General features: G+C 38.2%; 5 protein-coding genes across 5 annotated transcripts; 3 read left to right on the plus strand and 2 right to left on the minus strand.

The window, feature by feature from the left end:
- Positions 1-5,755: 5,755 nt before the first annotated feature.
- On the minus strand, positions 5,756-21,602 carry LOC117294856. The gene is made up of 5 exons (XM_033777398.1): positions 21,521-21,602; positions 12,674-12,906; positions 9,564-9,692; positions 8,461-8,631; positions 5,756-7,291 (listed from the first exon to the last, which is right to left on the minus strand). The coding sequence occupies exons 2-5, from the start codon at positions 12,851-12,853 to the stop codon at positions 7,097-7,099; spliced, it is 675 nt and encodes a 224-aa protein (XP_033633289.1). The 5' UTR covers positions 12,854-12,906; positions 21,521-21,602; the 3' UTR covers positions 5,756-7,096.
- An 8,418-nt stretch (positions 21,603-30,020) lies between these two features.
- LOC117294660 lies at positions 30,021-32,696 on the plus strand. The gene is made up of 4 exons (XM_033777165.1): positions 30,021-30,067; positions 31,295-31,396; positions 31,879-32,046; positions 32,465-32,696. The coding sequence occupies exons 1-4, from the start codon at positions 30,023-30,025 to the stop codon at positions 32,660-32,662; spliced, it is 513 nt and encodes a 170-aa protein (XP_033633056.1). The 5' UTR covers positions 30,021-30,022; the 3' UTR covers positions 32,663-32,696.
- Positions 32,697-35,303: 2,607 nt separating this feature from the next.
- On the plus strand, positions 35,304-58,372 carry LOC117294875 (epididymis-specific alpha-mannosidase-like). The gene is made up of 19 exons (XM_033777421.1): positions 35,304-35,721; positions 37,861-38,001; positions 38,626-38,737; positions 39,078-39,366; positions 40,147-40,324; positions 41,591-41,789; positions 42,197-42,390; positions 43,482-43,677; positions 44,719-44,858; positions 46,268-46,551; positions 47,819-48,010; positions 48,704-48,850; positions 49,312-49,417; positions 50,557-50,673; positions 51,720-51,951; positions 52,963-53,139; positions 56,075-56,202; positions 57,172-57,319; positions 58,136-58,372. Exons 1-19 carry the CDS (start codon positions 35,515-35,517, stop codon positions 58,216-58,218), a joined length of 3,270 nt encoding a protein of 1,089 aa, XP_033633312.1. The 5' UTR covers positions 35,304-35,514; the 3' UTR covers positions 58,219-58,372.
- Positions 58,373-60,788: 2,416 nt separating this feature from the next.
- Positions 60,789-62,192, minus strand: LOC117295033 (free fatty acid receptor 4-like). Its single transcript, XM_033777597.1, has one exon. The coding sequence runs from the start codon at positions 62,088-62,090 to the stop codon at positions 61,011-61,013; it is 1,080 nt and encodes a 359-aa protein (XP_033633488.1). The 5' UTR covers positions 62,091-62,192; the 3' UTR covers positions 60,789-61,010.
- Positions 62,193-75,471: 13,279 nt separating this feature from the next.
- Positions 75,472-84,719, plus strand: LOC117295159 (putative uncharacterized protein DDB_G0268364). The gene is made up of 8 exons (XM_033777729.1): positions 75,472-75,844; positions 79,574-80,084; positions 80,483-80,578; positions 80,627-80,757; positions 81,466-81,622; positions 82,159-82,326; positions 83,063-83,204; positions 84,283-84,719. The coding sequence occupies exons 1-8, from the start codon at positions 75,600-75,602 to the stop codon at positions 84,510-84,512; spliced, it is 1,680 nt and encodes a 559-aa protein (XP_033633620.1). The 5' UTR covers positions 75,472-75,599; the 3' UTR covers positions 84,513-84,719.
- The last annotated feature ends 28,050 nt before the right edge of the window (positions 84,720-112,769 follow it).

Here is a 112,769-nt window from a genome sequence, read left to right on the forward strand (position 1 = left end):
GGCAGTTCGAATCCTATGTTTTAGCAGCGGGTATACGAAAGATTACATAGCCAAAACATTAATTGTTAAAGAAGTTTTACCAAAAAGAACAACATTGTAAGGCTTAGTTAAGTATGTAGGCATCATATATATAGAAGCATCCACGGCTTGTGGTGAGATGCATGGTGAACAGACAACATTAATTTTAAAGACACTGGACACTATTGGTAATTACTCAAAATATTTATCAGCATAAAACCTCATTTGGTAACGAGTAATGGGGAGCTGTTGATAGCATAAAACATTTTCCATAAATTTGTTTTCGAGACTTTGAGGTCTCGAAATCAAGCATCTGAAAGCACACAGCTTCATGTGACAAGGGTGTTTTTTCTTTCATAGTTATTTCGCAACTCCGACGACCAATTGAGCTCAAATTTTCACATGTTTGTTATTTTACGCATATGTTTAGATACACCAAGTAAAAAGACTGGTCTTTGACAATTACCAATAGTGTCCAGTGTCTTTAAAGGAGTATAACCAAAAAAAAAAAAAAAAATACAAGGCAGAGAACTTAGTTAAGTATGGAGGCATCATCAAAAGACGACAGTAACCCAATTTCGTAAAGCCTTTAAGCACAACAATTTTGCTTAGAATTTTAAATTTCTTCCTTAATAAAAACAGGGTTACCGACCAAATTGCCACGTGATTTTCAAGATAAGTAAACAACAGCTTGCCACGTGATTTTCAAGATAAGTAAACAACAGCTGAAAACCAGTATCAAGCAATATGCAACCAATGGAAATTTTGTTGGTAATCTTGTTTTTATCAATTTCATGCTGAGCAAATTTCTGTTCTTACTACAGGCTTTCACACTGGGCCTGTGGTGAGACGCATGGTGAACATACAAAGTCCAACAGGAACAAGAACGCGTTATTGACAGTCAAATACAGAAACAAAGGATAGAACAAAATACAGAAATGATGAAGATAACAATGATGGTATATGATAATCACAACAATAATAGTTATTGCCAATATATTAAAAAACTTTGCAGATGATAGGCCCTAAATAGAGGATTTGCTGACTAGTTACCAATTGTAAATCGAAAAATAGGAACAAACTAGTCAATAGTGGGTGTTATGAGAAGAGCTGTATTTTAAAGCGCTTGTAAACTACGACATCCAATTTATCTATTACAATCAATAGTTGCTTATACGCGTTCGTCATCAACACATTTTAAAGACAGTACGTCATTGTTTTTTTAAAGAGTAGGTCAACTCCCACCCTCTAGTTATTTATGAATATCAATTAAAATATTGCAATAAACCTGTGTAAATTGCATCACTTTATGAACGGTAAAATTTTCGCGAAAATTACGAAAACTGTGCCCACGATAGGTGCAGTTTATTGTTTGATTTAGGCAACCACAATAAAAACCACGGTATGAATTGGGGAACTCCGGATGCTATTTCCCCGCTTTTTCCGTACTTCATGCAGAAGTTTTTGTCTATATTTATCAGGCCCGATACTTTACTGGGCAATGGGGTCAATTGCATTTGAGCCTCTTGAATTGTTGCAACGGATTGGAATGTCTCTTCACTGGACACAAACATGCATAAAATAACAATACTTGAAATTTGGTCTCAATTGGTCATCAAAGTTGCAAGAAAACAATAAAAGAAAAAATACTCTCGTTGTAAAAAAAGTTACTTCAGAGGGAATCGTTTTTCACAATGTTTAAGACCATCAGCAGCTCTTTGTTGCTCGTTACCAAGTTAGTTTTAATGCTAAATGTATATATTTTGAGTAGTTACCAAACGTGTCCAGTACCTTTAACACAGGTATACCCTTTACCAATGGCAAGACCATACACAAACGAAGTCACATTCTCGAACTCTCAAACAATCTTAAGATTGCAAATATTCATCATACATTAATTATGCGAAATCTCCTATTGTTCTTTTTCACCCGAGGGGTGTCAGGAGCAACCGACAGGAGCAAGCGGCTTGTCAGGAGGCTACTGTGAGCCTCTTAGCGACGTCAAGATGTCCCGTTTATCCAAAACGTAGTCTCCATGTCTGTCCGTTCCTATGTAACCTCAAGTCAATTTGATACCCGACTGCAAATCGTTTTTACTTGGTAAGTGAATAAATCGACCTGTTACAACCGACACTGTGTGATTCAGCGATCTTGTTTACTACACTAAGATCCCCATAGCCAACGGCCAGACTGTTGGGCACCAGTGCACATAACACCAGTGATAACTACGTCCTTTATTTCAGTCGCATATTATCATAATTTTTGCGTTTTTATAAATAGCTGTTGATGTCATGAATTTAAGTGCAGATCAGTTTTTAGATACAATGTCACTCCAATAAAATGTGTCATTGAAACTATGCGTTTCTACATTGCAGATGTTCTCAAACAATAGTTTCTTATTCAGAACGTAAAGCTCAATACCAATCGAGTCATATGTATTATGCAACCTTTATTTATTATTAATTGTCAATAAGTATTTTCTCTTTCGAATTTGGTCTATACTGCGCATGTACCATGCTACAGCTTGCTATTTTTACCTTTTTGTGTCGTCCAAAGTGCAATTTTGTAAAAATGTACAACGTCGCTAAGAAATTAGCGTAGGACCCTTGCTAGATTACTGTCGTGTGAAAGGAGCTACAGAGGTGTAGACCTATAAATTATAGATGTCGTACCATGATGTGGCAATATCCTCATATTTCATATACTACCAAGCTCAATAACTACAATATACTTAAATTCAAGGACGCCGGAGGTGATGACATCAGCAAGGGTCGTCCTCTTGTGTGATCTTTGACCTTTCAACGTTGACTTCCGACTCTACCGGATACATTAGACAGTTTAAAAAGCCAATTGTTGTCGGTCAACTTGCATTATTGGTGAAGAAAGTACCGCCTTGTTGAGACACTAAAACAAACATCCCGAAGAAATACTTCCGATTTATCTTGTCTTCTTGATAAGAAAACTGACAACCGTAGGAAAACGCAATTGCTATTTACAGGCAGTGGACACTATTGGTAATTACTCAAAATAATTATTAGCATAAAACCTTACTTGGTGAAGAGTATGGGGAGAGGTTGATGGTACAAAACATTGTGAGAAATGGCTCCCTCTGAAGTGAAATAGTTTTCGAGAACGAAGTAGTTTTCCACGAATTTGATTTCGAGACCTCAGATTTAGAATTTGAGGTCTCGAAATCACCCCTCTAAACGCACACAACTTCGTGTGACAAGGGTGTTTTGTCTTTCATTATTAGCTCAAATTTTCACAGGTTTGTTATTTATGCATATGTTGAGATACACCAACTGTGAAGACTAGTCTTTGACAATTACCAAAAGTGTCCAGTGTCTTTAAGGTACCTGACACATTTGGTATAACTGTCAAAGACCAGTATTCTCACTTGGTGTATCTAAACATGCATAAACATGTGAGCATTTTGTCATCGAAGTTGCAAGAAATAATGAAAGAAAAAACACCATTAGTGCACAAATTAGTGTGCTTTCAGATGCCTAAAAGGGGCTTCCGGCCTGAAGTCTTTTAATATTTGAGTGAGAAATGACATTGTTCTCAAAAATTACGTTACATTGCACTGTAGGCCTACTGCAGAGGGAGCCGTTTCTCACAAGTGTAGGCCTACTGCAGAGGGAGCCGTTTCTCACATTGTTTTACTACGGTTCTCCAGTGCTCGTAAGTTTTATCCTATTAATTATTTTGAGTTGTTACAGTGATCAGTACAGTGTCTTCAAACAAAACCACAGTACGGTTGATGTTTGTAAGTATACTTGATACTAAAAGGCCGGCACAGCGTGTAATAAAACCCTTGACCGAAGCACTGCCACATTATCCACTAATTTGTAATGAAGAACTAACACTCGTACAAAAAATGGCTTTGCATGTTCTTTCCACAAAGCAAATGCTGTGGTTCACGCTTTCACATCTGATGGGGAAATGAATGAGCTTCTTGGTCTAGACACTTGCAACAATATCAAGAAATCCACCACCGCAACGTTAAATTGTTTCGCTTTGTGTTTATTTAGTTTTCTCTTTTTGTTGTTCGGTCTAGTGCACGTATAGCAAAAAATAATGGTGGCGTAGTCAAGCACTAGTATTGTAATGAAAGGGTCCGGTCTGATTCTAAAACCGTTGCCCAAAATATGGTAATTACTCAAAACAAATATCAACTTAAAAACTGACTTGGTAACTAGCATTGGAGAGCTGTTGATAGTACAAAACATTGTGGGAAACCACCTCCGAAGTAACGTAGTTTTTTTTTTAAGAGTTAATTTCTCACTTAATATTAAAAGACTTATAACTAGAAGTCTTTTATTCCTATCTGAAAGCACACAAATTCGTCCAACAGTGGTGTTTTTGTTTTGTTTTCATCATATTTTCCCAACTCCGATAACCAATTTAGCTCAGATTTTCACAGGTTTGTTATTTTATACATTATGTTGAGATACACCAAGTGAGAAGACTGGTCTTTGACAATTACCATTTAGTGTAACTTCTCTTTAAGCACGCAAATTGCTCAGAAATCAAAGTTCCGAAATCACTCTTTAAGCAGCAAACGGTCCCGTGTTGAGACTACAATAGACTTGTTCCCTCGCCTCATCTTATCGATTCTCGGTATGAGACGTTAGAATTTGAGACGTGTAACTTTCAACCAATAGAAAAGTCAGTGAACTGGACTGTCCAACAGAGGGCGCTACACTCACTTTGGAGCGCTGTACAAATCAACTTCTGGTTTGTTGGTGGTTGTTTAATATAAGGGGCCGGGGTGCAGAAATATGCCATAAATATTTGACAAATTCAATTAAAATGCATTAATATACGATTAATTTATTTATCACAAGTCAAATCTTAAATTAGATTCTATTTATATATATAATTCATGAAAATTATTTAATCAAGTCTTTATTGGAACATAATCATCACAACTGAGAATGTTTTCCAATAATCAACTCTTAGCAGAAATTACAAACCGTCACTATTAATAAATACAATTACAGCTGTCATAAGTTAAAACATATAATCATTAAGAGTATCCAAATAGTTGGTAAAATATATTAATATCTCTCATTATTTAATAAAAAATATATCGTAATAATTTAATCATCTGTATCCACACTTGTCATTAATGAATAAGCTTTTCAATAGTTCTAGTGTTATTTTTTCACTGTAGGGTTGTACAAGCTCAAGTATTCATAACATTAGAAATAAAATCTTTCGTCAATTATTTGGAACACCTCAGTATAAAGTTTTAAAATCCTGGAAACATAAATAGATTTGATTGTGAAATTATTTTGTTTGATGTGTCCATCCGATCTCGCCGAAGAGGTCGCCCTAACGTAGCCTCGTTAATTATTTCACCGATGCTGCAATGCTATAAGCGGTTCATCTTTCTCTTAATATTAAAGACTCTGGACACTAATGTCAATGAACAGTCTTCTTACGTGGTGTATCCAAACATATGCACAAAAACACTAACCTGTGAACAATTGAATTCAATTGGTCGTCGAAGTTGCGAGATATTAATGAAAGAAAAAACACCCTTGTCACACGAAGTTGTGTGCTTTTAGATGCTTGATTTCGAGACCTCAAAAACTAATTCTGAGGTCTCGAAATCAGATTTGTGGAAAATTACTTCTTTCTCGAAAACCACATTACTTCAGAAGGAGCCGTTTCTCACAATGTTTTATACTATTACCAAGTAAGGTTTTATGCTTAATTAATTTTGTTGAGTAATTACCAATAGTGTCCACTGCCTTTAAGGCCGTATCCGAATTGGCGTGTCTACAGCTACGGCTACGGCTGATGCCTAGTAAGTCCTATACATACAATACATAGCGCGGTTATCCAGCCATAGCCGTTTCTACATATAGACGCTAATTTGGACACTGCCTAACCACCCTTTAACACTATGCTTGATTGAGTCAGATTGGCACAACTCATCAAGTCACCATATTAGTAAATATTAAACAAATGAATGAATAATTGCTCCCACAAATATTCTTGAAAGCAGTTCCCCTGCAGCCCCCCCCCCCCCACTCCCGCCCTTGTACGCCTATGACCTGTAAAATCTAAAATGATTATAAAACAGGGAATGGTTATTATAGAAGTTAAATATACACTTTTTAAACACACACGCCAACGTTTAGTACTGTCATTCACCGCAACTTTAGCTCATATCAAGCTCCATTTACCCTCGTTAAAAAATTACTTAATTACTGCAAGTAATATTTTTCAAATACAATAAAACTACAATATGCATCACTATACATAGATATTAGATTTAGACCTACATCTTAAGTCTAACCAAAGTTCTTTTTAAGTTCCATAGAGAAATTTATAAATACTATTATTACAGACAAATATTCTTAATAATTATGTTTTCAACATGGATTAATACTGATCTGCCGTTAAAACACAGCTTACATTTTTTTCATAACAGGCAAAGTTGTTATCAACTTTGCTATAATAGGAATCGTATTCCCGTGATAGTTTGGCAAGATTTTGTTTTGTAGGATAGCAATGGAAAATTGAATGCGTGTCAAGTTTGTATCGGGTCCATGCAAAGTGACTTGTAATTCTTATATACAAGGAAATAATTACCATTGGCAATCTTCTTCTCTTCGTTGGGAAACTTTGCAATCGCTTTCTTCTATACTGAGCGTTGGTCACAGAATTAGCCGACAATCATTTCAATTTCAGTTCGTAAGATTACCTTCAGCATCACCAACATTGGCTAATGTGGGACTTTGAAACGCTAGGTGGCAGCAAACTTACCATGTAAATTGATTATTTACGTTGTTCTGAGCACGCGCACATAACCAAGATCAATCATGATAGTTGCAACCTAGCGAAAAAGTCCCAACCTAGCGAAAAAGTCCCAACCTAGCGAAAAAGTCCCCATTTGCCCCCAAAAGTCTACTTCACCAGTTGCATTGGCAGTGACGTCATGGTGTTAGACCTTTATCGATTTTTACCTTGTTCCATGTTGTGTTGATCCTGTGGTAAAGGCACCAGACTCATCCAGTCTCGGTTTCAACTCTAGTTGGTTGGATCAGGGTGAATATTCCCTCTAAACCGAACATGAATTTGAAAAACTGATTTCACTTAAGTCAGTGGTCGCGTCTGAAATGTAGCTAGTAATCTCCGGTACGATGAAATCTCTTATGTACGTTACTTCCCAGTCGCTATCTGGTCGAATATAGTCAACAGGGGGCGTTGTAATTAGCTGATCCAGTAATGCTGCGTCGAAATCGCATTGGGTTAACTGAGGAAGGGAGAAAAATGTAGAAACATTGGTGAGTTAAATTATAATAGTCTGACATAGATCTTTCAGAAAACTCTGCAAGACAAACTTTACTTGGTTTTCTTGAATATTGTTAAAGTGGACTCGTATTTATGTTTTTTTAAAACGTGGAGCACAAATTAATGCTGTTAAATCTAATTATATGATTATATCGGTGCAATTTTCTGTTGTTTTCTGTATTTTATAGTTTTTAACACTAAACAGTACTTATAGTACAAAGTACACTATCAAATACGACTACATGTACATAAACGTAGTCGATCATTGTTAACCTCGTGTCTACGTTGTCGTCCCCCTGTTCGTCAAGGTATGGTGTGGGGTTAGGGTGAGGGTGGAACGAGGTCTATTTAAAGGGAAGGTATACGTTTGGTACTTACTCAAAACAAATATTAACTTAAAAACTGACTTGTAACGAGCATTGGAGAGCTGTTGATAGTATAAAACATTGTGGGAAACGACTCCCTCTGAAGTATCGTAGTTTTTGAAAAAGAGGTAATTTCTCACTGAAATAAAAAAAGACTTATAGCTAGAAGTCTTTTATTCTTATCTGAAAGCACACAAATTCGTCCAACAAGGGTGTTTTTTTGTTTCATCATTTTCTCACAACTTCGATGACCAATTGAGCCCAAATTATCACAGGCTTGTTATTGTATGCTTATGATGGGATACACCAAGTGAGAACACGGGTCTTTGACAATCAAACCGTGTACAGTGCCTTTAAAGACACACGGACACGTTTGGTAATTTTCAATGAGTATACTCTCACTTGGTGCATCCCAACATGTTTAAAATAACAAACCTATACAAATTTGGGCTCAATTGATCAATGAATTTGCAAGAGACCAGTGAAAGAAGACACACCTTTGCTGCACACATTTTGTGTGCTTTCAGATGCCCAATAGAAACCTTCATGCCTGAAGTCTTTTTATGAGTGAGAAATTATCTCTTTCTCAAAAACTACGTTACCTCAGAGGCAGCCGTTTCTCACAAGGTTTTATACCATCAACAGATCTCCATTGCTCGTTACCAAGTAAGTTTTTATGCTAGCATTTATTTTGAGTAACTACCAATAGTGTCCAGTGCCTTTAATACTGGTGTGAATTATTAAAACAGTTGCATGGCATACTTACAATGAAGTGAACGGAGCACAGCAAATTTCCAAACGCATCTTTTGTTTTGTTGGTGTAGTAAATTATTTCAGTCTCACCACTTGACATCAACTTCAAGTCCTGAAGAACAATATCTAGAGTCCAGATGTAGCCCACAATGAGCTTAGCATGCTCGTACATTAGTTGTGTTACCTGCACAAAATATTTCAAACAAGAGAGGAGGTTAGGCCTACATACATTGTTAAGGCCATTGGACACTTTCGGTTAACAGTATTGTCTGTAACTTATATATAAAATAACAAACCTGTGAAAATTTAGGCTCAATCGGTCATCGGGGTCGGGAGAAAATAACAGGAAAACCCACCCTTGTTTCCGCACGTTTCGCTGTGCCATGACATGTGTTTAAAATAAATCCGTAGTTCTCGATATCGAGAATTGATCAATGTTTTAATGTTTTCTCAAAAAGTCAAGCATTTCATGGAATAATATTTAAAGAGAAGTCTTTCACCATTGCCTTCTAAACCCTGTAAGTTATTTGTAAATCTGTGATTTTTTTTGTTTTCTGTTCCGATAATGTCCAATGGCTTTAACTTGTGAAACACAACGTAAAGAGAAAACAGTACTATATATGCAAACATTAGCAGGTAATTAGGAATATATCAGTTGCGATTGTTTGTTTGTTTGTTTGTTTTTAATAAACAATCTATTTTAATAAGCACAACACAATTTCACTATACCAGCATAAGGTTAACAGCAAATTTGTGATTGCTTTCCTGCTTATTTTTGTTAAGCAGAAACTTTGTGAGCAGATATGTTAAAGGCAGTCCTGTGCTTCCGATAAGCAAATGGGTTCGAGTCCCAGTCTTGATACTTCTGTCCTTAAATAACCATTTACTGCGTCCTTCGGACGGGACATAAAGCTGTAGGCCCCGTGCGTTGCGTACATAACCCTGCAGTAGGGTGTTTTCCCCGGTGTTTCTGGTATGCGTCTCATCGCCCTGTAAAACCTAACAAGCTCATATGGGTCTGGTAATAAATTAACATGAGTGTTAATATTAATAAGTGATTGGAGACGTCTGTAAACTAATTATTCATTACAACAATTATGTTTAACCTGCACTTACGTTGTTTTGACGTAAATCGCTTCTCCACGATATAGTAAAGTTTGATGTGTCTGGTATGACGTCATCATAGTAGCCAATGAAGCTGCTGCTGGCAGTTCCAGATGTTGTTTGTTCTGGAAATCTGTCATTCTGTTGGAACCAGAATAAAAATCAAGAATTGTGGATTTAACTTTTTGAAATAAAAGTATTCGATCATAAACTGTTTTTGTCGATTCAAAGGGTCTTGAGTCTCTTGTATAAAGAAAGTCGAAGAATTAGTCGAGGCCCAGAGTGAAATTGGGCAGAGGATAGGATTTTGGTGGTGAACTCTTGATTTAGAAATGATGTTTCACACAGAAGTAACATAAGATTTGTGACAGCATTACCTAGATGACGTAATGGTCAACAGGGGAGCAAAGGTCATAGCCTATATGAATGTGAGTGGTGGTTTTGCAATGTTTGAGAAGACAGCTGGATATCGGCCAACTGTTACCAGTATAAACAACTATTGAGGATTTCTGGAGTTAATATAGTCGAAAATATTCCTTTACAATAGTTCATTATGATAATATAATATTGGGCTGACGTCAGGTCAAAACCTCCAAAAATGGAGAAGATAAAAACATTTATTAATAAAATTGCATCAATTTACAGTATAAGGGACATCTAAATACATGAAGCCAGGAGAGAACAAAAGATGAGTCAAACTAAATAAATAGATGTTCAATTCTGACTTTAAGATGCCAAGGGTGGTGGCAAACGCTTGGATGCGCACACGTATCTCTAATTATTAGTAGACAGCTAACCGAATTGGTAGATCGCTCGACTTTTGGGTCCCCGGTTCGATTCCGGGGCCGGGATGTCAAATTTATTTTTACCTTTGACATTCTGAAAAGTTATTCGGGACAGAAATTTATTAGTAAGATTTTTCCTGGGTTTATCTGTGAATCTAGTTGGTCCAGCGTAAGAATACTGTTATTACAAAGTAAACAAGTTTCAAGAGGTAGGTTTTTCTCAGAGTTGCGGTTCAATGAATCACACACAGTGGTTTTTGGTTTGCAATTTTTATTTTGGACAGATATGACAGTTATCACTTTTACATCGCCAGCCCCAACACCTTTGAAACCCTTTTAAAAACTCAGATAGTTCCTTTTATGACAAATATTGTTTAGTGAAACGAAAGCTTTTGTTGAACTATTGAACTATTAATTGTTGTCATTGTTTTTGTGATTTTAAGTATTGATTCTGTCAAAACTTTCCCCAACTTTCCATTTTCTTTTAAAGTCTCAATTCAACCAAGACGGACTCTAATATATATTGTCAAGTAATCTGTTTTGAAATCAACATTCAGTAATTAAGGACTGGCTAAACATTCAACAATAATTGCAGTTTTTAACACGAACATCACTGAAATTTGTGCATCGAAAGTTGATTGATAGCTATATTGAAAGTGAACAATAGCAGTGCAAACTAACGTAAGCCGCATTTTACTTCATTTGAAATAACTTTTGAAAGGTAGTACAGCCAAATATTAATAAATGATACATGTAAATGGCGGTTATCCGCTGTTGGGTGTCAGTAAATAAAAAATAAATAAAAAATAAGATAAGTCATAAAAAGTTATTATGACTAGTCATATATAGTGGAGTTATTAAAAACTTAAAGGGACGTTGCATGGTATCAAAACCCGTTTAAATGTCTACATTCGAGTTGAACTTGAAGGTGTCGCGTTCATACTCGACGTGCGCATTCAAGGACAGATTCCTGGATTAGTTTCACTTGACACAGGTCTGTGTGAGATCTACATTTTTGTAAACACAATATTATGACTATGGTTGGGTACTTCCTTTCTTTGATCCCAGTCACATTTCACGTCTAGGGGAAATCCCCGGACATAAATGGAAGGCAAACCACAACGAAATCTGAATGACCTCATCGTCGTCATATACAAACTACAGTTGGGCTTATTGTGCCTACTTTCTATTAAAGTTAGCCTTTTCTTTTGTTGAGCAGTAACCTGTTGTATAAAGTTACTATGTTTGGCCATTGTGGTTTGTTGGGTTTGCAGACGAAAGGGGTAGTAGGCCTATCGAACAATCTACGTCAAAACAGCGTACTGATGGGTAAATTGTGCGCTACTATAGCTATTGTTTCTAAGTTACGCGAGAATTACCCATTTCAATGGACAAGAAACGACTCGAGACACTAAATTTACAAATGTCATGCTTGCATCACTAGATGTTTGGTATTCTGTTTACAACTGCAGCCAAAAAAGAATATGCATAAATATCGTGTATATAATAATTATGCAGAGTGCGTGCAGTGTGAAAGCAAAAGGAGAACCTTTGTTTCCCCTTTGTAACTGGGAGCAAGCAGCATTGCACTGTTGACTAATATACGGAGCTTCGAGTGGCGCAATTGTGTTGGGGAAATGTACAGAGTTTCCTTTTATGTTTATATGAGCGTGGTCATTGTAGTGTTACATCATAGTAAGCAAACTTCACTTCATATTCAAGCTGTAAATATCTAAGAACAAATAAACACTTCCAGCTCCAACTATGTTAAAACAGCTTGATAAAATACCGCATCCAAAACAACGCATTATGTTGACATTTAAGGAAGGTAGGTTTGGCAATCACTCTTATAAATTAATGGTGATAACAACTTTTGGTTTGAAGCCTACAGAAGCTTTCGATGGTATGAGGCATTTCGAGAAAGACTTCACTTCGAAGTAAATGCGGTTACGTAAAAAGACAGATTTGAAGCCCGACAATTTGAACCTGAGACGCATTTCGGCAGTAAGTTGAGTTATTTTCCTCAATGGTGAACCGGACCCTACATCGAAGGGCACACATTATTTGTGACAAAGAACATTCACTGAAGAAATTGCGTCACCTCAACACAGTGCTCAAAGAGATTGGAACGGACCGAACAAACGAGAGTTCCTTTCCGAACACAGGTCTCAGAATCCAAATAATTATATGACCATTGCGGTCCTTCCGTCCTCACACAGTTAAACTGTCGATTCATTAAAAACTTAAGTAAATTAGTTCAACATGAAAATTACTGTCTATCCAAACTGAAAGACAACATGAATATTGATGTCTGAGAAAAACCTATCGTATACTTACGAAGACGTCGAATAAAAGTTCTCGTCCTCTGTCAACTCTAGCGACATCCGACGACAAAGTGTCCTCCGTACTCGCAGTGATAGAAAGTGATTGCTCCGAGATTGATCCAATCTCGACAGGGGGACAGAGAGGCTCCGGGACGGCGGTTGACACTGACGATGTGACGGTGATTTGGGACATTATGGAGGTTATCGGGACAGGGTTCGCTCTGCCCAGTGCAAAGAGAACTAAAGCTGTAGGGGGAAAAACACAGAGAATAAGTATGTTAAATTTGCATCTAGTTACCAGGCAATCTCGGTGGTCTAGTTGGTAAGACACTGCTCTAGAATTGCAAGGGTCGTGTGTTCGAATCCAACGCGAGTAATGCCTGTGATATTTTTTCACACGACTCGGGAAAGTACTGAGTATACAGCGCTAACACACAGCGGTGTATGGGTAAAAAAAATAGGAAAATAAGTACACACTAATTGGAATGGGTGCACTAGACCAAAACGAGTTTTGAACCCAAAATGTCTGCAAATTTTAAAGGTTAGGTTTGTAAGCCCGTTTGTCCATTCAAATGCATTTGTTCTCGTAAGTTTCCAAAACAAACATAACTTCACGTATTTGAATTACTAAGCCAGCAGTGGGACTGACGGTTATAGGCCTACAACCTAAGCAAAGACTAAGCCTACTACAGTTCTTTGATGTTTCTTTGTAGTGATACAAATAAGTAGTGGTCCCCAGCTGTGACACTTGTGTCCTTCACACAACCATTGCTTCGTCCTTCGGATGGGACGTAAAGCCGTTGGTCCCATGTATTGTGTAAACGCATGTAAAAGAACCCAGTGCACTTATCGAAAAGAGAAGGGGTTCGCCCCGGTGTTCCTGGCTGGATTGGCAGCATATTGCGCCATAGCACCTTGTAAACCATTACATGGTGCTTAAGGATTAGGTCTTATATCTCAAAATTCGCACACTCCTTGCAGTAATAATACCTGGCGCTTTGTATCCTTTGGCAAAAGGCGCATTATAAATACGGTTATTATTATTATTATTATTATTAAACATACAAAAGTTGTCACAATTCTCGCGCTTTAAAATGTCGTCGATTAGTTCTTGTATCTTATTGCTATCAATGACGCGTTTTGATAATTCATGAAAACAAAGTTTGCAAAAAACTTGTCCGTTCTTTATGTGTATATTTCCCGAGTATCTTATTGAAGATTGACAGTATTGCTGTATCAAATTGAGGTTTTGAGTGCATAATGCATCTTTCTTTTTGTTCAACAAATTTGATTAACTATTTGACTGAACTTTTGTTTTTGTTTTTTCAAAAATCTGCAACTTTGTTACTAACGCAAAGTATATTAAAGTTTGTCAGTCGAACAGACCCACATTCAGAAAGCCAACATCATCAAAGATATTCACCACAGTTATTTAGTGGGATAAGAATAAAATAATACGTTCAAGTTCATACATATTGAAAACATAATACAACATAATAGTTTGTACAAAATACATCATAAGCCCTAACAATTTTCTAACAAATATTGTCATCAAAATTGGACGTCCTGCATTAAAATAACTACTCACCCAGTACAAACGTTCTGAAATACATTTTCCTGAAGTCTACAATAATATTCAAAGCTAATTCCTTGGTGATGTGGATTCGATTGTGCGATACTTAATGCTTAGTGCTTAATGCTTAAATCTTAGCACGAGGGCTTTTTTATACTGCCTCTGTAAGCATTGCGAAAGCTCATCGTGGGATGTAATTAAAAATAGACATCAAAATATCGAAGAAGCTATATTGGACTTACGTAATACGTAAATCACCCGGAAATGGCTCCATACGGGCAAAGTTATTGTTGTTTGAATTATTACCAATGGAAAAGATGAGACGCAACTAATCCACAAGGAAGAATGACTTTGTGAGGGCGGGAGGCTAGATGGGTGTCAATACTGGGACCTATAGAATGAAGGGATACACGAAGTCAAAGACGGGTGTGGTCTATGATTCTGATCAACATGACGGCATTTTCATCTAATCATCTATACTCAGCAATAGTGGAAGTTGACACTACCGTACAAGAACCGAAACTAACAAAGGACCAATAGTAGGTGAGTTAATTACCGCAATCGATCATTATTTCATCTGTACGTTGCACAGTGGGCCAGAATGGGATGAAAGTGCGCCAAAAATATAAATCATTAAGTTTTGTGCAGGAAGGTTCACCTACTTAGCTTTTTCCGACCCGTAGAATCCAATGGTGATAATAAGATCGGAGTATGACGTTACCGATTTTTGATTGGTCCTGATGTAATGGACTGTTCATTGCGGTTAAATTGTGACTAATTGCTTGCATCTGTGAATAATTCTAAGCAACCGCGACAAGAGTTTTCAATGTTTGATGCATCATCAACAGAACTAACAACTTCAAATAATCGCTTGCTTGGTAAAGACATTGTGCACTGTGGTACAGCTGACAGATACATTTAAAGACAACCAGCGGCAGTATCACAACATATGAGACACCAAGTACATTGAAATTTCAACTGCGCAATCAGACATAAATAGGGGTATCATATTGCACCTTTCTGGCGAGCGCAGCCTTGCTCGGGTGTCGTGTTTCTTAATGGAGCGCGCCATATGTAATAATCAGAAAAGGGCGAAAACGTACAGTGATCGCTTCAGAAAAACTGCTCTAAAATCGTGTATCGCAGGTTGTCGCAGCTAAATTTGGTACCAAAATGATGCAAACAAGTTGCTCTATTAGAAATGAGTAGACTTTAGGCAGCAATCGACGGCAATCTTTAGTTTCCGTATTGCTGAACACAGAAAACGTAAATTTCATGTCAATGTTGACACAATTGTCAGTATTTATTCATAGAAAACTTCAACAAAAATAAAAACTGATTTAATTTCCTTCAAATATGAACCCTAAACTAGAGCCAAGTGAAAGTTTAGCTCCGTAACTCAATGCAAGGTGTCTAATTTTGCTTTATGAAGATGTCTGCAACTATTTTCATTTTATGGTCAATTTCTGTGGATTTGCATACCTTTAAGAGGTCATGACAAGTCAATATATATATATTTTGCTTAATTTCCTCATAAAATTGTCCCATGGGGTATAAGCAACCTCAAAAGTGTTGAAAAAATTAAAACTAGCAGGGTCACGTTTCACCCTTTTTGGCGCACTTTGGTTTCGGCCTGGCCCACTGTGCGTTGGTTCCTCGTTTCCGATTTTAGCGTGTTTTCATTTTGTATTATTTATTTGGTAAAACTTTGTAAACCAAAACCCCCTCCCTCATAATCCAATGTATGTTTTCTTTCTATCAAATTCCGCACGGTGGGTTTCATGATACACACCAAATGCGCCTCGTCGAATATTTCCATGTCATAATCTATTACGTCGAATAGAAACAAATGATTTTATCAAATTGGGAACCAATCTGCTCTCTATCGTCGACAACAAACAGCAATAACACATCAATGTGAGACATTTTCTCATACCCCTATTTTTAACAAAATAATCACAAGTGCAACATAACCCGTGAAATTACTTTAAACTTGTGTCATGGGGTCGATTTCACAAAGAGTTAGGACTAGTCCTAACTTAAGACTAGTCCTAGGAGATATAATAAACATATGGCTAGTCCTAAGTTAGGATGAGTAACTCTTCCTAACTCGGTAGGCCCCTATTTTATTTGTAACACCATAATTATTCTGCAAAATTACGAAATCGAAATTGGAAAATGCGATCTTTGATTATACCAACCGGGCTCAATTCCTTAGAGCTTCTTACAAAAAGGAACTTGCACAACCAAATCATACTTACCAGAATAAGGTAACCAACTTAAACACCACTCCACCCTGTACCATTTGTAAATGGTATCCGTGCTTTACGTTTGCTTGGTAGAAAACTGTTTGGCAATCTATGGAAGTGGGCTCTGGTGGCACTGGCCTTTGTATTCATTAACAAGAAAATCTGATTTATTTTAATATACAACAACTTTTAGGTGGTAAAAAGCTATTCTTATAATATAAAACCAAAAGTTACCAAATTAATATGATTTCTCGAAAATGATTAAATTCAGACGAAAAAGTTTCTTACTATAATGTAGGTGCACTGAAAGTTGTTTTATTTAATATCTACAATTAATTTCGTTAAATTAAAAGAATTTTGTTGATTTTTATTTTACTCATAAGAATAGGACAGAATTTGTAAGAAAAAACCTCGTCTTAGATCATAGATGTACATAAAACTTACACGGTCTAATGATGATGATAGTAAAAAAAAACATTCCTAGAAGAGTTTCTGTCTGAAATGTCATATATATTTAATGATAAGTAAATAAAACTAATTTCCCGTCGTGAGTTTATCGCTCAGTAAGCGTTTTGTTCCTTTTTTTTAATCGATGTCATGCAAAATGTGCAATCGGTTTTTCACTATTTTCTCGTGACCCAGATGGGCAATTGATCTCCAACTTCCTCAGGTTTGTCAGTTTATGTATATGGTGGATTACATAAAGTGCTTACACTGCCAGCAACTGTTTTGTTAGCAAACAACCAATTATGTAATGTTCTCACGAAAAGGAAAGCATCTGAAACAAACAGTGGATGTTTTTACGCCGATTGTTAAAGCTGACAAACACAAGTGTGAGTTTGTTTTCAAAAGAAACCAATTGATAAATCTTTCCAGGAAATAAAAGTTTACCAAAAGTGACGCTAGTTTTCAGACGGAGCCTGGTATACAGTAGCGCGATCCAGTGAATAATAAAAACTTCCATGCGGAAACGGCAAGCAAAATAACATTGGACGGAACGAATAGGTTGAAGTACTTGACAATGATGCGGTGTTTTTTTATTGGACGTGTTTTCATAATTCTAGAAATGGAAAAAGGTTAATGCTGGGGTCAGTAAATTAACGATACAGTTCAAATTACTGGAGGAAAAAATTGAGTAGAAAAGAAATTGGAAACGACTATTTGTAGTCTTATATTAATTGCAAAAAGTATTGACTATTTTTAACTTCGATAGAAAATACAGTGGTTGGTATGCAAATCTTAATCATTTGGGTCATGTTAAACACTTTACAGGTAACCAGTTCCAGGCAAGTTCAAAGAAGAGAATCCATTCACATTTTAATGTTCTCGTATTTTTCTTTGAGACCGTATGACAATGTTTGAAAAAAGACTTGTGCCCCACCAAAGTGGTCCCGTATAGCATGCACTGCAGTTGGTTGCCTCCAAGTTGCCTGTAAAAGTTACCTCGTGTCACAAGGCCCTAATAATGATGATTACGTCATGAATAAAAATATATGTCTTCTATAGCTTCACACAATTCGGATACAAGATTGCACTTATCATTTATATGTTGTATTGCTATTGATAGCCGAACGCATCTTGGATGACTGCATGACTTGTACTTTATCTTAAAGACACTGGACACTACCGGTAACTGTCAAAGACCAGTCTTCTCACTTAGTCTAACTCAACATAATCATATAACATAACAAACCTGTGAAAATTTGGACTCAATTAGTCAATGGAGTTGCAAGAGAATATGACACAAAAAAACCGTGTTGAGCAAATTTGTGTGATTTCAGATGCCTTAATAAAAGGCTCAGGTCTTAGGTCTTTTATTATTTGAGTTAAAAATTACCTCTTTCTCACTACGTTGCTTCATAGGGAACCGTTTATCACAATGTGTTATACTATCAACAGCTCTCCATTGCTCAATAATAAGTAAGTTTTTGTGCTGACTATTATTTTGAGTATCAATATAGTGTCCGGTGCCTTTAATTTGAGCCCCCTCTCGTTCTATATGCTACTTATTACTTCATGAGTGCATGCTGTCTGGTAGTAAACCACAGCGAGCTGAATGATATTCTCAGGTTTAGTTTCGTATATTGCTTTGGCTGAATGCAAAATGATATAGCATATTCTTGCGTTATGCACTTTACGAGTTAACTTTATTTACCTCAGTGCCCTGCTTATGTGGCTGTATATAGTCTAGAAATAAAGGAGCATACTGTTTACGTATGTTACTTAGAATAGACATTAATGTTTAGTTGGGGATTGTTGGGTTTTTTTTTGGTTTTTTTTGGGGGGGTAGAAATTTCATCGTTTTTCAGATTGTGTATTCAAACTACGGATATTATTTCTGCTTCGCATTTCTCTAAAGCGCGACCAATTGAAATTAAATTAGTTAGTTTAATTTTCTGAAGGATTAAAACGATTCTAACATTCCCAAAATCAGAGGTATACTTTGCATTTAGGCAGCTCTATGAAATTGGGTGCAGTAACTGACAGCAAGCTTGCATCATTTATCTATTAAAGGCACCGGCCACGTAGGGCAGTCTTCTCACTCTCTGTGGTTATCGAAAAATTGTAGGGAAAATATTATACTCCTTCTTATGAAGTAATTAATAATTAGGAGTTACCTCAGGTATTGCATAATTAATGACATCATAACAGTTTCCAGACCACAATACAACCATCCCTATCCATCATTCAACTTTTACAAAATTTTCGAGAAAAAAAACCCCACATGATCTCAGTTTTTCTGTGGTAAAGTTTGATCAGCAAAGACTACTACTTCGTCATGTAAACATGACATCCTAAACAAACCGCAGAACACCCAACAGTTTGGGGATGCCCACCTATTTCGCTTTCATCTCCGCGCTTCGATGACATCATTAAAGTCACTGGAAACTAATGGTATTGTTCCTCAAAATAATTGTTAGCTTAACAAAAACTAAATGAGCAATAGAGAGCTGTTGATAGTATAAAACATGAGAAACGGGCTGCCTCTTATAAGTAGCGTAGTTTTTGAGAAATAGTTAATATCTCACTCAAATAATAAAATACTTCAGCTGAATCCGTTTTGTTATGCACCTAAAAGCACAAAAGGTTGCAACAAGGGTATTTTCTTTCTCTTGCAAATTCGATGACAATAATTTTCTTAGCCCAAATGTTCATAGGTTTGTTATTTTTTGCATATGATTGGACACACCTATAGTGAGAATACTGGTCTTCGACGATGTTACTAAACGTGTCAAGTGCACTGTGGCATGTAAAAACTCTAATTAAAATGTATGCTTTTACAGATAGGTGGATCTTGGTGTGAGATCGTTCACTCAGAGACAAAACTGAAAGACAGATCTGGACGGGCTCAGACGGGTTCGGAATGGTGCTCCAAAACTTTGAGCCTGCTCAATTTTTGGTCGACCATCCCATCCTGCAATAAGCCATTTGCGAGTTACAGAATAATGTCTGGTTCAATGACGTGCTAATATATTGCTTGAATTTGATTTCCCCATACTATTTGAGACAGTTGCTATGTCAAATGATCCGGGCAAGCTTTTGGCCTAGTTATACGTAAGAGACGATGAAAACACAGACACAGTTCTGCATGAATGTTTATGGCTCAATGGTACCTTGGTTTGCTCATCTGGGTTGCTATGCAAAGGCTTGCCCCGAATCAGGTGCCATAGCAACTGTCTCGATAGTCTGAGGAATTCAAATTGAAGTGGTAACATGTGACTAAGCACGTCATTGTACCAGACATTATTCAAATATCACTCGCAAATGGCTTATTAGACGGAGTAGCAACGTATTTAAAAAGAGAAGGACATAATACGAACGTAACTGCAGTACTTAGATCGTACTATGGACGTGCTAGACGTGGTGCGGTCGTAACAATTTCTTCCCGTTTTATACACAGACATACGTAACTCACAACTAAAATTTAACTGACTAGGGTCACTTTATAGACATTTTCCGACCGAAGCTATAATAATCGTCGCCAGACAATACCCGTCTTACGGTTTTTGAGGACGAGTTCGAGAACTAGTTTGGTGTCTATTAGGTCACTAACGGGATAACCTGCTACAAACGGACCCGTTCTGTGTGCTCACGTACATCAAAAATGACGCCCGACCGCACCGCGTCTAGCACGTCCCTAGTACAATCCAAATAAGGAAATTCCGTTCAAAGTACGTCCTTCAATACGTTGTCACTCCGTATTGCAGGACGGGATGGTCGCCCGAAAATGTTGAGAAGGGTCAAAGTTCTGGAGCACCATTCCGATCAAACCCGTCCGAGCCCGTCCATGAAGTTCTTCATACGGAAACTTAAGCCAAACCATGATTACTTGTCTCTGTTACAATGGCAGATATTCCTCTGTTTTGTAGGCGTTAGGATTCCAGACTTAATCAGGAAAGTGTTTTCCTTTTCCGTATAACGTAGCACTGAACAGATAATTTTTTTCGAAGCAGGGATCCAAACCAAGTGTTGATTTTATTGAATAAACGTTGAAACGTTTTTATATCTCTCTGGTTGAGTACGTGTAGTTTCCGCGAAGTCAACCAGGTACCCCCCCCCCCCCCCCACCCCCCACATTGAGTCACCATAGACCTTTTCGCAAATGCCACTGCGCAAGCGCAGACTGTTGTATGAGGTGCATTGTGGTATAGATATGGATCAAATTTGGATACCAGCTAAACCACAATGCACCAAATTCCAAGCTTTACGCGCGCGCCCCAGTGCAGTATTTGCGAAGGTCTATAGACCTTTTCGCAAATACTGGGGCGCGCGCGTAAAGCTTGAAATTGATGCATTGTGGTCTAGCTGGTATCCAAATTTGATCCATATCTATCCCACAATGCACCTCATTCAACAGTCTGCGCTTGTGCATTGGTATTTGCGATAAGGTCTATGAGAACTAGTCAAACGAACCTACGCCGGCCTCTCGTGAGAAGCGCATTATAAACTGGTGAGACTCAATGGTCGATGTTTCCTTGTTATACACAGTTATTGTGGTTCACAATGTATATGGTACAAGGCTAACCTGTTAGCTTACCTTTTTTACGATAAAACTTCGGCTCCGTCTTCGAGCTACTGGCTTTGGGCTTTTGGCTTCGGGCTTCTGGCTTCGGGCTGCGGGTTCCGGACCTCGGACTTCGGTCTCCATTTTAAGTAAGTTTGAAGTTCAAGAACAGTTTGCTCCATAAATTCAATGACGATGCTGGAGCCATCAAGCCCGGTGTACCTAGAGAGTCTTTCACTCATTTTTACAAAAAGGAATATCTCATTGAGGTAAATAAGATACTATATTATTTCATATCGAATGAAAAAGTGGTGGCGCCATACGGAAACTTTTCCATGGTTTTTCTATCCCCATCCCTGAATCCCAATAATATGGCGAACTGTGCACAGCCATGGTATCAAGGTGATCCTGTGGTACAACCGTGCCTTCCTCCATCCACGGTTGGATCTACCTCCATTATGGTACAACTTCTTGATAGCACCCTCTTGCCTGTGGAATTTTGTTGCCACACATGGATTGGGAAAGTGAGTATGCTCCACCACGCATCAGTGCACGGTTAAAAGAGCACCTTTATCATGCCACACGGCAACGATTTTGAACGGCCGTGAAAGAACGAGTCACTACTCTTTTATTCCCGTTCATAAATGCTTTTTTGGTTAAAAGTAATAAAGTAAGACTCTGTAAAAATTATCTGTTTCCGATGTGCTTGAACTCTGTATATTATGTACGACGTCCGTGTGTTGCATTTTTATGACTGAGACGCCTCTATTTTCGACAGTTTCCGGCTCCGTTCGTGCGCGTGCGCGTATAGTCTTGGTGCAACACGTTCTTGTTTTCCTTTCACACACAGCGCGGCCAACTCACCGACAGCACCCGCATCGCCCGTAACAAGAAACGTCTTGCACCAATACTAGCGCGGAGTATCCGCTCACAGCTGACAGCTGGATAATCGCTTGTATTCGAATGGATTGAAACTGGCGACAACTGCTGATGTTAATGGGAGACTTTCAGGACGCTTGGTGGCAGCAGACTTACCAGGTAATGCGCGCGTGCTCAGAACTACGTAAACAATGGAATTTGACCTGGTAAGTCTGCTGTCACCTAGCGTCTCAAAGTCTCCAATGGGAGACTTTCTGGGACGATAGAGGGCAGCAGACTTACCGGGTAAATCCATTGTTCTCAGAATTGTGCGCATGTTCAGAACTACGTAAACAATGGAAATTTACCCGGTATGTCTGCTGCCGCCTAGCGTTGGAAAGTCTCCTATTGATGTCCCTAGTTTCAATCGAAATAATCGAATACAGTAAATTTCAGTGTGAAACTTTAAGAGAACCACTTTGTCTTCTTAAGTTATTATTGAGCAGGCGTCAATAATAGTATAGTCTTGTGGAAGACCTCTACTTCAATTCTCGTGTTGATTGGACAAAGTTTGTCACACACAAGAGGGCGCTATGACCAACATAATTCAATGGAGGCCGGTAGGAAAGTAGAGTCGTTGTAGCACTGGTTGTGGCACTGGTTGACTGGGAGACTCTGTGGTCCCACCCCACCCCATTTTCGACGGGTGGGGGACACAATATCAAAAGTTCCCCGTGTCTTTTGACCACCTTTATCATGAAACTTATGTTTTGCATGGTGTAAGACCAAACCCTCTGTCTCACCATGGGCATATAATGGGGGCAAAGAAGGACACAACTTTTTGAAAGGGTGGGGGACACTATATCAAATGTCCCCCCTTAAAATTGGCCCCAGATTACATCACAGAGCATCTAAAATGCAAAATTTTTACCGGGCCCTTAAGCGGGCCCGGACCCATGCCATAAAGGTTTCACACTCGCGTGCTCCCTATCTTGACAGATTTGCCCCCTAAAACTGTTGTCATAGATCCGCACCTGAAGATGCTGTTAACCCAAAAGGTTCCACTGCTGCTCACATTTTAAAGGCTTGTTTGTTCTGTTCCCTTCTGTAAACCTCTTATTGGCCTAAGATTGTACAAAGAGCATCTAGAATGCCAAATTTCCCCGGACCCTTAAGCAGGCCCGGACCCATGCCATAAAGGTTTCTCACTCGCGTGCTCACTATCATGACAGATTTGCCCCCTAAAACTTGGTTCATAGATCCGCACATGAAGATGCTGTTAACCCAGAAGGTTCTACTGCTGCTCGCATTTTAAAGGTTTCTGTTCTATTCCAATCTTTTTGCCTAAGAATGCAAAATTTCCCCGGGCCCTTATAGGCGGATCCCAGGACCCCAGGCCGGACCCCAGGCCGGACCCCAGGCCGTATAAGGCCTCGCGTTCAGCTTTATAGCAGGTTCCATCTTTTATAGATGTGCCACACCCAACAACCTGGTAATCTGGTAGTGAAACCCAGTTAGACCCACTGAGCGGGTTTCCAGTATAACTATTCAAAAAAATTCATGACAAATATTTTTATGAAATCATCGCGATCTTCTTGAATTTTATTTTTAGATCAAGTTAATTACGACACTTGCCGAAGTACTGGACATTGTCGTTGGTTTACCTCTGTACCTTCATATTCTCTGTGTTTGAATGCTTAAAGCCATGGGACACTTTCAGTTAACAGTATTGTCCATGTCCCACACTTCGTGTATCGCAACTTATATATAAAATAACAATCCTGTGAAAATTTAGGCTCAATCGGTCATCGGAGTCGAGAGAAAATAGTGGGAAAACCCACTTTTGTTTCCGCGCGTTTCGCCGTGTCATGACATGTGTTTAAAATAAATCCGTAATTCTCGCCTAACGAGAATTTGTATTGTTTTAATGTTTTCTCAAAAAGTAAAGCATTTCATGGAACAATATTTCAAGAGAAGTCTTTCACCATTACCTTCTGTAAACCCTGTAAATTATTTTTTAATCTGTGAAATTTTTTTTCTGTACCGAAAGTGTACAATGGCTTTAAAGGGAAAGTATACCCTTGATTTTGGGAACCGTTCGATTGTTTTATAAATTGAGATATATAAAACAACTAAACCCGTGAAAACTTCATTTCAAATGGGGGTCGCGTTTTTGCTACGCTGAAAATCCGGATTCCAACTTTTGAGGATAAAAACTGATATCTTTTTCCAGTATAACCACATTTCTTCAAAGTAAAGTAATTCTCAAAATGCTTACTTCTATCGAAAGTTTCATATGCCCCTACTTATTATAATAGTAAATTAATAACCTTTCCTTCATTAATTTGAGGAACTTGGTTATCACGGTCTGTGAATTTCCGGTCAGATTCTTCTGTGTTGCTTCACCTGTCATCTAGTGTTTAGAAGTGTTTTCAAGTCTTGTTGCTTGATCATTGTTGTAACCCACAAAGCACCTATTTAATTATACCTAAAACATTTCAACACATCTCAGTTTCCCTTTCGAGTATACCACTGATTTCCAAGTTTAAATACCAGATGTGTTTTTTTCAACAGTTTATATCCCAAACTATACGTTTTTTTAGTTTTCAGTTGCGTTTTCAATTGTTGTTATTGAGCCTACCTTACCTTCAAACTCCCTCAAATCGAAACTTGGGTGTATGTGTTTTTGTTGCTTGACTTCAAACATAACAAGCAACTGATTCTTTAGCATAATAAAATTAACAACATGTTACTAAGTTTAGATGAAGTGGTTACGTAACAATCACAATATCTTGATGTTTTACCTCATGTATTGCATCTTCCGAGACAGGAAGTCTCAAATCTGCAAGGAAGTGCATCCTTGTATCGAACAAACCATGAACCGAAACTCACTAGTGTGATAGCAACCAAAATGCTTCAATTTGTTTCCTTTTGTTAATATATTTAGATGGCACTTCAGGTGTGCCATAATTATGAAGATATGATTTCGTGTTGCCAAAATTGAGTAGTTTGGTCGAAACACGATTGATTTAGCTAATGTTTTCAATCAAACCATACTTTTCAAGTGGTTCAAAGTTGAAGTCTTGACATATTCCTTTCTTATACATTGGTGTGCGAGCTATTCGTATTTTTAGTGGCGTATGTCCGGTGTTTCTATAAACCTCTGAGGAAGCACGATCGTGTATGTCTCAGTTCCTTGCTCTATGGCCTCAGCGAATTACTAATCATTTCATATTTTTTCAATTAATTTATTTTACCCCATCCTTTTCAACTATAAATCACATTCATTTGCATTTTACATCATTAGAAAATGCCGCTACAAATTGTTTTTATGAGACTATACAATTATAGTAACTTTAACTTGACATTACGATGTTTTAAAGGGAAGTACTTTTGGTTATAATAATGTTGGTAGAAGCGTACAGCAGCTTTCAAAAGTATAAAGCAATTTGAGAACATATTATTATTATTATTATTATTATTATTATTATTATTATTATTATTATTATTATTATTATTATTATTATTATTATTTTTTGAGAACACTTCGAAGACATGTGGTTATGTAAAAAAGGTATCAGCTTTTCTGTCCCAAATCTTGAATCTGCGAAGCATTGCTGGATTGTGGCTATTCCTAATAATATTGTGGATTATTCTTCCTGTTGACATATTCGCTCCAGATCTTAAAATTGCGACCACTTTTTGAAACTAAACGCTCTCATAAAAGTTTGATTTGTATACATCTACATTTAGGATTGAAATAATCCTATAACGGTTACTAAAAACAAACTTTAATTGCCTTTAAAGACACTGGACACTATTGGTAATTATCAAAGACCAGTCTTCTCACTTGGCGGTATCTCAACATATGCATAAAATAACAAACCTGTGAAAATTTGAGCTCAATTGGTCGTCGAAGTTGCGAGATAATAGTGAAAGAAAGTTGTGTGCTTTTAGATGGTTGATTTCGAGGCCTCAAATTCTAAATCTGAGGTCTCGAAATCAAATCCGTGGGAATTTAATCCCTGGGATTATTAAAAAAAAAAAAAAAAAAAAAAAAAAAATTACTACCTTCTCGAAAACTACGTCACTTCAGAGAGAGCCGTATCTCACAATGTTTTATACCATCAACCTCTCCCCATTACTCGTTACAAAGTAAGGTTATATGCTTATAATTATTTTGAGTAATTACCAATAGTGTCCACTGCCTTTAATTTAATGCGACGTGTATGGGTAGACATATACATATATTCTTCAGGTCTATCATCGGTGCAAATTTAACATCATTGCCTTATAGGCATCCCAAATAATGTACATTTGTTTTGCAATGGTAAAATATGTAATGATGATATGCAATTTGTGTACTTTCGTGACAATTTTGAAATAAACGTAGGTCTACATAATAGTGAAACTATTACAAGAATTCCCGAATAAAACATCTTTAACCACAATCAGAGCACATATTTTACCTTTTTAAAATGGACTATTTTGTTATGCACACCTAGATTTCTCGGTGTGTAATTTTGTCATGTATTAATTGAATCTATCTGGAATGAAGTCTGTGTCCAAATTAGCGGCTCTGGCTACTGGCTATGGCTAAATTGCATCACTTTATCAACAACTATAGCCGTAAATCGTAGCCGGATACGGCCATAATACTGAACACAACATTCGCATTATTGCAACACTTTGATTTCCGGTGTGGCGGTTTCAACTTTCCGCTGTGTTCAGTTTTCCGAATGACCAAATACGGTAGCATTACGTCATGCGATGCCTGCGCACAGCAAGCGAAAGTAGTCCGTTTTTAGTGCCGTATTGAGTCATCCATTACCCTCCGGTAGCTGTCATGGCGGCGTCCACGAGTCGAGTACAACTAGCGGCAAACGCGTGGATCGTATGAGTTGTTTTTTATGCAAGCAGAGTGTGACCTGCCTAATGTTGTACCCATGAATACATGTAAAGATGGGTCAAGAGATTATGTGACTACACAGAAAAGAATCGTAATATAAACAATTTGGGGGTCACTGCTGAGAGAACTACAGTACTCGCCAGGGTACTCGCGGCGGTATCTGACAGGTCACCCGGAAAATTGAACACGCCGGAAAGCTAAAACCGTTTGAGCAACGTATCGAAATTTCCGGCTACGTCACCCGGAAAACTGAACACGGCGGAAGTCTGAAACCGCCACACCGGCGTATGAAAAAGGAAACAAGATAAAACCTTCCGAAGTCCATTTGTCGTACCCCCCCCCCCCCGAAGACCCCCCCCCCCCCATAACCTACCTGTCAATGAAAACCCTGCTCATAATAACATCAGTGTATTGGAACCAATGTGAACCAACATTGCACAATAGTAGTGCATGCCCCTTTGATCTTAATCCGCGATTGCTGAATTAAATCACAATGCAATCTGTGCTCCATCACACAGGTATTGAGGTACTAAAGGTAAACACTATTGTCAAGGTGTGTTTTTATAGGTCAAAATCAGACTCAAATCCTTCTGAATATGCATTTTAATGTTTAAAAACATTCATGTGTATTCAGTGAACAACTATATGACAATAATGGGTGCCTGTATGATGTTGTTGTTGTTGTGGCTGCTGTTGTTTTGTTGCGGTGGTTGGTGTTTTGGGAAACAATCTTGCTAAAAACAAATTCAATCATTAAAATAGTCTGAAAATTGCTACCGAAACAATATTTTGAAGCAATAATTTTCGAAAACCATTTTCTCCCCAGTTTAAAAAAACCCCCAGATTTTACGAAATATGATTTTTCTTTCCACAAGGCCGACCATTTTTTATATATTTTATAATAAACTCAAGTTATTCGTTCACAACAATGCACAAGTTCTATAAATACGGAAACATTTCACAAAAGACTATTCATTTTAGGAACAAGTGATCCAAAAATCTATATCCCCTTTTCTTTTAAGCTTGGTTTTGATTTGCGCATGGAGTGTCAGCTCAATGTTTTGAGGAACAAGGGATTTAAATAATCTTTCCGCTTATTTAAACTATTACCACTCAATCCACCCAAAAGTATATTTTGATCAGCTTTCGGTGCACGGTGTGCGTATTTCCCTTCGATATAATGATGCCATAATAGTTTGAAGTACAAAATGGGCAAATTGTTTTCCAAACAAAATGTATAAATCAAAAGGCAACTAAAAACATTTTTAGGAATTAATTGCATCAGTTTCTAATAACATGTTTCCTCCGACAATATTGCATGAAGAAAAACAGCATTGTTTTAACATCGCAAAAACAAGTTGTTGCTATTACATTAACAGAGTGAGCTTGTATTGTTAAAATAACTTTCTCTCAGTCCGCCTATAAAACCGAAAAATACACAAGGTCATGCATAATTCATAATGCGTAGTACCGGATTGGGTGGTAAATATGAATTATTCATTGATCTGTGACTGCAGGTATGAATTGCATTCATGCGTATTGCATAGCACTGTGTATTTACCTGTAGACGGAGTTTCCCTGGGACTAGTATGAGTCATGACGTAGTCCTAAACCACACCGGCGAGTTACCTGTAATACCAGGCTGAGCTTTAGGTCTCCCAGCAAATTATGTAATCACACATGTGTCTTTTTGGGCGTACACTACGAAATGGTAATTATTTCAAATACATTATATCTTTGATTTAAGTTCTATTTTAGGTTAGAATTATGTGATGGGTTTTAAAATAAGTTGTTGAACTAATTATTTAGGATTATTATAAATACCGGTAAGTGGTTTGAGTAGAGAACATTCGCCTTAAGAACTTCATCCGCAAAGCCTTCAGTACTTTGCTCTGTTAAGATTTTCTAAGAGAGAGACGATTTGATTTTATGAAGATGGCTGGATACCTTAAGTTCGCGATTGTACTGAGTGCAGGTATGTAGGCCTATAGTTATGATTAATATACCAAGCTTTGAGAGCCCGATGTTAAAAACATATTTTCTTTACCTTCCAAAGTAAGGTTTGCCAATCCTCGCAATTATATATTTGTATTTAAATATTGTTATTTGTTGTAGTATAACCGTCGTATAAAAACCGCATACTCCTAAGTTGGCATATTCAGAAGAGATGTAGATAAATCTTTATTAAATCACAAAACTTCAATTTTAGATGTAGACCATTTGTTTTAGCAATTCATCGGCAAATGCAATCAAGCATTTACAAATACTAACCTGTCCTCATTAAAGGCACTGGGCACTTTTGGTTAATCACTCAAAATAATTGCTATCATAAAAACTTACTTGGTAACGAGCAGTGGAGAGCTGTTGAAATTATAAAACATTGTGAGAAACGGCTCCCTGTAAAGTAACGTAGTTTTTGAGAAAGTGGCATAATTTCTCACTCATAATTTCTCAGGCCTGAAGCCTTTTTTAGGCATCTGAAAGCACACATTATGTGCAACAATTCACGGTTTCTTTCATTATTCTCTTGCAATTTCGATGACCAATTGAGTCAACATTTTCACAAAGTTTTTATTTATACATTTCGCGATACACCAAGTGGGAATACTGGTCTTTGACATTAGGTATCAAGTGCCTTTAAAAGAAAGTATCCACTTTCAATTTATTTTTGTTGTTTTATTTCAACAGTAGTTGGAGTCAGTTTCTGTGCACCAACCCCGTCACCACTGCACCGAACCCTGCAGTTATACAGGTCTATCAACATGGAGATGAGGGAACTTCGAGCTATCCACAAGCTAACTTACGACAGCTACGTAAGTTTCTAAATCTCAAACTATTCCTTTTCTTGACGAAACAAATGAAAACACATGCGACAATCGTGGGGACCGACACTTTGAAATCGTGTACTTTTTCAATCAGTTTACATTTCTGTAATGGAGCAGTCTCCCGACACATCTTCGCTCAGAAACATCACTTCAGATGTTCAAGAAAGGCCTCAAATATCACCTTTTCACTCAATGGTACCACTACTTGTGCCGTGTCCATTTGCTTCCTTTTCCTTAATTTCCTTATTGTTCTAGTGTCATGTATTTCGTCAAACCGCTGTGATCTAAATGAATAGCGGTATAAACATTCCTTTGTTGTATTGTATCTTGTATTGTATTTCTGCAGAAATAGTTTGGTATTTTAAATCCGCGTCTTATATTTTAACAAGTTCACCCATATCATTTTGTTTGTTTAGTGGGATTTTAAGTTCAGAATCAGTTTTGTGATCCGTTCATTTTCCAATAGATATAGAGCTCCTATACAAAAGTTATGAAAATCACAAGTCCTTCAATTTAAAACGATGTAGAACGCCACTGTGTTTGGTACTCTACACGTGCATTTTGTTTTGCCAGAATTTGAAAACCTTATGACGTCACATTTTAAGAATACGGTACATACTTTTTTATACAGAAACATTTCATCCCATTTCTGAATTCTGATGATATTCAATCCTAATGGTATTGAATCTAAGCAATCTTTAAATTCAAAATTCCACCAATATATTCCAGTGAGATACCCAAATGTCTTCATTTTCCCGTTTAAACGTTCAAAGAGCCGTGAGCCCAGATTGCGTAATCAACAGTTTGTTCTCATTTCAACTCCGCCTTTTAGCTGAAATACAACCACAGTGTTCTTTGTCCACTGTTTGTGCCTGTGAAATGGTCTCTTTCATTCACATCTTTTTGTGACGATATTGACATTGATCAAAACGAAACAAGGTCAACGTACCGTGTCTTTTGTTAAAGAACGTTCAGCTCACAAACCAACCTGGCTGGTGTAGTTTTAAAGTTGTATGGTTAGATTTGTAACTTTTCTCGAAACGAATTTGACATACAAACTTTCGCCTGTACCACGGAAAACGCAATAAATATACGAGCAACTTGTTTGATAAACGTTTTACTGTCCGTATTCCGCCCAAAACAAATTGTTGTGTTTAATTAATTACAAATTTTCTTATAATCTATATTCTTTGTTTTGTTTTGTTTTTTCAACAGAAACTGAGTCGATTTGATCCGGACATGATGGTCTCAAACTACGATGTAGACGGAATGCCCAGCCTCAGTAACATCTCTAACGCCGACAGATTTTTTATGACTGTAAGTGTTTTGGTTATATGGCAACTCATTTTCGCCTTTTCAAACTGTAGAATTTAGGCTCGATTTTTATTATAGGATATTATTTTTTAATAATGTTTACACCTTAATTGTGATTCTATAGGTGACTTAGAGGATGAGATATTGGTAAATAATGGTTTTTAAATGGCGGCCATCATGGAAATCCAAGATGGCCGCCATAATACGTCTTGGGTAATTGGTTCCCATCTAAAATGCAAAGCTTAGGTAATAATGACCATGTGGAAAAATATGTGAATTTTTGTCCGGTATGCAACAACTATTTTGTATCTGCCTGACTTTTATTTTATAAATATAAATCGCCAATAGCCATTTTTTTTTACCAGTTATTGAACAAACTCAATCTGGTCGGCACTGAAGAGTGTGAAGAAAGATCGTAAAAATCAATCGCATAAATTCGATCTCGCCATTTACTAAACGATTCCCCCCCCCTTTTTTCTAAACAGGAGAAGAATTTACTGACCTTGCACAGTGCCAATCTGAGAGCATTTCAACAACTTATATTTTTCGTCAAAATTGACGAAAACATGTCCGCCGCAGTCCCCGACTTTGGTCCTCAATTTGCCGTTATTGAGGCGCGACTCTCCCGGGTAGGAGCTGGCATCTTGGCAGTGGTAAGTGATTACAAAATACCAACATATTATTCAGTTTGGGAAAGGAAACGAATGTTTAAAGTGTTATATCTGTGTGAATGTTTTGATTTCTATTAGAAGAAACACACATTTTGTAAACTGTTTCCATTCGTGTTTGACTCTTCCGTTGGTGTTGGCTATTACAGATATCATCGCACATTTTGGAAATCCAGTGGTTGCAGAATAAAAATTTAATGTAGAGACATGTCCATAAACAAATCAAGAGAAAGTCGTGGGAATTGTCGTGACACGCAAATATACCAAGCAAGCAAACAAGAAGACTAAAAGTTTATCATCAGATTGAATGCGCAGAAAGGTGGAAATTAAACAGTGTTTTGCAAAGAGTATGTATTTCTTATTTTGTTTGTGTATTAATTTATGACTTTTGTTTTATTCAAAGATGGGCCATCTGGACTTTATGCAAGATGGCGTCCCAGAAAACGCTCCAGCCAGCATGGGACCACAGAGTAACTCTGCACTGCGCAACATCAGGGATCTGTTTGTGCTCCAAGAGATGTACTCGTATCTAGCCATCGCTGAATACGATCTGAACAGGAGGATGGCCGTGCACCAGACTCAAGCTGCTGCTGACCAATAGGAGACAACTTCCAATCTGACGACATGAACTTCCAACCAATGGGCATTGAGTGGGCGGGACTTATTCAAATAAGGCCGTAAGCTCTACTACTATAAAGATTATTTTTTAACTTATTAACAGTACTCTTTCATATATTTATATTTATTGATATACGAAATAATTTATAATATTTTATTTATTTTGATATGGTTTTATACTCAGATATTTTGTATTTAAAGACAATATTCAAGTTATAAAAATGTATTTATTTTGTTGAATTCTATGAAATTCTTCTAAAGTAAACAAAAACAATTGACGTTAAGAGTGTTAGTCAAGTTTTATTGACGTATCTGAAGATAATGTGTTTTTATCCGAAGGTGGATATAAATATCGTTGATATAAAATGTGTTTTAAGTCACAAGTTTTACTGTGAGTTAATGTTTTCTTTTTCAAAAAGAACACACAATAGCGCGAATCGTGCCCAAAAATATTTTTAAATTTAATAATATATAATAATCAATGTATATGTTGTTTATCTTTAAATAATGTAGTTTCAGTGATAACTTTTGTTTCAAATGATCTAGACTTGGATAAGCAACGTTATGCCGAGTAGTATAGTGTTATGGGAGACTTTGGAACGCTAGATGATGGCAGAAGAATAACCAGTTATAAATATAGTTCTGAGCATGCGCACATTACCAAAATATGGTTTTTGCCTTGTCTGCTGCCACTTATAGTGTCCAAAAAGTCCCAAATTGTAACTGTATTTATTGCATTGGTGTTTGCATTTCAAAGAGTAGGTCTTAAAAGGGTAACAATTGTATTCATTTTTTGTGCAACAGCCGTTGGTCCATCTTCAGTCCTCTTTTATAGAGCAGCTTATAAGCACATAGCCCAACCATAAAACAATGTGCTTACCTGGGGACAAGGTTACCATCCAAAGTACCACGCATTAGGTATGGTTTGCAACTGGTTTCCTGCTGATGTTCTACTATTAAATAACTTGCTTAACGAATCCTGAAGGAATCATACAGCTGTTGCATGTGGGGTGTCCCAAATCAACAATTGGATTTAATTTTAATTTTATATAACTGCTGTTTCTGAGTTAATTTGTGCAGTTTTCCTTCTTTATCATCATTATGGCTCTCACTGCAGTCAATCTGCTGAGATCCCTTTTCTCGAAACATTTGGACAAAATTTCCACACCAAAATCTGTAAATTGATAAAGATTTGAAACTATACATATAAAGAACACATCGAATTGTCTTAACGTTTGGGACACACCGTTTTTGGGGCATTATGTCAGTTTATACTTACGAGTAACACTTCTTTTATATATAAAAATTAAAAACATAACCTTGTATTTTGATTTAATCTCGTATTTTATTTATCTTTGATTTTTAATAGTACATGTAATATACTGTAGGACCTAAGGGCCTAATACTTATTGATACAACTGGAGTATTCATTTAAGATTTTCTAAGTAAAAATATATATACAACAATTTCGTTTTTAAATACGTAGTCCTATAGTTCCTATAATATGAGTTCAATTTTAGTTATAGTTAGTTAAAGATATTGTTTTCTTAATTTAAGAGTTTGAAAAATAAACAATAGTTTATCACATTGAAAAACCGTCAGTATTGTCCTTTTTTAATGTTTGACAACAACTTCTAGAAATATCAAAAGTAATATTCTTATTCACTGGGTATCCAGTTAATGTGTTGGTTTTTCGGGTTTGGGCGGGGGCAACCTTTTATATGCCCACGGCGTCGTTGACCTGTTACATCACACTCAAGAGCATCTGAGATCCGAGCAAGGACTATTAAGCAGAAAGCATATTGCTCTAACAAGTGCCAGTTTTCGGTCAGCAGAAACTGGCAGGTGGTCACCATTCACATCTTGTACAAGCGACTTGGCACTTAAGCTGGTAATCTCCTGATAAGCCTAACTTTGTTGTGCTTATCATCGTTTTAAGCTTGCTCGATGACATTCAAGATAGAGCGTTACCTGGCTTACAACGCCACCGACAAGTAAGTATTATCAATATTTCCACCCATCCGGAAGAAAACATTGTCTTCGTGTAAGATTTCTTTAGCTTGTGGACATTGTTTTTTATGACGCGCCCGTATTTGCTTGTATTTAGCCTTTCCCTTACTAACCCGACTGAATCTTCTTTCTCTGCCATATGGTCGATCAGGCCCAGCTTCAGAAGACCCACATTTTTTGCAAGTTTTGTCCCCGTGAAAACATGCAAGAAAAATATACATTTTTAGCCTAATTGGGCATGGTCAAAACAGAAACTTGAAAGCTTTCGAGAAAGACTCTGCTAGTTGAAACGTTGCAAGTATCTATAGTACCTCTCTTCTTGTAAACTTGTCTATTTTTCATGTATTCTAATGATTTAGTTCGTATAGTTTGCCAAATAAATCACAAATCATCAAATCAACTCGCACAACTTTTGATAGCTGCTGCCTCTTATCTGCTGCCTTTTATTTCCTTTAGCGAGGATCACGTGATCGCAATCACGTGATCCGATCACGTGATCCCGCTGATTGAAACTGGCCGGCCGTGTCTGAAACGACGACTTCGGCTACAGCTACGTCTAGATCAGCGCATCTACACCCGTGTTGAAGAATAGGCAGACGCGCGCGATCTAGCCGTAGCTGTAGCCGAAGTCGCCGTTGTTTGTGAGAGTACCGAAAAAAGGAGGAAGAACATCATTTTGTGAGGCTGTTTCTTTGTTCATGTTGTGCTCTGGTGTTCTAGAAGAGCTGTCGAAAGTCATTTCTCACAGTGCATTTAAGGTATCGTGGATACTTTAGTGATGCTGTCAGTGTATTATTAGTCAGTTAGTAAACACCGAGAGACAAGATGCAGAAGAAGGCGTGTTTGCTCGCTGTTGCAGCAGGTCTGTTTGTGGTGTGTTTCCCAGGTACGTGTTTCACGGCCGCCGTTCATGAGGCGAGCAGAGATGAGTTGGCTCATGGAGAGGAAACGACTGCTGACACGGCAGGCATTATCGAGGCATTCGTGGTACCCCATAGTCATATGGATGTCGGATGGATTTACACTGTTCAGGTATGATTATGAGACCGACAGACAGGGGAATATTTGATTCTGATCTATATTTAATTTGTAATTAATTAATTTTGCTTTGGCAGTTTATATAAATTTAGTTTTTTTTTTAAGTGTCAGGTGAGTAGTACAGTACAGGACTATCCTGGTCACGTCAAGGGTTTTCTGTAGAATAACGGGACAATTGTTCACAATCAAAAACTACATGATTTTTTTAAATCATCTGTTCAACCTTTTTACAGTGACACTTGCACTTCATCATGTGTTGATATCTTAAAAATTTTGGTTTTTCGTTGCGAGAGATAGTCCGCTTATCCTCCTATTTACAGTGCTAATGCATGCACGACATTGGAGCGACATCATATGTTTTCAGAACTTTCATTGGTTGGTATTTTATTGAATATTCAGAAGCTAGTATGGCGTGCAAAATAAATCAAAAGTATCATTCAATTACTATTAAACAAATTTATTTACATTTTTGTCCTAAGAAGACATTATGGCTTCTAGATTAGAATCCGGTGTGGCGGTTTCAACTTTCCGCCGTGTTCAGTTTTCCGAATGACCAAATACGGTAACATTACGTCATGCGATGCCTGCGCACAGCAAGCGAAAGTAGTCCATTTTTAGTGCCGTAGCGAGTCATCCGTGTTACTCTCCGGTAGCTGTCATGGCGGCGTCCACGAGTACAACGAGCGGCGAACGCGTGGATCGTATGAGAGAATTTGATGTGAAGACCAAGCAAATTATCCTGTATTTATACCGAACGAGCGTCAGAGAATCAGAAGAATTCGTGTTGAAATGTCCGGCTACGTCACCCGGAAAACGGAACACGGCGGAAGACTGAAACCGCCACACTGGAACTATCACAAGGCATGACAGTAAAACACCCCACCCCCCCTTGAAGCACAAACACTTCATAACAATCTGTTTTCCCCCATTTCAGACCAGTAATGTTTGGTTTCAGGAGTAAGAAATCAATCTGTTATGTTTTATCTTTAATGTAGACATTTTATTTTTTACGTTTATCCGAATTTATTACAGTCTGCAGTTAATCAAAAAATTAATTTGTTTTCATTTTCACTTAAAATATTTTAATTTGTTCCCCATATTTTCACGCCATAGAATCCCAAATAGCAATCACATCACGTGATCTATTGAGTGACTAAAGGAGAATGAAACTCAATCTAGCAGATGATAATTTTGTTTTGAACTTTTGAGGTTGGATGATGTTTCTTTGACTCATTTGATTTCTATACAAAAAATTAATAATTTAATAAATGTTTGAGCATAACCTACGACAGGAAACTTTATTCTCAGCTATGGTTAAGCCTGATGAAAATACAGACCGTGAGTGAACAGGTGGAGCTTGCACAGTCTCGCGGAATCAAACTTGGGGGTCGAAAACATATGAGGGTCGATAACATATGACCCTACGATACATATTCAATGGGTTTGGTAGTATTATTAAATGAATGAGTTCCCTTGTGGCTTGTAGCAAAACTCTACACACACAAAAATGTATGAGTTGCTAATCAATCAAAAGTCAACTTGTTCCTCAATTTGAAAAATGACTTTGTCTGTACCAGTGGAAGTGTGGTGGCGTGTGGTTAAGAAGAGCACTGAACACAACCTATGCTGTATCTTATCAGTTTTTATAACAACACAGGGGACCTATTGCTATACTTCCCATCAGAAGGACGAAGCAATGGTTAAGTGTCTTCAGGTGTCTTGCTTTAAAAGGACACAGTGTCACGATCAGGACTCCAACCCACTCTCTGCTGATCAGATACACCAGAGAATGAGTTCGGTGCTCTTAACCACTCGGCCATGGCACCCCATGGAGTGCAGTGAATACAGTGAAGACGTTGTAGTACAACTGCCCAAGTCAAAGGATCATGAAGAGGAGTACAACGCCCTAGACCTGGGGTCTTGTTTAGTACAGAGTCTAGATTCAGTAACTGAGGCGCCGAACTCCGCTTTTGAAATTTGACTTGGACAGTTGTACTAGCACTGTAGGACCCTTTTCTCCTACTCAGCCCTAGTTTCCCCCTAGTTTTTTTTGTTAAACCTTTTTATTTAAACTACCTCTGCATAACTAAAACAAACACCCAGATTTCTCTTTCCTTTTTTTTTTTGCTGTAGGAGAGCATGGTGGCTTATGCAGCGAACGTTTACACCACAGTCGTAGCAAGTCTCATCAAAGATAAATCTCGACGCTTCATCTGCGTTGAACAAGAATTCTTCAGATTGTGGTGGACAACGGTTGCAAACAACACTCAAAAGGTTAATTTAGGAGCTGTGTTTTGACTGAAAGTTGATGACTAAGACACAAGTCAAACTCGAGTCGCCAATTTCATCGGCTTGCGACTTTTGACTTTCACTAACGATCGCCATTCTCCACTTACTGTGCAAGCGTTGAATTACTTGGGTGAGCGAAAAATGCCTAGTAACAGAGAGTACGCACGCACTAGCAAAACTTCTCTGCTAATCTTTGAAGCACGCTTTGCGAAAGCGCTAAATTCCCTGCTTCCACAAGCGCCGATTCTTAGCTTACGGTAAGCAGATGAAAATGGGCCGGGAACACTTCCATGAGGGATAATCATAAGTAACAAACAGATTTGTTGAGTTATTTAATTGTGACAGATAATTGAGACCTTCTTTATTAGATGTTAAATTTGCCTCTAGCCACCTTGCAATCTCAATGGTCTAGTTCATAAGATACTGCTCTAGAATTGCAAAGGTCGTGGGTTCGAATCCCACCCGAGTAACATGCCTGTAATTTATTCACAGAACTCTGGTTAGTACTCAGTATACAGTGCTTACACACATCGATGTAAGGGTAAAAACCAAAATCAATATTCTTCTTTATGTTATTATTAATTTTCTTTAGTATTTTGCATCCACCAGAATCAGACCCAACAGCTGGTTCAATCTGGTCAGTTGGAGTTCATCATTGGAGGGCAAGTCATGCATGATGAAGCAGTCACTGAGTACAGTGCCACCATTCAACAGATGACAGGTAAGCTAAGGAGGTCTTTTTCCGGATGTAAAGATTGTGAATCTTCAAGGCAAATCTGAGATTTTGTTTTCGTCACAAGCGATGGTTTGTAAAAAGGTTTGTAGATAGCTCAGTTGGTAGAGCATCGGCACGAGGGTTTTCATACCTTTTGTTTATCAAGTTTTTGACCATGACACAAATCCCTACTCACTGTAAATGAAAAAGTATGTCATATAGTTTACCTGTAGAAGCTTCAGCTTCATTAGTCATCAAGTTTTTTAGAAGAAAAAAAAAATAGAAAAAAAAGTATCTAAAACCTGTAAGGTTTCATTTTGTGTTCCTGCAATTTTTTCTTCTTCAGAGGGTCACTCTTTCATCTATGAGAACTTTGGAAAGCGCCCTCACTTCAGCTGGCACGTAGATCCCTTTGGCGCATCATCAGCAACGCCCTCGCTGTTCGCAATGATGGGTTTTGATGCGCACCTAATATCCCGGATCGATTACGACGTTAAGGACCAGATGCAAAAGAGCAAAAGTTTACAGTTCGTTTGGCGTGGGTCGCCCTCGCTTGGTAGCAAACAGCAGATCTTTACCCACGTCATGGACCAGTATAGCTATTGTACTCCACCAGATTTGCCTTTCTCAGATAAGTATGTTATTTGCGTAAAATATTTGTCTAAAAATTGCTAAAAATAACTATTTCTTTTATAAGGTGCTTTATCTACCACGTGTGAAAGCCTGTATTATTATTTCTTTCCAGACAGGACTAACGATATGAGAAAGTTTATGCAGTACCTTTTAAGGGTTAACAAGGTACTGGGGAACATACAGCAGCCACTGCCAGAAACACCGGGGAAAACCCCTTCTCTTAGTGATAAGTGTAACTTGGTTCTTTAATGTGCATTACACGGCACACAGGGCCTCCAGCTTTGTGTCCCAACCAAAGGACAAAGCAATCATGAATGTGTCAAGTGTCTCTTACCCACACATCTGCTGATCAGAAACGGCAAAGCATGTGTCCGGTGTGCTTGATCGCTCTGCCACAACTCTGTCACGCTATCTCACACTTTCAAATTGTGTGTGTGTGCTGGGAGGGGGGGGGGTGTCTAAATGGTATTGTGACCTCTTCAAGGACTAGCGTCTAATTTAACGCATATCGGAAAGTATAAAACTCCCTTGTCCTTTGGATGGGATGCAAATTGCAAATTACCTTGATTGAAAAAATGAAAGAAATATTTCAAGTATCACTCTGAAATGTTGGAAGTATTCTTTATTTAACAGGACTGGTTTCTACATGAATTGATACGCCGTGTTTTAGAATTAACAAAAAACACATGTTGGTAAAACCAGAGAAATATCTTGATTAGAAAATCGGAAGACTTATTTTGATTACTAGCTTGTAAATGATGGAAGTATTCTTTATTTTACAGGACCGGTTTCTACTGGAATGGATACGCCTTGTTTCCCAAACCACCAGTTGATGGCGTTTATCCTCATATGAGTTTGCCAGTCACAGATCAAAACATCAAACAGTACGCTGCTACCATGGTCAACAGTATCAAACAGCGTGCAGCCTGGTTCAAAACACCTCAACTTCTATGGCCATGGGTAGGTTGCGACTAGCCCTATATAGGACTCTTTCTCTGTACACAGGAACAGAGTCCTAACTATTGAGGCCAGTTTCTGGGGCGGAAAAATTTCACAGCTTCATAACTTAAATCTTACCTGCAACAAGCCTATAATTTCAACAGATTCACATTCCATGGCGGATACATTTTTCTGCGGTGGGTTTTGGTCCTCATATTTTCTTCACAAATCCGTAATTTTCGTAAAATTAAGCAGCTTCCAACGTTAAAAAATTACCGTTTCGATCATTTTCTCACAGTGTTGTCTGTTGTCGTGCGTACGCGTATACATTTGCGTGCAAGACGCATGATGCAAGCTTAGACGCATGAATTCTTGGTCACCGTATCTTGACTGCACAGCGTTAACAACACGATTCAAAATTTGCGCGCCGTGCGTCTTGCGTACACACGGCAGACTGTGAGAGTACAAACAAAAATGGGAATTCCTTAACGTTGGGAGCTGCATTATTTCATGAAAATGACGGATTTGTAAAGAATATATGACGATCAAAACCCACCGCAGAAAAACATATGCTGCCATGGAATGTGAATCTGTTGAAATTGGTGCTTTCTTGCAGGTAAGATTTGAGTTATGAAGTTGTGAAAATTTTCCGCCCCAGAAATGTACCCTGATGTCCAGGACGTCACTGTAGTACAAAACGAAACTGTAAGGCCGCCAGGGCTAGGTTGCGACTAACCGTGGTCCAGTGGTTAGAATGCTAGACTTGCAATCACAAGGTTGTGGTTTGTTTTGCTTGATATTTGACATAAAAAGATACATCCCCTTAAGGTGATCCCTCTGCTGCTGCTTCCCAGGTTGTATTGTAAGTTTGGGTGTGATCCCTGGCTACACGGCAGTAACATGTTGAATGTCTTCTGAATGGCACCCCTGAACAAAGATATTGACAAAATAGGGAGACCGTCAAGATAGCGCTAGCTGACTCAGTTGGTAGAGTGAAGGCAGGTTTATCCGGAGGTAGCAGGTCCCACTAATCCGTTTTTCTTTCTTCAACCCCTTAATATTTTTATTTTTTTTTAGTTGGTATGACACTGCTCTAGAATTGCAAGGGTCATGGGTTGGAATCCCACCCGAGTAATATGCTTGTGATTTTTTTTTCACAGAACTCAAGAAAGTACTGAGTTCACAGTTCTAACACACATCGGTGTATGGGTAAAAAACAAAAATTAATATTGTTTATCCTGGATGCAAATTTAACATCTGATTATAATGTTTCTTTCCACACTAAAGGGTTGTGACAAACAGTTCTTCAATGCAGCAATCCAGTTTGAGAACATGGACAAACTCGTCTCCTATATTAACAAGAATTCTAAGGGCCTCGGGGTTCACATCCAGTATGCAACACTTGGAGAATACTTTGAAGCTATCCATAAAATCAACACCACCTGGGCTGTGAGAGGAGAAGAAGACTTCTTGTCTTATTCGTCCGGTGAGAAACAAGAATCTTAGGAAACCTTCAATAAGGTTTCACTTATAGTTGTGTTGTGTCTTGTAGCTGACTGGATAAAGGCCCGGTCACAGAGGCCCCGAAAACGAGAGCGATAAGAATGCATGCCCTCGATTGGTTGAAAAAGCGTGGCCGTATTCTGCGTGTAGCAATTCAACCATTCGAGGGCGTGTATTTTAATCGTTTTCGTTCTCGTTATTGGGGCCTGTGTGACCGGGCCTTTAGAGCACCTGACTCGAGCTCTGGTGGTTCCGGGGATGTGATTCTGCCATTTGTAAGCAGAAATCTTTTTTTTTAAACCCTCACCAAAAAACATTATGTTACCACAAATCATCAGCAAAAATGGTGCATATTTAAAATGTCTGGTATTAATGTTGATATTTCCACAGCTGCTGACTCAGTCTGGACTGGGTTTTACACATCTCGTGCTAATCTAAAAGGAACAGCTCGACGCGCACAATCAACTCTTCATGCTGGTGAGACGCTGTTCAGTGTGTATCTCAACATGCCTGCAGTCAACCGTACTGTAGACGTTTCTGGAGCATTGACAAATCTGTCTTCGTTGCGTTGGGCTTCGGCCGAGGTAAGTCTGTTTTTCTATCAAACATGACAGGAAATCTCTCTCAACAGAAGCAGGGCCCAGATTCATGGCTCGCTTACCCTCAAAAAATTGGCGCTTATAAAAGCAGGGAATTATATTCTTACGTCAGGCATATTTCAGGGTTAAGCGGGGAGTTTTGACTTGTGTGTGTGCTTCTCCGCGTTACTAGGCATTGGGCTTACAAGGCTAACGCAGAAATTCAGCGCTTGTTATGCAAGTTGAAAATAAATAAATAATAAACAAATAGTTTGGGGGGCTAATCATCCTTACTCGGAGCTAGAGCTGAATTGCAAGGGACGCGGCTACATCGTGTTCAAGAAGCAGGCTTGTAGCTGCCAGCCACATCAACCCATTATGACCACGGAGCATAGCCAAGATCAAAAGTGTTTGATTTTTCCCGAGGGAGGAAAACCGGATAGTCTGGAAAATCCTTGTGGCACAGCAGAGAACCAAAGCACAACTCATCTCACATATGGCCCTGGCCGGGAATCAGCCCTGGCCGGGAATCAAACCGGGGTCACCTTGGTGAGAGGCGAGTGCCACCCATAAATGAGAGGCGAGTGCCACCCATAAATGAATGGTGAATTCAGCAACAGAATTCAGCAGTTAGCAGAGCCATGAAAGTGGGCCCAGTTAGGTTTGCTCAGGGGTTTCTCTCCATGCCTCTCAGCTCTATGGACCGCGGTTCGAGTCCAGACCAGAGCCTTTACATGGGAATGGGGTTTTTCAGTCCCTACCTGGCTGCATTGGTTTTCCATCCCACGTTTTTTCATTGTCTTCTCTACAAAAAGTTTGTGTGAAGTTTCCATTAGGATGTTTTGGCGGCTATTTAGTTTGGATTCAGAACACGCGGAACACAGCCAGAGTTCAAAACAGTCAAACTTTACCTGTAGGCAGACTATCTATAACTGCGCTCGGTAGGCCTCCTTGTCTCATCACATGAGCTCACCACTTTGCCTTCCGCTCTAACGCCTCATCACTTGTGAGACACAAGCGCCCCTCAATCAGCGCAGCCAGTCTTTCATTTGTGATGAAGTCTCACCGCTTTGGCAATCGTGAACTCTGTCTTTCAGGTCCAACATCACGACGGAGTGACCGGCACAGAGAGCCCTAAGGTTGAGGCTATGTATGAAGATCATCTCCTCTCCGCCGAGACCAAGACTCTCAACTCAATGAAGATGATGTTTAAGGATCTCCTCAAGAAACCAGCAATGGATGGAACAGATGCAGAGAACATTCTTACATCCTTAAACAATGGGGAGGCATTGGGTAACTAAGTTCCGTCTTCTAGTCAAATGGTTAACTCTGTAGGGTGTCATGGCCAAGCGGTTTAAAGCATCAAATTCAAGCTCTGGTGGTTAAGTCATCGGGGTTGGGTTTGGTCATGACAATTGTGTCCTTGAGCAAGATGCTTTACTATAATTGCTTCTCTTCACCCAGGGGTATAAATGGGTACCTGCTAGGGTAGAGGTTGATATTGTGTTTGAAAAAGTGGAAAACTTAACAATATTACTTCAAAGGGAATCCTTTCTTGAAACAGTTCTTACTATCAACAGCTGCAGTGCTTCTCATCAAGCAAGTTTTTATGGTCATTAATTTTTGGAGTGTTTACTAAATAATGTATGACACTATCGTTAAAAATAGCACTGATATACCAAAGTATAGAATATTTGAATATTTTAGGCTTTGGTAGCCTTGGAGAAAGACTGCTAGAGTCGAAACAGCATGGCCCAGCTTCATAGAGCTGCTTAAAAGAACACGTTGCCTTGGATCGGTCGAGTTGGTCTTTGAAAAGCGTTTGTAGCCGTTTGTTATCAAATGAATACAGGTAGAAAGGTGTTGTAAAAGTAGAATACAATGATCTACTCAAACATTCCTCGAAATTGCACGTTTTTCCTTTAACACAGAGTCAATATCCCATAAATGGCCGACCGTGTTAGTTCGCAAAGCAAAAAGAATACCACGCAATTTTGAGGCAAATTTGTGTGGATTATTGTATTCTAGTTTTAAAACATCTTTCTACCCATATGCATTTTATAACAAACGGTTGCAAACGCTTTTCATAGACCAACTCGACCGATCCAAGGTAACGTGTCCCTTTAAGCAAAAAAGGAGCTTTGCACAACAAAATAATGCTAACTAGAATAGCGTTACCAGCCAAACTATCAGGTCACATGTACAATTTGTAACTGGTATCCTGCTCATTACTGCTTAGCAGACAATTGTTAAGCAATATTTTCTATGAAATTGGGCCCTTGGCCATTAACGATTTTTTGCAAGATTTGAATCTGTAATGTTTGATATTTTCAGATGTCGGACCTGACAAGCCCCTGGCTCCAATACTTGTGTACAACCCACTAGGCTGGTCTGTCAAGAGACTGGTGCAAATGAACATTACCGACCCTAATGTGACTGTCATTGATATACATGGGAGGCACATTGGGAGCCAGGTCAGTGTTGTATGGACACCGCAACATAGGTCTAGATAGCTCAGTTGGTAGAGCGCCGGCACATTAATCTGGAGGTCGGTGGTTCGAATCCCACTCTAGTCAATTCTTTGTTCAACCATAATAATCATTTAAAAAATTACCCAGTCGTGGTAAAAAATTACCCATTTCTGTTATGGTTTATATTGATAATGTTATTTTATGGGAAGCTATGTGATTTGTGGCATTGCATGGTGAGGTATCAATGTATACTTGGTTTGCGGTAACACCATGTGTGTATCTACCTGCTGGGTAGATTGTGCCCTTTTAGAACTTGTCTTGTCTTCCTTCCAAGTCTGAAAAACCTACTCCACATTAGGCCAGATAACAACAAATACCAGTTGATCGTGCGGATTTTTCAAAAAAGAGGAGGATGAGGGCCTTACTATTTACTATTAACTATTTTTTTCAAGATGGCCACTAAGTATTTCAAATCAAACAGGCCACAAATTCTTCAGTTTGAATCAACCGCAAACTTATTTATACCTATTAGTTGCATGAGGACCTGTGTTAGCACTAACACTAACAGAGTCGGATAACGATTGGCTGGTAGGCATTCACTAATATTGTTTTATGAAACAGAAGGTTACAAGTGTTCGAGAGCATCAAGTTAGATTCGGGAAAAGCTCCTAGGCGAGTCCTTTTGAAAAGATGTATAAAAACTTTTTTTTTTTTTTTACCACCAAAATCGAAAAATAGTTAATAGTAAAAAAAAAGGATGCCGTCCAAACAAAAGGATGCGGGCAGGGACACTCAACTGTTTTTTTTTTTATTATTTGGCCTTAGTAGAATATATAGCAAGACAAGACAAGCGAGGCAATGGTTAAGCAAAAGCTTAAAATTGTGTGCGTAAGCTCAGTGTCTGTGCTGTAGCAATTCCCATTATGCAAAGGGTCTACATGTATATAGAAGCATACAGACTGAGTAATCTAGCCATACGCTGGTGGAGGGTCTTGGCTGTGGCTGATGGCTACTGTGGTAATAACGAAGCATACAGACTGAGTGATCTAGCCATATGCTGGTGGAGGGTCTCGGCTGTGGCTGATGGCTACTGTGGTAATATTGACGCATACAGACTGAGTGATCTAGCCATATGCTGGTGGAGGGTCTTGGCTGTGGCTGATGGCTACAGTGGTAATAACGAAGCATACAGACTGAGTGATCTAGCCATATGCTGGTGGAGGGTCTTGGCTGTGGCTAATGGCTACTGTGGTAATATTGACGCATACAGACTGAGTGATCTAGCCATATGCTGGTGGAGGGTCTTGGCTGTGGCTGATGGCTGCAGTGGTAATATTGAAGCATACAGACTGATTAATCTAGCCACAGCCACAGCCAATGTTGGTTAATTTTCCCTTACTTTATTTCCTCAGGTTAATCGTCCCATAAGTCCAGGGGACCCATACCATCTTTTCTTTTATGCCCAACTATCACCGATGAACTTTGACGTCTACTACATCAAGTACCAGACCAAACCGGATGATACCATTGCAACCATGGGGAGGGTCGAAAGCCTTCCCACAATCAAGCTCAACGTTGCATCCATGAATGATAAGAATCGTACCCCCAAGATGGCGTCTTATAAGAACATCAGTAACGACTGCTTCGATGTGACGTATGATATGAGCACTCAACTGCTGCACAGTATCACGGACAAGTAAGTATCATTTATGTTTGGGAAATGTTGGAGGGTAGAGTCAATTCAATGTAAAATGTATTTCCGAACTCACAATAATAAAAGACAAAATTAGGCAAAGAGTCGTAAACTGATGGTTCTCGTCAGAACCAACACAAGAGTCGGCTTGCGGTCATCAAACGACACTACCCGTCGTGTCGAACACAAAATAAACCACAGATCTCTTGCTTCAGCTGCTGACAAATCCTTCTCTTTTGCCGCTCCTAAACTTTGGAATAGTCTCCCCCCCCCCCATCTCTGCGCTCTGCTGATTCACCTCATATTTTCAAGAAGCATCTGAAATCACACCTGTTCCCACAAAGATTGTTTTGCTGTTTGGTTTAACTTGTATTTTGTCTCTTCGTTTATTTGTTTCTTTTTTTCATCACAAACCGCTGTGGTCTTGCTGAAATGGCGGTATATAAAACATTTTTGTATGTATGTATGTATGTAATTCAAAAAGAGATATACACACGGTGCTACCGCAGACCCCTCTGTGAATATACTTGCACCATGAAAAGTTTCAAACTCTACTAATTTGTTCAACCAAAAAATTATTTTAAATATGACTAATTCAAACCACTCATCATGGCCAAGTTCATGTAAGGACTATCGTTGACAATAGTTTGACTAAGTTTGCCGATCTCTGTCTAGTCACAGAAAGTTGGACTACTCTAGTCAACTATTTGGAACCAGCGTACTCTGGGCATGGTTGCATCACTGGTCACCAGTGTGGCTTGTCATGGCCGAGCGGTTAAGAGCACCAGAATCAAGCTCTGGTGTTTGATCAGCAGAGTGTGGGTTTGAATCTCGGACATGACACTTACTGTGTAATATTGGGGAAGTAGTGCTTTCTGCTCTACCGGCCAGGCTTCGGACTGATGATACCCAAGCCTACATTCGTATGGAGTGTAAAAGGGGTAACCCTGTTTCAGCCCTAGTAGTAGGTTGCAACGGCCTCTAGAAAAATATAATTGTAGCCCATACCTTGAAGTGGCCTTCCTTGTGTGTCTGGCGACTTGCACAAAAAAAATGTACAAAAACAGTAGCCAGTTTCGTAGAACAGTGCAGAGTGGACCATTTAGAACAAAATGATAACGTGTGTTAAGTTGCCGTTCGCCCTGAGATGACATGACAAGAGTCGTCCGCACTTCAACCTCTGTGCGCATGCCCTATGTACGTCACTAAACAAGCCCTTGTTATCCATTGGTCCATGCCCGAACTTGACCCATGTTTCTTTCTCTTTCAGACACACTGGTAAAACCATCCAAATGCAACAGACATTCATGGAGTACTACTCATACTATGACGTTATGTTTGGACAGACGTCAAACAACTATGTGTTCCGCCCTCAGGGTTCGGCTCATTCCGTCGGTGACATGGTGAAGACGGATATAGTAACTGGTCCTTTTGTCAACGAAACCAGGCAATCTATCTACAAGTAAGAAGTTACATTTGTTAATAATAATAATAATATTAATATTACTGTTGTGGTAGAAAATTCTCAAGTTCTGCTGGCTAAGGCCGTGTCCGAAATGGCGGCTTCGGCTACAGCTACGGCTAGATCGTGCGCGTCTACCTATTCTTCAACACTGGCAGTTGTGCTGATCTAGCCGTAGCTATAAGCCTTTTTGAGGTATGGCGGACGTGATTGGAGTGTACTCTTTGGTTGGGTGTATACACACAAATTTACCCAAACCTTATAATGTTGTAGCATTGTGTCCGCCATATCTCAAAAATGCTTGTGTTCATCCAGTGTAAGATGTAGCCCTCCTCTATTCATTTCTATTTTTTGCAGTTCTTGTCAAGGGTGCTCCTGCATACACCCTGATGTCATCTCTCCATCTTCTTCTCTGTCTACCTCTTGTCCATGTCCTGTGTTGCCCGATCCATTATTCTTGTTTTCCATCTATTGTCATTTCTTCAGGGCTGTGTGTCCAGTCCATCTCCATTTAGCTTGTTTTATTGTCCCAATGATGTCTCTTAATCAAGTTTTCTTTCATATTTCTATGCCTTTAATCCATCTCTAACTAAGATATGTAGGATCGTTATTAATTTATTGTTATACATCTCTGTGGCCTGTCGGACCGTTCGTGTATATTTATAAAGTATAATTAATGTTTATTTTTTGCAGTATGTATGACTCTCAGAACAGTCGTTTCGTTGTTACTCTGCGACTCTTTAAATTGCCGCACACTCACAACGATGACATCGTATGCGGCCATATCGAGTTGGACTTCAAAGTTGGACCACTCACACCAAACAAAGAGCTTGTCTACAGGTAAGTGTTTACACTTTTCATCAGGGTATATACATAGTTGTCGCTACTCGGTCCGAACTTGGCTCAAGACGTTGTGACCACGGGTTTGTCCAATGTTAGAAATTTGTCCCTGCCATCCAGGCCGATCCTGGGCAACTTGAACAGCTTGATCGTGTTGTAGGCCGATTGCGGTGAGGTCGTCTATAAGCTGTGGTATGTAGGTGCAGCGGAGGCTTTCACCCTGTCGCAAGGGCTCGAGACGTTGTGACCACGGGTTTGTCCAGTGTTAGAAATATGTCCCTGCATGGACATGTTTGCTCCGCACTTTCAATGATATCTCAAAACCGCAACATGCAGTAGTAATGTATACACTAGATTTATATAGAGTTAAAACGATTGAACAGTTGCAAAGACCAAAGGTATACTTTACCTTAGCCCATTCAAAAGATAAAAGTTGTATTTCTGTCATCTTTTCCTCCTAGGTTCGCCACCAATATCGATTCTTCAAGCACCTTGTATACCAATGACAACGGCTTTCAAACTATGACGCGCAAACTACGCACTAAAGTTCCAGAACCGGTTTCTCAAGTAAGTTTTTCACCTAATCATTCAAGATAAGGTTTAAATTGTTATTTTCATTATTTGTCCGCATTTAAAGGCACTGCAGTGCACTGAACACAAGACAAATTTTTCCATAACAACATACTTGGTAACTATTGTGAGAAACGGCTCCTTCTGAAGTAACATAGTTTTTGGGAAAAAAACACCAACATTTGTGCAACAATGTTTTTTTCTTTCTTATTTTCTGCAACTTCGATGATCAAATGAGCCCAAATTAAGCTTACCAGAGTTAAGTTGCCAAACAAACAACCATGTCTTATGTACAGTTTGTGGCTAGTGTCCTGCTTATTTCTGCTTAAAACAGACATTTGCTGAACAATATTTTCTGCTTAAAGGAACATTACAGAAATGGTTTTTGCTAACAAAACAGTTGTTGGCAGTTTAAACACTTTATATACATAAACTGACACACCTGTAGTAGTTTGAGAACGATCAGCCATCTGGGTCACGAGAGAATAGTGAAAAACCGATCACAAATTTTGCATTGCATCGATGCCAGAACAAAAATGAATAAAACGCTCACTGGGTGATAAACTCCAAACATTATTTATTTCTCATCAAATATGACATTTCAGACAGAAATATTTCAAGGGATGTTTTCTATCATCATCATTAGACCATGTAAGTTTTATGTAAATCTGTGATCTTCACGATTTTTGTTTCTTACCAATTCTGTAACGTTCCTTTAAGCGGCTCTATGAAATTGGGCCCTGTATTGGATTGAACAAAGAGTTAAGACTAGTCTTATGTCCAAATTGTCCTAACTTAGGACTAGCCTTTAGTTTTTAATAACTCCTAAAGAGTTCTAGGACTAGTCCTAAGTTAGGACTATCTTTGTGAAATCGACCCCTTGTACCTCATAAACTTCACTTCCTAAAGGTTACGAGTTTTATCTCAAGTTAGGATAAATTACTTGACCTAATTAAGGACTAGCCTTAGGTATTTAATAACTCCTAAAGAGTCCTAGGACTAATCCTAAGTTAGGACTATCTTTGTGAGATCGGCCCCTGGGCATACATGTAGAAGAACCCAAGATCGGGGAATTCATACTGTTTTGAACAATGAATTCACACTTTGCACTTTTGTCCTTGACTCCTGTTATTTAGAACTACTATCCACTGGTAAGCTCAGCTCACATTGAGTCAGTGAAACAGGATGTTCGTTTGACGGTCATGTCAAAGAGAAGTCATGGTGTGGCGAGTTTAAAGAACGGCCAGATGGAGGTATGTACAATAATCTGTTCATTCAATATCATCCTTCTAGAAGTCTTTGGTCCTTCTGAATTCATTTTCACTGGTTGTTCCTAAAACTCACACCGTATGGGGGGGGGGGAGTTCTTTCACTTATGCTGGATCTTCTCTCTGGAACGAACTCCCTGAAATTATTTGTAATATTGCCGATATCAAAGTTCAAAGTTACTTTGAAAACTCACATTTTCATTGTTTTTTTGCTTTCCATTTCTAATTAATTAATGTTTTCCCTAATTGTTATTTTGCTTTCTTTTCACTGGACATCTCTGCACCTTTAACATCTCATTAGAATGATACGGCACATTAAAAATGCCTACTATTATTATGTAGTCGTACAAACCATACACTTCTTCAATACCCCCTTCCTCCCCCTAAAAGTGTACAAAGAACAAATTTGGGTTTTTTCCACATTATTCTACATAGAGACACTTGAATGTGAATTCAAACCCTGTTTATGATGAGCACAGATATAAGAACTTAAAGACTGGTATACTACCATAATTTCCTGCGTACAAAACAAAGCTTATCTGTCCCACAAAAGGTCGAACAGACTAAACAAAAATATTGAGTCTTATTTAACGGTGCAAAAAAGGCCATGAAGTTTTTATAGGTTGACATTATTTTCAAAAAAGGAAAGCTTACTGTGAGCATTACTCCAGAGTTACAGCCAAAATAAGGCATCAGGATAAACCAGATTAGCTTAGCATTTCACTCTATTGTTCATGGTTTCTTGTTTGAGGTAATTCTGGTGTTTCTGAACTTGAAATGTATACTCAAAAGTCAATTCAAAGTAAATATACAAGTTTTGAATTCAAATAAATTTACATATTTATTATTTTCATGTTAACAAACTGCAAAAGCAGAAATAACAGAAATAACTTATGATTCAAGGCAGTTATGCAAATTTCTCCGTGTGACAAAGTCTACTTATCCAATTTATTCTTTTATAATGAGTCACTAATAAGTTTAGATCTAGAATGATAAATGATAAACTTTTTTTCATGAATGATTGCGATCAGGTGATGCTCCTTCGACGTCTTGTCACCAACTCCGGCTACGACGACAAAAACAACCTGACGTTGGAGCAGCCGCTTGTTGTCACGCCAACGCTCTGGTTTTTGCTTGGTAACCGCACGCACTCCAGCGAGCTTCAACGTCGTGCCTGGCTGCACTTGGAGAACCCACCGATCGTCATGGCTGTCAATCAAACTCAGACAGCGTGGTATAAAACATGGAAAGCGAACAGAGCAAGTGAGTTCACGTTTGTTGTTTTCGCAAATACTCTTCTTCTTCTGGCTTAAAGAAAATAAGACAAGATGTGTGACCCAACCTTGAATAGGGATGTACTTGTGGTGTACGTAGGGTTATGGGCCGAGCGGATAATAGCACCGAACTCAAGCTCTGGTGTTTCTGTTCAGCAGAGTGCGGGTTTGAGTCCCGGTCATGACACTTGTGTTCCTGGGCAAGACACTTAACTATAATTGCTTCTCTCCACCCAGGGGTAAATGGGTACCTGTTAGGGCAGAGATGGTTCTTGTGATTGATTTAGCCGAATAGCACATTATTTGTTGCACAGGCTTTATAGTCCCCTGGGAGCTGAGATGGTTTAATGTTGGAAGCGCTTTGAGACGCCTTTCGGGTGTAAAAAGGGGTGTATATATAAAAACTGGTTCTGAATATTATTATTATGTACCTGTCAGCCATGTTGACTTGGAACCATCCAATATCCACCATAATCGCTCAGCACATGATAAATCAATACACAAATACTCAGGGAGTTAGCAGAGGTCTTAAAATAAGTATCAAGTTCTGTCGACATGTAAAAAGCGGATACAGTAGGATATGGAAATCTTTCCATAAGGGTTGTGGGGGTTTTGTTTTTCAAACAATTTCTTGGCTGGGAAAATGTTTGCCTTTCTTCCCAAAACACGATTCCGTAATCAAAGTAATTATATTAAAAAATGGCTTTACCAAACCACAGTTGATGCTATTAAATGGTCAGAAAGTAAGAGAGTTAAGAATTGTTTGTCCAGGATTTTTTTCTTTTTTCTTTTTATCCCGAAACTCGATTCTGGATTCCAAGTAATATTATGAAAAAATGCCCTTAACAAACCAAAGTGGATGCTATTAAATGGTCAGAAGGTGAGAGGGTTAAGAGTGTTACAACATTGAACCCAACCAGAACATTCTTTACCACAAAGAATCTGGCCAGAGACTTTCTCTTTACCATTGTTACTGTCTTTTTCTTTTTTTACAATCCAGAACAAGTTCCAACAGTTGCAGAGCTCCAGGGTTTATGGAATGAGAACATCATAAGCAAACCCCTACCTACAATCTTCCCCGACCTTCCTCCTAACGTCCACCTCTTGACATTTAAGACCCCAGGCTGGACGTACAATACCTCTCATGAGGCACACCTTGAGGACATCCAAGCTAACTGTAAGATTTCACACTTACCTTTGGGTACTTTTTGTACAACTCAAAACATAAACATTCACAGATTTACTTACAGGGTTTAACCAAAATGATGGTAGAATGCTTCCCTTAAAATAATACTTGCTGAGATGCTGTAGTTTTTGAGAAATGAGTTGAACAATTTTTACAAAAATAAATTTTGTCTAATTGAGACGAAAATTGTTTTAGCATGTACCAACTCTCCATTGCTCTGAGATTTTCACATTTTGCCAATCAAAATTACTTGTCTGCAAGCACATCAGCTTTTGATGAAGTATAAAGCATTTTGAGTATCATTTCAATTAAAGACACTGGACACTCTTGGTAATTATCAAAAAACCAGTCTTCTCACTTGGTCTATCTCAACATATGCATAAATAACAAACCTGTGAAAATTTGAGCTCGATTGGTCGTCGAAGTTGCGAGATAACTTTGAAAGAAAAAAACACCCTTGTCACACAAAGTTCTCGAAAACTAGGTCACTTCAGAGGGAGCCATTTCTTACAATGTTTTATACTATCAACCTCTCCCCATTACTCGTTACCAAGTGAGGTTTTATGCTAATAATTATTTTGAGTAATTACCAATACAGGCCTGATACTTCACGGAGGCAACGAAGGCGATTGCCTCCGTGTCCCCTGGTCATTGCCTTGGTGCCCTTGAAATGCTCCAGCAGAAATTTGCAATTTCAGCATAGGGTGCGCTTTACCAAGAAGAAAATGCCTTGGTGCACTAAACCTTTCAAAAACGAAGCATACAGCCCTGCCAATAATAATGTCCACTGCCTTTAAAATTTGCGGAAAAGGATATCAGTATTGAGTATTTATCCAAACAAGGTTTGAATCTGAGAAGCGTTTCCATCAGAAAGGTTTCTCATGAAAATAATTTTCGTCTCGGTGATCACGAGACGAAAATTATTTTAGCATGTAAAAACGTATTTTCATGACATTGTTTTACTCATTTCTCAAATATTACAACACCTCAGCAACTAATATTTTTTACCATCATTATCTTCAAACGATGTAAGTTTAATGTAAATCTGTGGACAATGTGTTTCCTGTTACAAAAAGTGCCCAAATCCTTTAAAATGAAACTTTCACCAGTTACATGTATTGCATAATTAACATTTATATAGGATTAAAATAATCAAACTGTTCCAAAATCCAAAGGTAAACGGTCTTGTTAAATTTACGCTGAATAATTTTATTAAGAAGGGATGCATAAAGTTACAAATGAAGCAAGAATTCAACACATTCAGGCTTTCCACTTCTCTATCGTTCCAAAGTCCACTTGCACATTCCATCGATGCTACACAGTACTGCTTTTATGTTTTCATCATCTTTCGTCTTATGCATTTTTCCTGTGAGAGCTCCGGTAGAAATGTTTAATATTTAAACCAATCACATCATATGATGAAACAGCCTTCTGTTTTTAAAGTTCTGAATAATTGGGAAGTAATTGATTTTGTAGACACGGATTGATAAGTAGAGACTGAAGTGAAGATTGAAGATGATTCTGTGGAAAGCCCAATTAAAGGGAAGGTACACTTTTGATTATTATTCAAAACAAACATTAACTTGGTAATGAGTATTGGAGAGCTGTTGATAGTATAAAACATTGTGAGAAACGGCTCCCTCTGAAGTAGCATAGATTTTGAGAAAGAGGTAATTTCTCACTAAAATAATAAAAGACTTCTAGCCATAAGTCTTTTATTCCTATCTAAAAGCACACAAATTTGTCCAACGAGGGTGTTTTTTTCTCTCATCATTCTCGCAACTTCGAAGACCAATTTAGCTCAAACTTTCACAGGCTTGTTATTTTATGCATATGTTGAGATACAGCAAGTGAGAACACTGGTCTTTGATAATTACCAATAGTGTCCAGTGTCTTCAAAACAATTGAATGGTTCCAAAGACCAAATGAATACTTGTGTACCTTCCCTTTAAAGGGTTTTGGTACCTTTTGTAGGTCAAGCTGCTGGCCACGACATGAATCCCTACTCTCTGTGAATGAAGATGTATGTAATATTATTTACCTGTAGAAGTTTCAGCTTCATTAGTTGTCAAGGTTTTGAGAACAAAGTTAAAACCCCAGAGCAATGTTTTCAGGAGAGTTGCGTATTCGTTAACTACATGCTAGAATAATTTTCATCTCTTGAGAAGGGAAGGTGTACATTCGGTCATCATTTTTAAGATAAAAGGCTAAAAAAACCTATGGTACAGCATATTTCAATAGTATTAAAGGCAGTGGACACTATTGGTAATTACTCAAAATAATTATCATCATAAAACCTTACTTGGTAACGAGTAATGGGGAGAGGTTGATAGTATAAAACATTGTGAGAAACCGCTCCCTCTGAAGTGACGTAGTTTTCGAAAGAAGTAATTTTCCACGAATTTGATTTCGAGACCTCAAGTTTAGAATTTGAGGTCTCGAAATCAAGCATCTGAAAGCACACAACTCCGTGTGACCAGGGTGTTTTTGTCTTTCATTGTTATCTCGCAACTTCAATGACCAATTGAGCTAAAATTCTCACAGGTTTGTTATTTTATGCATATGTTGAGATACACCAAGTGAGAAGACTTGTCTCTGACAATTACCTTAGTGTCTTTTTTGAGAATCATATCGCTTCAAAGTAATATGGTTATAGAAAAAGATATTATTTTTTATCACTCAAAATTTTAATCTGAGACACGTTACTGTCAGAAATGTACAGATTGTTTATTTTTAATTATGGATTATTCTTTTTGTGTGGACATAACCTGATTTTCAGCGATACCTCAAAAACGCCACCACCTTTTGAAATAAAATTTTCACAGGCTAATTTTATCGTTTATTATCTACATTTCCCTTTAAAGTTGTCATTGAAATCTAACAATACGAACAGAAATTTGTTAATTTGTTTCTTTTTATTGTTCAGTGGCAAATGGAATCTATGATAGCTCCAAAAAATCTCCAAATTTCAAACGAATCTTAATCCGTCTCCAACATCTGTATGAGAAAGACGAGCATCCTATCCTCTCTAAGCCAGTTACGGTGGATCTTGTGGTTCGTAAAACATCTCCTTCAATTCCCCCCACCATCATCTTCAAGTTCTATTGAACTACTGTAGATTTTCTTAAAGGATTAGGGTACCTTTTCAAAATGTCCATAGATTTACATTAAACTTACAGGGTTTGAAGATAATGATAGTGGAAAGCTTCCCTTCAAATTTTACTTACTGAGGTGCTGTAGTTTTTGAGAAATGAGTAAAACAATGTCATGAAAATACATTTGTAAATGATTAAAATTATTTTGGTCTCATGAGACAAAAATTATTTTCATGACATTGTTTTACTCATTTCCCAAAAACTACAGCACCTCAGCACGTAATATTTTCAGGGAAGCTTTCTCCTATCATTATCTTCAAACTGTGTAAGTATAGTGTAAATCTGTGAACATTGTGTTTTTTGTCCCACAAAAGTTACATAGACCCTTTAAAGGCACTGGACACTATTGATAATTACTCAAAATAATTGTTACCATAAAGACTTACTTGGTAACAAGCAATGGAGAGCTGTTGATAGTATAAAACATTGTGAGAAACGGCTCCCTCTGAAGTAACGTAGTTTTTGAGAAATAGGTAATTTCTCACTAAAATGTTTGAATCTGAAAAAGACTTCAGGCCTGATGAAGCCTTTTTTTCAGGCATATGAAAGCACACAAAATTGTGCAATACGGGTGTTTTTTTTCTGTTATTATTTTCTTGTAGCTTTGAGTATCAATGCATACATTGAGATACACCAAGTGAGAATACTGGTCTTTGGGAATTACCAATTAAGGTGTCCAGTGCCTTAAGGAGTGTTTCTTTAAGAGTGTTTCAGAAGAGCAGTCTTATTGGGGAAACTTCTTCCTTCTTATGCTTCATCATCCTTATGGGTGAGCTTCGCTTTAGAATGCTTTCCCATATTTTTTTTACAAATTTAAAATGTCCGAAGCACTTCCTCTTTTTTCACTTGTGATATTTTTCTCTTTCAGAAATTCTTGTCTCCGTTCAATCAATCTATCGCTGAGATTAGTGAGCGAAGTCTGTCGGCAATCTGGCCCACTAACCAGGTCAAACGCTGGACTTGGAACACTAAAACGGGCGTAGAAAACGATGAGGCTACCGACGATTTCAATCAAGGTTAGTTCAATTTTGAATTTGGTTCATAGTTTCATAAATCAATCAATAAACTACTCCTTTTTTTTTTAGTGTTAAACAGACAATTTTCATTGGAAATCAGTCTTAAAATAAATGGCAATAAAAAACATTTGTAAGAAGCCTACAGCAGCTTTTGATAGTATAAAGCATTTTGAGAAACATTTCACTTTGAAGTAATGTGGTAATGTAAAAATATTTCAGTTTTTATGCCACAAAATAAGAAGCGATAGTGCAGAAATGCTTCTCAGTTTGTTGTATTCCTATAAGGTATCATTCTTCCCCCATGGACACATTATTAACTTCAGATTTTCAGCAAACTGTTCCAAAAACCAAAGGTATATTTTGCTTTTAAGATGTGAGACATTGGAAAATTAAATTCTATGTAAATTATGTAATTCTTATTATAGTTGTCATTAGCAAAAAAAACATCTTTATAAGGTAGCTGTAAAAAAACCGGACAATTTCATTATTTGTGTAAACTTTTAAGTTTTAACAAGCAGTATTGTCTCACAAAATTGTTCAAAAATGTATTCTATATTCAAACCTTTTAAGTGCACAGAAAAAGAAATAGCCATTTGCACTTGTACACTGTTTTTCAGTTGTAAATGTCATCATTGTTAAAGAGAAAAAAGGAAACACAGCTGATCATCTGAAAAATTGCAGAGCTGTATATTTCAAAATTTTATGAAGGTAAAATCAACTGGGAGTTCATTTATTAACCATTTGGCAAATCAATTATAATTGAAAGAAAAGTTACATATTTTGTGTTGAATAGCTATTATTTCTAATTTGTTACAGATGCTGTTTCTGTGGTACCGACTAATGTGACGTTGAATGCTCAAGAAATCAAGACATTCTTTGTTACCTTTGGAAAGAAATAGAACTGAATTTGACTCTACAAATGTCTCAAAGAACCGTAGAAGACTCTAAAATAAGGTCAGACCTCTGTTACCTTACACATAGACTGTGCAAGTCTCGTTAAAGTTGTTTCCTTTACACGTTAAAGGATTTGGGTACTTTTAACACAAAACACAATGTCTACAGATTCACATTAAAGCCATTGGACCCTTTCGGTACAGAAAAAAAAAAAAAAGTTCACAGATTTACAAATAATTTACAGGGTTTACAGAAGGTAATGGTGAAAGACTTCTCTTGAAATATTAGTCCATGAAATGCTTTACTTTTTGAGAAAACGGTAAAACAATATAAATTCTCGTTAACAAGAATTACGGATTTGTTATAAACACATGTCATGATACGGCGAAACGCGCGAAAACAGGAGTGGGTTTTCCCGTTATTTTCTCCCGACTCTGATGTCCGATTGAGCGTAAATTTCCACAGGATTGTTATTTTATATATAAGTTGTGATACACGAAGTGTGGGACTTGGACAATACTGTTTACCGAAAGTGTATAATGGCTTTAAACTTGCACCGTTTGAAGATAATGATAGGCGAAAGCGTACTTTAAAATATTATTCATAAATACCTCAGTTTCGCTATTCCTATTGGTGGAGAGCGCGTCACATGGGTGTGTATAAACCTTGTGTTTATAACCAGTAAAAAGTTTTGAAACATGGGCGTGACACGCGAGCTTTGCACCTGTGCTTATAAGACAGTTTTCTTTATTAGTATTGGTCGAGAGTAACGGCCGGGACAGTTGTGCCACATCACGTGCGCTCGCACAGCATTTCCTTATAAGGAGTTGTTTACCCGATCGGTCGAGGGCCTTGCTATTTCATAGCTGGAGGGGTGTTGTGTTGAAAGAAATCATTGAATCATTATAATTTTTGCATTTGTTTTACTTTTTGTCCAAAAAGTGTTAATGTTTTTGAACGAAAAGGTATTTATCAAGAACCAGGCGTAATAAAGGTTGAGAATAAACCACTAGTTGAAAACCTCTTCACCAGACATTGATTCCCTTAGTTAAAATATTAGCTGAGGTGCTGTATATTTTGAGAAATGAGTTTAAACAAATTTTCGTATCATAATCACCGAGACAAAAATTATTTTCATGACATTTTTTTACTTGTTTCTCAGAAACTACAGCACCTCAGTAAGTAATATTTTTAGGAAAGCTTTCTACCATCATTATCTTCAAACTGTGTAAGTTTAATGTAAATCTGTGGCTTTGTGTTTTTTGTCCTACAAAAAGACCCTTTAAAGCAATGTGCAAGCGACCAAAAATGTTTGAATATACGCGACACTTGCACGGTCTATGTAAAGGGGTAATAGGAATTAAACATCCTAACAAAGTTACTCAAGACTGAAATCTTTAAAAAGTTTTAAAACCATAAATTTGTTTTTACAAAAATTATGATACACAGCGCTCTGCAGTTTATTATATTTCCTGCAGTTTTATAATCAATCATGTCATATATTCTTTGTTTGAAAGAATTTCGATGAAAATAATAATGTATTTAATCAAGGTTTGTCAATTATTAACGGGCCTGTGTGTAGTCATGATCAAAGCATGCCTGTGCTTTGAACTGGGTGGGCATGCTGTAATGTGAGAGCTAATTATTCCATGCATGGCCACAATTGTGGCTGTGCAAGCCTGATTTGATAATGACGACATAGCCCCTTTAATATTGTCCATGCTTAGAGTTTAACTTCCTTTAAAAAATATGGTAAACTTGTAGTAAAAAAGTGGTTCACAAGTCCACAGCTAATTACAAAAATGAATAAATAGATTGAAATCTTACTTATCATTTTTTAATTGAAATCAACTTATGAGAAACAAAGTTTCAAATTTACATCAGTTTGATTATCAACTTTAAGTTCAAAAACTTTCAAAAAGTTTGTTTCTGTTTTTATTGTCTTGGATCTTTGTCAATTTTTTTTACAATGAATAAAAAATGTCATTAAGTCCATGCATCGGAATCTTTTGAAATTGTTTTTATTCTCACAGCTAAGGTTGGTCAAATTTGGTCCAGTTTCATAAACAAATCATGCCTGGAATTACATGGAGTCCAATACCTCTGTTGCCCATGTCTTGGCCTTGATGCCCCTTCTAAAGCTTACCATCGACGTTAAGGTTCCCAATGGTAGTACTCTTTGCAAACTCAAAATGGCATTGCCCTCCTCAAGGATGAAATTCCAGGCTTGAACAATAAGGAGGAAAACGCTATTTACAAATTAAAGGTGTAATACTGATCCCTTTGGTATTTACACAACTGTACAGTATAATTTGTAACTTACAAATGGACACACCTTCTTGTATACTGCAAAAAACTGGTGGGTTGCAATTGACCCTGTTGGTATCTATAAATGTGCCAACTCCAACACATTGTTAATTATAGACGATGTGACCTCTGACGTCACACGAAAACCATAACATGATTCGCGCGCATACCGCCGGGCAAAACCTTTGTGTTTTGGCAGCCAGCTAGAAAGTGTATGCAATCTTACCATGACTACGTGTCTTTTTGCCCGGCGAAACATGACGTATACAGTGTTTTTTCAACAGAGGGCGGTTTGAATGTAAACATAGGTCACATCGTCTATAAGTAACAGGGATAACTAACACTATGTTTGTCAAATAGATACAGAGCTAGAGTTTTTGCAGTGTAGGTTAACCACTCTAGTCACTACTGTTGAAATTGCATGTGCGTTTTTTCCTTAGAGAAGTTTGAAAATGCCATTAAGCATGTGGCAAAATGCTCTTTACGAAGATCAGGAAGGCGTTTCTGCTTCACAAATGTTGTTCATGGGGTTCTCATGACACGCATTCCCGTTCTCAAATGATGTCCTGTTCCGTACCTTCCCGCTCAGTGTGCGGATGACCTGCTGATGAATAGAGCCACCGCCCCCACCAACTGATGAGTTACTCGCGGTCACCTCCTGGCATTGGCTCTTACAGAATAACCTCGCAAAGCGTTTTCGATACTGCGCGTTTAGGATACCGTAAACCACTGGATTAACGGCCGCGTTGGCGTACGTCACGATAAACACAGCCGTGATCTGATACGATTCCATACCATTCCTGTCATAGTCTGCCATAAGGGCGATTATCGTCATGGTTACCGGTCCCCACATCAAAACAAAAACTGTCACCATGGTGATAAGCATCCTCATAACTCTCGCCTCTCGCTGTACATTGGTAGAGGCTTTTGCAGAGCTTCTGTCTGTCCTGGGTGCGGCTACCATGTGCTCCCGCATTCGCTGTAAACTCATGGAGAACTTTCTCATAATGGCGCGGTAATTCCTGGTGATTATAGACATTGGGATTATAAACACCACAACAATGTTGATGCAGGAGTAGATCAGAGGCAGATAAAGGGGGCCTGGAAAATCAAAAGTGCACACCGTGACGTTACGCCGAAGCCCTGTGTGGTTATCCTCGATGGTTGAGTCTGTGGTTCGGAAGTACAGAACCAATGGAAGGACGAAGATAGCTGCTCCAATCCAGACGAGTAACAAACGCAACAATGTCATATTTAGCGTTGATCGATGCCGTTGTAACGACACGATAGCCTGGTAGCGATCCACACTGATTAACACCATAGTCCAGACGCTGACGATACCACACACAAACTCAACCGCCGTCAAGAGGCGACATAGTACCTCGCCAAAGACCCATACCCCAGTGACCCTAGTCACCATTACCAGGGGTACCATGAGGGTGAAGATGAGGTCAGATAGGGCCAGGTTGGTGATGAAGAGATTGGTGACTTGCCGAATAGCTTTGAATCTCACAAAGAATGAAATGACTAGAACGTTTCCACTGATGGAGACCATAGCCATTAAACCCATGATGGTGTTTTCGAGTACGTAACTTTCCTTCCATGGTTTGTTGAACTCTGAGAAGAAGGTGAACAATGATTTGTTGGATGCAGAGTCCACGATGTAAGACAAACCCATGATGACAGTTAGATCTAAAAGTAAAAACAAATGAAGTGGAAGCAGTTTAATTTTTCCCTTCGCAGAACTCGGGGAAAGTACTGAGTATACAAAATTGTATTATTTATCCTCGATGCAAAAAGTATGTCTTTTATAGGTTTCCACTGCTAACAAACTCTGCCTCTAGTGTCACTGGGCTAGCTCGATGGTCTATATGACTATATGAGTAAGTAGTGCGGGCATAAATGACCCCGTTTGTCGAAAGTGGATCATTCAGGTGGGTCGTTCTACATGTATGTGGGTACTTGATGGAGGTGTAACGAAAAATCCCCCCTCTTTTTACCACCACAGACAGCAAACGGGAAGGTCAAAGTGTAAGACTTCACAGTTTAGATGATACGCTGTTGAGTTTTAGTTCAATTTTTTAAACTAAGATCAGTTACGAATTTTCTGTTTTTTAACCCAAATAACTAGTGTAAATACACCCCCTCGGTTAAGAGTGTACGAGTCCGGTAGTTGTGTTGTCGTCTGCTACATTTTGATCGTGTTCGAAACATGATCTGTTACCGGACCGGACAACAAAGTCCGAAGGGGAAGGCCAAATACAAAAAGTAAAGCACGTAGCATACGCCTCTGTAGGAATTATGAAAATGAAAAAAAAGGAGGAGGAGTTACGTGAAGACGTCAAGATGCTAGTAATGAGTCAACAGATGATGATGATTTCGAAAATGAAGGGGAGGAGGAGGAGGAATTCCATGAAAATGATTGTGATGAATCAACAGATGCTTAAGGATTATGAAAATGAAGAGCGGGAGATGTCCGGGGAAAAAAACATTGATTTTTTTTCGCTTTAGAATGCCAAACTAATGTTTCAAAATGATTGATTTTTCAATCCAAACAGATGGAGTTTGTTTGATTCGTTGGATACAGAGCTACAGTATTATCAACGGAAGATATTAAAGGCACTAGACACTATTCATATTGGTAATTACCCAAAATAATTGTTAGATAAACACTTACTCGGAAACGAGCAATGGAGAGCTGTTGATAGTATAAACCATTGTGAGAAACGGCTCCCTCTGAAGTAAGGTAGTTTTGAGAAAGAGGTAATTCCTGACCCAAATAATATAACTTTTTATGCATCTGAAAGCACAACAGAATTGTGCTACAAGGGTGTTTTTGCTTTCCTATTCTCATGCAACTTCGGTGACCAATTGAGTTAAATTTTCACAGGTTTGTTATTTTTATGCACATAATTGTATGTTGAGATACACCAAGGGAGAAGACTGGTCTTTGACAATATTACCAAAGGTGTCCATGTCTTTAACAATAATGGCAACTGAAAAACGGCGTACAAGTGCAGTTGGTTATTCCTTTTCTTTTGTGCAGATATAAAGTTTGAATATAGAATAAATTTGTCAAAAATCTTGTGAAATAATACTGCTTGTTAAAACTTAAATGTTTACACAAATAATCAAATTGTCGGTTTTTTTTTTACAGCTCCCTTATAAAGATGTGTGTTTTTTTTCTAATGACAACTATAATAAAAATGACATAATTTACATAAGATTTAATTTTCCAATGTCTTACATGTTAAAGCCATTGGACACTTTCTGAACAGAACAAAAATTAAAAGTTCAACAATGAGACATTTATGATAAATGAGGAGTCTGTCTTCCTCCATGGTCTGATGTTGTAACGTACTTTGCCGTACAGAGTGTATTATCCGTCCAATGTTATTGTGTACTTTAGTTCTGCCGCCGTATGTTTAATGTTGACACTTTACACAATGACATAATGTAACGTTGCTTTGCATTTTTTATTGAAGCACGTTTCGAACGTCTGTTTTAAAATTCCTGTATTGGTTATATTCATCACTGTCAAGTCCAAATCTACTGAAAACAGTCATTTTATATATACCGCGTATATTTTGGTACATTTTGGGCTGAATGACGTACAAACATATAATTTTCTAATCGAGTTATTTCGATCTTTTAGTTGCCGATATCATTGATTTGATTAGGCTCTTGAAAAACAAATTAACTTTGAGTAGGATTTGATTAACTGTGAGAGCAATTTGTGAAGGCTTACGAGTGCGAAGCCTGCATACATACATTTATTTTTGGTTTTTAAAGCCCGACTCTGTAATCTAGGGCGTTCTATATGGGTAAATCTTCACTATGAATTTGATATAAATTTAAAAAAATTAACTAAAAATGGAGAAATCACATCCCTGTAATATAAGATGTAGATTATATAACCTAATATCTGTGCCTACGTCAGATCATGGAGGAAGAAAATAGTTCCTCCATGGTCAGATCGAGTCAAAAAAATCCACAAACAATGCAAATCGGGGAGCCATCAGTTCGCGCGAGAAGCAGTGATCTCGCGAGAGCACTAATCTCAACGCGTGGGGCCGATTTAACGACTTGTCCACAAGTCTAGTGATAACCAAATCATCTTAATTAAGTTTCTTGTTTTCGTTGTAGCAACCTAAGTGATAAATCAAATTACAGGTGCTAAAGCAAACACCTTCGTCGGCAGCATGCTGACTCCGGAAAGATCTCACTCTGAGGTTGGCAGTTCTGGATGTCATATCCAATGAGGCGGGAAAGTTTTAGTTTGATTTGCAAACACTTAACAAATAAATCGAGAGGTTCTTCCAGCATTTCTGCTGATGTTTGTTTGAAGAAGTTCAGGAAAGATCTCACTCTGTGGTTGGCTCTTCTGGATGTCATATCCAATGAGCCAGGAAAGTATTAGTGCGATTTGCAAACACTTACAAATAAACCGAGAGACTCGTCCAGCATTTCTGCTGATGTTTGTTTGAAGAAGTAAAGCATAATATTATAGTACAAACGTTCTCGAGTGTTTTTAGGCAGTTCGTGTTGTGTATAATTAGTTTGGATAAAGACGTCATTATAATCGCAATATTGTTTAAATGAGAACATAGAATTAGCTGTTGCAAACTACTACTACCAACCAAAAGTACCTTTATACATGTGATGCTAACAACATTAAATCTGACGTTTCGACCCAAGAAGAGTCAGTCTGTTGACTCTGCAAGGGTCGAAACGTTAGACCACCAAATATTTAACGTAGGGTACTTTTTAAAGTCTTGAGTGTGATAGTTTTTCCCCCACAAAATGAGAGTAACGTCGGTATTTTTTAATCAAAGATTTCACATTAGTTTAGCCTGTATACTAGACTTGTGGACAAGTCGTTAATGGTCCCACGCGATGAGATGGATGAGTTGTGGCGGTGCTCTCGCGAGATCGCTGCTCTCGCGCGAACTCTCTGGTTGCCCCAGTTCACGCGAGAGCAGTGATCTCGCGAGAGCACCGCAACAACTCAACTATCTCACCGCGTGAGATAGAATTGAGTAAACTTTATATACGTCGTTCGCAATTTAAAAAGAACTGTTATCGCCCAATAATAGTGCTCAACTTTTTGGTTTTTACTGAGAATTAGTCAATGAAAAGTGATGAACAAACTCTCTCAGGGGTGAGCAAACTCTCTCGTAAACACGTTGGTAGCATCACTTCAAAACACAATTTGTGCTAATGACATTCTGCAACCGTTCTCTCGCTGCTTAAACCGCGTCACCTGCAATGCTATAACAACATAATCATGTCGTAACTAACCATAAAACGCCGTATAGGTTTTTTGTTTTTCAACATCCAAGCACATTCAGCGCTTCAAAACAAGAGCAATTTTGCAGAGGTATATACTATCTCACAGAACAACTCAACAATTCCAGTGATCCTTAGACTCTGACGTCATCAGTTAGTTTACGAAAGTGTGTTTTCTTTGAAGCCGTGTGTATCATTTGTCACCAGGCAACAGTGAAGTGCCGCCCAGCTCGCTTCGTGTGTTTATCCATTTTGGCAAGTCCAGCGCTATCATATTATTTAGTTTTTATATAAATGAGTTAGTTAAGAGTGAGTATTTAGTGCCAACTCGTTGTTTGTTTTTATTTTTAGACGAGCATTTTAAAAGAGGGGGTTTGTTGAGAAGATCGCCCAATAAAAAAATTAATTTTGTAAAAAGCATTTTTAATGGAAAAGTACTTGGTGTCCATGGACCAATTTCATAGCGCAGCTTAACGGTAAGCAAATGTTTGTGCTAACAAAGTGCAGACAAAAATTGCTTAAACTAAGCGTATTGCACAGGGCCCTATTTCATAGAGCTGCTTAAGCACAAAATTTTGCTTAAGCAAAAAAATCCGTGCTTAGTAAAATCAGATTACCGGCCAATACTCCAAGTAAACAACTGCTAGATATCAGTCACAAGCAATGTATATGGCATACAATTTTGGCCAGTAACATGTGTGAAATAAGCAAGCTAAGCAGCTCTATGAAATTGGCCCCAGGTTAGCACTGGTTAGCGATCAGCTTGCGCGGTCTCACCGTGGATTTGCGTCGTGTGACGTCATATATTTTCATACAGAAACACCGGAAGCATGCCTTTTCGTGCTTATACCGTAATGATAAATAGCAGCCATATGAAATGCAAATCGCGCAGTAAGCACAAAATCCGACATTAAACAGCTCTATGAAATTGGGCCTGGGTATGTGTATAAACTCCCTGATATCAATAATTTAACTTCAGAATGGACTGGAAGAAATACGCGTCACCAGGTCATCCCACACATCCTCTATGCAAACAATCCAAGAGGAATAATTAAATTTGGCGGCAAACAGCATTCTTGTTTGTTCTTTCCCGCGCGAAAACCTTGGGGTTGCACCCACAAATCATTATCATTTTGAGTGGTTATACGCTTTTGGCCCAATTTCATAAAGCTTCTGTAGCAGGGAATACTGCCCGACAAAATGTCTTTACTATATGCAAAAGTTTAGTCGGACACCAGCCACATGAGTGCAAACCTAGTTTAACTTTGACTGGTAGCCTGTTTCTGCTAAGCGATGCTACTTTGTACTTAGCGATTTTTGTGCCTACAGGTATGACATTGGGCCACGATGTTCAATTCTAAGAGGAAAATAAAGCAGCTTTAGGCCCCTAAAACATCTAAACATCATTGCTTAGAAAAAGTGTAGTCACCAACCAAACTTTTGTTCAACTTGCACTGGACTTGTTCTACTGGGACAAGCGTATTATGTGAAGCACCATTTATCCTATATAAGTGGCTTTGTGCAATTGGGCCATGCAGTGCTTCAAACTGAATGATATTCGTTGACAAGTATGACAAGTATTTTGTAAATTTGCAAACATCTGATCCCGTTCACACGCTCTAGCAATGCATCAATCAATTCCATCTTTTTAATGAGTTTGCTGATTGTTTGGTTGTTTGGGGTTGTGGTATCATCATTTAGCAATAGTGCTGTCACCATCTTTAGTCATAATCCCCGTATCCCATAACAGTAATGATTGCTCATTGATCATTGTGCAAAAAAGAACCAGACTGTTCCTCCTTCCAGTCTCGGATTTGAATGAGAGCAAATCAAAATGGCTGCACCATGATTAGGATCTCATTTCACTCAGTTATTCTGGATTCGTATGTTATACCTGTGAACATCAGGTAATCCAGTGACGTTTTGGGACTCAATTCACAGTTCCAGTTCCATTCTTGACCTACAAACATGCTTTTTACTCTTTCCTGTTTTTCCAATAGTAGTGAATATTGATCCTACTTATTTTATAGTCATCATATATTCTGGCATGCAGTCTTCGGTTGTTTGTATTGATTTCAATAATGAAACACAACAGATAGCTGCTGGGAGATGATTGTATTGTTGCACTTTGACTGTCTCGTGTTCTAATTAAGACGCCGTGAAGGTTGGGGCAGCCATATTTCTTTGCAAATTCGTTTCTTAAACAACAATCACAAAGAGAATTTAAATTTCAAATAAAGTATATCATTTTAAAGAGACGCACGACTCAAAGGGAACGTGCTATCGTTTTTTTATCACAGTGTTAAAAGTAAAGTGAAATATTCCGTAATTTCGCCGTTGTTTAAGGACTTTCCGTATATGCAAATATTAATTATGCTAATTAGCGTAATTGCTACCAACCACATTTGGTGGACATTAATTATTCGCTCCGGATTTTCGGCAATTTTAACTTAAAAACACGATCACATTTTGAAATGAAACTTTCCTATAGATGTTCTATTGTGTACTTGTGTACTTGTGTATCCAAACACCAAAGGTAGCATATAAACATTCCCTTTAAAAATGACTACATTTCTTAGCCCTGCTCATTTTGTTGTTAATACCTATCAATCAATTATTATCGTTCACTGATAAGATCCCAGTTATGAAAATAGCTATCTACATACACATTGAGGTTATCATAAAACTGATCATTTGCCGGGTGTCATTGCTCAGTTGCAAGAACTAAAAAAAATTCTCCGAACGAATTTTGACTGCAGGATGATAATTGAAAACGAAAAAAATCAAACTAATTATATAAAAATGAGATCAAAAATACAACATTGAAGTTCCTCTGGGTTTTTTTTTTTTTTGGGGGGGTGACTATCAATGGCAAATCGGGCATGCGTCTTGTTATGGTTACCACAACAAATGTTGGATCACTGTCCTAATTTTCTGCAATCAATAAAAGGTATTTACCTTACACGTGCTTAATTAAAAATGGAATTTGAAGTCTCTGGCTGATGTCATATACATATACCTGTAAGTGTAAGCATGTGGTTTTTTTGCCTTCATGCCTTTCAATATTACAAGTGCCTAATATAATTCTCTACGGGCCGTGGTCCCAAGCCGTTGTTAACCGAAATAGTGCCGTTACTGTGAAATGAATCAATATTGAGTTTGTTGCTATTATTTGCCTACTCCCTTCAAACATACCGTTGAATGCTAATTTAATAAAACAGTTTATATTATTTAACGGCTTTCCTTGATTCCACAGCACCAATGTGTACTAATTTTACAAACTGTATAATATCAAAGTCTCCCTTTTCTCGAAATGAAGGGATATCTTCACACGTCAAAAAATATCCGTATATAGCTATTGATGACGTCAATGGAATGGGTCTAAAATATACACACAGATCGAAAATTATCTATTACGTGTAACATAGAAGCTGATTTCGTAGAGCTGCTTAACGGCAAATTGTGTGCTTAGTTTGCGAGTTTCAAGTTCATATAGCGCTGTAACCGTAAGCACAAGTAAAGTCATATTAACATTTTTTAAAGTGGTCACTGCACGAAACTAAACGACGTCACAATTCAAATCAAGGTTGAACTCGTGGCCGTTGATGAACGCCGTGTCCTGCTTCCTGTGAAAATATGTTTTAAGCTACTCTCTTCGATGTAAAAGAGTGAAAAACACCACTCTTTACAATTCGAGTTGTCCCTCATAATATGGCTCTTTAAAAAATACTTGGTTATTTCACTATTTTAGAGGAGTTTCACTCCGGGACAGATTGAAAATCACTCAAAAAGATGCAAACTTCAATCAAAAAGACTAGGAGGCCAACTCGAAAAAGAGTTGTCCCTCATATGGCTCCAAAGAGTGCCTTTTCACTCTTTTGCATTTAGAGAGTAAGCATTTTTTGTCTGCCCCAGTTAGCGGGAAAATTTGCTTACCGTTGAACTTGGGCCCGTTCATACCTCCTGCGAATTCGAATGCTAAGCGGATTTTGGTGACGCAGTGTTCGTAAGACTTTACACCGGACTTTTATTTTCTTCAAGATTGGCGGATATCAAACGTGTGTTATCTTTCTCAACACTTATGGTCATGGTTTAATAATAATAGACACACGACTTTCTGTGAACTGTGGCCCTTTTCCAAACCACAAATTCGGGCCTATAAACCTATCAGTCACCTGTAATGTGTGCACTTTCAGACGGGACTTCGAAAAGGCTGATGAAGCCTATTGAAGCTGAAGGCGCGATTTCGAAAATTACCATTGGTCGCACCATCCCAGCATGACCCGACGCCATGTCGATGACACAAACCTTTTAATGACCACAATCCTCGACAGCTAGGTTATTAATTGGTGCTAAATTGCATTTTCTGGAAGTTTCCCATTTTTTCAAGTCAGATATTATTTCCAGAATGTTTGACCGATTTGTGATTGATGACTTAAACGCTAATCCGAAGCTATTAAGAGTATTTGTATTAAACTAAAAATGAAAATCGCTACGCATTTATGAAACGTTTAGTTGTGTGACCGACTTATTTGCGAAAAATGGGAGGTAAATAAAAGACAATTTTTGTCAATGAGTTGGGATGTTAAAGGAACACGTTGCCTTGGATCGGTCGAGTTGGTCTTTGAAAAGCGTTTGTAACCGTTTGTTATGAAATGCACATGGGCTGTATGGGCAGAAAGATGTTGTAAAAGTAGAATACAATGATCTACACAAACATGCCTCGAAATTGCACGGTTTTCCTTTTACCTCGTCGTCTAACACGGTCGGCCATTTATGGGAGTCAAATTTTTGACTCCCATAAATGGCCGACCGTGTTAGTTCGCACAGGAAAAGGAAAACAACGCAATTTCGAGGCAAACTTGTGTGGATCATTGTATTCTACTTTTAAAACGTCTTTCCAACCAAACGCATTTTATATTTAAAAAAAAAAAAACGGTTACACACGCTTTTTATAGACCAACTCGTCCGATCCAAGGCAACGTTCCTTTAAATTTGCACGGGATAATGAATATTGTTTGGTTTTACCATACATTAAACATGTGCGTTTTTCCCGATGTGAACAAAATTCATACGCACATTACTCTGGTGGGATTCGAACCAACGACCTTTTTATAGAGCAGATGTCTTATCATATAGACCACTGAAATGTGCCCGTTAGTTGGAAGCAGTTCAAATATTATTTTGTATCCCCGATGTAAATTAACATCTATTAATTGTGTGCGGTACCCGCTAAGGACTAGGTCAATGCAACAAATATATTGGCATGACGTTTCGACCATTAGCAGAGTCTTTCTCAATATTTAATAGATGTAAATTTAAATCGGGGATAAAGACTATTAATTTTGGTTCTACCCATACAAAACCGATGCGTATTAGCAATTTCTTGAGCTCTGTGAAAAAAATCGCATGCATTTTACTCGGGTGGGATTCGACCCCGCCCGAGATTGCCCGGTAGCTAGAGGCAGTTCAAGTCCTACGTTATTGCAGCGGGTATAGAGAGATGCAACTTCTATTTAATAGATGAAAATTTACATCGGGGATAAAGAACACTAATTTTGGTTGTACCCAATCCCCATTGTTCAATTACAACATGTATCAAAATAATAATACCGGCATAAACTCACCATAATCCAAGATACCATTGGTCAAACTGAACTGAAAAGCGATAACTCTATCCTCCGCACCGGTATATCCGTCAATGTCCAACTCAAGCCACGAAGTGTCTGATTGAATGCGTCTTATACGGAGCACAACCCTCTGTTTTCACGGCACACAAAATTCTACATACTGCGTTGTGCAAACTACAAAGATTGGAATACGGTGGCTCAGAGGAGACACCACGTTGTGTTAGGCTACGTTAAAGGCACTGGACACTGGTATATTATTACTAAAAAATAATTGTTATATCACAAAAATTCACTTGGTATATACTAGCTTTGGAGAGCTTTTGGTAGTATAGAAATCATTGTGCATGAGAAACGGCTCCCTCTGATGTAACGAATAGTTTTTGAGAAAGAGGTAATTTATCACTCAAAAAGAAGGCCAATAAAGCCTTTTATAGGCATCTGAAAGTACACACAGTTTGTGCAACAAGGGTGTTTTTCTTTCTTTATTCTCTTGCAACTTGACGTCCAAATGTTCACAGATTTTGTTTTGTACATGCATATGTTGGGATACACCAAGTGAGAATATTGGTCTTTGACATTACCAAATGTGTCCAGTGCCTTAAAGATTTAAGTTAAAAACAATTCAAGTATTTTAAGTCTACAACACTCATTTGATGAATCTACACATTTATTAATCATCATGAAACAAAAATTTACTTGTCTTCTTTTCTGAAATGCTTCAATGATATCAAATTATTGTTTGACAAAGACAGAACGTTTCGCCCGCCTAATTTTGAGTTTGCTTGTTATTAGAAAGAATCCGGTTGCCCTCTTTTTCACACCAATTCCGAGTTTTATTTTAAAGCTCTAGAAATTTTTCTTCAACCCACATTATTATTAAAAATGTCCGTTTGAAAATGATCAAAATTTACGATATATCTTCCTAAGCCCCTGATTAATTACTATTATTGAATTGTTATGACCTTTGTTTGTTTTTCATTTTAGATAATGACAAATCAAGTTCAATTGGCTAATTACACAGATAAGAGCTATTAATGTAGGCCTACCGATACTGCTGTCATCGCACTGGAAAACCAACCAGTATACCGGGTACATAGTTAAAAATAGCGGGAAAATCATTTGTGTTTAGTATACAGTGTTGGATGCACTACAATAATGGAGAAATGTTCAACCAAGCGCCAAGCCTCATGGTGGGGGCCCTTCACCTCGGGCTGTCCCCCTTACAACGTGTCCCTATTTTGCTGGGTCCGTTTTCCTGTTTTAGAGAGGCCAAGATGGACTACGGCCAGTTCGGGGTGTTCCGTGTGTTTTTGTTTTAGATGAACATAGCCCAATAATTCAGAGGCTACCTTCTGACAATAATTAATTGTTTACAGTCTAATTTGTCTTGTATTGAACCTCAACGTGGTTCTTGCGCGGCAGTTTAATTATTCAAAAAGAATGGAGAAAAAGATAAAGAAATTTGTATAAAGGATTTGGGTACTTTTTTGTAACACAAAACATAATGTCCACAGATGTACATTAAAGCCATTATACACTTTCGGAACATAAAAAAAAATGTTCACATATTTATAAATAACTTATAGGGTTTACAGAAGGTAATGGTAAAAGACTTCTCTTGAAATATTATTCCATGAAATGCTTTTCTTTTTGAGAAAACATTAAAACAATTATCAATTCTCGACTACGAGAATTACGGATTTATAGTAAACACATGTCATAACACGGCGAAACGTGCGGAAACAAGGTAGGGTTTTCCCGTTATTTTCTCCCGACTCCGATGTCCGATTGAGCCTAAATTTTCACAGGTTTGTTATTTTATATATAAGTTGTGATACACGAAGTGTGGGCCTTGGATAATACTGTTTACCGAAAGTGTCCAATGGCTTTAAACTTGCTCAGTTTGAAGATAATGATGGTAGAAAGCTTCCCTTAAAATATTACCTGCTGAGGTGTTGTATTTTTTGAGAAGAATAGTAAAACAAGTCACTCAAAAATGTTGATCTCAGCAAGATGAAAATTATTTTAGCATGTAAAAACGTATTTAACCAGGGATGGTATACCATAACTCGTCGTATTAAAATACGTTTTACATGCTAAAATTGAGACAAAAAATAATTTTGTGACATTGTTTTACTCATTTTTGAAAAACTACAGCGCCTCAGCAAGTTAAGGGAAGCTTTCTTCTATCATTATATTCAAACTGTTTAAGTTTAAAATCACCTGGAAGTGGTATTTTTTCAAAATAAAGCTTTTGTCACTAATATATGTGTTTTGATGAGTGGAATGTGAATAAACAGTTAACTAAGGTTTAAAAAAAAATTAGTTCTTATGTTATTTACAAATTTAAGAGTAGACCCTGACCCGAGAGGGCGCTGTTCGTGACGTCAATCGAGGCAGACTTTGCCCGTAATGTGTAGAGTAAACACAATTGCAAAGTACATGTACGGACCAAGTCGTGAGTTTGTACGTTTCAAAAAAAAAATTTATTTTTTATTTTCCGGCAATGCCGACCAGGTGTATTGCTGCTGAATGCAGAAAAACACTTTTTTGAAATGTACCAACTCACGACTTTGACGTACATGTACTTTGCACGTGTGTTTACTATACGCATTGCAGGCAAAGTCTGCATCGATTGACGTCACAAAAGGGGTAGGCGGAGTCAGCCCCCCAAACAACTTTATATATTTTTTAAACATATAAATCGTGACAAACAAATACTAAAAAAATTGTTTTATTGTTCGTAAGCATATACTCTTATGTTTGAAAGAAAAAAAAATTATATTTCCAGGTGACTTGGACATTGTGCACTTCTGGTGTTACACAAATTATCCATATAATTTTAAGTGTGTAGCCAGTGTCCCAAGGGGCTGAAGGATGGAGTTTCAAAAGAGGGCGTTTTTAGAAGTATTGTACAATGCATGCAGTGGACAGAACCTCAGCAGGGGAAAAGAATCTCATGCCATACCGGAACTATAAAACAAGGGAGGAAGCATAAAAGTCGGAGTCTGTGACTAGAGAAAGACGGGTCATCTGTTTAAAGTTATTCGCTGCATTTTTTCTTGAAACTTTGGAAGCATCCTGTCCTCCACACGTCCTTGGTGTGTGGAGGGATATCATGTTTGCAAGGTTGGGGTCTTGAGTTGTTACGTCCTTCCCCTCCTCCTCGGTATAACCCACTATTTCTCGGGCTCGTCGTCGTCGTCGTCCTATGAGTCATGGATGGCCCTTTGTGACCCTGGTTATGATGGAGTTCCACTTCTGCCTATCCAGTGCACATCGATATACATGTAGGCTCGCTCAGTGAAAACAATCAAAGAACACGATAATAATTTCAAGCATACTTTCATACGGCGTATAGATTACGAACAAGATTATGAACTGCAACAGAGCATTGATCTATGAAAAGAGCTCGATCCTTCTTCTTCCATGGCAAAGCCTCACTGCTTATTATACATATAATTTCTATGTAAATTGAGGGCGTTAAGTCAGCTTCAAAGTCAAAGGCATACTATGTTACTATGGATAATTGATTTGAATATAACATGTCCCATCTCAGCCTCGTTTTACACTTCGTCCCTTTTTTTTATTATGGCAAACAGCTTTATATGTCTCAAAATGTTTTCGAGATACTGTTTTGCAATAGAATCGCATGCCAGCCCTGGAGGAGCAGTGCTGCCAAGAAGACCTGATGGCAGCAAACGAGAGGGCTGTTTAGAGATCGATGTTGGACTCAAAAGAATGGCCGAGCTGTTGTAGTAGCATGGAGGAATTTTCCTCCATGGTAGTAGTAACCATAGACTCAATGATACTGGAACATAAAGATCAACGATGTCATATCTATTTTCGTCCTCTGACTCACGTCAAGTGGTCCTTGCCCATTCAACATTTGACCAATGACAGATCCCCAAAGTGACATCACTCGCAGAGCACCTCAAAAAGATTACGTAATTCCAACCGTAAACAAATAACGTGTGTTGTTATTGAAAGCATGGACCTTTTGAGCATGCGCAGTTCGCATGATGAGTCATGCCGTGCCTGTGTTTACCATGGGCTGATCGCTGATAATCCAACTGCCACAAAAACAAGATCGGGTATAAAAACCCTCTTCTAAAGTTATATTCATCATAAACTTTATTGTCCAGACAAACCTGACAGTCATGGCAGAGCAACAGGTTCTATCCAGCAGTAGCTCAAATTCTTCTGATGCGGAAGAGACGTGTCAGCAATACGCTTTGAAAATGGAAGCGAAAACTCCGGCATTTGAAGCTGCCAAGCTGTCTCTTCAGGCCGGTGGTGATGGGGCTACAGCTGCCGATTCAACGGCGGAGTCACACGGGGAGTGCACGGCAACTGCCACTGGACTTTCCGAGGGACTTGACTTGCTTTTGCAAAAACAAAGAAGGTACTGGACCATTTGTCATGTATTGTAATATTGAAAAAAGGGGGTAAATTGATTTTAAAAAAAGTTACACATTTAGAAAATAAATGAACTCAACTTGTACTGTGTAAACTACCAAGCTAGCCCACCTTGTTGAGCTGTTAATGGCTCCTCGTCTCATACAGTGATGAGACCGATGTAAAAAGCGGAGCCACTAACAGCTCAACAAGGTGGGCTAACTACCAAGCATGACCAAGCTGACCACCAAATTGTATTGGGAAACTTCAAGCTATTTAATTTGGACATTCGTGGAGATGGGTAACATCAGGGGTGGCCCACTTAATGTATATCCCTATTATTATGTGGAGATTTACAATGCAGTATTTCAACACAACAAGAAAACAATGGATTAGGTTTGGCCTGAAGCTGATGGTAGACTGTAGTACTACTATACAGTCTATAACATCAGCCTCAGGCCTAGACTCAGTAACTGGGGTGCTGTACTCCTTTTTTAGAAATTTTTAAATTAAAAAAAAAAATGAGTACAGCGCCCCAGTTACTTGGTCTACCTCAGGCCCAATTCCGTAAAGCCTGTGTAACTGTTCCTTGCTCTATGCTGTAAGCATTGAGCTATTTTCTTCCTCCATGCTGTAGTATAGAAGGACAAAAACTTGCTAAGCACTACAAAGGTTTTTCTTACCAAAAATAGATTACCAGCCAGAATGCCATCATACAGTTACCATTGCTGCGACTGGTACCCCGGTCATTTCTTGCTTATAAGCCAAGATATTTGCTAAGCAGACTTTTCTGTTTAAACAGCTATATGAAATTTGTCCCTGGTCCTTGCTGAATGTAAATGCTGTGGTAGGATCAATACAAAATTGAATACCATTCAATAAACTAACAATTGAACTAGTTAAAAGTAATCACATTCAACTGTAAAGTATAAATCACAGATTTACAAATAACTTACAGGGTTTACAGAAGGTAGTGGTGAAATACTTCTCTTGAAATATTATTCCATGAAATGGTTTACTTTTTGAGAAAACAGTAAAACAATATCAATTCTCGTTAACGAGAATTACGGATTTATTTTAAACACATGTCATGACACGGCGGATACAAGGGTGGGTTTTCCCGTTATTTTCTCCCGACTCCGATGACCGATTAAGCCCAAATTTTCACAGGTTTGTTATTTGATATAGAAGTTGTGATACACGAAGTGTGGGCCTTGGACAACACTGTTTACCGAAAGGGTCCAATGGCTTTAAAATGGAGCTCTGCTGAACCAGAAAATATTGCTTTTAACATATTGCTGTTTAGCAAAAAAAATGTAAAGTAGTATTTAAAATTAAGTACTTAAGATCATGAAAACAAATATCACTGCAGAGGGATCCATTTTAGAAGCAGCTAGAACTTGTAGACAATGGCCCTAAAGACTTGCATTTTTGCATGAGACAAAGAGAAAAAACAACAAATAATTGTGAACCAAGGAGGTCCATCCTAGGCTATTTCAGCTGTTAAGCTGACACTGACAGATCAATAGAAAACTGAAAACAACTGTTTTACAAAGTTTTGTTTTCCAGATTACCTGGCTCATTTGTCTCAAATTAAATACAGACTTGTAAGCGGACATTGCACATACACTTCATCAAGTGCCATCTGAGTGGTAGCAAGTGAAACAAGGAATTGTTCACACTTTGTATTACACGTAATCATTGTGTAGAGCTTTCTGTTTAGCTCTTGACTATGAGGTCATTCAAACACAGTACTAAAGTCGGTTCAACCCGATCGAGTTCATCAACTCTGTGTGTCTGAGCGGTACTAAGGATAGACCGAATCGAGTTCAACCCACAAAAGATAGACTGCCCAGCGAGGGGGTTTATCTTTAGTCCGCTTCGGGTTTGACTTTAAACACTGTGTGTGGACAGAATAAAAAAGACCACAACCGGTTTAACTCACAACAGACGACCCATTGACCTCCGTAATCGTTACGTAAACATACGGTGACCAATGAACCGGACAATAAACCGGATGTTAGAGTAATGTTAGAGTAAAGCGTTTGCTTTGACCTCTGAAAACCAAAGATAAAACGTATCAGGTTTAACTCCGTGCTGTCTGAACGCAAGGGGAATAACTTTTTGCAACCACCTCGAAAGTTAAACCAGTTCGGGTCTAACTTAGTACGCTGTCTGAACATACCCTATGAGTCACACAAAAAGATTATAGAACGCCAATGGTACAAGATGGGGATCCGGTATTACTACTGTAGGCCTTGAACTTTGCTCTTGAAGTTGAAGGGGCACAACAATTTCCCTCTGGTAAAGGGGCAAAATTTTATGAGGGAAAAGTAAATTTGTATTGAAACTTTTCGAAGGGCACCACAGCAAAAGCACAGGGCACCGTAGCAATTGCTGCGGGTGCCGTGGGTTATTTTAAGGCCTGCTTCTTATGTATTGTAATTGCTGTTGGTATAGAAATCAATTTAAACAACACATAATTTTATCAGCCTACACCTTCTAAGAACCAATTGATAATTAAGTTGGATGTGCTTCAGATCAAAGTGATTAAATAGAGGAAAAAGGAAGTTTCCGTTAGTGTTTGTCATCAGAGCTCTGCGGTTGTTTTTACCATTACTACAGCAAGAAGCAAACTGTCAATGTGTCAGAATGCAATACAAACAGGTTTGGCAGGTAGCTTGAAGTTATTTTCCTTTTCCTGTAGCCTTGCTTAGCTTGAACTATCTTTCAGCAGTCCATTGATACCCAAGCAATTAGTTAATTGTTGTTTAACAATTCAGATTAAAGGGCTTACTCTTTGGTCTGTGGTTACGATTGAATGAAAACAATCAGTCTTGCATTTAAATACACTGGACCCTATTGGTAATTGTCAAAGACCAGTCTTCTCACTTGCTGTATTTCAACATATATGCACAAACCTGTGAAAATTTGAGCTCAATTGGTTGTCGAAGTTACAAGGTAATATTGGGGAAAAAAACACCCTTGTCACACGGAGTTGTGTGCTTTCAGATGCTTGATTTCGAGACCTCAAATTCATAATCTGAGGTCTCGACATCAAATTTGTAGATAATTACTTCTTTCTCAAAAACTACTCTAGTTCAGAGGGAGCCGTTTCTCACAATGTTTTATACTACCAACCTCTCACCATTACTCGTTACTAAGTGAGGTTTTTGTGCTAATAATTATTTTGAGTAATTACCAATAGTGTCCACTGCCTTTAAGGAAACTATGTTCAACTTTCGAAGGAAATGATGATCATCAGTGGTTTGTGTAGGTTGATATAATTAACTATTAAGGGAAATGGACGTCAGGTTTTAGCTCAACCACAATGAGTTAACTGATTGTGGTTTTGCTGCGGTTTACTTTTTTACGCTAGGAGTAAACATACTCTGCTGAAGAATTATTTCAGACAAATTTGATAATATTTTTTAAAACTCTTGATTTTTCCAACTTCGTAACAGGGTCCAATTTCATAGAGCTGCCCTCAGCAGAGAATGATGCTTACAGTAAAAAATTTCTGCTAAGCAAAATGTGTGCAATTAAAAATAATACATGTGACATAAGTCACATGGTATTTTGGCCGGTAACATTAAAATTCTGGTAACCACAAATTTGTTGTGCTTAGCTACTTGTTAAATGCTAAAGTAGCTCTATGAAATTGAGCCTAGTAGGAATCCTACCAAATTGTGAGTAATTATTCTAATGACTACTATGTTAACTTGTGATTTGACAGAGATTTGATGTTGGAGCTGAGGAAGCTTCAGACCGGTCATCGTCCAGTCACCAGTACAGAGAGCCGTGAAACCCTTGAAGACTTCTTCTCAGGTGGTGAGAGACAAACCAACAATCGACCCCAGAGTGTTCTCTCCGAAGTCCAAGGGCTGTCGGAACGTCGACCAGTCTCGTCCGTTCTAAGGAGCAACGCCTTCAGACGCAATCTTGAAGATGTTATTCGTGGCACGCTGGTCCGTCAAGATCGAGAACTACAGCAGACACTTCGTCTGCGCTCGGCCGGTTTCAACGCTGGAGGTTCTTCAACGCCAGCTGTGCATCCAAGTGCGGACGCATTCCAGCAACACTTGGAGAGTTTGAGTCAGTTGAGTCATTCATCAAGGACATCGACCGGCTCCCATCCTTCCCTTGGGTTGGCTGATGTCTTCTCGCCACCACCACCACCACCACCTGTGCCCCAGTATGGACAACAAGTGCAACATCAACAACAACAACAACAACAACAACAACAGGTTAGTCAACCTATTCAACTCCAATGGAAAATATATTTACCTTTCATTCCTTTATTGTTAGTTTGAATTTTGTGCATTTCAGTAAAGTTCCTCAGCTCGACTGTTAGGTCCTTAGTACAATTTGTATAGATTTTGCAAAACTGCCCATGTTGCATGCATATTTTGGTGCCCCTGTTAAATGGGGTTTATTGATCAAAAGTGGTCTCTAAAGTAATTGTTTGGCATAAATAAACATTCAATTACCAAGTAAAACATTCAGGGGTTTTTTGTTTTAACTTTTTTGTTCATACAAATTTTGTACGTAAGGACCTTTTGATCAATACGTGTATGAAATTGTCATTAACGACTATATTGTTCTGAGCAGACGATTTGATTTTGAATATATTGAATCTTCACAGCCACAGCAGTTTCCCTCAATGCAGTCTTCATTCCCACAGTCGCAATGGAGGCCACAACAACAGCAAATGCCACCAAATCCATACCAGCAGCAACAGGCCTGGCAACAACAGCAGCAGCAGCTGCAGTATTCTCAATGGCAACAGCAGCAGCAGCAGCAGCAGCAGCAGCAATGGCAACAGCAGCAGCAGCAACAACAACAGCAGCCATGGCAACAGCCACAACCATGGCAGCAACCTGCTGTGCAGCCGCAACAACCATGGTTGACGCAGAACAGGTATGAATCAGAGTGTGAATTATAGAGTCGGGAAAAGCATCTTGATGAAAGACAATGAAGAAATTTCAGTTTTAGACGGACGAAAACATCTGTAGGGAAAACCCATGCAGTTGAGAAGGGACTAAATACCCAATCCACATAATAGTAATAATTACAACCAGTTTTTATATGGCGCTTTTCACACCAGGAGACGTCTCAAAGCGCTTCCAACATTATTACCCCTGGTCACTAGGCCATAATTCATTCCTTAAACCATCTCAGCTCCCTGATGGGGAGTATGTACGTAGCCTGTGAAACATTAATATGAGCTACTCAGCTAAATCAATCACAAGAACCATCTCTGCCCTCATAGGTACCCATTTACCCCTGGTTGGAGAGAAGCAATTATAGTTAAGTGTCTTGCTCAGGGACACGATTAGTGTCACGACCGGGATTCGAACCCACACTCTGCTGAACAGAAACACCAGAGCTTGAGTTCGGTGCTCTTATCAGCTCAGCCACGATACCCTTCGGCCACGACATGCTCCAGTCCTTATATCAAACCACCCTGGTACGGGAACCCTGTACAGGGCACCACAGCAAAAGCACAGGGCACCACGTTAATTGCTGTAGGCGCCGTGGGTTATTTCGGGGCCTGCACTATGATCTTGATCAAATAGCCCCAAAAATTTTATTTCTTATGTTATGTTACTCTCCATTGCTAAACAGTCCACAGCAAGCTAATGACAACATAAACATGGCTTCGTACCTGCACCAGGCACATCGTGAGGAGGCTGTATTTGAGATCAGTAATCTAGTCCAACGTCAGCTTGTGTCCTCCATGCTCAACAGTCAATTCAGAGGAACCCTGGAGAATACAATGATGGTAAGGTCCAACACTGTCAGTGCTTCTATGTATCTTTTTAAACCAGAAGTTATTTTTGATATGGTTTGTCTGGTCGAGAGGTCTAGCACACTGGACTGTTATTGATCATGAGAGTGAGGGTTCGAGTCCCGTTCTTGACATTTGTGTGTCCTTTAGCAAGACAATTAACCTTCAGGGACTACTTCTTTCGCTTAAGTGGATCAAGGGAACTTCTCGTTAATTTCTTCACTGCCGCAGAGTGAGTTCTGAATTGGTCTTAACGCTTCGACTAGTTTGCTTGAGTCATCGTCAAGAGACTGAAGAGTGCAGGCCTGATACTTAACGGAGGCAACGAAGGCGATTGCATTCTTGCCCCCTGGTCATTGCCTTGGTGCCCTTGAAATGCTTCAGTAGAAATTTACAACTTCCTCCGGGTGCCCTACCAAGAAGAAAATGCCTTGGTGCCCTTGCTCTTTAAAAAACAAAGAATACATGCCTGAGAGTGAGAGATATTTGCCTATTAGAAAAAGTTAACAATGATCTTTGTTTGTAAACAGGCTCATCTTCAAAATACTGAAGCTGATGGAGAGAGCGTGGCCAACTTCATCCAATCCTTGCCTCAGAGTCAATCTTATCGACGAAATGATTTCAGCCATCTCGGGATTCAGGCGCCATCCAGAGGTCAACCAACGACCTCTTCATCTTCTGCAACAGCTGCAACCTGGGTAAGTTCAAGGGTTCAAAGTTCATGTTGTTTGAAGCTTTGCATGGTGTGGAGAAATAAGAAGAGATTGTAAATAAATAGTAAACTTGCGGGTACAACCATGTGTAAAGCTCGTAGGGTGAGTGTTGGCTCTGACTAGAGCCAGTTGGGTCTCGACGTTTCGAACAGTATACTCTCCTGAAGACGAGCAGATTATACTGTTCGAAACGTTGAGATCCAAGCAACTCTTTTCAGAGCCAACGCTCGCCCTAAAAAATTTACACATGGTTGTACCCGCAAGTTTACTATTCATGTATAGTTTCGTCTTGGTTCAAAGTTCATTTATTTCCACGGTATCAAAAGCAAAAGGTTATATCAATAAAAAAAAAATCATTACAAAAAGAACATTGCAAAAGAAATGTGACACTGCAGAAGGAAGCATTGAAGAAGCAAAGCACAAAAAAGTTTTGGAATTAGGGTTGATACAATAAAGCCTAAAAAGGGTTTTCAAAATGCCTGTTTTCCAGAACCGGCTATCGCTCTTTGTACAGTTGAAACAAAGTGCCCACTGTAGGTGCCTTCTCGTGTATGCTACTCAGTGGAAAGTCATGATGGAATTAAGCGTCACTCGATCGTCTGTCTGCAAAACAAAAATTGGAATAACTAAAGTCATTCCAGGTGTTATAAAACATCCCCAAAGGTCTGCAGAACTTAAACTTTCGGGCAAAGATTGTAAATTACCATTTTTTCTTCTCCAGGCTGCACCAGAGCTTGACACACTCAGACGCCAGATGGAGGAAATGCAGACGATGATGAGGCTGACCTTTGAAATCCAGCTGGACATGCAGAGGTCAATCAGACAGGAAGTGGCTGCTGCCCTCAGTGGCCAACATGGGCAAGGTCAGAACAATATTCAAACTCACCTCATTTCATTTAGGGATGGGGTAACAGATTGTTTTGTTTTTTTTCCATTGTAATGCTTAGTTCTAGGCCGCATTATAAGACACATACACTAAATGTCACCTGTGAAAATTTTAGCTGAATACAGTGTCTTGAAAACAAAAACAGACTGAGCATCATCAAGATCGCATAAAATCCAAAGTTTAGCGAGGTAACAGCGGATACAAACCACATTTCTAGCCACAGCACTTTTGAACGGACATCCGACAAGTTTGAATTTTCAATTCATCTGAAAAAGGATTTTTGCATGAATCCTGTCTCACATTTTAAATGTTTGAGGGTGAAATTCTTTCAAAACCACACGGCTTTGAAGGGAATCTTTTCTAAAAAAATATAGTTTGTACTATCACCAACTGCATTTTTTTCATCACCAAATAAGTTTTTATGTTAATAAGATTTTGGGAACATTGGCCAATCAAGGACCGTACCTTTGTAATGTGCGTAGTTACTTTCTTGCTGAGGCAGCTCTACGTAATTGGGCCTATATTAGGCCTATTGGGCCTATTTCTTCAGCCGCGCCACGCATCTGGAACTCTCTACCACTTAGTCTTCAATCTTGTCTTTGTACCGCAAAATTTGAGTCTCTTCTTATGTCACAGGTTTTCAATGACTAATTTTGTTGTGTCTGTTTTTCTTTGTGTTGTGTTTTGTTTTTTGTTTTGTTTTTGGTTTTACTGCGCCTTGAACACCCAGCAGGGTGGATATGTGCGCACTACTATTATTATTATTATTATTATTATTATTTTTATTATTATTATTATTATTATATATTAGGCAAAGAGACAGGTTCCGTAGTGTTCTGAGTGCCCAGTTAGTCTCACCCGAGGCTGTTGTATTTCAGTGGATAGTTTTGGAGTGATAATTTGTTTATAGGATTTGAGACATTGCATTTTATTGCTGTAACACCTGGTGTATGTCCACTTGCCACTTATGTTAGTTAGAAAACTGTCTTGCTTTATATTCTACTATTGATAATTTGTTATTAACTGTTGTGATTTAATGATTTGTAATTCTACAGTTCCCAGCACCCAGACCGCCCAGGCTCCAATGCCACCCAGTCAGCCTGCTAGTGAAGGTAACTGCATCATCTGCCTGGAGAAGGCCGTAGACGCGGTACTCTACCAGTGTGGTCACATGTGCTGCTGCTTAGCGTGTGGACTGAGATTGAAGCAGATGGGATCTCATTGCCCGATGTGCCGTGCACCAATCCGGGATGTAATTAGAGCATATCGATGCCAGACGGAGTAAGGTATTATCATGGAAGAGCATTGCAAATGGCGGACGGTTGACTCTATGAAATATAGAATAGACCTTTCATTGTAGGATTGGCATGGCCGGTCGAATGTTTGTGAAACATTTAAACTGTGTTTACAGATGTTCTGACCAAATTGAACATTTTAAAAAACTTTAATTACATGTATCTCTCATGATTGGTTGATTTGTTTCCAACAAATTCAACGCTTTTTTGAACAGTTGTGTGACATTGTTACAAACTGTTGCCAACTGTTTTTGTTTTGCATTTATGGCTTTCTTTGTTTAAAGGCAGTGGACACTATTGGTAATTACTCAAAATAATTATTAACATAAAACCTTACTTGGTAGTGTGTAATGGGGAGAGGTTGATGGTATAAAACATTGTGAGAAACTGCTCCCTTTGAAGTGGAGTAGTTTTCGAGAAAGAAGTTATTTTCCACGAATTTGATTTCGAGACCTCAAGTTTAGAATTTGAGGTCTCGAAATCAACCATCTAAAAGTACACAACTTCGTGTGACAAGGGTGGTTTTTTCTGTCATATTTATCCCGCAATTCCGATGACCAATCGAGCTCAAATTTTCACATGTTTGTTATTTTATGCATATGTTGAGGTACATCAAGTGAGAAGACTGGTCTTTGACATTTACCAATATTGTCCACTGGCTTTAAGGTCATCGTATTGATCGACCTCACTTCTTATGCTTTCCAGAATAACGTTACCAGTCAAACTTTGACTGGTATCCTGCTGCTTATTTTTTTTGCTAAGTGGAATATTTTAAAGCAATTGTTTTCAGTTCCTGAGTAGCTCTAAGAAAGCTGCATAGGAAGAATGTGTTACTCTAAGCAGGTTTCGTTTCCTACTTGTTATGCAATGTCTGTGATTCTCTGAGGATTTAACTTTTGAGAATGTAACTTAAGCTTTGCTTCCAGATGCTGACTCTCAATATAAATGCTGATGATATTGGGTTTTTTTGACAACATTATAATGAGTCAGTTTTGACCCTAGCAAAGACTTTGCTATGTTCAAAACATGACACTATTGACAATTTGTTTTGTATTTTCATATTTGTATACACCTTATTATAATTGTCACATTGAATACTTTGCAAATACTTTTTCTGCTCATGTTATTCAATTGAGGTGCATTCTGGTCTGTGTAGTTTATCCAGTCCAGCATACACCTCATTTAAATCAAATATATTTTGTCATATCAAATTTAAGGTATAACTTTATTTTGAAAATTGTATTATATGAAGTTCCAGAGAGTATTTTTAATTATTTTAAAGAAATTTGTAGCAATACCTGTATCGTTCATAATATGTTTGAGTAATATAAACTAAAACAAATTTTTAACTAAATATTAAATGTATATATATATATTATGCAAACATGGTAATTATCATTAAATACTTTTAAGTTCTTGTTTCATAAGAAAGCTTATTTTGTCTGAAAATAAACTTTCTTTTAAAGGCAATGGACACTAATGGTAAGTGTTAAAGACTAGCCTTCACAGTTGGTGTATCTCAACATATGCATAAAATAAGAAACCTGTGAAAATTTTAGCTCAATCCTTCATCGAACTTGCGAGGTAATAATAAAAGAAAAAACACCCTTGTCACACGAAGTTGTGTGTGTTTAGATGGTTGATTTCGAGACCTCAAGTTCTAAATCTGAGGTCTCAAAATCAAATTCGTGGAAAATAACTTCTTTCTCGAAAACTATGGCACTACAGAGGGAGCCGTTTCTCACAATGTTTTATACTATCAAGTTCTCCCCATGACTTGTTACCAAGAAAGGTTTTATGCTAATAATTATTTTGAGTAATTACCAATAGTGTCCACTGCCTTTAACAAAGCTCTACTTTTTAAAATTTTGGTGGATGAAGTGGAGGTTGGATTAGGTGAAATCTGGGAACTACTACAACGGAGGTAGAAAATAACTTACTACTTCCATCCCCATGCTTTTCCTATTCCCCTTTGGAATTATTGCAATAATTTTGTAAATTCAGAGCGAGGGGAAATTCATAATAAACAAAACATTTCAAAGCTATGTGTGTAACTTCTTCATGTACATTTGCAGAAAATGAGTATTATCCTGCATTTTCCTTGATTCCCCCCCCCCCCCCTTTTTTAATTTTTCTATATTAAGAAAATATTTCAGCACTGGGCGAACCAACAAGTATTTCTTGAGTGGTTGAGTTTGATAATCTTCGACTTCAGAAGTACAAATTAATAAGGAAAAGTTGTCAATAGAGGTCGTCCTTTAACTATACCGTGAGGTCGAAAGAAGGCGCTCGACGAGGTTGAGCTGTGTGTGCAAACTTTAAAACGCACGTGGGTGGATAAACGAACAAACTTCATTCGTCATTGACATTCTGTTGAAGTTTGGACACGTAAGAATTGTTTTATTCTTCGCATTAATGAGAAGTTATTTGTACATTTTCTAGTTTTCATATGGTGTAACTCCTGTCCTGGTCGGCCCAGAGTTCAGTGCATACTGCTTTTTGTTATAACTGGGAGGTAGAAATTAACAAAACAAAATTCTTGTGTTATACTTTATAGAGCGTGACCAGACAGCCATGACATGTGACAATTTTGCATTATTTTAAAAGTTATATGACTATAAGTGTAGTTATATGGACCAGCAGGAATGACAGTCCAGGGTCCAATTTCATGTTACTGTTAAGCAGAAAAATACTGCTTGACAATTTTCTTTGCTAAGCAAAAAATTAGTGGGGCACCAGCACAACATGGAAATTTAATGTTAATAATTTGGGGGATATTAAACTTGTTTCTGCTAATCAATGCTTTTCTGTGCTTAGCAATTTGTTCTGCTTACAGGCTTTACGAAATTTTAAGCCCATTCATCTTGATGCAAGTCAGGAGGATGGGTGACAGGGTGGATTGGGAGGGGGCGGGGCAGCAGTGTAAACTTATCAACATCAATTAATGACAGAACCTTTTTGGGCCTCCTTTTTGTGAAAGTTGTGAAAAAGGCTCAGTGAGAAAAAGATTACACAGAAGTATATAACAAAAGACTTATGGCTTTTGGCCAAACACCTAACTATGTAGGCCAGGTTAGCTCTGCGGCAAATAAAAAGTCCATTACAACAACAGCGTTATTATTTCACTTAGATTTTAGAAGGCCTACCAGTATTTATATTTGTAGCCCAGTTTTTAATAAAAATTCTCATTAAAAACAACTCAGACAAGAACAAATTGATAGGAAATAATTTATAGGCATACAAAAAAATTATTTTGATATTTTGAATTTGTTTAAATTTTATTAGTAGTATTTTAATATTTAAACATTAAAATATTTATGTAATAAGATTTACTTTTCTATTTTGACTTTTCAAGAGACTATTGGTAATTCCTCAAAATAATTTTTAGCATAAAACCTTTCTTGGTGACGAGTAATGGGGATAGGTTGATGGTATAAAACATTGTGAGAAACGGCTCCCTCTGAAGTGCCATAGTAAGAAAGAAGTAATTTTCCACGAAGTTGATTTCGAGACCTCAGATTTAGAACTTGAGGTCTCGAAATCAACAATCTAAACGCACACAACTTCGTGTGACATGGGTGTTTTTTTCTTTCATTATTATCTCGCAAGTTCCAAGACCGATTGAGCTCAAATTTTCACAGGTTTGTTATTTTATGCATAGGTTGAGATACACCAACTGTGAAGGCTAGTCTTTGACAATTACCAATAGTGTCCACTGCCTTTAAAGCCATTGGACACTTTCGGTAAACAGTATTGTCTAAAGGCCCACACTTCGTATATCACAAGTTCTATATAAAATAACAAACCTGTGAAAATTTAGGCTCAATCTGTCATCGGAGTCGGGAGAAAATAACTGGGAAAACCCACCCTTGTTTCTGTACGTTTCGCAGAGTCATGACATGTATTTAAAATAAAGCTGTAATTCTCGATATCTAGAATTGATAATTGTTTTAATGTTTTCTCAAAAACTAAAGCATTTCATGGAATAACATTTCAAGAGATTAAACTCCAAGTTATTTGTAAATCAGTGAACTTTTTTTCCTGTTCCGAAAGTGTATGATGGCTTTAATATAGTGTTATATTTGCAAGCAAACAAACAAACAAACAAACAAACAAACACCACAGCAGCCCAACAAACAAACACCCCAGCAGCCCAACAAACAAACACCTCGACAAACAAACACCCCCCCCAAAAAAAAAAAAAATAATAATAATAATAATAATGATAAAACAAAATATAAAAATAAGAATAATAATAATAAAAGAAATAAACAATCACCACAAAAAACCGAATGGCTGGAAACAGTTTGATAGTCAGTAACCTAAAATACCTCAATCTGATGCAGTACTACTCCCTATTAGAAATAAATGTATCCATCTTGTCCCCATGGAGACATCAATGCTCATCAAGCCTGCGGCCATCCGTGTCATAGAGCTGATTTAAAACCAGCAGGGTGGATATGTGCGCATTACAAGTCTTATTATTATTATTATTATTATTATTACATCTGGGCCCAATTTCATAGAGCTGCTTAAGCACAAAATTTTGCTTAAGCAAAAAAATCCTTGCTTTGTAAAATCAGATTACCGGCCAAGACTCAACTCAATTGTTATGCTAAGTAAACAACAGCTAAATACCAGTCACAAGCAATGTACATGTATATAACATTTTGGCCAGTAACATGTGTAAAACAAGCGAGCTATTTTCGTGCTTAAGCAGCTCTATGAAATTGGCCCCTGAGCTCATCACGACGAAATGATGCTTACCAGAATGAGGCTATACCAAACAAAATACCACATGTACAACTTGTGGCACGTTGTCCGGCTTTTTTTTCTTCTTTTTTTTAAAGTAGAAGTTGTTTACAAACAGTGTTTTCTGCTTTAAAAGCAGTTCCATACAGCTGCTTAACCAGCAATTGTATGCTTAACAATTGTCTGCTTAGCAAATATGAGCAGGATCCCAGTCACAAATGATACACAAGGAATTTTGGCTTGTAATTTTATTCTTGTAAGCATAATTTTATTGTGCTTAGCTTTTTGTTGTGCTTATATATAAGCAGCTCTATGAAATTTGGTCCTGGATGTCATCTTCTGTAAAACTACCCCAATATCTTGATCAAAACACTTATTCAACAAGAGGACTTTAATTCAGGTTGAACATTTTTAAAATTAGCTCTTTCAATGTTATTTTTCTCTTGATCTTTTCTATTTTATGAGTTAGAAGTTCCCAGTCATTCAACTGTGATTATGAGGTGTTGCTGGCCAAGTAATTAATGAATTCTGTTTTCTTTAACCTTCTTATAGACTCTGCAACATCATTATTGTACAACTGACAGCATTCCAGCAAGGGTCTTAAGCAAAATGGAAAGGTTATGAACAGTCATAAAGATTAAAGGTGAGTGTTTATAAACACAAATGAATTAAAGGTGAGATTACCACGCATGCTCTTTTTGAATGACTCATTGAATCGTTGATGCATCTAACCAACGGCTAAAGCCATACTACAGTCTTGTAACCATAATTGCTTCACTGCACCTTGGAGTGGAACCCCATAATCTATGCATGTTGTTTTACAGTTAATATTATGTTATTCTTGTTTTGGTAGTTATGGCTTTACAGAAAAGCATAGCGCCCTCTGTTGACGTTGACTAGGGTAGTTGTTTATCAAAGGACATAAAGACCTGTGCCACTTTTCTATTAGGCCCGGAGTGGTATCCTATTAATACTGCCCTCTATTTTAGTGTTTATACATTGTCAATGATCAGATAACAAGCTGTTCTACGCAGTTAATTTTGTGCCTGTAACAACATTTTCCTTCCCGACGACGGATACTCCTGTGGTAGATTTGAAGTTTGTTGAACTGAGGCCTACATGATCGTCCCTTCATTTCCATGTGCAAAATAATTCATAAAATAGCTTCATGGGGGATTATCTGCCTTGCACCCAGTAAATCTGTTATGAAAATTTGACCGAGTTTCATGAGAACAGTTCGCCAACCTTATCTTTAATCATAGAAACTTGTTTTGGATACCATAGCAACTGTATGCGTAGGAGCATTTTATATTCATTCGTGTGTTGCCATGGAGTTGTTGTTTGCATAGTATGACATTCTTAAAGAGAAAAGACACTTTTTATTGTGTGGAACTTGACTTAATGCATATAGGTTTCTATCAACTGTTGCTTTGAGCGCCGAGCGAGTATTATGTGCATGGGTTTAAAGGCACTGGACACTTTTGGTAATTACTCAAAATAATGAGTATTAAGTAGCTATAAGTAACAGTGCCTAATCTATTTCTAAGCGCGCCCGTAATCTATTTATTGGTAACAAGCAATGGAGAGTTGTTGATAGTAAGAAACATTGTGAGTAATGGCTCCCTCTGAAGTACTGCAGTTTTCCAGAAAGAATTTGATTTTGGGACCTCAGAATTAGAATTTGAGGTCTCGAAATAAAGCACCTTAAAGCACACAACTTCGTGTGACAAGGGTGTTTTTTCTTTTTCCATTATTATCTCGCAACTTCGACGACCATGAATTGAGTTCAAATTTTCACAGGTTTGTTGTTTTATGTTGCGATACACCAAGTGAGAAAACTGGTCTTTGACAATAACCAATAGTGGCCAGTGTTTTTAATTATCAACTGCTGTTTTGAACACCAGGCGAGTAGTGCATATTTAACCAAACGTACATGAAGGCTACTGGAATGAAATGTTGATGGTAACAAAGAGGACATAAATATTGTGTTATGGACAAAGCAAAATATCATCAATTACTCCAGAAAGTCTATAAAAAAAAATTCTGTGCAATGACATTGAATCTTTTGGCATCAATTTGATGATGAGGTTTTGAAGTTGGTTCTCCGTAAATTCTAAATCAAACCTTTTTTTTTCAACTTTTTTGCTGAGGAAAGTCACTGAAAAAACCCAAAGTGCTTATAAATACATAAAATTGAAAGAAAGTTTTATACAAAAGCGGAAGATAGTGATGTTCTCATTTTGAAGTTTTAATTAAGTTACTACGAGGAACAAAATTAGATTGATCAAAATGATAATATTGTTTTCTATTTCCCAGTAAACAATGATCATTTTATTATACTGTGAAAGAACTGGTACTCAATGACATAGTAATAACTTCATGCTTCAAATTAAAAAAGATTGCAAATTAACAAAGAAGAAAACAATTGTATTTAGATTCAAATGCTTTCAGTTAGTGGTAATAAATTAGAATCTGTTGTCATTATTTAATTAACTCGCAGCTTTTTCCCTGGGCAGGAGCACAAGCACATATTAAATGTATTTCTTCATCGCGTACCAGTACTATTCAAATTCTATAAAGAACCCATTAGCATTTACGGACCCCATTATATTGAACAGTCTGGCACCTGCATCATCAATCAGATGATATTCATGAATACCCCAGACAGTTTCGCTACTCCTATTGGTGGAGAGCGCGCCACGTGGGGGTGTTTATAACCGGGTGGCTTCCGCGTGTCAAGTGTGCGCGTACGCCAATATTATCACGCGGAACGCACAATTCATAGCTATAAGTAACAGTGCGTAATCTATTTCTTAGCGCGCGCGTAATCTATTTCTAAGCACGCGCGTACACACACAACCCACATCAAACAGATTCTTCACAAAGTTTTTGGAAAAAATCATCTCTTCCAACCTCAAATTTTCAATTGTCAAAGTGTCTATAATTGTATTTTGTTAACGTTTTTTAACAAAAGGGCATTTATGAATGGGAATAAAAGAGTAGGATCATTGCCGTGCGATAAAGGCCCTTGCCTTCGGCTCATGCCTTTATCACACCGTCGGTTCTGCCGGTTTTAAACGGCCGTTAAAGAACTCGTCGCTACCCTTTTATTCCCTTATTAATGCCACCAAGAGTCTTATGAAGCTAAAGGACATTAATTTTGGTTTTTACCCATACACGATGTGTGTAAGCAGTGTATACTCAGTACTTTCCCGAGTCTTGTGAAAAAATATCACAGGCATGTTACTCGGGTGGGATTTGAACCTATGACCCTTGCAATTCTAGAACAGTGTCTTACCAACTAGACTACCGAGGTTGCCCGGCAGCTAGAGGCAGTTCGAATCCTATGTTTTGGCAGCGGGTACCGCAACGATATAATAGATGTTAAATTTGCATCGGGGATAAAGAATATTAATTTTGGTTTTTACCCATACACCGATGTGTGTAAGCACTGTATACTCAGTACTTTCCCCGAGTCTTGTTTTTTTTGTTTTCACAAGACCCGGGAAAGTACTGAGTATACAGTGCTTACACACATCGGTGTATGGGTAAAAACCAAAATTAATATTCTTTATCCCCGATGCAAATTTAACATCTATTATAAGCTAAAGGACATTTCCCAACATTTACAAAGTACTCTTATTAATACTTTTTTTCAACTACCATTGTTTAAAGGCAGTGGACACTATTGGTAACTACTCAAAATAATTATTAGCATAAAACCTTACTTGGTGACGAGTAATGGAGAGCTGTTGATAGTATAAAACATTGTTATAAACGGCTCCCTCTGAAGTGACATAGTTTTCGAGAAAGAAGTAATTTTCCACGAATTTGATTTCAAGACCTCAGATTTAGAATTTGAGGTCTCGAAATCAACCATCTAAAAGCACACAACTTCGTTTGACAAGGGTTTTTTTTCTTTCATTATTATCTCGCAACTTTAACGACCATATTGAGCTCAAATTTTCACAGGTTTGTTATTTTATGCATATATATTGAGATACACCAAGTGAGAAGACTGGTCTTTGACGATTACCAATAGTGTCCAGTGTCTTTAAAGTTTGCAACAAGTAAACATTTTTATTGACAAATTTGGGGAAATCAGAAAGCTACACACTTTTAAATGCTTAGGCTTAGATCTAGGGCACAATGAAAAAGGGCACTGTAACAGTTGGTGACATCCTATTTGCATTGATTTACATCAGAGAACCATTACAATGATAAAATGGCTTCACATCGCTAACCCCAAAAAAAACTGATATACATGAATCTACAAGTTTTAGTTGTAATTGGCATTTATTTATTTTGGATTGATGATTTATTGTTGATTAATAGGCTTTTGTATTATAATCATAAGTGTAATTTTTAAGTCGGCCTGCTGTTCATTGGATGATTAATGACTTGAATTGACAAGCGAGAGTGTTAGACTTCAGACAGCTGTTAACGTGGTATTCGAGTTGGTGTAGTGGTATCTGTCCTCGCCTTCAACCTCTAGGACCCCGGTTCAATTCACACCGGGGGCGCTATATGGATTGGGTTTTCAGTCCCTACCTAAATGCATGGGTGGTACCTGGAATATATACTTCTTTGGGGTTTCCCTCCCACATCTAAAACTGAAGTGGTGGTCGAGTTGGCGTAGTGGCATCTTTCTTCACCTTCAACCTCTGGGACCCTGGTTCGAATCACACCACTATGTGGATTGGGTTTTCAGTCCCTACCTAAATGCATGGGTTGTACCTGGAATATATCATTCTTTGAGGTTTCCCTCCCACATCTAAAACTGAAGTGGTGGTTGAGTTGGCGTAGTGGCATCTTTCTTCACCTTCAACCTCTGGGACCCCGGTTCGAATCACACTGGGGGCACTATGTGGATTGGGTTTTCAGTCCCTACCTGATTGCATGGGTTTTCCCTGGAATATATAATTCTTTGGGGTTACCCTCCCACATCTAAAACTGAAGTGGTGGTTGGGTTGGCGTAGTGGCATCTTTCTTCACCTTCAAAATCTTGGACCCGGGTTCGAATCACATCTGGGCACTATGTGCATTGGGTTTTCAGTCCCTACCGACTGCATGGGTCTTCCCTGGGATATATAATTCTTTAGGGTTTTCCTCCAACATCTAAAACTGAAACTTCCTTCCTTGTCTTCTCTCCAATTGTGCTCTTGGCTATGGGGTGGTTAAGTTTGCTTTTCCACTCGAGAGTCCTTGGTTCCACAGCCAGAATAAATGGAAAAATGTAATCGTGTACCAAATCTCAACAGAATCTTTACCTGCGAACTTCCGTCATCGTTTGCATTGTTGTCGCGCGAAAGTTTGATGCGCTGAGCTTCCCTTGCCCTCGATCAGGGCCAAAATCCATAGCGATGCTTAGCGGTTCAATTTTCATGCTTACTGTGGCAGAAAAGCTATGCATAAGCATATTTCACAGGTTAGCAAGAAAATTATGATGTGATCTTGAGCATTTCATTGATTCTCTTAGAATCCTGAGTAAATGTCAAGGCGCAAAGAATAAGTCCCAATAGGAATACACAATCTGAAAAGCGTTGCCAACAGCGGCGCTTTACAAATTTTAATTTGAGGATACAAACATGTCTTTTTACATAACCACAATACTTTGAAGTGAGATGTTTCTGAAAATGCTTTACACTATCGAAACCTGCTGTAGGCTTTTAGCCAAAGTTTATTGCCATTAATTTTAAGACTGATTACCAAATGTATACCTTCCCTTTAACTTGGACAAACTACTTAAGAGCAAATTAAATGAAGATACGTGACAAACATAAAGCAACAAGGTGTAAAAGTTGTTCATAAAATGATATTCAGTTTTGTTTACTCATATACATGTTTATCCACTTATGAGGAAAATATTCAGTAAAATTTGTACATCAACAGATGTAGGTAATGCTTACTGTTATGATGTAACAGTTCTGTAAAAAGACAGATGGTCTAATGTCCCAAAAACATGTGTGGGTGACCATTTTGTAAGCAGCTGGATAAGTAAGAGTGCAAAGAAAAGCAGCCCCCCCAAAAAAAAAAAATAATAATTACTCACACTTTTATTTGTTATTAAAAACATTCAAACCTCACAGCCAAAGGTCGAATTGTCACAAAATACAAAAAGATTTACATTAATAAGAAAAATTGATAAGATTAAAATATAATAACCAAGCATTTACAAGATGGCCTAATGACTTTTAAAATCATGTAAAATTAAGACATAAATTAAAGAATAAGATATTGAGACTTGGTGCAAAAGAAAATTACAAAGCTAGAATTTCTTTCACTCTTATAATTACAAACTAGGGAAACCTTAACCAAACACACACTGATACAACAAAAGATACAAGCAATAATAAGACAGCTGAAAATTTAAGTACTTTTTGGTTACACACCTAAGTTTTGACATCCCCAGGTTCCGACACCCACTATGTTCCGACACCCCTTTGTTTTGAGACCCCTATGGATACACCTAGCCAACTTTTCTATTCCTATAAGCCTAACCCTAACCGTTACCCTAACCCTATGCATGTAAATTACAAGGGGGGTTTAGAATATAGGGTTGTCGGAACATAGGGGTGTCGGAATATAGAGCAGTCACTCTTTGGTTGTGTTTTCAACGAAGGAGTTTCGTTTGTGCCATCAAGTTAGGGCAGCACTGCTCCTCAAGGCTGGGCATCTTACAAGGTGTGGCATTAGATTGGGATGATGTGCCACAATTTGGTGTCACCATCGTTGGTATAGCCCCTTTTCTTCATGTTTGTCTTGCATATTTGGAAGGATGCAACCATGCCTGTATACTGACCAGTCCTAAATGTATTCTTGAATTGAATTGAATTGATGTAGGAGGGCACTGACTAGGCTAGTTTGAAAATAGGTTAGGTATGGCATGACATAGGACACAGTCAGCCTGAAGACCAATCTCTTCTCCAAGATTAACAAACTGTCCTGTTATTTCTATTTTTAATTAACCAGAGGGTCAGTAGCAGGATTTATGTTTTCAACAGATGTTTTCATCTGAGGAATATCAAAATACCGATCTGAAGGCTAGATTAAAAAAACTGACCACTGGGAACAAATTTGAGGTCTCGAAATCAAGCGTCAAAAAGCACACAACTTCGTATGACAAGGGTGTTTTTTACTATCATTATTATCTCGCAACTTCGACAACCGATTGAGCTCAAATTTTCACAGATTTGTTTTGTTATGCATATGTTGAGATACACTAACTGTGAAGATTAGTCTTTGACAATTACCAATAGTGTCCACTGTCTTTAACTAAAGTCAGTGGACACTATTGGTAATTACTCAAAATATTTATTAGCATAAAACCTTTCTTGGGGACGAGTAATGGGGAGAGGTTGATGGTATAAAACATTGTGAGAAACGGCTCCCTCTGAAGTGCCATAGTTTTCGAGAAAGAAGTAATTTTCCACGAATTTGATTTCGAGACCTCAGGTATGACAAGGGTGTTTTTTCTTTCATTATTATCTCGCAACTTCCCAACCGATTGAGCTCAAATTTTCACAGGTTTGTTATTTTATGCATAATGTTGAGCTACACCAACTGTGAAGACTGGTCTTTGACAATTACCAATAGTGTCCACTCTCTTTAATTAAAGGAAAAAAGTATTTTACCTTTGGTTTTTGGAACTGCTCAAATACTTAATCCTATGCTAATGTATGACATGTATGTCGGGCCTGATACACGTACTTCAGGGCAACAAATGTGATTGTCTCCGTGCCCTGGCCTGGTCAGTACCTTGGTGCCTTGTCTGCCTATGATTGTCTCCGTGCCCTGGTCTGGTCAGTGCCTTGGTGCCTTGGCTGCCTATGATTGTCTCCGTGCCCTGGCCTGGTCAGTGCCTTGGTGCCTTGGCTGCCTATGATTGTCTCCGTGCCCTGGCCTGGCAGTGCCTTGGTGCATTGGCTGCCTATGATTGTCTCCGTGCCCTGGCCTGGTCAGTGCCTTGGTGCCTTGGCTGCCTATGATTGTCTCCGTGCCCTGGCCTGGTCAGTGCCTTGGTGCCTTGGCTGCCTATGATTGTCTCCGTGCCCTGGCCTGGTCAGTGCCTTGGTGCCTTGGCTGCCTATGATTGTCTCCGTGCCCTGGCCTGGTCAGTGCCTTGGTGCCTTGGCTGCCTATGATTGTCTTCGTGCCCTGGCCTGGTCAGTGCCTTGGTGCCTTGGCTGCCTATGATTGTCTCCGTGCCCTGGCCTGGTCAGTGCCTTGGTGCCTTGGCTGCCTATGATTGTCTCCGTGCCCTGGCCTGGTCAGTGCCTTGGTGCCTTGGCTGCCTATGATTGTCTCCGTGCCCTGGCCTGGTCAGTCCGTTGGTGCCTTGGCTGCTTATATATCCTCCAGTAGGAAACTTGCGTTTCATTTCAACATTTCATTTCAAATGGTGGTTGCGTTTTTGAGATCTTTTGAAAATCCAGAGCCAATATACGTCTACGAAGGAAGAATTATCTCTTATGGGAATACACAATCTGAGAAGCGATACTTTCTAAAATATAACCACATTACTTTTAAGTGAAATGTTTCTCAAAATGTGTTATACTATCAAAAGCTGTTGTAGTATGTTTCAAACCTTTTTTTTAATTGCCATTAATTTTAAGAGTGATTACCAAAACCTTCCCTTTAAAGCCATTATACACTTTCGGTACTTAACTTTTTGAGAAACCTTAAAACAATATCAATTCTCGATAGCGAGAATTACGGATTAATTATAAACACATGTCATGACACAGCGAAACGTGGGGAAACAAGGGTCGGTTTTCTCGTTATTTTCTCCCGACTCTGATGACCGATTGAGCCTAAATTTTCACAGGTTTGTTATTTTATGTATAAGTTGTGGTACACAAAATGTGGGCCTTGGACAACGCTGTTTACTGAAAGTGTCCAATGGCTTTAAAGGTGATGAAAATATTGATGCTGGTAGATGCTTAAATAATCTCTTTTAATCATGGTACATACATGTACAGCATTTGAGAATGTTTGCCATCTACTTGTTGGTGGGCTCAATGTTTGTTTGTATAAATGCACAATAGTTAACATTTTGTTTTATCTTCCAGTACGCGCTAATCCACCAATCAGATGCTTGAACTGGAGGGTGGTATAAAACCTATATACTACTTCCTTTGTTTGTATTGCACAGTGCATATTGTAAGTGTCAATGTGTCACGCTCCGTATACGGACAGTACAAAAAAAAACAGTCTAAACTTTGTGCGCGTGCATGCTGTTCGTCGCGAGATAACGTTCTGAAATTGTTATACGTTGCGCGTTACACGTGAGACTGGAAGATAGATTTGTTATAACATGGAATACAAAAAAATTTAGCGCGTCTTTGTCCCATTTTCAACTCTATGGGACGCAGAAGCGCTATATTTTTCCGAATCCCAATCGCGCTTGTGTGATAACTTATAATGTTGTTAAAATTGCTGCTTTTATGCTCGTTCTTTGAATAAAGATATTTCAATTACAATATTGTAATGTCGCTGGTGTACATTACTTGGAATTATGATGATGTGTTCTAGAAATGAGTTAATCTGTTGCTATGGCACTCTCAATAAATTGATTCAATTTTAAACTGGTTCATACATGTACTTCCTGAGAATGTAAATGAATAGGAGACTTTCCAACGCTAGGTGGCAGCAGACATACTGGGTAAATTTCCATTGTTTACGTAGTTCTGAACATGCGCATAATTCTGAGAACAATGGATTTACCCGGTAAGTCTGCTGCCCTCTATCGTCCCAGAAAGTCTCCCATTTGACATATTATTTGCTTCACATTCACAGGGAACCAGGTTTAAGACCTAACGACACACAAGAGGTTATGAATGTTGGAAAAACTTTCAATTTAGCGATCATGAAATTTGCTCTTTGGGCAGAAAATACTCATTAAAACTAGTATGTATAGGGCCTATATAGAAACAGTCAGCATTTCAGTCAAAATTTCCACTACTTTTTATTTGTGAATAAATTTGTACCAAAAATATCATTAGTTTACTTTATACATGTCTTATCCTAGCCCTTTCCCTTTTTATAATTGACGACATCAGACCTGCATATGTACACTTTCACATCTGCTTTTTTCCCCCTTTTTTTTAATTGACAAAAAAGATAGCTCATATCAAAGTTTCGGAGGACAACCAGTCGAAAAATACCTCATTATAATATGTGTCCTTCTAAAATGAATTAGAAACGATGAAAAGCGAAATTGGTTCTTTAACTAGTCACGGTCCGACAACCACATGGTTAGCTCAATCATTAAACCCTCTACATGAATGAGCCGGTGGGCTCCGCGCCCAGACACTGCAAGGCCAGTAAATTCATATATTTCGCCGATGCTATTGTTGTTGGTCATACATAATCCTCAAAACCCATTTTGTATTCAAGCCCCCAGACTTTTGTCTGAGTAGGTGTGTCTGGGTTGAGAATGAGCCAGCTGGTAACATTAACTCGGACTATGGAGTCCGAAGTTAAGTCACCAAAGTTATTACTTTAGGTTTGTGCCAAAAACAAAAAGTAAATGGCCTGACGCTTCGACCCTTGCAGAGACTTTTTCTCCAGGCTAAATGACACTACATTCTAACAAGAACAGCGAAACCAGGCCATTAACTATTGTGTCCATTTATGTCATTCACGTAGGTTCTTTTGGTTGAAGTTGTTTGCAACAGCTAATTCTATTTTATGACTAAAGATTTGTACTACGTCCCAGGGGCCATCTTTCGAGGTAACTGTAGCAGAAAAATTTGCTTTTAAAACATAATGGTATTTTACAGGTTAGCATGACAATTAGGCGACAAGCTTGTGTGTCCACCATACATTTTCATTGTTATGTCATTCATTTTCATACCGTTCGCACAAGGTAAAAGAATGTGGGGTTTTTCCTGAGATCATTTGTAGAAAATGTTAAATGCGACTGGTGGGGCTAAATTAACACAATCCTTTCATTAATGGAAATTTGTTATTGTAAACCTAAAAAAATACGGAATAGATCTAAATGGACGGTTATCATCTAAATATTAAGGCTTATATATAGACTAATGAAAGAGTACAATTTTCAGTTGGGGTACTTAGTCAACTCAGAGCTTGATTAATAACAGTATTTTCAAACTGTTAAAAATAAAAAAACCAACGTCATTAACAAATGTCATTCAGGATGAACAATAACTTTATTAAATGTCTAATTAATATAAAGTTTCCAGTAAAGTTGGTTACTCTTTATGTGCTATGGCCCTGGTGGTAGCTCACCCAAAAGTTTGTGCATTTATATTGCACTCAAGTTGTGGTGACTGAGGCATTTGAGTATTTGGGTGGAATCCCGGTTGTGACACTTTTGTTCTTGAGAAAGTCACTTAGCATAATTTGCTTCTCTTCACCCAGGAGTAAATGGGTACCTGCTAGGGTAATAACGTGTTGATGTAAAAGTGTTTATCAACTCTCATTTGGTTGCCGGTGATGCTCTTAAGGAGTTCAGATGATTTCAATAATGAAAAAAGGTCTTATATTGACAGGGGTTGGCATTTAGAGATGCACTGTACTTAAAAAGCACCTTATAATTACATAAATAACTTGTGGATGTTTTGGGGGATAAGTAAAGTTGGATCTTCATTGCAGTGGGGGGCAGGGGGGTGGGGGTATGTGTCCCCTCCAGTACCCACCCAGGTGCCCTTCCCCAGATGTCATCCTCAGGTGCCCCTCCCCTAGTAAATTCCAGAAAAACATGCCCCTACACCCCGGCCACAAGCTACCCGCCCCACAGTGAACAAATCTTGGCTATGCAATTGCTCCATTGCTAAATATGTTTACTATCTCTAATGTTTATCAACATAATTATTCTTCTGAGGGTTCCTACTTGCTTTGAATTTTGATCAATGTGATTGAATCAAGCTATTTGTATTAAACTTATCAAAACTTGATGGCAACCTAAGTTGTTATAATGTCATATTTTCACTCCCATCAAAGTGGTTTAATTCAAACCCTTTATTTCAAACTCATCTTAATGCAACCCAAGTTGTTATAATGTCTTATTTTCACTTCCATCAAACCCTTTGTTTTAAAGCCATTATACACTTTCGGTAAACAGTATTGTCCAAGTCCCAGACTTCGTGTATCACAACTTTTATATAAAATAACAAACCTGTGAAAATTTAGGCTCAATCGGTCATCGGAGTCGGGAGAAAATAACTAGAAAACCCACTCTTGTTTCCGCACGTTTCGCCGTGTCATGACATGTGTTTAAAATGAATCCGTAATTCTCGCTATCGAGAATTGATGTTGTTTTAATGTTTTCTCAAAAAGTAAAGCATTTCATGGAACAATATTTCAAGAGAAGTCTTTCACCATTACCTTCTGTAAACCCTGTAAATTATTTGTAAATCTGTGATTTTTTTTTTCTGTACCGAAAGTGTATAATGGCTTTAAACCCTAAATTTTTATAATGTCATATTTTCACATCCATCAATGGGATTGCAATTTAACTCAATGAAAACTCAAGGAAAAAATAAATAAAACCACACCAAGTAAATCACAAATATACAACTATACACCCTTCATAAGAGAGAGAGAGTCATAAAAAAAAACATGCCGAGTCACTAAGGTTAAAAAAACACCCTGTTTTTTAAACTAACTGGAATAATAACTTTTCATAGACCTTTTCGCAAATACCATTGCGCAAGCGCAAACTGTTGAATAGGGTGCATTGTGGGATAGCTATGGATCAAATTTGATCACCAGCTAGACCACAATGCACCTTATTCCAAGCTTTACACGCGCCACCAAGTATTTGCGAAAAGGTCTATGCTGTATTACATTAACTTGAAACACGCTCATGCATTGTAAATAATCCCTTTTGCTTGACAACTTCAGGAAGGTATAATACCAATGCATGTTTAATGTGGGTTGGACCTCGTCTTTATATCATGTAGTATTCCGAGGCGATCATTATGCACTTGCATACATGATTTATACCGAATTATGGTGATGTTTAAAGCCAATCCTACGCGGCACATATAGATCACCTGATTGACTTGTTAATTTCCTGTAGAATCCATTTTTGATTTTTTGACCAATCATTTAAAAAAATTAAATTACAGTTGCAAGGCCGTCTGAAAATTTTATGAAACTATATCTATTCATGCACAACCAAAAACAAATTAGTGATATGTCAACTGGACTCGTACCTTAGTGCTAAATGTCCACACCATATGGATGTTTGTCATTAATTTTACAGAAGATGGATTCCCATTAAATTATTCCAGCCATTCAGCCGCCGAGCGCAAGGCCAAAAATGTATAACAATATAATACCTGTACTTTGACCAAGGCCCTAACAAAAGTGTCCCTCATAAATGTAGATTGTATGAGAGCAAAGAAACGAGGGGGTCATCTGTTCCGCTTGAACCTCATTTGTTTTCTTTTCGTTAGAGGACAATTCATGTGTAGCTCAGTGACTATGTTAGATGGTCAAATGGGAGGGGAACAAAAGATAGAAAACTCGGAGCTAAGGCTATAGGAAGCCTAGCTTTGTTCATGTAGAGATTTGGATTGGTTTAAATTTGAGGGGGCAGAAAGTGTGGTTGTTGGCATTGATGTGTTTTATTGTGAAAGCCATTTGAAGGGGAGGATTAGAAACCCTGTGATTGTAGTGACCTACTTTATCAGCTTATGAGACCTTTGAGTAACAATCCTATTGGGTTTAGATTAAGAAAACTTTGAATGTCTCTGTAGTTGTGTGGTGAATTTGCTCAATAACTTTCTGAATTGTTTTTAAAATAAACCCATTTTCCCTAGTGTTTTACTTTTTAAGTTTGGAGTAATTTAGTTGAGGGGTTCTCACTAGCTCTGTTCAGCCTATTTTTGTTTGATTTTATAGATCTGTTTAATTAGATTTTTGGGGTGGTTAAGGGTTAGCAGACACCATTAAAGGCAGTGGACACTATTGGTAATTGTCAATGACCAGTCTTCTCACTTGGTGTATCTCAACATATGCATAAAATAACAAACCTGTGAAAATTTCAGCTCAATCGGTCATCAGAGTTGCGAGATAACAATGAAAGATAAAACACCCTTGTCACACGGAGTTGTGTGCTTTCAGATGCTTGATTTCGAGACCTCAGTTCTAAATCTGAGGTCTCAAAATCAAATTCTTGGAAAATTACTTCCTTCTCGAAAACTATGGCACTTCAGAGGGAGCCTTTTTTCACAATGCTTTATACCATCAACCTCTCCCCATTACTCGTCACCAAGTAAGGTTTTATGCTAATAATTATTTTGAGTAATTACCAATAGTGTCCACTGCCTTTAAATGAACTGGACACCTTCAGTAATTGTCACAGACCAGTATTCTCACTTGGTGTATCCTAACATGTGCAAACAATAACAAATCAAAGTCTTCTTCAAGATTTTCCCTAAACTCTCAGCCTCAACGTCAGAGCTCTCCAGGCCTGGAATTACACGAAGGCCCCAGAGGCCACCTGTTGCTTGCCCCTGGTCTGCCTCTTCATGCCCCTTCAAAAGTTTCCTATTGACTATAAGATAAAAATGGCCTTGCCCTTTCAGAGATGAAACTACAGGCCCGGAACTTCACCTGCAACAGTGTTTCTTCTTCCAGCCATGCCCAGGCCTGAATCCTGCCTGACACTTACTAGAGGCAACGAGGGCGATTGCCCTCATGCCCCCTGGTCCTTGACTTGGTGCCCTTGAAATGCTCCAGTACAAATTAACAATTTCCTTATACATGTAGGGTGCCTTTCTCACCAAGGAGAAAATGCCTTGGTGCCCTTGCCCTTTCAAAATTGAAGCATACAGGCCTGCACGCCCACCTAATTTCCCTTGATGCCCACCTTTTCCTGTGCTCTGATTACCTCCCCATAACCCTCCTCTTAAATATCCCAACATCCTCCTAATCACATCCCATCCCCTCCCCTCCCCCTCTCTCCCTCTCTCTCCCTCTCTCTCTCTTCCCTTAGTGACATCAAGTAACCCATACTTCTCCCTCATACAAAAACCTCTTTCTCATCACTGCCCGGACGGCGCTTCGTCTCCTTCAATGTGTCGTCACATTTCTTCCCCTCTTTCTGCCGTGGCATAGAAATGGTCATGTGACCCATTGACCCCTAGGATGGTCGTAGCCGTAGGGTTTGATGTAGAAATGTAGGTTGGTCATCCAGGTCACTCAACTCCTTCTACTCTGGTTTAGTTTGAAGCGGATCCTGCAAGAGTGCATGCTCCGAAGAGAGCAGTAATCCACAGTAACTAAGACATGGGTTATTGCTCCAAGACAGAATGAGCATTTGGTCAGCTCCGTTTTAATATAATATGTGAGGAAGACATGTACAGTGTAATACAATACGAACATTGTGAAGATGATATCACTTTGCAATTCTGGATTCATCCATCTTATCATTGACTCCTCACCGTTCGTTCGTAGTGAATCTATGATCTTAAGTGACATATTTGTATTGCGAGGCTAGAAAATGAGAAGGGCTTCATTTAATTTGAAATCCAACAGCTTGGGATGTCTATTTGTACAAAATAACTGATTGATGATTAGTATTCGCACTCAGAAGAATGTACGCGTGGGTGGAGAAGATGATTTTCATAAAATGCCCTTGCGTTTCCTTCCATTCAGGTTTGTTTCTAAAGAGCCTTTGCCCAATGTTGTGGAACAACTTGTCCTAGTAGTACTAGGAATTGAGTTTTCGGATGGATCTACAATTCTTCAAGGCATGTAGCTCAATATTTCATATAAGAACAGAATCAGAATGAGAATTTTGTTTTTTAACATATAGGCTATTTTTGAAATGGGTTCTTTTTGTAACACAAAACACAATGTCACAGATTTACAATAAACTTACAATGTTTGAAGATAACGATAGTAGAAAGCGTACCTTAAAATATAAGTTGCTGAGGTGCTGTAGTTTTTGAGAAATGAGTAAAACAATGTCATGAAAATATGTTTTTACAGGTTAAAATCATTTTTGTCTCACGACGATCACTGAGACGAAACCTATTTTCAAGACATTGTTTTACTCATTTCTCAAAAACTACAGCACCTCAGCAGGTGATATTTTCAGGGAAGCTTTCTACCATCATTATCTTCAAACTATAAGTTTAATGTAATTCTGTGGACATTGTGTCTTTTTGTCCAGAATAAACAGATAGTCATCAGACATTTATAAAGTCAACATTTGAGCATTAAATTTTAAAGGGATTGACGTGTACACTTATTGACATGTTTAAAATTCTATCTGAATCTGGCATTTCTATTTTTTGTACTTCTTGACTGATACCCTAGTATGTTTCCATAATCCTAACCCTAGCGTGAAAAACCACAAGGATGTTTTTTGTAACATTTTACCCAAGGTACAGGCCAGTAAAACATGACTTGACAAGTCCGGTGGTCTTGTGTTTTTTTCAGTTGAATAATATACAAAACCTGAAAACTCTGTGTAATAATTTGTTCAAATGTTTGCTTTGAGTCTGATAGAAAACCTTCAAGGAACGCGTTGCCTTGGATCGGTCGAGTTGGTCTTTGAAAAGCGTTTTGTTTTTTTGACCAGCAAGGGACACTTGTGGTTTATTTTTACTTCAATCAAAATGCAAATTAGAAGACATGGGCGGCTTGGGCGCCAAGTCACTTACACAATTTGCATGTGTGGAAATCTCTATTGTGATTTGATGAGAGTTGCTATCTTGTATCTTAGGCATGATAGGTTTTGTGTTTTGGTGCGTCAAAACATTCATGCTTCATTTATTTGCTTGTATTGCCACCTGTTTTATTATCTTCGCATTTGTTTTTCCCTACATGTTATTTATTTAGAGCTGTACATTTGTAAGTTGACCTAGTTTAAATTTGTGTATGAAATTTGTCTTGGGAATTATTGTTAGGAAGAAGTTTGTCTTCAAGTCAAGGTTGTCATTCTTTATTAGTAATTAATATTTATTTACAAAAAAATGATTTTGAGACATAAACCTTTACAATTTACTTGATATCTGACTGTTAATTACTCAAAATATTTATATTAGCATAAAACCTTTCTTGGTATTGAGTAATTGGGAGAGGTTGATGGTATAAAACATTGTGAGAAATGGCTCTCTCTGAAGTAATGTAGTTTTCGGGAAAGAAGTAATTTTCCACGAACTTGATTTCAAGACCTCAAGTTTAGAATTTGAGGTCTTGAAATAAAGCATCTGAAAGCACACAACTTTGTGTGACAAGGGTGTTTTTTTTTCTTTCATAGTTATCTCGCAACTCCAACGACCAATCAAGCTCAAATTTTCACAGGTTTGTTATTTTATGCATATATGTTGAGATACACCAAATGAGAAGGCTGGTCTTTGACAATTACAAAAAGTGTCTATTGTCTTTAAATTTTCTTTGAAATCTCAAGTGGACAACTTGAGCATATTCACTGTCATTGTTGTTTCTTCTGAGAACTGTTTTATTGCTGGTTTAAAGACAGTGGACACTAATGGTAATTGTCAAAGACTAGTCTACAAAGTTGGTGTATCTCAACATATGCATAAAATAACAAACCTTGTGAGATAATAATGAAAGAAAAACGACCCTTGTCATACGAAGTTGTATGCTTTCTGATGCTTGATTTCGAGACCCAAACTCTGAACTTGAGGTCTCGAAATCTAATTCGTGGAAATTTACTTCTTTCTCGAAAACTATGGCACTTCAGAGGGAGCCTTTTTTCACAATGTTTATACCATCAACCTCTCCCATTACTCGTCACCAAGAAAGGTTTTATGCTAATAATTATTTTTCAGTAATTACCAATAGTGTCCACTGCCTTTAAAGACAAAAAAGGGGTATTTATTTTGAGAGCATGGAAAGTATCTTTAAGGTTCAAGGGACAGCAGGGCAACAGTTGCTGATACAACCATTGTGACCAATCAAATATTATGCCAGGTCAATCTATTTTTAGAAACATGATTATTCAGCAAAAAAGGTCCATTCTTCAAGCTAAATACAGAAATTTAATTTCTGAATTTTCAGCCTCCTTTGAAAAAGAGGTGGTTGAAACTGCTGTAATTGTTATAGTTATGGTTATTGCCTTTAAAGGATTGGTTTTGCCCCCACCCCAGACCCTGGGTCCATGAGAATTGCCTGAACTCGGAACTTAGTAACTACATTACCACCCCATACCTAAAACAAGGGGCCATTGGTTTTGGTTCATTACCACCATCCCATACCCCAAAACAAGGGCCCATGGGTTAGGTCACTACCCCAAACCCAAACAAGGGACTTTGGGGGTATGGAATACCCCCAAAGTCCCAAAACAAGGGCCCAAGGTTTTGGTTAATATTCCCACTCCAAGACCCAACCAAGACTTTGGGTTTGTTTGATTGCCCTAGACCCCAAATAGAGTGGGTAGATCACTCTCTCCACGCCATAACCTAAACAAGGGTCCATGGGTTTAGTTAGTACCCCCACCCCAAGTCCCAAAATAAGGTCCAAAGAATTTGGTTAATACCCCACTCCAAGACCCAACCAAGACTATGGGTTTGTTTGATTGCCCTAGACCCCAAATAGAGTAGGTAGCTCACTCTCTCCACGACCAAGACCCAAACAAGGGTCCATGGGTTTAGTTAGTACCCCCCCCCCCCCACCCCAAGTCCCAAAATAAGGGCCAAAGGTTTTGGTTAATACCCCCACTCCAAGACCCAACCAAGACTATGGGTTTGTTTGATTCCCCAGACCCCCAAAAGAGTGGGGAGCTTACCAAACAAGGGTCCATGTGTTTGAGTAACTACCCCAACCCCAAGTCCCAAAATAAGGGCCCATGGTTTTGGTTACCATCCCAACCCCAAACCCAAACATTGAGGCCCAAGTCCAAGTCCCTAGTCCCTAAACTAGGGCCTGTTGGTTTGCTTGCTAACCTCACCCAAGACACAAAACAAGAGCCCAAAGTTTGGGTTTACTGCCCAAGCCCCACCCCCCCCCAAAAAAAAAAAGGACGGGTTTGGCTCACTGTCCACACCTAAGTCCCAAACAATGGCCCATGAGTTGGTTAACCCCAACTCCCAGATCAAACCAAGGACCTTTTGGTTTGGCTCCTGGCCCCAAGTCCCAAACATTAAGGGCCCCATGTTTATATAGTTACTACCCCATTAAAACAAGAGCCCATAATTACTACCCCCATACTGTCCCGTCCCCTAAATCTTTAACAAATCTTCTATTGGAGTAGTTTATCATCCCCTCTCAAACCTCCAAAAGAGCTCCCTAGAGTAGACTACACCACCTTGCCCTCCCCCGTACATTAACCGTCCGCACTGATGAAGCTAAAGTGCGCCCCCACAGAAGAACTAGACCGCACATCAAATTCTTCATTGTTGTCAAATAGTGTGCAGCAGCGAAACACTTGGCATGCCCCCAAACAGACGCCTCCTGGGCCAGCCAACCTAGTTCTTCTGATGATAACATTGCAGTATGTTCCCTCTATACTAACTGGGTTACTGAGTGAAGAATGAGTGCCCTCAAGGGGGAGAGAATTTATATTGAAGCTTGGTTGAAGTGAGTAGCGTAGCCCGATCATTTATGTGGTTTACATATGTAATGCATCATCAAATATACTGCACCAAGGAGCATTATCCATGTAGTGTGGTGCTTCATGACAACATACGCTTATCATAAAAAGGATGCAGTACCTATGGATCATTACTGGGAGTGATTACATACTTGTGCAGGGATCAACTCACTTTCCATATGAAGTCAGGGCTCAAGTTTAGGGGGGAAAATCCAACAGAAGGCAGGACTTTTATTTAAAAATTTCTACTGGACCTGAGCATTTGTTACAAGACCGGATGTCAGAATTAAGTGTTAGTCGAACAGGTAAAAAGAAAACCAGGCAATTTGGAGTGATACTCGTGTGGATCATTATATTCTACTTTTAAAATCTCTTTCTAATCATAATGCATTTTATAGAGAACGGTTACAAACGCTTTTCAAAGACCAACTCGACCGATCCAAGGCAATGACTCCTTTAAACTGTTTTTATTTTAGGCAAGCACTATAGAGAAAATATACCTCATTCGTCCTCATTTGGGTAAAATTTTCATACTCGTAATGTAGTGTTGAAACATATTTATCGGACTTAAAGTCAACAGATGAACATAGGTTCTGCAGGCTTGATACTTCACGGAGGCACTGAAGGTGATTGCCTCCATGCCCCCTGGTCATTGCCTTAGTGCCCTTGAAATGCTCCAGCAGCAATTCACAATGTCCTCATAGGGTGCCGTTACCAAGGAGAAAATGCCTTGGTGCCCTTGCCCTTTCAAAAACGTAGCATACGAGCATATAGGTTTTAAAATGAAAGATGAGAGGTATTACTATTCAAAAATGCAAGACCACCGGATCTGTCTGTTCATAAGTTTACTGGCCCAAAACTGGCCTAGAGGCTGCGGTCTAGTGTTAAAGGAACAAGTTGCCTTGGATCAGTCGAGTTGGTCTTTGAAAAGCGTTTGCAACCGTTTGTTCTAAAATGATGGTTATAAAGATAATTTATAAGTAGATTACAATGATCCACACAAGTTTGCCTCGACAAAAATTTCTTCAAAACCTCATGTAGGTCACATGAAGTATTTTGTGTTAGTAATTGGTTTTTAAATGGTTGACATTAATTACCCGTTAAAAGTGCTATAACATTTTAAGACGAGTCAGCTTGACCAAATCCATAAATGTTCAAGACACTTCCTCTGTTAGTGAAATACCACCCCCCCTCCCCCCCCCCCCCCCCCCCCCCGGAATATGTGATCATAAAAACATATATCTGTGGGGTAATTTCAAGGTGTCTTCTAACGTGCAATGTCCATCAACCATAGAAATAGCATGATAGCATCAACCTTGCCACAGTGCACATTTGGTCTTATATTTTCGCCCTGCAATAAATCAAATTTGCAGCTGGTCGGACTGATTTTTGTTTGTCCCACTTCTCTTACCTAACCTTGTAGTTAGTAAAAAAATATCTGATGATGTCAATTTCACATGACTCTGTCCCCTGCAGCATGTGCTAATTTACTGTCCGAATTAGGTCTTAAGCCGCTCTCAGTCCAGCCCATGAAAACTCCCTTCAACAACGTCTTCCTGAACGAGTTTTGTTTCCTTTTCTGAAGTTTCCAAGTTAGCCTCCATAAATCTGGACAAGGGAACAAGGGGTTGGCTACAGGAGAAATATCGCCTCAATCTGGGGGCCATTAGCCACAGTTCAAAGGTCAGAGGCCTATAAATCGTTTCTGGCAAAAAAACCTTTTCATATTCCCCTGATACACCCCAGGTCAAACACATCCCTAAAAAAATGCAAAATGTCATGTATAGGATATGATACAGTACCGATGACCAATCCAACCAGATGGAGCTCATTTAAGCTATGACTGAAGAAAGGTCACTTTTTTTTTTACCATTCCAATGTACATGATGAATGGCCGACGCTACTAGCAATGATAGCAGTAATGGTCACTCTACTTAAAATTATGACCTAGGTCACATTCTGATAGGAAGCATTGACAGTAAACAAAAGTAGCTGGATCGGAGTTTCTATTTTCTAAACGGGTGGGAAGTCTAACCTGGAGTGATTGTAATCTTGTATACATTGGTAGATTTTGGGGGTGAGATTTCTGTGGTTTTTGGTTCCAACATGGTGGTTTTTGATTCCAACATTCAGTGTTTAGGAGAATTCCTTGAACATGAAAATGTGATTTGATCAAGCTAAATGATTTGTTTGTCAGAAACATTAGTATGGAAAATTGCAAGCCTACACAGGCCAACAGGGTTGATAGTTTCACAAATGAAAAGGAAGCATTGACATGACAGTCAACAAAAGTAGTTCGATCAGAGTTTCTATTTTCTAACTGAGTGGGTAATCTAACCTGGGATTGTAATCTTGTATTTTGGTAGATTTTTTGGGTGATATTTTCGTGGTTTTTGGTTCAACATTCAGTGCTTAAAAGAATTCCTCACATGTAAATATGATTTGATCAAGCTAAATATGACTTGTTTGTCAGAAATATCAGTATGGAGAATTATAAGCCTAAACAGGGTTGATAATTTCACAAATGTTTATTTTTTTGTAAATTTAAAATTATGACCAAGGTCACATTTGGAAAGGGAGATTGACAGTAAACAAAAGTAGCTCAACCAGAGTTTCTATTTTCTAAACTTGTGTGTAGTCTAACCTAGGAGAATTGTAATCTTATACAAGGTATATTTTTGTACATTGGATGATTTTGGGGGTGAGATTTCTGTTGTTTTTGGTTTAAAGATTCAGTACTTATAAGAATTCTTCACATGAAATAATATATTTTGTTTTATATTGGCAACTTCCTTCCTGATAAATGACATCAAAAAGAGGGTTAAAGTTAGCATTGAAATGTAATGTGCTGATGTATTTTTAATAAACAACTTGATTTTAAACCCCCTTTTCTCGGTTTTATTTTCTTGCATTACGTTGCCAAAATACAAAAAATGCTCAATTGTGTTTTGATCAACACTGCACATACATTCGCTAAAATGTAGAATAATACATGTTCTGAATCATTGTTTTAAAATTCCAATGAATTCAAAATACATTATTCAAAGGCTATAGTCCCAAAATGTCAACTTAAAAAATGCACATAGTTTAACTCCATTTTGGATTGCTATAATATAAGGAATCTAGGTTCACATAATGGTCTGGTTATAGACTATGTACATATTTATACACCATCTAAACATGCAAGCTTTTATTTTCTAAATGCACACTCAAGGAAAGTATGATATTTATTTAACCTTCTGTTTTTTATCCCTTAGTCCTCAGTTTCTTTTTATTCATTCTTAAGTAGGATTTGAAACTTTGCGTGGTTGGAATACGATGTTCATTCTTGTATGATGTATAAGCTGAAAGGTTTAAAAAATTAAGATAAATCTTGAACCTTTAAAGTCTCACTTTGCCAAACAACATCTCTCAACAACTTCAAGAGGGAACTTATAACACACTTGTTCACTTAGACTTTCATTGGGTTTCATTATGTTTTGTTTATTCTTCATTTTCTATTGTATAATGTTTTCATTTTGTTTAGGCGCCTTGATCGGTTTTCTGGAAAAGTGCGCATTATAAATCCATATTATTATTATGATTATTAAAATATTAACTGTCACAAGTTGCTTATTTCATGCATTTGTTGGGATACTCCAAGTAAGAATACAGGTCCTTGGCAGTTACCAAAGATGGCTAGTGCCTTTAACATGAGGGTAACTTAAAGGCAGTGGACACTATTTGTACAACTCAATATAGTTATTAGCATAAAACCTAACTTGGTAACCAATAATGGGGGAGGTTGATAGTATAAAACTTGGTGAGAATTGGCTCCCTCTGAAGTTATGTTCATGTAGTTTTCGAAATAATTTTCCACAAAATTGGTGACAAAACCTCAGAATTAGATTATGAGGTCTCGAAATGCAGCATCTGAAAGCACACAACTTTGTGTGAAAAGGGAGTTTTTTTT

The sequence above is a fragment of the Asterias rubens genome, chromosome 9, assembly GCF_902459465.1.
Source record: "Asterias rubens chromosome 9, eAstRub1.3, whole genome shotgun sequence".
Taxonomy (NCBI): Eukaryota; Metazoa; Echinodermata; class Asteroidea; order Forcipulatida; family Asteriidae; genus Asterias; species Asterias rubens.

Excerpts from the sequence above, each read along its gene's own strand:
- LOC117294856 (XM_033777398.1), bottom strand. The coding sequence starts at position 12,853 with ATGTCCCAAATCACCGTCACATCGTCAGTGTCAACCGCCGTCCCGGAG. Across the intron at positions 8,632-9,563 it reads GCGATTTACGTCAAAACAAC|GTAACACAACTAATGTACGA; the intron begins GTAAGTGCAGGT and ends TATTTTGTGCAG. Across the intron at positions 7,292-8,460 it reads TGTGCTCCGTTCACTTCATT|TTAACCCAATGCGATTTCGA; the intron begins GTAAGTATGCCA and ends TCCCTTCCTCAG.
- LOC117294660 (XM_033777165.1), top strand. The coding sequence starts at position 30,023 with ATGAGGGAACTTCGAGCTATCCACAAGCTAACTTACGACAGCTAC. Across the intron at positions 30,068-31,294 it reads AGCTAACTTACGACAGCTAC|AAACTGAGTCGATTTGATCC; the intron begins GTAAGTTTCTAA and ends TTTTTTCAACAG. Across the intron at positions 31,397-31,878 it reads CCGACAGATTTTTTATGACT|GAGAAGAATTTACTGACCTT; the intron begins GTAAGTGTTTTG and ends TTTTCTAAACAG.
- LOC117294875 (XM_033777421.1), top strand. The coding sequence starts at position 35,515 with ATGCAGAAGAAGGCGTGTTTGCTCGCTGTTGCAGCAGGTCTGTTTGTG. Across the intron at positions 46,552-47,818 it reads CTGCACAGTATCACGGACAA|ACACACTGGTAAAACCATCC; the intron begins GTAAGTATCATT and ends TTTCTCTTTCAG. Across the intron at positions 49,418-50,556 it reads TTCCAGAACCGGTTTCTCAA|AACTACTATCCACTGGTAAG; the intron begins GTAAGTTTTTCA and ends CCTGTTATTTAG.
- LOC117295033 (XM_033777597.1), bottom strand. The coding sequence starts at position 62,090 with ATGGGTTTAATGGCTATGGTCTCCATCAGTGGAAACGTTCTAGTCATT.
- LOC117295159 (XM_033777729.1), top strand. The coding sequence starts at position 75,600 with ATGGCAGAGCAACAGGTTCTATCCAGCAGTAGCTCAAATTCTTCTGAT. Across the intron at positions 80,758-81,465 it reads CCATGGTTGACGCAGAACAG|TCCACAGCAAGCTAATGACA; the intron begins GTATGAATCAGA and ends ATTGCTAAACAG. Across the intron at positions 82,327-83,062 it reads CTGCAACAGCTGCAACCTGG|GCTGCACCAGAGCTTGACAC; the intron begins GTAAGTTCAAGG and ends TTTCTTCTCCAG.